Source organism: Salmo salar, chromosome ssa02 (genome assembly GCF_905237065.1).
Source record: "Salmo salar chromosome ssa02, Ssal_v3.1, whole genome shotgun sequence".
In the NCBI taxonomy this organism is placed as follows: Eukaryota; Metazoa; Chordata; class Actinopteri; order Salmoniformes; family Salmonidae; genus Salmo; species Salmo salar.
Genome location: NC_059443.1, coordinates 46696397 through 46818292, shown reverse-complemented (window position 1 = coordinate 46818292; position 121896 = coordinate 46696397). Strand labels below are relative to the sequence as shown.

Genomic DNA, 121896 nt, shown 5'->3' with positions numbered 1-121896 from the left:
TGAGACAGATCAGGGTGTGACAGTACTAGCTAGATCAGGGATGGACAAATTTTATTTGTATTTTTTGGGAACAGTCAGGGTCTCAACTTACTGTTGTGAGTTAGAATAATATAATACACAATGTGCAATTTCGAAATTTGGTTGCGCATCATCAGTTTTCTCTTCTTATATCAGTCACTGATAGTCAATTAGCCCATGTCAGCTAACATTTTTTAGATTACTAAATTAGTTTAGCGGCCAGCTATCTAAACTTGTTAGCAGGTCGAAATACCGGCCGGGAGGCATTCATTTTGTTAGTCAGTCTCACTTCAATGTAACCCTTTCCTCCAGTCAAATTACCTAGTGGCCTCATGGGTGGAATGTTATTAATATTTTTCTTCATTTCATAATTAATAAACATTAAAAAAAATATGGTTTTGTTATATTTCAGTATTCTATGATGTCTATAAAGTGTAATATTGGGATGCAAACTCAAAATGTAATACATTTCAACTCTATATCTGACATGTTACAGGTGTCTTAATTTCTTTGAGCCCATAACCATGTGTCTGAGGTGTATATTTTTATTTCGAAGTAGATTTGTTTAAGTCCTCCAAGAAAGACACTGTCACCCTGATTTAGCCCAATGTAGTAAAAGGTTAAATACAATTATATCATATTAAAAACAGCAAATATTTCTCTCCGCCCTATTGAAATAATTTGTAGAATTGCAGGAAATGAGCTGTAAAACAGCAACATTCTCTCTATACTCCATGGCAAAATGTATAGAATTGCACAAAATGAACTCTAAAACAAAAATATATATATCTATGCTGTCAAGAGAGTGGCCACAAAATTGTTTTGCTCACAGTGTGGGGTGGGGGGGAGATGCAGGAACACCCACTTGCAAGAACACCCCAAATTGCAGGACGTCACTAGTTAACAGAGCCACAAAGTCATTAACCCCGCCTATTTCTACAATTTATCTTCGTGAAATCTTATTTTAAACCTAACCCTAACCACACTGCTAACCTCATGCCGTAAATTAAGACAAAAAAGCGAATTTCTGTTTTCATACATTTTTACAACATAGAACATTTTATCTAGTGGAAACGCGAATTGCGGACAGCAAACACACCCTTCTCAATGAGAGGGGCCTGAGAGATGAGGTCTGCAGCTATAGTTTATTGGGATTCATTCGGTCCTTGAGCGAGAAGGGAGTAGCTGCAGCCCCATATGGCGATCAGAGTATGGGTGTGTGGCAAGGAGTGGGCGTTTCGAAAGCAAGCAGCTAATTAGTCATACCGCACCACCTAACCCTTTCTGCATTTAAACTAACCATTGCCCGTGTTTTGTGTTTGCTTTTCATGTATAGTGTAATTGTTGTTTATTGATGTGTTCATTCAGGGCTCATCTGCGAAATAGACCGTGGTCTCAGCATGACTCCCTGCTTAAATAAAGGTTAAATAAAATACAATAAAACCCTTTCCTAACCTTATGCTAATTATCCTAACCTGCTACGTTAATTATCTTAACCTGCTACGATAAAAACATTGTTTTTTACATATGCTGTGTATCATCTAGCCAAAACCTTTTGACACACCTACTCCTTTTTACACGCCCACTCCTTCCTTTCAACACAGCCACATGCCCACTACTCCGGGGTGCACCTACCCATAGTTGCCTTGATGTAACTGGTTGAATCAACATGGTATCCATGTAATTTCAACCAAAAACTTCAACGGAATTTCGTAATTTTTTCCACCCAAGTTTGAACCTAAATCCAATGACATGGGGACATTTTTTGTTGAGTTCACATTGAATTCCGTTTGTTGACAACTCAACTAAATGTAAATAAAAACTAGAATTTGAACTGGTGTCTGTGCCCAGTGGAATATTTTCCCAAAGTTTTGTCCCAAAAAACAAACCAACAAAATTATGCAATTTCAATATTCCTCACTGAATCTGGAACTCTGCACCTTTTTTTGTAAAAGAAACCAATGGTGACTCCATACCGCTACCTCCGCTCTATAAGCCTCCATTCTCTGTGCCAACCCTACAATCACGGTATTACGATGTAAATGTAAAGCAATGACAGTGTGGGTTGTTGTCATCGGTCTTTCATTTTTCTACTGAATGAATTCACAGATAGAGATCTCATATGCAATGGGTTTTTAATTAAACTTTTACATAACAAGTTTGTACAGTTGTCATTATCAGTCTTACTCAATGTAGTGAATTTACTCTCACAATTAAAGGTGCTATGAAGTTTCAATATATATATTTTTTCAATCGTTGTTAGGTAGATGATGTGGGAGGAAAGTGACAAACACTAAAAACGTTTTGCTTAAAACTCTAGCAAACATGTTGGCAGGTTTAAAAAAGAATCACAAAATCATTTAACTTTTCCCCCATATTTTTTCTCTTCTCATCTCCTCCACAACTTTAGGTGATGGGAGCGCATAGTGAAATATTGGCTCCATTTCCTGGGTATTTAATAACAAAAGTGGGACAGTATCAGAAAACAGATGGTCTCATATCAATAAGAAAGGGATCTAAACAGTAACTGAGCTACTAAAAAAGAGAAAACTATAACACTACAGACGCATCACTCGGTATGTTAAGTAATAACGCAAAATATTTTCTTATACAAAATAATAACCCGAAAGAAGGCAATATGATGCCGAAACATTGGTGGTTTACCGAATACATTTCTGGGAGGCTTATACATAGTGTGTGAATATTTATTTTTATAGTATACCAAATAATAAAACATTAGATGTGTATGCATCAGAAGCATCAGAACCTATAACAACCAAAACATTTATCATGGAGCATTCCATTACTAACAAAAATGGACAACAACGTTTTTAATTTGAACTTGTGCAAACTTCAGGAAGAAAAAAGATTTAAAGGAATATTCTAATGTTTGCACACAAAATCCTTTCGACAACTTTGGACTTGCTAGAGTACTGCCCAGTCTGTGCTGTCATTTTGATGCCAATATGTAATCAAATCTGAACTAAAGGAAACAGGAACCATCTGCGCTATTATAATTTGGCCGTTTGTTCCATTCTGGGTTCTGCTATGATAATTCAGAACCCAGAACAGAACAGCCAAATGATAATAGCACAGATGGTTCCTATCTCCTGGTGTTCTTGAGAGGAACAGTGAGTTCTGCGTCTCAGAGTAGGAGTGCTGTTTAAGGATCAGGCCCCCCCTTTTATTCATTATGATTTAAAATACAAAACTGATCCAAGAGCAGCAATCATACGCTTTATGAATACAAGCTGTGATTTACAGGAGTTGATGAGAACTACTGAAGAGGTTGTGATAAAACCCTGTAGGGGAGAGTGGGGTAAGGTGAGCCAAAGGGGTAAGTTAGGCCACTCTTGTTTTTAGGAAACCATACACAAAACATGTCTTATTTGACCAAATATTTAGGAAGAGCTCTGTGAAGAAAGAAACCACATGGAAAAAGTGGTAAGCAAGTTAGGTCCATAAAATGAATTTATTGTGTTAAGAGTTTTCATGATGCTTGTACTGTATCTAAACCAGTGTAGATCATTTTAAGATCGTTCTGTACATCAGTTGGGGGTCTCTATAAGCTTCAATATGAGGTCCTAAACCTAGCATGAAAGTGCATCCTTGTAGCTGTGTGGGGTAATATAGTCAAAATGTTTGCCATGGGGTGAAAGTTGAGCCAATGGCCATGGGGTAAGATGAGCCAATGGCAAGTTGAGCAAATGTAAGTGTTTTCTTCTCATTATCGCTGGGATATGAGGTGACAACAGGGCCTAAGTTAAAAGTGTTTTAAAAAAGTACAAAGAGTTTATTAGGTTTTAAGCCAGTGTTAAATATGCTTTAAATTATTAAAACACAAAAAAAGCAATTGTGATTGTGTTGATTTGTGTTTAGGAAATAAAGGTAGACAGTGTTTTAAAACAGTAGTGGTAATATTTAATTCAGTACAGAAATAGGCGGCTTAACTTACCTTGTCCCGCAAAACTGTAATATTTACATAATTCTGATTATTTCCAGGGATACACAACATCCTGAAATAAATGTAGACATCTTTGTTAGAAAGAATACAATATTTCCCTTGACAAAGAAATGGCTCAACGTAGCCCACTCTCCCCTATCATTAAGTATATCAATGTCCTTGATGATGAAGACCATGGGTAATTAAAGTACTATGAGCCCTGCAGTAATAAACACCATGTGAAAAAGTACTGTACGTTAAAATTATGTTACACATATAGCCTAAAATCTGAAATGTCTGTGTGGAGTTACTCATGACATGACATGGCGAAGTTCACCTTCTTGCTCTCTTCCACACAGACACACAGTCACACACACACACTCTCTCGCTCGCTCGCTCTATTCTCTTTCAACTGTATTCCTTACGGTTCTCTCTTCTCTCACATGGATTTACGTTCTTTTAATGCCCTCTTCGTGCCAAAGACATGCTCTTCATTATACAACCCTTCCTTGTTCCTCCTCCTCCCCCTCTTCCTCCATCTCTGATTGAGCCCCCACTGTTCCCAGCCTAGTGTGTCTGAATCCCTGGAGTGTCCAGTAGTACCTCCTGCTGCACAAGTACTATCCTCTCCTCCCCCAGCCTCTGGCTCTCCATGTCCCCAGAGTCCTGCTCCCTCTTCTGGGTTAGATGAAGCACCTGTAGAGGGGTCCCCACCCATGACTCTGTGGTTGTGTTGTGCACAGTCACCCTGGAGGCTGCATGGAGAGCCACAGACCTGGCGCTGCCTCTCTTTCCTGCAGAGGTGTTGCCAGTGGTGTAGTGGCTGAAGAGCTGGGAGCCGGTGGGGAGTTGGGCCAGTGTGGCCACAGGCAGGCCGGCCACATTGAGAGGCTGACCCACTGGGGATGTGGTGATGGGAGATAAGACGATGGACGATTGTGTGGTCTGGTTCTGAGGCTGGGTGGTGGAAGAGCTAGAGTGATGCAGCCGCGGGCACTTTGAGAGGGTGGCCTTGGAGAAGCTGCCCATGTAGAGGTGACCAGGGCTGGGTGGGGGCTCATCCTGCCTCGGCGTCCTCTGGTCCTGCAACTGGTCGTCCAGCACTGAGGAAGGACACATGGTTGTACTGGTATAACATTGGGCAATGAACAGTGTGTGGTATCCCAGGAGGTCTACCCCGGGGGGTGATAATAGAGGGGAGGTACGTGATGCAACGTTTGGCACTGTGGCACACCACCAGAGAGAACCGGGAGAGACCGACACAGAGCCAAAGCTGAGAAGAAGGACCGAGCCAAACCTACGTGATTTTCTTTGTTATGTTTATTTTATGGCCTAGTAAAGTTGTGTTTGCTGACTAAAACCTCACTGTCTCTGTGTTAATCTCTGCGCACTCAACCCAACACCCCACGGTTAACCACAAGTGAAATAAGGAAACCTAACATAGTAATAGTCTGTATACATATCAGGTAAGCAAAAATAACTTAAGCAATGGTGTTACTTTTAGTGCAGGGATCCAAACCTATATATTGTAAGTACAGTACAAATGGTGTTGTGCAATCTAGAATCCCATAGGAGAACCCTTTGAAGAACCCCTTTTGGTTCCAGGTAGAACCCATTACAGAGGGTTCTACATGGAACCCAAAATAGTTGTTCCCGGTAACCGAAAAGGGTTCTACCTGGAACCGAAAAGGGTTCTCCAATGGGGACAGCCGAAGAACCCTTTTTGAACCCTTTTTTTCCAAGAGTGTATGTTTTCTCATTCCAAGCTCACATCCAAGCTTACATTCTCTCACCATTAAGAGCATTGTGGACCTGCTGCTGGTTGTCATCAGTCTCACTGCGTCTCAGGTCCAGAACCTTCCTCACTGAGTCCAGCAGCCCAAACATCTCAGAAAGGGAGTTCAGCACAACAGCATCTGACACAACAAAACACATTACAGTAACAACAAATAGACAGGCAATTCAAATAAATCAGTCCAACAAATTAACCAATCCCCAATTATACTTTTTTTCTACGAAACTCTTGCCAATCCACCTCCCTCTATATAAACCTGCTAAATACACTGAGTACAGGTGCTCAACAGTTTCCCGTGTGTACCAAGAATGGTCCACCACCCAAAGGACATCCAGCCAACTTGACACAACTGTGAGAAGCATTGGCGTCAACATGGGCCAGCATCCCTGTGGAACGCTTTCGACACCTTATAGAGTGCATTCCCCGACAAATTGAGGCTGTTCTGATGGCAAAAGGGAGGGTGCAACTCAATATTAGGAAGGTGTTCTTAATGATTTGTACACTCAGTGTACATGTTACCCACAGAACATTACATTTTTTTACTCTCTGATATTTCATACATGTATGTATTATGTAAGTATTTGTGGGAACCTATCACAGAGTGTGTAAGCTCACCGGCTTCTTGCAAAATGGCCTTCTCACTGCGGACCTCCACTCCTCTCAACATGGCCACCAGTTCTGTGCGGAAACTGGATAACACCTCCCCCATCAGGCCAACGTCTGCTATGCCTCTCCAAAAGCTTAGACTGCCATCTAGAGAAAGGCAAGAGATGTGCCATGATTAGGAAAGTGGAATGGTGTTGGGGGAATGTGTGTGTGTATGTCAAGACGTCAGATGTGACCAGGATGCCTTTTTAGTCATCAAAGTGACTTTCCTTAGTACTGTAAGTCCCTAAGAAACATGTGTGAGTGTGTGTGTGTGTGTGTGTGTGTGTGTGTGTGTGTGTGTGTGTGTGTGTGTGTGTGTGTGTGTGTGTGTGTGTGTGTGTGTGTGTGTGTGTGTGTGTGTGTGTGTGTGTGTGTGTGTGTGTGCGTGTGTGCGTGTGTGAGTGCGTGCCACCATGCGTGCGTTAGTGTGTGTGTTTATACTGTCTGTGTGTGTGAACGTGTGTGCGTAAGTGCATGCCTGTTTGTGTGTGTTTACATTAAGCTAACGATCAATGTATCCCTGTTGTTGCTATACTGACCAGGGATGATATCACCCCTTTTCCTCTTGACATGTCCATTGGCTGTGCTGGTGATGGGAGGAGCTGGCCCAGGGCTCCACTCCACTGTAGTGTAGGCCTTCTCCTCTAGCCTCTCATCTGACACTGCAGCATGGCCTCCATCTACTATACACAGAGAGCCACCAACACACATCAAATCACTCCTCCAACATCTCATGTCATCACTCATATCACTAGCTCAAATTCTGATTCAGTTCTGTTGTAGACATTTGGTTGTAAGCAGTGGTAACAACAGTGTGACTCTGCAAGTGCCTTCACAGCACAGGGTTTTCAATCCAAGTTTTCCTACTTCTAGATTCCAGTCACTGCCCTTTGCAGTGATAAAATAGGTGCCACACCAAAGACTGCTGAGGGCAATTATTCATTGATGTTTTGATGTAGTCCATTTCAAAATATGAGTGGTACAGTTTATGAAGGTGAAGTGTAGTTTGTGCAGGGCTAAAAACAGCAGTTAAAAAAATGGCAGCAGTCACGGGATATGAGAGAGTAAATGTGTACATAGTAAACGTGTACTGTAGTTAGGTAAGCCCTCGGCTGATAGACACACTGGGCAGTGTGTAGTCAGCCATTGGCTGATTGGCTGATAGGCTCACTTGGCAGAGGGGAAGGGGGGGGCTGCATGGCGCTGCCCGGAAAGAAGCGGGTGCTGTTGATCAACACGTCAAACTTGGTGCTGCGGCAGGTGTTGGTGCACACTGTGTCATGCTGGTAGAAGTCAATCTGACCTGAGTCCATCATTTTCCTGCATAGAGGACATAAGAGAAGATTTATTTTATGATTAGTTATATAATAATAAACATTTTTATCACTATATCTAATCCAGTCTGAAAATAGCTACTTCTAGTTGCGACAATATGTGTATTTCACAGTGAAATGTTTACAAGTGGTTTATGAATTCAATGTTTTATCAAAGCTTTGCTTGTAACAAAAGCTTCTGATCTGATATGTAGAGATGAAGGCAGCAGACTAAACCACAGATGGACAGAGAACAAGTGCAAACACGAAGATGGGGTGTGAAATGCATCACTCAGCAATTTGACAGCGTGATATATGATCCTACCACCACAAGAACGCTGCTTACTAACTGCTAGTGGAATGTATGGGGCAAAAAACCTCCAGGTAACCCAATGCAGGCAAAACAAGAAGATCCCAGACACATAATGACCCCAACCTGCACTTGTCTTTTTCCTAGCACTGATTCTGCTTATAGATGCTTTATTTAATAAAGTTTTAACTTGTGATATGTGGTTGTCTTAGCTTCTTTAGTTGTATGCACTGACTGTAAGTATCTCTGGATAAGAGCGTCTGCTAAATGACCAAAATGTAAATGTAAACCCTGCCCTCCACCCAGTATGACGCAGCGTACCTGAGCATCACCCCTCCCAGTCGGATGGCCCTCTTCCAGTCCTTCAGTGTGGCTTTCCCTGCCATGTGAACAAACTGCTTGGGGCTGATCAGCTGGTCATTGAACTGCAGGGAGGAGAAAAAGCAACACAGAGAATCACAGGCACAGAAAGAGTTAAATAATAATAAAAAATCTCACATGCTTTCATATCGACAATGCAAAATGATCTATGAACACAAACACACAACCCCCCCCCCCCACACACAAAAACAGCACACACACAGGTGCACATACACGCCAGCGTGTTTCTTAGTGACACACAGTACTGATGAACAAGTTACTTAATGACTGGTACCTTGACACATCTGACGTTGATGCCAGGACAGACAAACTTCTTAAACAGGAGGACTGCTTTGCTTTCGCCACAGGTGATGGGGTATCCATACTCAACCTCCTCACCCTCCGCAAGATTGTCTTCTAGCATCCATAATGGTAAAATACAATATAAACACACAGTATATAACATACACAATATCACAAGCAAGCATCCGTACATCAAAAACACAACAAAACAAAATAATACGAATGATACATCCAGTTTTAAAAATTTACTAGATGATGTATACAATACAAATCTAATCTCCACATTGAATGTAGTAATGAATTAAAATACTGGTCATACAAATAAGCAATAAGAAACAAAGCGTCTTGTGGAATCTTACCATGATGTGTCTCTATGGCTAGGACAGTAGAGCCAGTGTCAGCGTTGTCCTCATTTGCCCTGTAGGAGGCAACAAAGTCCACTATTTCATGCAATATTCACCACTCCCACTGAGGCAGCTGTTACACTGTACAGTATATAACAGAACCTGCTATCAGAATTCAACACTTCAACGACAGTTTTATCTTATTCTTGATCTTATAACTGACAACTTGGATGTCTAGAAAAGCACACTTTGTACACTTAAAAAAAATACTTTTTTGTTATATTTGTAATTTCTTAGTGTAATTACATCACGCAGTAATGATAAATTAAATTAGTTACTAATTGCAAATAGAATTTAGAGAGTTTTGCGTTTTGTCCAAATGGTAACTCAAACCCTCCACCCTGTTGTGTCCAGTGCCCCCTCTTTGAATTGCAGCTGTGGTTTAAAGTCTTACCCCTGTATGATGGGCTGCAGATCGAGGATGACCTGAGTCTTGCGGCTCTCACAGTGCTCCCCTTCCTCCTCCTCTTCCTTCACCATCACTATGTTCCTTGAGGACACTGTGATCTCAGCACTTGCCATGACCACTCCCTGGACTGCTGTAGGGACAGGCATATTTATTTATATATTATATTTATACCTTTATTTAACCAGGCAAGTCAGTTCAGAACAAATTCTTATTTACAATGACAGCCTAGGAACAATGGGTTAACTGCCTTGTTCAGGAGCAGAACGACAGATTTTTACCTTTTCAGTTTGGGGATTCGATCTAGCAACCTTTCGGTTCCCGGCCCAACGCTCTAACGACTAGGCTACCTGCCACCCCATGCACGCATTCACACACACGCACACACACACACACACATACACGCACACGCATGCACACACACACACACACACTGATGCGTTTCAGCATACTGTATAGAGGCCCATGTTACACTAGTCCTAAATAGTATTGTAGGTCGTGACATGCAATAGTAGCTATTGAGAATAGATCCATATTGAATTTATGGCACAAATGGTTCTGACTGGGCTTTCTTCTCATGTAATCAAATAATTTATCATCTGACAAAAAGTATTTTGCGTGAAGGTTATGAGCCATTACTAGTATGGGTTACCCCCATTAAAAAAATAAAATAAATAGGGGTTAACAAAAACAGACTGATAGGACAGACTGACAAGTTGAATTGTTCTTTCCCTAACTTTGGAATGGTTTGTAAGAAGAAATAGAGAAAACAACATTACCACTTAATTGCATGTGGTGCTAAAATCCTGCATTCTAGGTAGCTACATAAGTAGCAGACAGTGTAGTCTCTCATTGGTTATTCTGGGTGCTGAGATTACCTACTGTACTAACCAGGGGTGGGTAGGTTACATTTTAAATCTAATCCGTTAACAGTTACTAGTAGACCTGTCCAAAATTGTAATCAGTAATGTAACTTTTGGATTACCCAACCTCAGTAATGTAATCTGATTACTTTCCATTACTTTTGGATTACTTTCCCTTAAGAGGCATTAAGAAGACAAAAATGTATGTTACCAATTGAACTACATCTATTGCAGGGTAAATAAATGTTAGTTTACATAGCTGGCCATACATGGATGTAAAATTTTACTTTATGGGTTGGTTATGTAGGATTCTTCTAACCCCTCGCTTTTTACTACATATAATAATACGATTCAATTCTATCTTTACATTAATATAATTTATAAATCCAGAAATGGATGTAGCAACTACAGACTGCCCTTTAGGTCTATTCAAAAGTGTATGAGTTTGATCATGTGTCCATTAGACCAATGGATCTTCTTTTTTTTATTTTTAATCAGCATGAATTAGATTGAACAATAAAAAAACCACTTTTATTCCACAGGCTGGGATCTGCACTATGCAGCTGTTGCAAGAGCGCATTTTTTATTGGCTGTCCACTGGTTTCAAAAACAATGCTTTACAGGCAGCTTAAACTTCTTGAATTCAACCATTTTTGGGTTCAAATGCACATTTAGATTTGTGAACAGCCATCCACAACAACCACAATCCATAAAGCGCAAATGGCTAAATGAGAGAGCAGCAGTGTGATTCACATCAATGCGCCATGTAGATATCAATAATAAGTGATATCCGTATCACCGTAGACGACACCACTGCTGTCATGCTTACTTCCAAGCGTTTATTCAAATTTGATCATCTTTGGATGCCGACAGCAGTAGCACCAATGCAAGACATATCTTGGACTGTAGCCTACCAAAGCCTGTTCCTGCTCTTTTCCCGTGATCCATCAAACACATTTGGTGTGTCATCATAGTGGTCTCTGATCTGTGGTCAGACTCGCTCAGTTGGAACAAACTTAAATTTGTGCCTTTTTCCAATGCTGATTTGAATGTCATTGAGAAAACAAAGAAGAGTGAAATATATTTTTCGCACACATCCTTTCTGAATTTAAAAGTAATCCTCGAAATAATCATCTAGTTTTTCAAAAATATATGTAATCTGATTACAATATTTCTAGCTGGTAAACATAACCCTGGTAGTAACAATGTAAGTACACACACTGTACATAAAAGTAGCCAATATTACAGTGAACAAAAATATAAACGCAACATCTAAAGTGTTAGTTCCATGTTTCATGAGCTGAAATAAAAGATCCCAGAAATGTTCCATATGCACAAAAAGTGTATTTCTCTCAAATTTTGTGGACAAATTTGTTTACATTCCTGTTAGTGAGTATTTCTTGTTTGCCAAGATAATCCATCCAACTGACAGGTGTGGCATATCAAGAAGCTGATTAAACAGCATGATCATTACACAGGTGCACCATGTAAGGCCAAATTCAATGTTTCATCAAATATATACAGTACCAGTCAAAGGTTTGGACACACCTACTCATTCAAGGGTTTTTCTTTATTTTTACTATATTATACACTGTAGAATAATAGTGTCTTCAAAACTATGAAATAACACATCATTTAGTAACCGAAAAAGTGTTAAACAAATCAGAATATATTTTACATTTCAGATTCTTCAAAGTAGCCACCCTGTGCCTTGATGACAGAATGCATTTCAATTAACGGGTGCCTACTTTGAAGAATATAAAATATTATTTGTTTTAAAAAATGTTGGTTACTACATGATTCCATATGTGTTATTTCATAGTTTTGATGTCTTCACTATTATTCTACAATGTATAAAATAGTAAAAATAAAGAAAAACCCTTGAATGAGTAGGTGTGTTCAAACTTTTGACAGGTACTGTATATATTTGATGAAACATAGAATTTGGCCTTACCAATATTAGCCCATAGACATGCATTGAATAACAGATTCATACATGGAAAAACAGATAGTCAAAATTGTAATCAAAAGGAAGTATGTTTTCAAGTGTCTGTCCTATATCGAAATTCTAAGAAAGCTTAGGATAAAAATCAAATACATTTTACCATGGTATTACCTGTATACCTTTGATGTGGAAATGCCCTATTCACTTCCATAACTTTTTCGGCCCGGTAACAGGTTACCTTCCTACGCGTACCGTGACACTCGTAGAGCAAAACACCATCGTGAGAGTAATCTTTCTATTGAGGGGTTATGTTAATTTGTAGGACAAACCGTTTGGACACTACAGACGTTTTTGTTAGAAGACGGATTTTCGAGATGTCTCCTGGCCTGACAAACACCGCTGTAGCTCTGCCACCTTCCACCGCAAAACGCAGAAAGTCGAAATCGGCCTTTGAGACGCAGCCCATGTAAAACAACAGATATCTGTAGCTTAAACAGACAGATTTTGATGGCGATGTTTTATTTTATTTATTTATTATGCCTCGAGCAGAGCATAATATTTTACGGCTGAAGCATAGAAATGCACTATGCATAAATCGCTCCGCCATTTCCTGGTTGCTAAAATTCGAATAGTTTGCCTAATTTCAGTTTATATGACAAAACAAGCAAGGTTAGTGTAGAGAATCATTGTACCATCTAAACCACAGTGGAATATATTTTCCATAACCAAAAATATTGTACAAAACCGACTCGAGACACAAAAAAGGGAAGCAAAGAAATACAACACATAGAACAGATCTACAGCTTCATAGACTTGCATTCAACGACAATGACAGATCTACAGTATAAGCCACATTTCTATGTGAATTTGGTCTGGTCGCCCAAAAAGTTACATATTGCAGCTTTAAATGCCCTTATTGTGTATGAGATGTAAGTAGGATTGGAGTGATGCATTTTCAAAATGGTACAGTAAAATAGCTTCCAGTCCATAACATAGATAGGGGAGTAGTTGTTCTCTATTAATCCATTGAGTTTAACTGCCATTATTACGTATGCGATGTATGTGTATTTTCAAAATGGTACATATTTGAAACAGTATGTTAAACTTGAGTCTCCAATATGAGATATACTATATATCTTATGGAATATGAAATGAAACTAACTCAGTAATTGCAATAGCAATCTATTTGAATTAGCTCTTGAAATTAAATCATAACTATTCATATTTTTATTATAATATTAGACAATAGGTTATAATCAATATAAAAATCTAATCATGGCTTTATTATTCAGAATACGATTTTAATCCAATCTTTGCCTTTATAAAGTGCTTAGATGTTTCTTTTCTGCAATACTGTATTTCTGACCTATTTCATGACATCCAAATGCAATCATAGTTATGTGGAATCTCAATCCCTAAAGAGGGTCAAACCAAACTATCGCCTGAGAGGCATTGTCTGTGGTAGAAGGTGATAGTTGCTGATAGTGCCATTCCTCTTATCTCAAAAGCTTACAATTAGAAGCATATTGCAACCATGATAACAGGACATATCAAAAGTAAAAGCTTATCTTCAGTACAAGTGTGTCACGCCCTGACCTGAGAGAGCCGTTTTTCTTTGTTTGGTTAGGTCAGGGTGTAACATCGGGTGGGCATTCTATGTGTCATATTTCTATGTTTTTTTCTCTTCCTGTGATTGACCTAGTATGGTTTCCAATCAGAGGCAGCTGTCTATCGTTGTCTCTAATTGGGAATCATACTTAGGCAGCCCTTTTTTTCCCCCCTCCTTCAGTGTAGGATCTTGTTTTTGTCAGCTCAGTAAGCCTGCAGAACGTGATGTTTGTGGTTTCTTTGTTTGTTATTTTGTTTGAGTGTTCTGAGTTAAAATAAATATAAATATGAGCACTTTCCACGCTGCACCTTGATGTACTCGTTTTGACGATCGTCACAAAGTGAAAATATTTAACGTAGGCCAATCAATGCAGTGTAAACATTATTATGTAGCCTCCATTACTACAAATCAATGGTGGAAAAATATTGCTCTTCAACTGCAACTTGAAAGTTTTATTTTTATGTTTACATTATCTGTAATCAAGTTATCTGAATGTACATTGAACAACAATATAAACGCAACATGAAACAATTTCAAAGATTTTACTGAATTCCAGTTCATATAAGGAAATCAGTCAATTGAAATAAATTCATTAGGCCCTAACCTATGGATTTCACATGACTGGGAATACAGATATGCATATGTTGCTCACATATACCTTTCACAAAAAGGTAGGGGCGTGGATCAGAAAACCAGTCAGTTTCTGGTTTGACCACCATTTGCCACATGCAACTCTATCTTTCGCATTGAGATGATCAGGCTGTTGATTGTGGTCTGTGGAATGTTGTCCCACTCCTCTTCGATGGCTCTGCGAAATTTCTGGATATTGGCAGGAATTGGAACACAATGTCGTACACGTCAATCCAGAGCATCCCAAACATGCTCAATGGGTGACATGTCTGGTGAGTATGCAGGCCATGGAATAACTGGGACATTTTCAGCTTCCAGGAATTGTGTACAGATCCTTGCGACATAGGGCCGTGCATTATTATACTGAAACATGAGGTTATGGCGGCAGATGAATGGCACGACAATGGGCCTCAGGATCTCACCAGGACCTCAGGACGTCTGGGCATTAAAATTGCCATTGATAAAATGCAATTGTGTTCATTGTCTGTAGCTTATGCCTGCCTATACCATAACCCCACCATGGTGCACTCTGTTCACAACGTTGACATCAGCAAACCGATCACCACACGATGCCATATGTCCGGTACAGTTGAAACCGGGAATCATCTGTGAAGAGCACACTTCTCCAGCATGCCAGTGGCCATCGAAGGTGAGCATTTGCTCACTGAAGTCGGTTATGACGCCGAACTGCAGTCAGGTCAAGACCCTGGTGAGGACAATGAGTGAGGACAACGAGCATGCAGACGGTTTCTGACAGTTTGTGCAGATATTCTTTGGTTGTGCAAACCCACACCTTCGTCAGCTGTCCGTGTGGTTGGTCTCAGACGATCCAGCAGGTGATGAAGCCGGATTTGGAGGTCCTCGGCTGGCGTGGTTACACATGGTCTGCAGTTATGAGGCCGGCCAAATTCTCTAAAATTATGTTGGAGGCGGCTTATGGTAGAGAAAATAGCATTCAATTATCTGGCAACAGCTCTGGTGGACATTCCTGCCAATTGTGTTGTGTGACAATCTGCACATTTTGGAGTGGCCTTTCATTGTCCCCAGCACAAGGGGCACCTGTGTAATGATCATGCTGTTTAATCAGCTTCTTGATATGCCACACCTGTCAGGTGGATGGTGTTAGGTGGATGGATTATCTTGGCAAAGGAGAAATTCTCACTAGCAGTAATGTAAACTACACATTTTCTTTGAGAAATAAGCTTTTTGTGCATATGGAAAATGTCTGAGATCTTTTATTTCAGCTCATGGGACAAACACTTTACATGTTGCGTTTAGATTTTTGTTCAGTATAGTTTGCAACTGTCACGTCCTGACCAGCAGAGGGAGTAGTTGTGTAGTATTTTGGTCAGGACGTGGCAGAAGAAGTCTGTATGTGTTTTCTAGTATGTCTGTTTCTGTGTTAGTCTTGTGACTCCTGATCAGGAACAGCTGGATATCGTTGTTCCTGATTGGGAGTCATATATTAGGAGTGTGTTTTTCACCTGGGGTTTGTGGGTTGTTGTTTTAGCACTGCTTTATGTTAGTCTGCTAACTGGTCCTGGCGGTCTATTGTTTCTTGGTGTTCATTTTATTCTAATTAAATAGAAAGATGAGCATTCACATCCCGTCTGCGTTTTGGTCATCCATTCACCACGACAGCTGTTACAGCAACATTGCCAACCTGGAGGAAAAACGTAATTCAGTTTGGCCTAAGTGTGCTCTATACACAAAATTAACACACATTAACATATGTTGATGGGGTTTAAATTGGCGATTTCCTAGCCATCCTCAACATAGACTGTAAAAAGAATAGTCACACACTGTTACACCTATGACACTAATCTAGTGAGCACTATTGTATCTTCGCCCAAGCAAGGCATTTGATTGGTCTGCCATATAGCAAGGCATTACTGATTTACACCGGGTCTCCACCCCTATTTAGCTATTTTTCTGCCATGAACTTCCTCAGGCTTACCTGTAGAAGGGAATCCTGGTTCTCGACGAGGCAAGCTTTGTAGAAACCTAGCGCCGGGCCCTAAGACTCTAGGGGTATACAATATGCATTTCTTAGTTAAAAAGACAGGTGCTGCTGATAATACCGCAATCTTCGTCGAGGCAGAGGACATCTATGTGTAGCCCATGTATCTGATGCTGTCTGGCCAAAAAGAGTGTCATACTCTTTTTTTGGCAAGACCGCATCAAATACATGGGCTACATATAGTGGGACAGAGTGGCGCTGTCATTTTTACAGTTAAATAACGTCTTTACTATAAAACCTATAAAAAGGAGGGAGAGGCGGCGGGGGGGGGGCTCAGACTGGCCTCTGCCTGGGACCCTCAAATCACAAAATCCAAGGGAACTTTCTCTTGGGGACCTTTGTCTGGTTCCCTGTAAGTTCCGATGGCCATCACGGCCAGGACCTTTTTTAGGAAGTTCTCAGGATGTTAATTTTACTAGTCCTTAGGACATTGTGAGATGGACCCAAGGGAATGTGCTTGAGGACGTTTTTAGGATGTTCTTGGGATGTTCGCTCATGGTCCCATGGTGGTTTTGTTTTGTCTAGTTCCCGCTTTGTCCCGGGGACAAACCAGACAAACGTGTCAACCCCTTTGTTATGACAAGCCGAAATAAGTTCAGGAGTAAAAATGTGCTTAACAAGTCACATAATGAGTTGCATGGACTCACTCTGTGTGCAATAATAGTATTTAACATGATTTTCTTATGACTTCCTCATCTCTGTACCACACATATAATTATCTGTAAGGTCCCTCAGTCGGAGCAGTGAATCTCAAACACAGATGCAACCACAACCAGGTTTTACAATGTCTCACAAAGAAGGGCACCTATTGGTAGATGGGTAAAAATAAAAGAAGCAGACATTGAATATTCCTTTGAGCATTGTGAAGTTATTAATTACACTTTGGATGGTGTATCAATACACCGAGTCACTACAAAGATACAGGTGTCCTTCCTAACTCAGTTGCCGGAGAGGAAGGAAACCACTCAGGGATTTCAACATGAGGCCAATTGTGAATTTAAAACAGTTACATAGATTTAAACTATGTAACTGTTCTGTGATGGCAGAACACTGAGGATGGATCCACAACATCATAGTTACTACACAATACTCTCCTATTTGATAGAGTGAAAAGAAAGAAGTCTGTACGGAATAAAAATATTCCAAAACATGCATCCTGTTCGCAACAAGGAACTAAAGTAATACTGCAAAGAAATGTGGCAAAGCAATTCACTTTTTGTCCTGTTTGGTGCAAATCCAATAAGACACATTACTGAATACCACTCTCCATATTTTCAAGCATAGTGGTGGCTGCATCATTTTATGGGTATGCTTGTTAACATTAAGAATTGGGTCATTTTTCAGGATAAAAAGAAACAGAATGGAGCTAAGCACAGGCAACATCCTAGAGGAAAACTTGGTTCAATCTGCTTTTCACCAGACACTGGGAGATGAATGCACCTTGCAGCAGGACAATAACTTAAAACACAAGGCCAAATCTACCCTGGAGTTGCTTACCAAAAAGACAATAAACGTTCCTGAGTGGCCAAGTTACAGTTTTGACTTAAATCTACTTAAAAATCTATGGCAAGACCTGAAAATGCTTGTCTAGCAATGACCAACAGACAATTTGAAGAATTTTTTAAAGAATAATGGGCAAATGTAGCACAATCCAGGTGTGGAAAGCTCTTAGAGACTCATCCAGAAAGACTCACAGCTGTAATCGCTGCCAAAGGTGCTTCTACAAAGTACTGACTCAGGGGTGTGAATACTTATGTAAATTAGATATATATATATTTTTTTTCATTTTCAATAAATGTGCAAACATTTCTAAAAAAACAAAATGTCACTTTTTTATTATGGGGTATTTGTTTAATACATTTTTAATTCCGGCTGTAACAACAAAATGTGGAATAAGTCAAGGGGTTTGAAAACTTTCTGAAGGAACTGTAAATGCCATTGTCATGTAAGTAGTTTGGAGGAGTGCATTTTCAAAATGGTACAGTAAAAATTACTCTAGATCATAACATAGATAGTGGAGTAGTTATACTACATTAATCCATTGAGTTTGATGACAAAGTATATGAAACGGTCCTTTAATTTATTCTTTAACATAGGATAAATTCCATTATTGTGTGTGATGTAATTAGGTTTGGAGGAGTGGATTTTGTAAATGGTACAGTAAAGATGCTTCTAATACATAACTTGATAGAAGAGTAGTTGAAAACATTCATCCATTGAGTTTTCTGACAAAGAATTTGAATCAGTCCTTTAATTTAGTCCCCATTATAGGATAAATGCCATTATCACATATGCAAGTATTCAGACATTCAACATTTTGTTATATTACAGTCTTATTCTAAAATGTTTCAAATTGTTTTTGTCCTTCAATCTACACACAATATCCCACAATGACAAAGCAAAAACAGGTTTTTAGAAATGTTTCAAATTTATAAAAAAACAAATAACTGAAATATCAAATTTACATAAGTATTCAGACCCTTTACTCAGTACTTTGTTGAAGCACCTTTGGCAGCGATTACAGCCTCGAGTCTTCTTGGGTATGACGCTACAAGCTTGGCACACCTGTATTAGGGGAGATTCTCCCATTCTTCTCTGCAGATCCTGTCAACCTGTCAGGTTGGACCCTCTCAAGCTCTGTCAGTTTGGATGGGGAGCGTCCATGCACAGCTATTTTCAGGTCTCTCCAGAGATGTTAGATCGGGTTCAAGTCCGGGCTCTGGCTGGGCCACTCAAGGACATTCAGAGATTTGTCCCCAAGCAGGGACAAATTAGGGTTAGGGTTAGCATTGTCTTGGCTGTTTGCTTAGGGTTGTTGTCCTGTTGGAAGGTAAACATTCACCCCAGTATGAGGTCCTGAGCACTCTGGAGCAGGTTTTCATTAAGGATCTCTCTGTACTTAGCTTCGTTCATCTTTCCCTCGATCCTGACTAGTCTGCCAGTCCCTGCCCCTGAAAAACATCCCCACATCATGATGCTACCACCATAGGATGGTGCCAAGTTTCCTCTAGATAAGATTGTGCCAGGTTTCCTCCAGATGTGTCGCTTGGCATTCAGGCCAAATAGTTCAATCTTGGTTTCATCAGACAAGAGAATCTTGTTTCTCATTGTCTGAGATTCTTCAGGTGTCTTTCGGCAAACTCCAAGCGGGCTGTCATGTGCCTTTTACTGAGGAGTGGCTTCCATCAGGGGCGGAAATCCCGGGGGGGACAGGGGGGACACGACCCCCCCATCCTGGGAAAAATATGATTTGTCCCCCCCAATATATCACTGAAACATAACTATGTAATTTAAATAATATTAATAATACGCAATGAAAGCAATTGTGCTGATTATAGACACTTAATAGCGCGTTTTTAAGTTTCAAAAGATTGCGACCCCCCCACCCTTTGCATCACAATGGTTTGATCCGCTGCCAGTTCCTTAGATTGCTAGGTAACAGAGAGGTCGTATCTACTGTAAGTTAGTGCTTCAAAGTCCCTGTGATAAGGTTAGCGATAAACTGAAATCCAAACTGAACAGAACTACACTCTCTTCTACCATTGTCTTAAATATATTTAATGGTCTCGTTGCAAAAGCTAAATTGTCGCAAGGGAACTTTTATTTATTTATTTATTTTATTTCACCTTTATTTAACCCGGGTAGCAAAGATTATAGCAAACACCACTGAAACTGAATTGGTGCTCGCTAGCTTTGCAAATTCAGCTATTGTTGGAAGCCAGCCAATATGAAACAAACTATTAAAATTACAAAAGGTTGCAGCATATGTTGTGTAAATGGTGAACTCATACAGCTGTCAACTCTTGTCATTTTAATCCGTTTCACATTTGCTAGCTACCTTTTAGATCGAAGCCCAAATAGAATGATTGAAGATGATAGAAGCCCATCTCCTACTGTAAATAACCTACACACTATGTGTGTAGCCAGCCAGCCAGGTAGAAAAATGGCAGAAAAATAAAAGACGGACATCAGAGTATTTTTCAATACACCAAAACGCATAGTAAGAACCCTAGTAGCCTAATATCTCAAAGACTAGTTGATAAAATGTTTATAAGAAAGAAATGAAATTCTAATGGAAATGTTTCACAATGATGTCATTAGGCAGAGCAGGCAACATATGGCACACAGACAGCAGAGTTGGGGACAGATATGCAGGGACAGACTGGCAGAGACAGGGAGTCTCAGGTAAGTTTGTTGAGTCTTTGTTTGGCAACATTATGAAAGGTTCTCAATTTTTTTGACTTGTAAAATAGGAACATAATTGGAAAATGCCATGGATACCCCCACTCTCAACTTAAACTGGTGACTGAACTAAGATTTGTTAAAGGCAATGGTATTGCTGTTGTGATTAGTTCTGTAGTTTTAGGTACCGGTAGTTAGGAGTACGGCAAACACCTTATTTCTTTGGTTCCTCAATATACATTTACCATATTACAATGTAGGCTATGTGTTACAGCACTACTTTTGGTGTCCCCCTCAGGAATTGCTCTTGAGAACATTTCATGTAATTGTCCCCTCCAAAGTTGATATCAGATTTTCGCCCCTGGCTTCCATCTGGCCATTCTACCATAAAGGCCTTATTGGTAGAGTGCTGCAGAGATGGTTGTCCTTCTAGAAGGTTCTCCCATCTCCACCGAGGAACTGGAGCTCTAGCAGAGTGACCATCGGGTTCCTGGTCACCTCCCTGACCAAGGGCCTTCTCCCCCGATTGCTCAGTTTGGCCAGGTGGCCAGCCCTAAGAAGAGTCTTGGTGGTTCCAAACATCTTCCATGTGAGAATGATGGATGCCACTGTGTTCTTGGGGACCTTCAATGCAGCAGACACTTTTTGGTATCCTTCCCCAGAACTGTGCCTCGACACAACTTGTCTCGGAGCTCTACGGATGATTCCTTCAACCTCATGGCTTGGTTTTTGCTCTGATATGCATTATCAACTGTGGGACCTTATATAGACAAGTGTGTGCCTTTCCAAATGATGTCCAATCAATTGAATTTACCACAGGTGGACTCCAGTCAAGATGGAGAAACATCTCAAGGATGATCAATGGAAACAGGATGCACCTGAGCTCAATTTCGAGTCTCATAGCAAAGGGTCTGAATACTTATGTAAATAAGGTATTTCTGTTTTGTTTTATTTGTAATACATTTGCTAAATAAAAAAAAAAACGTTTTTTGATTCGTCATTATGGGGTTTTGTGTGTAAAAAATAGTTTAATCAGTTTTAGAATAAGGCTGTAACGTAACAAAATGTGGAAAAAGTCCAGGGGTCTGAATACTTTCCGAATGCACTGTAGGTTTGGAGGGGTGCATTATAATAATGGAACAGTAAATCTAGATGCTTCCAATCCGATCCATAGATAGTGGAGTAGTACATTAATCCATTGAGTTTGCTGAAAAGTATTAGAAACAGTCCTATAATTGAGTCTATAATATGGGACAACAACTGTGGACGGAAACGTGGTTTATGTGAAGTGGTAAAAGGAATTAAACCCTATCAAAAAAGATACCAAGTTATTCAAAAATTAGGAAAATCCGATGGACATCCACTATAAAACACCAACAAAGGTTTCGGAGATATTAGCCAGCATTCCCAGCGCATAAACCACTTTGGCAGTTGCGTGCCTCTCTCTCTCCTTCACCCACTCAAACTGACGTTATGTTGGTGCGGCGGCACGCACACAACCAACCAATGTGTACATAGTACACACCATTCCAGACAAGGCAATCGAAAACACAACGTAAACCAACCAGAAACGATACAATATTATTTGAACTGAATAATCTGTGTTTTTCTTACCGTTTTACTGCAGAGAATTCATCATTTGCTTGCAGAGAGTTGTCAGAACATGCGCTGTACTGCTGCTTCGCTACACTTCCTGCAACGAAGGCAGTATTTGCCTGTGAGAAGCATCTGTCCTACTGTCACGAGAAGCGGTTGTTCGCACGCGATGTGTATATCGGTCAAACTGCTCTACTCCGAGTGCACCGCTTGCTTGAGCACCACGGAATGGTTTAGTAAAGGATAAGGCTAAATGACTAGAATAGCTCACAACAACGACAAATATACTGTTTTATTTGACCGCACGTATCATCATTAGGCCACTAAAGGAGTGTTGTTATAATACACATATATTATTTGCATGCAATAAGTGATGTTTGTTGAGCGTGTAAAATGATTTAGCATAATAAATAGGTAGACATTAATGCACACGTTGTACTAAAGGGTAGCGGACTTTTACAGTTGTGTACAGTAGGCTAATCATAGAGCGCACATAGTTTTATTAGGCTATGGGTTCAACCCATAGCCTAATAAATTATTAGCACTCAATTAAACTCTGAAAATATAGGGAATGTATTCTCACCTGCTCTAATGCATTTTGCACAACTCAAGTAATTTCAAGTTTTAGGGGGTGGTTGTCACTAAGCACGGATCTAGGACCAGCGTATCCCCCTCGTCGACAAGAAATAACAAGTTATACTGACCTTAGATCAGCATTTATGAGTCCACATCTAGCAAGACCCCCTTATTTGGGAAAGCGATTCTTGAAGTGATTTAATTGACACATCTGGAAGCCAATGAAATCTCACTTCATCTCCCTGTGCCCAATCGTAAATATTCAATGCCTCGTAATTTAGTAATTTCTACAGAAGTGAACTGAGTAGTGTTATTCCAGGGTTTGAGGGTTTACTCCTTGCTTTTATCCGCGGAAATCATGTTCTTGAAACCTGGACAGATTAGAGAGGCTGTGAATTATTTGGGCAGTTTTTGGATCGTCTTTAGTGTCGTGTTTATAATTGTCAACGGACAGGAGGGTAAGCTATTTATTCCCTTGTATATGTCCTCGTCAATGTACAGAATAGTATAATATCTGTAGAGCAATAGTCAACCAAAGACATTAGACTAGCTATCTTTTTTATAAATCGCTTACGATATTTTTATTGAGATAATTACTCTGAGCCTTGACTGGATAATTATCAAATAACTCTATAAATTGTAGGCTATTATATTTATATTAATAAAGTTGTGTAATTGAGTTGGTACTGTAAACTGAGTTTAATCGACATGAATATCCTCCATAAATGAGCATATTTACAGATTATCTTCATGTCATTTTAATGTTGTGTTACTTTATTGAAGATATTTTCATCACTTTATATGTTCTTTTTTTGTTGGCTGAGGGCTACACACATTGTCCACATTTGAAACCGTTTGACCTTTTCTAAAGTGGCTATTGGTGACATAAATAGACAATGTGCTCCTGCTGCAATTTCCAGTTTTCAGAAGCTATATATCATAGATTATTGATCAATCAGATGATGCATGAGTTTAATTCAGGTTTCCAATAAAAGTCCTCATAAACAAGGTAGCTGTTGTATTGGTCAATTAAAGGTACACTGCCCTTCTTTGGTAACTCACTCTTATTGGCAAAGTGTGAGGTGTGTGTACCAATCCTCGTTTGGAGCTGTTCTGCTTGTGTTAGTCATTCCAAGTATTTACGACAAACTGAGCATCCTTTCCATTGCTGAGCATCCTTTCAAGTCATTTCCAAGAGTAAATATTTTATGTAAAAACCCTTTCACACACAGTTGACTTCAGCAAAAGGGGTCAACACTAGCTTTGATAGGGTTTAAATTAATATAAGGGTACAGTTATAGCCTAGTTGTAACAACACTGGCTCAGTGCTCCTGTGAATAACTCTCTTCCACACATGGGGTGGATCAAACCAAAGCCACAAATATCTTTGGGTCTGTCTGGAGCAAACAATCCCGATAGTTCAAAGGTCATCTGTGATGTCATGGTGGCATTCCATTGCAGATAGTGAACTCTCAACTGTGTTTACCTATGTGGTTCAGGGCCAGTAACCGAAAGCTCGCTGGTTTGAATACCCAAGCCGACAAGGTGAAAAATCTGTCGATATGCCCTTGAGCAAGGAACATGACTATAATTTGCTCCAGGGGCGCTGTACTACTGCGGCTGACCCTATAAAACAACACATTTAATTGCACTTGGTGTATGTGACAAAACATATATACATATTTTTTCCCCCCACTATTTCCCACAAGAAGACTTGTGGGACATGGTATTTAACAATCAGGCAGGGGTCAACATGAATCACACATATATGGAAACTTACTGTGAATGTCCACACAGATCTGGGCTCTCTTGACACATTTTGTTTTGCTGTTGGGGATTTAGTATCTTCACAGAGGAAGATGACCAACTCATGGTACATTTCTTCCTCTGAATCACTTTGGCACCAGAGAGAAGCAAGAGACAAATGCACAAGAAAAAACATATCAATCCTCTCCTGGTCTATGAACAACTCAGGGTGTGTTGTCATGCTCTGATTGACACAGCAGTATTGTGTAGTGACAGATTGCACAGCTAAACATCCTGTCTGGTAGTACAGACCTGTGAGGGCCTGCCAGCAAATCAATAGATTTTGGTCCAATACAGAGCTGATGATTGACTACAATTCCCTATCATCTGTCCAGTTATTACTACACTACCGGTCAAAAGTTTTAGAACACCTACTTATTCAAGGGTTTTTCTTTATTTTTTAAAATGTTCTACATTGTATAATAATAATGAAGACATCAAAACTATGGAATAACACATACAGTTGAAGTCGGAAGTTTACATACACTTAGGTCGGAGTCATTAAAACTTGCTTTTCAACCACTCCACACATTTCTTGTTAACAAACTATAGTTTTGGCAAGTCGGTTAGGACATCTACTTTGTCCATGACACAAGTAATTTTTCCAACAATTGTTTACAGACAGATTATTTCACTTATAATTCACTGTATCACAATTCCAGTGGGTCAGATGTTTACATACACTAAGTTGACTGTGCCTTTAAACACCTTGGAAAATTCCAGAAAATGATGTCATGGCATTAGAAGCTTCTGATAGGCTAATTGACATAATTTGAGTTAATTGGAGGTGGATCTGTGGATGTCTTTCAAAGCCTACCTTCAAACTCAGTGCCTCTTTGCTTGACATTATGGGAAAATCAAAAGAAATCAGCAAAGACCTCAGAAAAAAAATTGTAGACCTCCACAAGTCTGGTTCATCCTTGGGAGCAATTTCCAAACGCCTGAAGGTACCACGTTCATCTGTACAAAAAATAGCACGCAAGTATAAACACCATGGGACCACGCAGCCGTCATACCGCTCAGGAAGGAGACGCTTTCTGTCTCCTAGAGATGAGCGTACTTTGGTGCGAAAAGTGCAAATCAATCCCAGAACAACAGCAAAGGACCTTGTGAAGATGCTGGAGGAAACAGTTACAAAAGTATCTAAAACAAGTCCTATATTGACATAACCTGAAAGGCCGCTCAGCAAGGAAGAAGCCACTGCTCCAAAACCGCCATAAAAAATCCAGACTACGGTGTGCAACTGCACATGGGGACAAAGATCGTACTTTTTGGAGAAATGTCCTCTGATCTGATGAAACAAATATAGAACTGTTTGGCCATAATGACCATCATTATGTTTGGAGAAAAAAGGGGGAGGCTTGCAAGCCGAAGAACACCATCCCAAACGTGAAGCACGGGGGTGGCAGCATCATGTTGTGGGGGTGCTTTGCTGCAGGAGGGACTGGTGCACTTCACAAAATAGATGTCATCATGAGGGAGGAAAATTATGTGGCTATATTGAAGCAACATCTCAAGTTATCAGTCAGAAAGTTAAAGCTTGTTCGTAAATAGGTCTTCCAAATGGACAATTACCCAAGCATACTTCTAAAGTTGTGGCAAAATGGCTTAAGGACAACAAAGTCAAGGTATTGGAGTGGCCATCACAAAACCCTGACCACAAAGCCCTGACTTCAATCCTATAGAAAATTTGTGGACAGAACTGAAAAGTGTGTGCGAGCAAGGAGGCCTACAAACCTGACTCAGTTACACCAGCTCTGTCAGGAGGAATGGGCCAAAATTCACCCAACTTATTGTGGGAAGCTTGTGGAAGGCTACCTGAAACGTTTGCCCCAAGTTAAACAATTTGAAGGCAACGCTACCAAATACTAATTGAGTGTATGTAAACTTCTGACCCACTGGGAATGTGATGAAAAAAATAAAAACTGAAATGAATCATTCTCTCTACTATTATTCTAGCATTTCACATTCTTAAAATAAAGTGATGATCCTAACTGACCTAAGACAGGAATTGTTACTAGGATTAAATGTCAGGAATTGTGAAAAACCAAGTTTAAATGTTTTTGGATATGGATTTTGGCTAAGGTTTATGTTAACTTCTGACTTCAACTGTATGGAATCATGTAGTAACTGAAAAAGTGTTCAACAAATCAATATATATTTTGTATTTGAGATTCTTCAAATAGACACCCTTTGCCTTGGTGACAGCTTTGCACACTCTTGTCATTATCTCCACCAGCATTTCAATTAACAGGTGTGCCTTCTTAAAAGTTAATTGGTGGAATTTCTTTCTTTCTTAATGCGTTTGAGCAGTTGTGTTGTGACAAGGTAGGGGGGTAAACAGAAGATATCCCTATTTGGTAAAAGACCAAGTCCATATTATGGTAAGAACAGCTCAAATAAGTAAAGAGAAACGTCAATCCATCTTTACTTTAACTTGTTGGGGTGTAGGGGGCAGTATTTTCACGGCCGGATGAAAAACGTACCCAAATTAAACTGGTTACGACTCTGGCCCAGAAACTAGAATATGCATATTATTAGTAGATTTGGATAGAAAACACTCTGAAGTTTCTAGAACTGTTTGAATGGTGTCTGTGAGTATAACAGAACTCATATGGCAGGCAAAAACCTGTGAAAAATCCAACCAGGAAGTGGAAAGTCTGAGAATTGTAGTTCTTCTTTTGATTCTCTATCGAAACTACAGTTTCTGTGGGGTCACGTTGCACTTCCTAAGGCTTCCATTGGCTGTCAACAGCCTTCAGAAAGTGGTTTGAGCATTCTCCTGTTACTGGGCCGATAATAGGAGCTCAGTCACTGAGTGGACTGCCTGGAGACAAAGGGATTGGATATGCGCGATCCCGCGAGCGCGCCGTTCCTTCTTTTTCTTCTTGAATGAATATGCTATTGTTCGGTTGGAATATTATTTCAATTTTACGTTAAAAATACCATAAAGATTGATTTTAAACAGCGTTTGACATGCTTATAAGTACGGTAACGGAACATTTTGACTTTTCGTCTCTGGTTCCGCGCTCGCGCGTTATGCCTTTGGATAAGTGATCTGTACGCACGAACAAAACGGAGGTATTTGGACATAAATATGGATTATTTCGAACAAAAACAACATTTCTTGTGGAAGTAGCAGTCCTGGGAGTGCAAAGGTAAGATAATATTTCTAAGACTAATTCTGAGTTTAGGTTGCCCTGAACTTGGCGGGTGTCTGTATAGCTCGCTGTGATGGCTGAGCTATGTACTCAGAATATTGAAAAATGTGCTTTCTCCATAAAGCTATTTTAAAATCTGACACAGCGGTTCCATCCAGGAGTAGTCTATCTATAATTCTTAATATAATTGTTAAATATTTTGTCAACGTTTATGATGAGTATTTTTGTAAATTGATGTGCACATTCACTGGAAGTTTTGGTGGGAATACATTTTCTGAACATCATGCACCAATGTAAAATGTTGTTTTTGGATATAAATATGAACTTTATCGAACAAAACATACATGTATTGTGTAACATGATGTCCTATGAGTGTCATCTGATGAAGATCGTCAAAGGTTAGTGCTTCATTTAGCTGTGTTTTGGGTTTTATTGACACATGTCCTTGCATGGAAAATCGCTATGTGATTATTTTTGTCTATGTACTCTCCTAACAGAATCTAATGTTTTGCTTTCGCTGTAAAGCCTTTTTGAAATCGGACAATGTGGTTACATCAAGGAGAAGTGTATCTTTAAAATGGTGTAAAATAGTTGAATGTTTGAGAAAGTTGAATTATGACATTTTGTTGTTTTTGAATTTGCCGTCCTGATATTTCACTGGCTGTGTCCCGCTGGTGGGACGCTAGCGTCCCACGTAGCCCATAGAAGTTAAGACATGATGGTCACTCAATAAGGAACATTTCAAGAACTTTGAAAGTTTCTTCAAGTGCAGTTGCAAAAACCATCAAGCGCTATGATGAAACTGGTTCTCATGAGGACCGCCACAGGAATGGAAGACCCAGAGTTACTTCTGCTGCAGAGGATAAGTTCATTAGAGTTACCAGCCTCAGAAATTGCAGCCCAAATAAGTGCTTCACGGAGTTCAAGTAACAGACACATCCCAACATTAGCTGTTCAGAGGAGACTGTGTGAATCAGGCTTTTCATGGACGAATTGCTGCAAAGAAACCACTGCTAAAGGACACCAAAAAGAAGAAGAGACTTGCTTGGGCCAAGGAACGAGCAATGGATATTATATTGGTGGAAATTTGTCCTTTGGTCTAGAGTCCAAATTGTAGATTTTTGGTTCCAACCGCCGTGTCTGTGAGACGGATGAGACGGTGAACGGATGATCTCCGCATGTTTATTTCCCACCGTAAAGCATGAGGAGGTGTTATGGTGTGGGGGTGCTTTGCTGGTGACACTGTCTGTGATTTATTTAGAATTCAAGGCACACTTAACCAGCATGGCTACCGCAGCATTCTGATGCGATATGCCATCCCATCTGGTTTGGGCTTAGTGGGACTATCATTTGTTTTTCAACAGGTTAATGACCCAACACACCTCCAGGCTGTGTAAGGGCTATTTTACCAAGAAGGAGATTGATGGAGGGCTGCATCAGATGACCTGGCCTCCACAATCACCCGACCTGAACCAAATTGAGATGGTTTGGAATGAGTCGGACCACAGAGTGAAGGAAAAGCAGCCAACAAGTGCTCAGCATATGTGGGAACTCCTTCAAGACTTTTGGAAAAGCATTCCAGGTGAAGCTGGCCAAGCTCATCAAGGCAAAGGGTGGCTATTTGAAGAATCTCAAATATAAAACACTTTTTGGGTTACTACATGATTCCATATCTGTTATTTCATAGTTTTGATGTCTTCACTATTATTCTACAATGTAGAAAATAGTAAAAATAAAGAAAAACCCTTGAATGAGTAAGTGTTCTAAAACTTGTGTTATTACTTTTGGTATATCTGCCCCTGAAAGTGAGGGTTTTCAGAAGGATATCCATCATTATTTAAACGTTTGATTATACGTCTGAGACAGTTGGAAAGCCCAGTCTGTCTAGAGAGACCTAAAAGCAGGACGCACGTATGGACCAGTAGCAGGAATGCCAGGGTGTAGGCTATTCACTCCATGGAACAACCAACAGCTATAACGCATGAGTTAAAGCTTAGGTTGATACCAAGCACTGAGGAAAGAGAGAGAGAGCCCTACTAGACAAGACCTTCATGAGACAGGCCAGGTCAAAGACAGGGTGAGAGGGGAGGAGTGTAGGGGGGAAGCCCGGCCTGCCAACCCAAAAACGTCCCAGAATACAAGGAAAACTGCTCCCAAGCAGACTGGATGGTGACACAGATCCACGCTCTGTTGCCCACAGCTACAGTTTGTCGCACTGGTATTTCCAGGGAATCCTAAGGGACAGGAAAAGGGGCGGTAGTGGTGAGAAGTTATGGGAGTTAGTCAGAGAAAGAGAAAGAGATGTGAGAGAGAGAGAGAGAGAGAGAGAGAGAGAGAGAGAGAGAGAGAGAAATAAATAAAGTGAGAGAGAGGAGAAAGAAAGAAAGATAGAAGTGGCCCAGTGGAAGAGTCTCTTAGCCGGACAGGAAAGGCTAACCAGTGTGACGTGTATGTGACATGTGAGTGGAAAGTAACAGAGACCACCAACTCTTCATGCAAACTTAATTTTGAACCCAAGGGAGAACTGCGCTTCTTTCTGTCTACCCTGGGAGCGTGGGTGTCCTTGGCTTGACCACAGTACAACTTTAAGCCAGCCATCCAACCCCACAGACCCTCTATGACCTAATGCACTGACTCATCCAAACAGTCACATTATGAATGTGTCTAGCTAAATATTTGAGTTCTTTCCGTTACAAAAAATAGTTAGTCATAGCCACAGAGGTAGACCATGCTGTGTTGTTGTCTTAGGTCTCTCTTTATGTAGTGTCTTGTTGCCTCGCTTGTCGTGATGTGTGTTTTGTCCTATATTTGTATTTTATTTTTATTTTTAACCCAAGCCCCCATCCCCGCAGGAGGCCTTTTGCCTTTTGGTAGGCCGTCATTGTGAATAAGAATTTATTCTGAACCGACTTGGCTAGTTAAATAAAGGTTAAATAAAATAAAATAAATAGGAAAAATGTAAGAATAGGGCACAAAGAAGAGGTACGACACAGAGAACTAGCAGGAAAACATTGATGAAAATGAAATAGAAACAGAATGGAAGGATGATGAGTTTGCTCAACACTCCGTAGTATTAAGGATTAGTCCCTGTAAGGAGTGCTAAACAGAGGGTATTGTTCAATCAAACATGTTAACCCGTTAAAGAGTTATGATTGCGGTTTTGGATTCAAATGACACAAATGACACAATCAAACACACTTTCTCATTGCCTTTGAATAATAGTATTTTCCACTTCAATAGTTTTGATTGCATAGGGCCTTCAATCTCTTTTTATTGTAAGCAGTGTCCAGCAGTGTTGAGGAGGACTGCTTCAGCGGCTGGTTGTTTTAGGAAATCTTGCGGTTATGATCTCAGGAGTGTAAACATCTCCTGCTCTACTGCGCACACTCAGTGCTCCCTCCCTGGAGACTCCTATTACTCACCTTGTCTGGGAAAGGAGCCCTATAATTAACAGAGCTCTAAATAGTGTCCTTACCGTATTAACATCATTAATGAAGGTCCCTGTTATGTACTGTGACTAAACAGTGGTTAACTTGGCCGTCCCTTCTGCTAACAAGCCTCAGCTGCCCCTCCGTACCGCCTACACTGCTAGTCATGCATTCATTCACTTCTCACACCTACACACCAAGCGGTTAAGGATTTCCTGGAAATAGCCATTATCGTATTTGTGTGAACATTTGACATTACTGAGGATTTACCCTGGATGCCAAAGCAACATTACCATACACAGTGTTAGGATATATAATTTGCCTGGAATTAGTCACCAAAACATTGCATATATGGCAGATGTATTATGTACAAGTACAATAACTGTTATAACTGTAAGTTTGGTTGTCTTCATATTTCAGGCAATGGCTGCGGGCACACTGTGATGGCCACAGAGAGTGGCACCCTGGCCTCTCAGAACTACCCGTGGACCTACCCTGTTGATTCCTGGTGTAAGTGGAGACTGCGAGTTCCAAAGGGACGTACACTGCACTTCCTCTTTGGGGACTTTGACGTGGAAAGGAGTCCGGACTGCAGGAATGGCTCCCTCACCATCACACCCAACAACGGAGCTCCCAGCCTGGGTAAGACTCTCCAGTGCACACAGGGCCGCAGACCTGACTGGCTATGTGCTTGTCTCTACTTTTACTAAGGGATTTACTGTACTTGCTATTGACAAACTATTTTTATAGTGAGATTTTGAATTCTCACTCAAGTTCTAACTGACTGAATTAATGCTTGTCATTAAGACAAATCCACCCACTTCTGATGGACCACTTGATCTGTCTCTTTTGTTAAGTAGTTAATTCAAAACCTATCTTTGCTACTAGTAAAAGCCATGCAGTGTAGCCTGCAGAGAGCACATGAACACAATTTCACTGCCAATGCATCTCTGCCAATTCTACACCACTAAGGTGCATCCACCCATACCTTGTGGGCACAAGGGTATGATGCCATTCCTAGATATTAGATAACAATTCCAGAGGCTGTAACTATTCAGTTACCCTGCTTATTATATTGTTTTTATTAGCGGATTCCACAGGGGCAACCTCATGCTGTTCTGGAGCTCACTTCATGTCATCTGTTCACACAAGCATGGATGGTCTGCAGTACTACACAAACATGACTAGACCACACACTAGCCTAGTGTGTAAAGCCAGACTGCCCTGCCTCCAGGCTTCCAGCTTGGTCATGTTTGTGCTGATATGTGTGTGTGTGTGTGTGTGTGTGTGTGTGTGTGTGTGTGTGTGTGTGTGTGTGTGTGTGTGTGTGTGTGTGTGTGTGTGTGTGTGTGTGTGTGTGTGTGTGTGTGTGTGTGTGTGTGTGTGTGTGTGTGTGTGTGTGTGCATTCTTGCATTCGTCCGTGTATGTCTGCATGCATGCGTGCATCTGGCACAGACATTTGTGACATTTGTGACAGTACAAAAAACACAAGGTGATATAACATACCAAGTAAAACATTACGTAAGTAAAGAGACATGTATAGCTTTTTCATGTGTGGCGTATGCGTTCTTACGTGCATGCATGCCTGTCTGTCTGTCTGTCTGTCTGTCTGTCTGTCTGTCTGTCTGTCTGTCTGTCTGTCTGTCTGTCTGTCTGTCTGTCTGTCTGTCTGTCTGTCTGTCTGTCTGTCTGTCTGTCTGTCTGTCTGTCTGTCTGTCTGTCTGTCTGTCTGTCTGTCTGTCTGTCTGTCATCCACAGGCCCCCTGTGTGGACAGCTTGAAGACTCAGATAAAAATGTGACTGTAAACAGCAATGAGGTGACAATAGTATTCAACTCTGGCCCCCATCACTCAGGCCGAGGGTTCCTGCTCTCCTACACCACAGACCAACACTCAGGTATGGCCCAATTCATCACACACTGCTCACAAATGTTTACTTTCTATAGCTATCTTTGTTTATACAACTGTGCTACATATGGAAATGCTTAATCTAATTTAATTCATTCATCAGCTGACGATAATATATTATTTTCCCACGTGTACAGTAGCTCTGCTGTGGCACTTTCTCAGTGAAAGCAATAACCCACACTGTAAAAGAAATTGAAAAAAAGACAACATACAATTGTCAGGTTGCAATAGGATTGTGAGTTTGCTCAACATTGCTCAGCATACTCAACATTTGGGTATATAGCTGAACCAACATACAGTGTTGCCTTCCAAAGGTTAACATGAATTTGTAATTTTACTCAACAAGCTTTTCCAAATTCACTCACTTTGAGCAGAGTTTGTTGAGTGAACAAATGTGAACACATTAGCTCAAATTCTTGTCCATTTGAAGGCCACTCAACTCAGAATAACGCTGATTAAGCAATTGGTTAAGTTGTATTTTTTACAGTGGCCCTACCTCATTGATGTAAACAACAGTGCTGAAGAGCACCCACTGTGATCATAATTGTTGTTTTTCTGCTCGTCACCTACATCACTGGTAACCCCCAAAGTGCTGCTAAGCAAGTTGAAAGGCACAAACAGCCATTACTGAGGTGTCAAAGAGACTGGAAACATGCTGTAATTTCATACCCAGCTGCATTCAAGTCCAGCACTAGAGTTGATGGAGTCACAGGCATGAAGTCAGTTTAATGTATGCACACATGTTTACACCAATTGAATTTGTACGCCAATGTTTGTATGTGTGTTGGAGTGATGGAAACAGGAGACAAAGGGCTATGAGACAGGGGTTTAATTCTAGATACATGGAAAGTTGGATCTATACAGAGGGTGCGGGGCAACAGCAGGCCAACAGCAGAGGGGCTAAGGACCTTAGAGACGGGGAAAGGGACGATAAAACGAGGGGAAAGTTTGCTGGACTCCACCTGGAGAGGCAGATCCCGAGTAGAAAGCCATACCCTCTGCCCAAGACGGTAGCGGGGAGCAGGGGTCCGGTGGTCTTGACCATGGAGGTGGTCTTGACTATGGTGACGGGAAGTCCATGGATCCAGAAGACGTGCTGCACCATGAGTTGGGCCGTCTCCTTAGCTGAGGGCAACTTAGGAAGGAGGATAAAATGGGCGGCTTTGGAAAACCTATCCACCACCGTAAGGATGGTGGTGTAGCCATCTGACGGAGGGAGACCCGTGACGAATTCCAAGGATATATGGGCCACCAAAAACGTTGTCGGATGATAGCCAAGGTCCGACGGGAGCCAGGATGACAGGTGAGTCTCGAGGAATGTGCCCATTCCAGGACCGGAGCAGAGGCATCCGGGACAAACATCCGGTTAGCCGCGAATAACAGGGCCCATCTCGCCTGCCTGGAGTTGAGGCACTTGGCAGTGCAGAGATATTCCAGGTTCTTATGGTCCATCCACACCAAGAATGGATGTTCCGCCCCTTCTAACCAGTGCCTCCACTCTTCCAACGCCATCTTAACTGCGAGTAATTCCTGATTTCCCATGTCATAGTTCCTCTCAGCGGGGTTAAGACAATGGTAAAGGAAGGCGCAGGGATGCAGCTTCTGGTCCTGGGCAGAACGCTGGGACAGAACAGCCCCCACTCCGACATCCTAAGCGTCGATCTCCACTACGAACTGAGGGAACGGGTCCAGATGGATTAAGATGGGAGCTTTAGGGAAGGTCTGAGAATGCCCAGTCAGCTGCTGGAGACCATGAGAACAGAACCTTGGGAGAGGTGAGTGCAGAGAGCGGGGAAGCAAGGGTGCTGTAACCCCAGATGAAACGACGGTAGAAATTAGCAAACCCCAGGAAATGTTGCAGCTGCACTCTGGATGTGGGTTGAGGCCAATCCACCACCCCTCTTACCTTGTCAGGGTCCATCTGAATATTCCCTGCAGTGATGACGTATCCTAGGAATGGTGGAGAGATGGAACTCACATTTCTCCGCCTTCACGAAAAGCTGGTTCTCCAGGAGACGCTGGATGACCTGTCGGACATGGAGGACATGCTCTTGAGCTGACCGGGAATAAATTAGGATGTCCTCGAGATAGACCAACACAAATCGGTTCAACTGTGGGAGCATTGGTCAGTCCGAATGTTATCACTAGGTACTCGTAGTGCCCACCAGTCTTGTTAAAGGCTGTCTTCCACTCGTCTCCTTTCCGTAACCGAACCTGATGGTAGGCGTTTGGAAGGTCCAACTTGGAGAAGATGACCGCTCCCTGGAGAGTCTCGAAAGCTGAGGAGATGAGTGGTAGCGGGTAACAGTTTTTAACCATAATGTCATTGAGGCCCCGGTAGTCGATACATGGTCTTGTCCTTCTTCTCCACAAAGAAGAACTCTGCGCCGGGGGGGGAGACAGAGGGACGCATAATCCCTGCTGCGAGAGAGTCCTCATTGTACCCCTCCATCGCTTTGGTCTCCGGACACGACAGGGAACAAAGTCTCCCCCGAGGCGGAACGGTGCCGGGGATAAGGTCGATTGCGCAGTCGTATGGCCAATGTGGAGGAAGAGATGTGGTGCGGCCAGAGTTGAAAATCTCCCGTAAGTCCTGGTACTCTGCGGGAATGGCGGAGAGATCCGAGGCTTTACTCAAGCCCGCGGGGAGATGTCCTGGGGCAGGCTGCGCCGACTTCAGACAATGTGCATGGCAAATGCGCTCCAACCCATGATGGAAGACATAGCCCAGTCAATTAGGGGATTGTGCCTCTGGAGCCATTAAAACCTCAAAACCATGGCTACATGAGGAGACTCCTGGAGAAGAAACTGCATAGCCTCACTGTGGTTGCCTGACACTCGCAGGTTGATAGGAACCATATTGTGGGTGACTCTGTCAATAGAGCGCCCATCCAGTGCTCTAATGTCCATCGGGATGGAAAGGGGTTGTGTGGAGATACCCAGCTCCGACACAAGGGTAGTGTCCATAAAGCTCTCATCAGCCCCAGAGTCAATGAGCACCCGGATGAATTTGGACTGGTCTCACAACAACAGGGTAGCATAGGGGGTTACGAGTGTACTCGTACCTACTGATGAGCCTGGTCTTTTAATGGGCAGCTAGATAAGAAGTGTCCCGTAGCTCCACAATACAGACAGCTCTTGGTGTTCAGTCTGGGTAAGCGCTCAGCAGGAGACAATCTAGCCCTGCCCAGTTGCATGGGTTCCGGTGGAGGCGAGTCGACAGCCCTCGGTGATCTCCGAGGGAACTCGGGTGACACCGGATTCTCTCGGAAATGTAGACTTCGGGGATTTCCGGGATTCCTTGGAAGCGAGTTGGAATTTGAAGACGAGCAAGGGCGACAGGGAACAGACCCACTTTCCCTAATACGTTCCGGATGGTCAAGGCTATGAGGGAGTCGAGATCCATGGGCTGCAAGCTCATCTTTAATCACCTCGGAAAATCTGTAAAGGAACATTGTATTTGCGACAAATCATTCACTAAACCCTAAACCTCAACTCAATCTTCTAATGAATAATGTGGAAATTGAGCAAGTTGAGGTGACTAAACTGCTTCGAGTAACCCTGGATTGTAAACTGTCATGGTCAAACCATATTGATACAACAGCAGCTAAGATGGGGAGAAGTCTGTCTATAATAAAGCGCTGCTGTTCCTTCTTAACAGCACTATCAACATGGCAGGTCCTACAGGCCCTAGTTTTGTCGCACCTGTACAAATTGCAATTGGCTCAGAACAAGGCAGCACGTCTGGCCCTTGAATGTACGAGAGCTAACAATAATAATAGGCATGTTAATCTCTCCTGGCTCAAAGTGGAGGAGAGATTGACTTCATCACTACTAGTATTTGTGAGAGGTATTGACATGTTGAATGCACCAAGCTGTCTGTTTGAACTACTGGCACACAGCTCGGACACCCATGCATACCCCACAAGACATGCCACCAGAGATCTCTTCACAGTCCAGAACAGACTATGGGAGGCGTACAGTACTACATAGAGCCATGACTACATGGAACTCTATTCCACATCAAGTAACTCATGCAAACAGTAAAATTTGATTTTAAAAAAACAATAAAAAATACACCTTATGGAATAGCGAGGACTGTGAAGAGACACAAACACAGGCACAGACACATGCATACACAGACATGATACCATACAACTATACACACATGTACACATGGATTTTGTGTTGTAGATATGTGGTAGTAGAGTAGTGGCCTGAGGGCACAGACTTAATGTGTTGTTAAATTTGTTGTGAATGTATTGTAATGTTTTTAAAATTGTAGAACTACCTTAATTTTGCAGGACCCCAGGAAGAGTAGCTGCTGTATTGTATTGTTAACAAATGACAAGAAAATCATATCAAATGTAAACTGAATATTGTATTTTGAAAAGCAGATACAATACTTAGATTGAATATGTGTCCAAACTAAATGAGTGATTTGGTGCAGTAAACAAGTGACTTTGTGAATGTGTCTGTTGTACTCAGTCAATTGAAAATGTGCTTAGAGTTTTGAAACATGAGCCTTTTTGATTATCTGTTTTGATTTTTGTGCTTCAAATTGTAAACATGTACCACATACTTGTGAAAATCATTCCCAAAAGAAGGAGATGTTTTGACTTGACATTGTTGCCTCATTGATAGTAGAATTAGTGTCACGGATCCCTCTGGAACTTTCATTGCGCACACCTGGCCCCTATTCTCACTGATTGTATTTGTATATATGTGCCCTTTGATCACCATGGTGCTGTTGGTTATTGTTACTATGTCTGTTGGTGCGTGTGAGTAGCTGTGCGGTGCGTTTTGGGCTTTCGTGCCCTTGTGGATTGCGCAGATGATTGCGGGTCTCATCTCATGTGATAAACATTGTGCGCTAGTGTTATTTATTCAAAAAGGCACGGCGTGACGTAATTTGGGGCTTAATAAAAAAAAAAGATTACGCATTCCTGCGCCTGTCTCCCGAATCTTTTATACCAGCGTGACAATTAGCAATGTGTGCACTGATCTTTTTTGGGGTCATAAAATGACCTTTTACCCAATTTACAGCCACAAATAGTGTACGGTTAAAGAGTTTTCTTCTCCAATTCGAGCTAAAGTGGTTTGTATATCCCTGTTTCCTGTTATTTGCTCAGTTGTTTATGAAATGCAGCTATGTCTGGAGCCAGTGCCACAAATTGCACTCTGTCACGTTAACACACAAGAGGCATTCTCTCTGCTCTGTGAGTTAAGTCACAGATGACAAAATACTTAGTCACATCTACAGTAACAATCACAAGTCCCCTGTACGTGCATGTGTGTGTGTATACTGTATGTGCGTCTGTGTACGTGTCTGTATATGTGCGTGTATGTGTGTGCCTGTCTGTTTGTGTTACTCACCCGTCCATTGCGAAGTTCCTTAGAATTATCCTGAGAGTGGACAGATGTTTTTTGTTTTGTTTGTTTACTAACCCATATTCTATTTGATTTCAATACCAGGTCTCATTTCGTGTCGACAGAGAGGAACACATTTTATCTCTCAGCAGTTTAGGTAAGTGTAGAACTCTGGCTATTTCAGTAGTCACTTCTCAGCGTTGTTTTTGCTGTCAACCAAATTTTGTCTTTACAGGCTTGTTGAGGAATTATTAACATATGGATATAGAGAAACTGTGTGTGAAATGGTGGACCTCTGTGACACGTGACTCCTCTTCTCCAGTGTGTACTGTCCTGCTGGGTGTAAGGACATGACAGGGGACATATGTGGTCACTCTGAGCAGGGTTACAGAGATGTGAGTATACTGCCTCAGCTCCAGTTTCACTTCCTCATCAACTCAGCCTTGTGATAATGACATCGGTTGCACTGGCCACTTGAGGAAGGCTAAAAAGTGGAGAGATGCAAAAGTTTATTGAAACTATTTGTTCTCTTTCTCTTATTCTCTTTCTCAATCTCTCTCTCTCACAAACACACACACACACATTCCCCCACCCCACCCAGACGTCAGTGTTGTGCAAAGCTGCAGTCCATGCCGGGGTGGTGTCAGACAACCTAGGAGGACAGATCACTGTGACCCGTGGGAGGAGCCTCACACTTTATGAGTCCAGCTTTGCCAACGGCATTCTGTCCAAGATGTATGTTTCTATCCACATCATATTGATATGGGTTTGGGAGAAAGGGATGCATATTCATTATTCATGATGACCTACTGTGTTAATATTTGCTGTATTCAGAAAGGTAACATTTCATATAATCTGTTTCATATAATGTAATCTAATCAGCACTCCAGGACCTCTGTAGGGGTTATTGGGGAGCTGAAATGTGGGCCACTTACTGTATATGGATCCGCTCTTGCTTATGGTATACAGGGATGCCATTCATAAACATTGTTGTTTTGACAGGGGATCACTGTCTGAAAAGAAGCTGGTCTTCGCCAAAGGTAAGCGGAACCAGGAGATATAATGCCAGACTGAATTAGCTGTTGCAAGTTATCTTCCTCTGCAGGGCCGGTTCCAGTTATAAGCGACATAAGCGGTCACTTAGGGCCCCCAGCCACCAGGTGCAATTTTGAAATTTGGTTGTGCATCTGCAGTTTTTATTTTGTTTTATCAGTCAGTCACTCAATTAGCCATGTCAACTAAACATTTTTTCATTTGGCAGTTAGTCTAGCCAGCTAACTAAACTTGTAATAATCATGTCCGAAATCCGACCAGGCACGCACCATTGATTTTGTTAGTCATTCTCACTTAGATATCATATTAACATGGAATAAGTCATAAACTGCAACATTTTCTCTCCCCCCCTTAGCAAAATGTGTAGAATTGTGGGAAATGAACTTTAAAACATAAATTTTTCTCTCCACCGTCAAGAGGGATGCCAGTAAAATGTTTTTCCGCAAGATGCTTAGGGCCCCCAAAAAGCTAGAGCTGGCCCTGTTCCTCTGTCACTTCAACTCTCTTCTTGCCTCTCCTCTCCAACAGAGTGTAATGATGAACTGACTGTGTCTGGTTTCAATGCATCTTCCATCTGGAGAGAAGTGAACAGACTAGGGCAGCTTGTATTATGGTCCCCTAAGAACATGGATGCAGAGGGACAGTTACTACCCTGGGCATCGGACGCTAGTGACCAGGAGCCCTGGCTGGAGCTAGAGCTTACAGACAAGAGCAGTGTCACAGGTCAGTGAACATTTATGAGGTGATGTTCTTCTCCCCTCATGGCCAAAATAGGAGTTTAATTTACTACATCCACTATAATTAGCTTTGAGTTGTTATTAAAATGAAAATATGAAGATAGAAACCACAGTTTTTTCATTGAACTCAAAATACTATTTTGCTGATTTCAAACGCTATTCATTGGATGAAAAAAAACGTACAGTTCCAGCTGTGATGTTGATAGGCAAACTTCTAGTTAGATTTGCCAAACAATCAGTGTGTAGCCTATTATGAATGTGGTCTGGAGTGTTGAAAAAGACACGCTGTGTTTTCCCAGGAATAATAACAAGGGGATCGGCTGACTTCTACATCGAATCTTACATTCTCCTTTTTAGCAAAGACCGCCACAACTGGAAGGTCTACAAAGCTGCTCTCAGCAGAGAGAAAAAGGTATGCTGCCTGCAATGTTTTCTTCGACATTTACTGATCAATTTCCTATCTGTGCTAAGTTTTCCTAGCTGCGCTGAGCAAACAGAGACTGTGGGAGGCCGTAGAACAGGGAAGTGCTGTTAGTCATCTAAGAGAACTAGCTTAGTTAATGTCCCTCTTCTTGGCCTGTAGGTGTTTGAAGCCCACTCTGATGGTCATCTGAGGGTTCTCAATAGCCTGTTTCCTCCAGTGGTGGTCCAGTACCTCCGGCTGCAGCCCCAAAGCTGGCAAGGTAGAGCGTCAGCACACGTCCAGGTCCTGGGCTGCCCTCTCCCCAAGAGCCACCCCAGGCCTCGCTCCTCTGGGGGTAAGGCTCAACCATACATTCCAGATAAAAACAGTCTAGAAGATGTGAATACTACATGCTCTTAGCAACTGAGCCACTAGAATAAACTCTCCATTATATTGTATGGTAAATTGCAATTGTGGCATCAGCAAGAGATAATGCAGTTTGTATGCTGGATGCCATTCATATCATATCCTCCAACTCTCTCTATAGGATCTCCATCCTTAAAAGTTGATGTTAGCACAACACCTCATCTCAATCCAGTCCCCACAGAGGGCCCTGTTATCATAAAGGACTCAAGCCTGAGTATGTACCTAATGTGTTCAAACTCCTAAAAGTCCTTTCAGGGATCATTTTGCTATTTGAGTTTGAATTTTAGGAGATTAGGTATAAAAAAATATACATTGGATTATTATTTGATTAAACATTTAATTTGGCCCTGCTGCTATTAGCCCATAGAAACGCATTGAATAATGTATTCATACATGGCAAAACAGAGGCAATTCAAGGCAATTGGCAGATCAGTGGTACCGACTTCCGACTAGTCTTGTGACTCTTGTGGGGGTCGTAGAGCAAAATGGAGAACACCATCGTGTTCGTGTAAGTCTCATCTTCCCATATATTAGTTTGTAGCCCAACCAGACATTATCATGAGAAGACTGATTTTTGGGATGTCTCCTGGTCTGAAAAACAATGCTGTAGTTCTGCCAACTCCCATCGCAGATGCGGAAGGCCGACATCTAGCCTAAACAGATGGATTTTGATAGGGATTTTTGTATTATGGTAATTAGATTTACACACAGATGCAGGCATTGACTCTAGGGTTTTTTAAAGTACTTTATGTTTTTCAATTTGAACTACAGCAGTTTCTGAGGAATTTAATTTGTATTTTATTGATCGGAATAAGCCTTGGGGCCACCATGCCTTTTATAACAGCTGTAAAAATGGTTGTACGACAGTATCGATTTTGATGTTAGATTGCTTATTTGCTTGACACTGGACTTCCTTCACATTGTTATAAAGCACATAGCTAAATAATAGTTTAAAGCTGGCCTTTCTTCAGCAGCGGTTAATTGTTGTATTGACCGTTCAGCCTAGCATGCTAATGACTCCTCCTGTGCCCTGCAGGCTCCAATCAGCCAGTGATAGTTGCGGTGGGCGTGGTCCTCGGACTGATCCTGTGTGTTAGTTGTCTGTTGGCTGGAGTCTGGTGGAATAGAAGGTATTGTAACACTATACCATATGTAGTTAGCAGTCCAACACCCACTCACTGGCTATCCTCCCAATGCTTGATATTTGAATCAGTTTCAATCAGATCAAGTGTTAACCGGCAATAGCTCAATAGCTGTCGGAGGTGTAACTGCATTAGAGCTGTCAAAACGGTGAGCGGCTGCTAGTGTAGTCATTGTTACTAAGCCACACCGATCCCTCTCGTGTTAAATTCACCTCAGACACCGCTGCCATCTCCAACACCGCTAAGCGGATGTTGGCTAGTGTGGATCTCAGAGAATCTAGCCCTTAGCTGCCAATAAACGCCCAGATAACACAAAAGTGTCCACATACATTCCAATGTTATTCTGACACATTATGGCAATGATAAATATGATAAATCATTATGGTGTAGTTCGATTAATTTGATTTGTTGTCTTGTTGTCTTTTATAGGAAAAAAGCTGCACACATGAAACAGTATTCCTTACCCAAAGGTATTCTTGCGCATTGCTCACTATTGTTTTACTCTTACTACTCTTCCAGGACCTCTCTGAAAGTGTTTTTGTCTGTCTGTCCAGCAGCCTCTCAGAGTTTCCAGGAGAAGAGCCTCCCCTGCTCCGACTCTGAGCTTATCTCCTACCCTGTAGAGCGGGGTGTCCATGATGCTTTACCCAACCCTCCTCTCAATGGTAAGAATGCACAAACAACCCAGCCTTTTCAACAGAGCATGCCAGTGAGGCTGGGTATATACCCTTAAGCTTTTCTTCATGATATGTATTACTCTGACCTTTCCTCTATCAGCTGCATGCCTGACCCTGAATTAGTTATAGAATTGTTCTATCTATCTATCTATTTTTATCTCTCCGGCCGACAAACACTCTTCCTTTAAATGCCTTAGAGTAAAAAATATAACAAATCCTCTATAGAACTTTCTGATCTTGTTATGATGATAAATCAGGGGCCAAGGCTAGAAAAACTGACTATAGCTGATAGGTATATTTTCAAGGCAATTGAGAAATAGATTAAATTCCTCAATCAAGAAAGCTAAATCTAGGTCATTTCTAAGTTTTATCTCAGACTCTGTTGGTGATCTGTAAACTTTTTGGAAAACAGTTAATGAACTGAAGGGTGGAAATTCCTCTCTTTCCCTGCCTAAGCAAGTTGTGTATGACTCTGGCATCATTACTGAGAAAAATGAGATAAGTGATGCTTTCAATCAGCATTTTATCTCGGCAGGCTTTTTATTTGAACGAAATGGTGGTTTAATTGAACCTGGTCAGCCAGTTGACTGCCTAACCTTCTCCCAGCCTCTAGTTGGATCAATGGATGTTCCGTCAACTTCTAGTGAATCTTCAATCGGAATTTACTATCCTGCAGAAAGCCTTTGTTGAACTGAAATTGGAACTTAATGCCAGTAAAACCAAGTATATGTTATTTTACAAATCAAGTAAAAATGTATCTGATGATTTATGCATAAGTACTTTGGATGGTGCCCTCGTTGCTGGTGTCCTCATTTATAAATATCTGGGTAGCTGGATTGACGAAGAGCTGTCCTTCAAAAAGGATGTTGATTAATTAGTTAAGAAATTAAGAATTCAAATAGGTTTCTTCTATAGGAGCAGGTCCTTTTGTTAAATACAGTTGAAGTCGGAAGTTTACATACACCTTAGCCAAATACATTTAAATTCAGTTTTTCACAATTCCTGACATTTAATCCTGTTTTAGGTCAGTTAGGATCACCACTTTATTTTAAGAATGTGAAATGTCAGAATAATAGTAGAGAGAATGATTCATTTCAGTTTTAATTCCTTTCATCACATTCCCAGTGGGTCAGAAGTTTACATACACTCAAATAGTATTTGGTAGCATTGCCTTTAAAGTGTTTAACTTGGGTCAAATGTTTCGGGTAGCCTTCCGCAATAAGTTGGTTGAATTTTGTCCCATTCCTCCTGACAGAGCTGGTGTAACTGAGTCAGGTTTGTAGGCCTCCTTGCTCGCACACGCTTTTTCAGTTCTGCCGACAAATTTTCTATAGGATTGAGGTCAGAGCTTTGTGATGGCCACTCCAATACCTTGACTTTGTTGTCCTTAAGCCATTTTGCCACAACTTTGGAAGTATGCTTGGGGTCATTGTCCATTTGGAAGACCCATTTTTTTAACCTTTATTTAAAACTAGGCAAGTCAGTTAAGAACAATTTCTTATTTTCAATGACAGCCTAGGAACTGTGCATTAACTGCCTTGTTCAGGGGCAGAACAACAGATTTGTACATTGTCAGCTCAGGGATTTGAAATTGCAACCTTTCAGTTACTAGTCCAACGCTCTAACCACTAGGCTACCCTGCGACCAAGCTTTAACTTCCTGACTGATGTCCTGAGATGTTGCTTCAATATAACCACATAATTTTCCTCCCTCATGATGCCATCTATTTTGTGAAGTGCACCAGTCCCTCCTGCAGCAAAGCACCCCCGTGCTCACAACATGATGCTGCCACCCCCGTGCTTCATGTTTGGGATGGTGTTCTTCGGCTTGCAAGCCTCCCATTGTTATTTATTCCGGGCAATAGGTTCAGTACACAAAATCTCGTATCGCAATCTTTTTGTCCATATTGCCCTCTTGCATAAACTTCCGCCATACCTTAACCCGTTATTAACCTTCAGATCTGTAAGTTACCAGACCCGGACTCAGGGATGGCCAACCCTGGAGATCCCTTCAATCTCCACCGAGTTAGAAATATCTGCTTTTAGTTTTTTTGCGTGTGGAATGATCTTCAAAAGTCCTTAAAGTCTTTAAAGTCCTTAAATGTTAGAGGGCCATTTTACTGAAGAATGTTTGTGTTTTGCTTTTCGTGTTTTGTGTTTGCTTTTAATGTATTGTGTAATTGATGTGTATATAGATATGTAGTGTAATGGTTGTTTAGTGATGTGTTCGTTCAAGGCACATCTGCGAAAGTGACAGTGGTCTCAGCATGACTCCCTGCTTAAATAAAGGTTAAATCAACAAAAGAAAATAGGAAGAAGACATGCAGTTGTCAGATGTTATCTTTTTCTATTTGCCAGATGATGTATTCACAGTAGTCCAAGAGCCAGAGACATAGCAGTTCCTTCTTCATAATCTTGAAATAAGAGAGGCATGTCAAGCCTAGCCTGGTTCCATGTCTGTTTGTGCTGTATAGCCAACTCCTAGGCTATACAGCACAAACAGATCCAGGACCAGGCTATCCTGCCAGGGCAACAGGACTACACATACACATCTCCCCCCGCTTACTATTGCTAGGCCAATGAATATTCACATGGACTCATCTCATTGCAATTCTGGACTGTTTCAATATTACTCAACAATTTTCCCACTCACATCAAGGGATACTTGATCTCGTCTGCTCTGTTAGCCTCAACCTAACTCATATTTCCCCTTCTCAGTTCTCACTGTTTGACCACAATATTCTTAATTTCTCTCTTCTCTCATACACACCCCAAAACATTAACAAAAGCCTCCTCTCCTTCCGCAACATCAAAGCTGTTAACCCCCTCCAACTCTCTGATGCCATCTATTCTGCCCAGCCCCTTGTCCACGCCCCCAACTTACCTGATGAACTAGCTGCCTAATTCAACACTGCTCTACCTGCCTCCCTCAACTCTCTGGCCCCCCTTCCCCTCTTCCTCCTCCCCCTGGTTTACCTCTAAGCTCCGCACCCTGAAGCAAACTGGTCGCCTGGAGCGCTTGAGCAGGAAGTCTGGGCCCACCGTCCACGCTAAAGCCTACAAACTCCACCTCTCCACCTACAGAGATGCCCTCAGTGCTGCCAGGTCCGCCTACTTCTCCAACATCATCAACAGCTCCAATAAGAACTCCCGAACTCTGTTCTCCACTGTCAGCAAACTACTTCAGCCCCATGACGACACCTTCTCTACTCTCTCCACTGAACTGCAAATCCTTCCTCCAGTTTTTCAAGGACAAGATCACCAAAATAAACTCATCACTGACTGATCAATCTCCCTCAGCCGCCCCTCCCCCTGTCAACCTCCCAACTGTCACCCCTGAAACTTGCCCCCCATTGACTCTCCATATATCTCAAAACTCATCATGTCATCCAAGACTACAACCTGCTCCCTGGATCCCATCCCCACCGTTCTCATCAAAGCCTGCCTGCCTGCTCTCTGTCCATATATCACACACATTGTCAACCTTTCCCTCATCCATGGAACTGTCCTCTCCAACTACAAAACAGCTGCAGTCACCCCCATCTTAAAACCTTTTACGGCTAGGGGTTCGCTAGCGGAACGTTTCGACAACATCCGGTGAAATGGCAGAGCGTGAAATTAAAAAATAATTATTAGAAATATTTCTACATTTCATACATTCACAAGTGCAATACACCAAATTAAAGCTTAACTTCTTGTTAATCAAGCCAACGTGTCAGATTTCAAAAAGGCTTTACGGCGAAAGCAAACCATGCTATTATCTGAGGACAGCACCCCATCAAACAAACACATGACAGTCATAATTCAACCCGCCAGGCGTGCCACAAAACTCAGAAATAATGGTATAATTCATGCCTTACCTTTGAAGATCTTCTTCTGTTGGCACTCCAATATGTCCCATAAACATCATAAATGGTCCTTTTGTTCGATAAATTCTGTCATTATATCTCCAAAATGTCCATTTATTTGACTCGTTTTTGACTCAGAAAAACACCGGTTCCAACTCGCGCAACATGACTACAAAATATCTAATAAGTTACCCGTAATCTTGATCCAAACATTTCAAACAACTTTCCTAATACAACTTTAGGTATTTTTTTACGTAAATAATCAATAACATTTAAGACGGGATAAACTGTGTTCAATACAGGACGAAAGCAAAGTGGAGCGAGCTTTCAGGTCGCGCGCCCCAACCACAACAGTACACTAGACTCAACCCTCGTTCTGAACAGCCATACTTCTTCATTACTCAAAAGAAAAACATCAACCAATTTCTAAAGACTGTTGACATCAAGTGGAAGCGATAGGAACTGCGAGCAAGTGCCTTAGAAATCTAGATCCACATAGAAAACCCATTGAGAACACTGTCACCTCAACAACAACAAAAATTCCTGGATGGTTTGCCCTCAGGGTTTTGCCTGCCAAATAAGTTCTGTTATACTCACAGACATAATTGTAACAGTTTTAGAAACTTTGGAGTGTTTTCTATCCAAATCTACCAATTATATGCATATCCTAGCTTCTGGGCCTCAGTAGCAGGCAGTTTACTTTGGGCACGCTTTTCATCCGGACGTGAAAATACTGCCCCCTATCCCAAAAAGGTTAAAAATCCCCAGACTGGACACTACCATTCTCAATCACTTCCGCCCCATTTCCAACCTCCTTTCAGGGCCTAAAATGAACACCTGCCACCTGCCAATGCGGGTAGCTTTTGGCATTGGCGGGTAAGCGGTCTATTTCACCAGCCACGTTGGCGGGTGGTCACCAGCCACGTTGGCGGGTGTTTTCATAGCTAGTAAATTAATCGCACAAAGCCAAAGAACTAAGAATCCTATATAGGCGCTGAAAAACTGCCTGGCTGGGGGCTGTGTGTACATGAAGAGCTGAATGAAAGATACATTTTTAAAAGCTGCGCAGAGGCATAAAAGTTGGTTTAATTTATTTGAAACGAAAGTCTACTAAAGTGAGACTTTGTCCTTGTGTTTCTTGGCTATTTACATAGTTTTTTCACAAGTGAATTTGTTTTTCTATGTTTGAATTTCAACTGTTAGGGAAGAGAAGACAACGCTTCAACTAGTTAGACTCAATCTCACAGGCACAAATATGACTGGAGTCCCTCTACCATATAACCTCCGGCCCTTAAAGGGGCAGGTGAACATTTTTGTCTCATCTGTGATATTTGGTTAAAAGACTTGGGTCACAAAAAAATGAAATTAAACAATATACCACATTACTTCTTACTAGTAATACATTTATTGTTTTAGAAACAATGCAAAGCATGCTCATCCGTTTTTTTGTGTTTTGTTGGTGTAATTTTAGCAACAACAAAAATATTTTGGCTGGTAAAAAAACTGATTGGCTGGTATATTTTTTTAATCTACCTGCCCCATTGGCTGGTGGACCAAAAAGTTAATTTTATACCCTGCTTCCCTTCCTTGCCAAGACTCTGGAATGGACTGCTGCCTCCCAATTCCAAACCCACCTGCTAATCGAGTCCTTCCAGTCTGGTTTCCCTCACCCCCACTGTACTGAAACTGCACTCCTCAAAGTTGTCAATGACCTCCTCACCTCTGCTGATGACCTCAACATCCTGATTCTTCTCAATCTAAGTGCCGCTTTTGACACAGTGAGCCATCAGATCCTCCTCACCAGGCTTCAGGGTCTGGGTGTTGAGGGCACCGCAGTCATGGCTACAATCATACCTTACAAACCAGACCCTCAATGGCCACAACTCAGACTCAGCTGAAGTTACACAGGGTGTCCTCCAGGGCTCTGTGCTGGGCCCCTTACTCTTCATTATCTACATCCTCCACCTTGGTCAGATCCTCCGTCACTTCAACCTTGACTTCCACTGCTATGCCGACACCACCCAGATCTACCACAACACCAAATCCTTCCTCAACCCGCCTCTGACCCACATTGAATCCTGCCTCTCTGCAATAAAAACATGGATGCAACAAAACTTCCTCAAGTTCAACAGTGATAAAACGGAACTCCTCATGATAGGCACCAAATCCACCCTCACCAAAGCTGGCAACTTCACTACTGTCTCTCCCTCCCCTCACTCATGTAACCTTGACGTCATCCTGGACTCCACCCTCTTCCCCCTGCAACATTGCCAAAGTCAAGTCCTCCCTCTCCCGTCCTGCCACTGAAACCCTCATACATGCATTAATCTCCTCCCGTCTTGACTATTGCAACTCACTACTCCGGCTTCAACTCAAGCTCCCTCCTTAAGCTCCAAATTGTTCAAAACGATGCAGCCCTTCTCACCCACACTAAGTTCTGGCAGCACATCACCCCTGTCCTCCATGAGCTTCACTGGCTCCCTGTCTCCCAACACATTGATTACAAGACCCTCCTTCTGACCTACAAAGCCCTCCACCACCTTCCCCCCCCATACCTCTCAGACCTTCTTCTCCCCTACCAGATTAAGATTTAGATCACTTTATTGATCAATTGCACACAAGGTCCAACCAAAATGTTACTTCCGCTTTTAACCCAACCCCTCCGAAAGACACACATACATAAACAGGTTTTAGAGAAGTACAGGGGGCTGCCACACTGGGGGCCCAGTGAGCTGTCATTGTGGGGGGTTAAGTGCCTTGCTCAAGGGCACAACGGCAGGCAATGGCCTCTAGAATTCTAACTGGCAACCCTCCGCTTGCTGGCTCGCCTCTAACCACTAGGCTACCTGCCGCACCAACCTACACGCTCACTCCGTTCCACCACAGCAGGCCACCTTGACATCCCCAGGTCCAAGCTCCAGAGCTTTGGCGACAGGGCCTTCTCTGAGGTTGCTCCTAAGCTCTGGAACTCCCTCCCTCCAGCCATCCGTGACTCTGAGTCCATCACCATCTTTCAGCCCAACCTTTTCCAAACTACTCTGCTCCCTCCCCTCTCTCTCTCTCTCTCTCTCTTTCTCTCTCACTCACATCCTCTGACTTGGCTGGCCAGTTTGCAGAGCTCAGACCAGGCTTGACAAGCAAACAGCTTTCTCCATGGGCTGCCCATTCTTCCCCTTCGCTTAGTCCGTCTCCCAATTGCAGTATAAACATTCCTCTCTTTGGTCTGCGGAGCCCGCTCTGAAAGAGACCCTTTAATTGGAGCTGGATAAAGGGCACTCATGCCAGGGAAGCACAGCCTCCCCCTCCCTCCCACAGATGAAGGGGCACTACACTGAGAAGGCCAGTGATAAACAGGACAGAGGGTCAGTCGCTAAGACAATTATAGGCGTCTCTAATTAAAATAGCTCCCCCTCAGAGGTTGGGTGAGGGATAGGGTCTGAGGCCTCCCCTGTCAGCCCTCATCCCAGTCACTAGAGATCGGCCATTGTTTGTGGCCACAGAGCTCTTTTAGGGGCTCAACAATGCCCATGATATGAGCCCTACTGAGTATGAGGGAGGCACTTTCAAGACATGGCTGGAGGGAGTACAGAGCAACACTTTAATTTGAATGTATTTTTATGAGCCCTACTGTCATGACAACATACCCCAGTACTGTAAAAAAAACATTTAATCTAGGAAAGTCAGTTAAGAACAAATTCTTATTTACAATGACGGCTTACACCGGCCAAACCCGGACGACGCTGGGCCAATTGTGCGCCACCCAATCACGGCCGGTTGTGATACAGCCTGGATTCGGACCAGGGTGTCTGTAGAGACGCCTCTAGCACTGAGATGCAGTGTCTTAGACCACAGCACCACTCGGGAGCCCAAGCCCCTGCTTGTACAGTCCTGGGGTATGTTGTCATGACAAGTCCTTAACCCCTGTTACCCTTTCTGAAATTAAGGATGTTACATTTAAACTGTACTTCAGCTACAGTGGCAAGAAAAAGTATGTGAACCCTTTTGAATTACCTGGATTTCTACATAAATTGGTCCTAAAATTTCATCTGACCTTCATCTAAGTCACAACAATATACACACACAGTGTGCTTCAACTAATAACACACAAATGAATGTACCGTAATTTCCGGACTATTAAGCGCACCTGAATATAATTATAACCCACTGAATTAAAAAATATATATTATTTTGAACATAAATAAGCTGCACATGTCTATAAGCCGCAGGTGCCTACCAGTACATTAAAACAAATTAACTTTACACAGGCTTTAACGAAACACGTCTTGTAACAAAAATAAATAGGCTTTAACGAAACACGGCTTGTAACAAAAATAAATAGGCTTTAACGAAACACGGCTTGTAACAAAAAATAAAAAATTAGCAGTAAGCTTTAGTTGTCTTTTTGCACTGAGTCAATTCCTCACGCTGCTGTTTTCAACGTCTTATCATCGACTCATTAAGACCAAGCTCCCGTGCAGCAGCTCTCTTTCCTTTTCCAACAGCCAGATCAATCGCCTTCAACTTGAAAGCTGCATCATATGCATTTCTCCGTGTCTTTGCCATGATGAGGGTGACAAAATGACTAGCGTAATCAGAATGATGGGAAGTTTGAGAGCGCTCGATTTAATCTAAACAGTAAACAAAAAAGTTGTTTGACCTTAACCCGTTCAGCAATTTCAATGGTCTAATGAAAGCTTCATGCCGCCAAAGCGTGGGAAAAAAGTTGCGGTTTATAGTCCGGAATATACGGTAGTTTTCTTGTCTATATTGAATACATCATTTAAAAATTCACAGTGTAGGTTGGAAAAGGTATGTGAACCCCTAGGCTAATGACTTCTCCAAAAGCTAATTAGAGTCAGGAGTCAGCTAACCTGGAGTCCAATCAATGAGACGAGATTGGAAATGTTGTTTAGAGTTGCCCTGCCCTATACAAAACACTCACAAAATGTGAGTTTGCTGTTCACAAAAGCATTGCCTGATGTGAACCATGCCTCGAACAAAAGACATATCAGAAGACCTAAGATTAAGAATTGTTGAATTGCATAAAGCTGGAAAGGGTTGCAAAAGTATCTCTAAAAGCCGTGATGTTCATCAGTCCACAGTAAGCCAAATTGTCTATAAATGGATAAAGTTCAGCACTGTTGCTACTCTCTCTAGGACTGGCCATCCTTCAAAGATGACTGCAAGAGCACAGCGCAGAATGCTCAATGAGGTTAAGAAGAATCCTTGAGTGTCAGTTTAAGACTTACAGAAATCTCTGAAAACTGCTAACATCTCTGTTGACGAGTCTATGATACGTAAAACACTAAACAAGAATGGTGTTCATGGGAGGACACCACGGAAGAAGCCACTGCTGTCCAAAAAAACATTGCTGCACATCTGAAGTTCGGAAAAGAGCACCTGGATGTTCCACAGCGCTACTGGCAAAATATTCTGTGGACAGATTAAACTAAAGTTGAGTTGTTTGGAAGGAACACACAACACTGTGTGGAGAAAAAAAGGCACAGCACACCAACATCAAAACCTCATCCCAACTGTAAAGTATGTTGGCGGGAGCATAGTTGTTTGGGTCTGTTTTGCTGCCTCAGGGCCTGGACAGCTTGCTATCATCGACGGAAAAATGAATTCCCAAGTTTCTAAAGACTTTTTGCAGGAAATGTAAGGCTGTCTGTCCGCCAAATGAAGGTCAACAGAAGTTGGGTGATACAACAGGACAACCAACCCAAAAGACAGAAGTAAATCAACAACAGAATGGCTTCAACAGAAGAAAATACGCCTTCTGGAGTGGCCCAGTCAGTCTTGACCTTCAACCCGATTGAGATGCAGTGGTACGACCTCAAGAGAGCTGTTCACACCAGATATCCCAAGAATATTGCTGAATTGAAACAGTTTTGTTAAGAGGAATGGTCCAAAATTCCTCCTGACCGTTGTGCAGGTCTGATCCGCAACTACAGAAAATGGTTGGTTGAGGTTATTGCTGCCAAAGGAGGGTCAACCAGTTATGAAATCCAAGGGTTCACATACTTTTTCCACCCTGCACTGTGAATGTTTACACAGTGTGTTCAAAAAAGACATGAAAACTTATAATTGTTTGTGAGTTATTAGTTTAAGCAGACTGTGTTTGTCTATTGTTGTGACTTAGATGAATATCAGATCAAATTATATGACCAATTTAAGCAGAAATCCAGGTAATTCCAAAGGGTTCACATAATTTTTCTTGACACTGTATATGTTTCTGGTGCTTCATAGAACTAGAAATAATATGTGATCTCTGTGACACATTCATGTTTGTTGTGTTTCTGCTTGCCCAGACTATTCAGAGCCAGATGTGATGGTTTGGGGGCAGAAGCTTGGCTCCACCTTCCGGCCCACAGTGGAGGAGGGCTACACCGTCCCCTTCACTTTCAACCTCTATGACACCCCTGGAAAGCTCCTAGAGCACACTGAGCCCCTGACCCCGGAGCCCGAGTATGCCACCCCATTCAGTGACCAGCACCCAGATCCCAATCTGGCAACTCCACAGGGGACACTAAACAACAACAAACATGTGCTGCCTATGGTTTCTACAGGGACAAGGACCACAATAACCCAGGCCCAGTATGACTGCCCCTCTCACAGAGAGTTGCCCAATGGCTATTGCACTACGTCTCTCCATGCCAATGGCTCACGCCCGGCCAGTGTGGTCTACACTGAGCCTGAGCTCCTGTTGTCTGACTCCCTACTACAGCACACATATGAGGAGCCTTTCTGAATACAGCAAGCTCAACCAGTATTGCTGAAGTGTTACATATTGCACGCAATAAATGTAAAGGTAATTTACGATTGAGCCGATACATGCAGCATTTACTGTGAATGCAGTCTCCGGTAACACAGGAACATTGTCTTTAAATTTAAATCACACTGTAACCCTGAATTTCAGCAATACGGATTGAATAGAGCCCAACCTAGTACACACAGACTTATTCTTTTCATTGTCTGTGTGTACCAGGTTGCACTTGGTGGCACCATTGGCTGCTCTCTGCTTGGCACTCCCACCCCTTGGGCCCTCCTAATGGGTAGAGTAGGGACCATTCATGACCAGTACTGTCCAATGTTGATGACCTGTTATTTGCAAGAAAATGTGTCTAATGGCTTAGCATTGGATGGCTATAGGCTATATATTGATTCCAATTAACTAATATATTTCGTAAATAAAACGGCACAAAAAGTAAAATATAAATTACAAATCAAAGTTGAACATATTTGAAAGCTGAAATTATAATTGAAGTGTCATATGAACTTGTTATACAGTTTAAATCATTCTTACAGGAGCTGTACAAAAAAAGAGCATGTCTTGGAAAGAGCAATATGACTGTCTGATTACAGTGTATTATCTTGTATCAAGTTGTGACACCATTTCACTCCTCTGTTTAGATAATGCTTACTATTTTTCGTTTTTTACTGTGATATTCTTTAAAGAATTTTCAGGAGAACTTCATGTTCACAGAGTGAACTGAATGACACTGAAAAGTGAATATTTTTGTACAGGAAAAATAAATACAGTGACGAATATAGTTATTTCTATTATATTTAACACTATATTATCTGGGCCTCAAATGTTTGTACAGAGATAAAAGTGTGTGTTGTGGTTGAATAAAACTGACACACAAACGTGCTTTGTTGACATCTTGTGGTAAAGAAAAATGATGTGTGAAGAAAACATTAAGACCAATCATTTTTATTTAGTATTAAATTATGTTATGCCCAAATTTACCCATACACAATCACATTGACCAGTTGTGGGTTATTGACTAGGCTACACGTGATATCAGTTTTTGGGGATTGCGTTCACATTCATATTGTAGATTGAGCAACATTTCCTTCATCAGACACTGGGGGCAGGAGTACGTCAATTTGGGTGTACCGGAAATACAGTTATTCAAATAGAAAGATCTGAAAAAAATCTGACTTTCTAGCCATAGACGGGTTTGTGTTGTGTGGACTTAAATTTGCTAGTTCAAAACATGGGGAGATAGTGTTTGTTTTGTCAGGTAAGTATTTAAAACATATATATATCTTGGGGAGATTACATGTAATTTTTTCCAGCTAGTTTGCACAGCGTAATGATTGTGGGAAGATCTCAATTATTTACTCTTCGTGTCCTCTCTCCTTCTCAAAAACCCATTGGATGAGAAAGCCAGAGGTCCCGCCCTTCTGACCCTCTCCCCCAATGGGTTTTTGAAAAAGAGGCAAAGAGAAAGGAACGTGTGCAATTGAGATCCTCCCCATGTTGTGTTAGCAGGTATCTAGCTGGCTAATAACTAGCTAGCAAGACGGCTAAGGTTAAGCCAGCTGCATTTATGGCTTGACATTAAAATGTAACTTTCGAGTGAAATATAAAGGTATTTATTTTCTATATGTAGATACGCTTGCTTGGACCATTCCATGGAAAATGTGACCGTTGTGTCTTCAAGCTGAATCTTTGCTAAATCTGTAACGTTACCTAGCTAAATCACGTTAGCCTGCTAACTAACGGATGTTAACTGAAATTATCTGTGGTTGTGATGCATTTGTTACTAGTTTTTCAACATGATTACGGCTTCCTCTAGTTAAATTCAACGCTTGTCTCACGATATCATACAATCAACATGTGCTCAATCAATATTTATCCAGTTAACGTGAGTCGGTCGGCTAGCTAGTCAACAAACATAGCTAGCTGTCACCTGAGTGTTGATATGCCCATACGCAATAATGTAAGACTGACAGACGGTGTAATGTTGTTGGTTTGCCAGCAGTAATGTGTGATATTTGTTTTTTAACTACCCAGTAAATATCCATAGAAATATCATGCCAGGTTTTGTAACCTAGGTTTTAGTTAGCTATTTAAAAGTGTCAGACTAGCTAACTACCTAAATGTCATGATATGACTAGGGCCCTGTAAGATCTGTAGAATATTTCCCCAAATTGTTTTCTCATTTCTTTTTCCAGGTTTCTCATTTTCCAAGTCTTTTCAGGTTTTCATGCACAAAATCACACTTAATATTGTAGTCCACAACAATGCTTTAACTACACCAAGAGACCACTTTTGAGGTCTGGGGAAAAATAGAAGAAATGTGGGTTTTGGGGTGTAGTTAGCCTTTAATGCAAGTGTGCACCAGCAAGAGACCCTTGTTTGGTTGGCTATGTTTCTGTAGTGCTCATGTGATTGCGTTGATGCAAGTAATCATGATATCATTCTGTGAGGCAGGCATAGGCATTTTTGTAGTTAACATTTTAATTAAGAAGGTTTTTGAGAGTCTTTCTATTTCTACCAGAAGAGATTACACAAAGTGTAGACATACGCGAGCACCGCACACCCACAGACGGGCATTTCTCTGCCGTTTCCAAAAGTTGCAGGCAAATATGAATAACTGATGCATTTTTTTAATGTCTTATGATTAACTTGGGCAAATTATTGCATTTTCTAATGTTTCATACATTTAGTACATTTCTACTAAGTTCAGTAAAATTGTTTATTGTTGATTCCGTCCGCGTTCTCTGCAGCGCAGATTTTATAAGGCCCTAGTCATATCCCATGTACCATTTTACCCTCACCCTGACATTCTGTGTGTTGTTGATTGAGGGCGCAAGGGGCTTTTTGTCTCACACTTTTCCATTCTGATTCCAGTTTCACGGACCTGGTCCTTACGACGACAGTGCAGACCCAGAGAGAGGCACCACCATCTGACATCCTAGGTCTGGAAGATTATGACCCAGTACCAACCACAGTCCAACCGTTCCAACTTCTTCACCGTGAAAGCCGAGGCCTCCTCAACACCACCTCTCGCCACCAGCATGGCCAATAGCAGCGCTGCCGCTCCAGGGAAGGTGATGGGCACACCTGGCCCTGCCGGCAGAATTAGCCCAGAAGGAAGTCAGGTGAGTCCTCATATCCATCTCCTCATCACCAACCTGGGGCATGTTGGAAAAAGTTTTGCGACAGAAAATGTAAATGTATCTTTTTAATTGGACAGGAAGTCCCTCCCTATTTCAGTTCGGATTTTTCCATTTGGTAGCTAATAAACACGACCTTGGTATACTCCAGCTGGGTGATGTTTTTCAATAGAATTGTTCAAAGAATTCACTAAAACTGTGAGGTACAGTTACTACTTGGCTTTGCATATATTGATGCCAATCCTTCAGTTTCATGTGCTGGTTGGTTCTGTAAAAACCAACCATCTCCCTAGCCAGATGCCAAGTTTGAGTGTACAATGACTTTGTAGCTACTCTGCTTGACTGCTTCTAGTGCACCATTGACTATGACTAACAACCTGTTTGCCCTCCACTCAGGTGTTGAGTAAAAAGAAGCTGCAGGACCTAGTAAGAGAGATTGACCCCAATGAGCAGCTTGATGAGGATGTGGAGGAGGTATGTTTACTACAGTAGCTCAGAAGTGTCTTTCACTGAAGATGGCGTCCCAAAACCACAATCCCAAAACCAACGGCTGCCTGTCAGCTGGCCCGCCATCGCGACTAGTGCATGCAATGTTTTGAAGCCTCACCACTTGTGACCTGAGGTCCCCTCTGTCTTCCTCTCAGATGCTGCTGCAGATTGCAGATGACTTCATTGACAGTGTGGTGACGGCTGCCTGTCAGCTGGCCCGCCATCGCAAGTCCAACACCTTAGAAGTGAAGGACGTCCAGCTACACCTGGGTGAGTAAAAGAACAGGCTGATACTGGCTGATGGTTGGAGCAGCAGCCGCTGCAGTCAGGGCTCTACGCTGAACTTTTTTTACAAGGAACACATGTGCGCCTAAGTTGAGAAATGTTGGCGCACACAAAGAAATTTAGGATCACAGTATTAGAGGTAATAACGCTAGAATCCTTAATTTTTCTAGGCTTACTGGTGCTTCTAAATAACAAATCCAGGTCACACAGCTAAATTATTTTGGTGCATATGTGAGTAAAATGCTCTCACTGTAGAGCCCTGGCAACTATTGTGGCATAAGCAGTGTTTGTCTCCATTACTGGAATGATTAATTTACTATGGCAAAAATGAACAGTCTTGAGAGCCATGGGTGTAGCAGTTTTGAGTTTTAAAGATATGCATATAAAAAGTGGATGAAGTTAATGGACCATTTCCTGTTGAGTGTATTTTCTCTTTGATTTTTATTCTCACTCCCTGTGTTGTCTGCCACTTAACAGAGCGCCAATGGAACATGTGGATTCCTGGCTATGGTTCAGATGAGATTCGGCCGTATAAGAAGGCTTGTACCACAGAGGCCCACAAACAGGTTTGTTTGTCACACTTTCATCTTGATCACACCCAGGGTTCAAATTTGTACTAATGAATTGTGCTAAACGTTCAATAATTAAAATATACAGTGCTGTGAAAGTATTTCCCCCCTTTCTGAATTTCTCTATTTTTGATACTGAATGTATCTTCAACCAAAACCTAATATTAGACCAAGGGAACCTGAGTTTACAAATAACAAAGAAAGATATAGTTATTTTATTAATTAACAAAGTTATGCAACCAATTTCCCTGTGTGAAAAAGTAATTGCCCCCTTACACTCAATAACTGGTTGTGCCACCTTTAGCTGCAATGACTGCAACCTAATCTCATCGAAAAAGTTGACTCAAGTTTGCTAAAAAGCACCTGGAAGCACCTGTATGATCATCAAGACTCTTAGAAGAATGTTCTATGGACAGATGAGTTAAAAGTATAACTTTTTGGACGACACGGGTCCCATTATGCCTGGTGAAAACCAAACACTGCATTCCACAGTAAGAACCGTATACCAATGGTCAAGCATGGTGGTGGATGGTAGTGTGATAGTTTTAGGATGCTTTGCTGCCTCAGGACCTGGACGACTTGCCTTAATAGAAGGAACCATGAATTCTGCTCTGTATCAGATAATTCTACAGGAGAGTGTCAGGCCAACCGTCTGTGAGCTGAAGCTGAAGCGCAGCTGAGTCATGCAGCAAGATAATGATCCAAAACACACAATCAAGTCTACATGAAAATGGCTAAAAAGCAGCACATTTGAAGTTTTGGAATGGCCTAGTCAAGGTCCAGACCTAATCCCAATTGAGATGTTGTAGCAGGACTTGAAATGAGCAGTTCATGCTTGAAAACCCACATGTTGCTGAGTTAAAGCAATTCTGCATGGAAGAGTGGGCCAGACATCTTTACAAATGAAGCATTTGTGTTTAGTGAGTCTGCCAGATCAGAACAGGAATGTTCTCTTGATAAGTGCGTGAATTTGACAATTTTCCTGTCCTGTTAAGCATTCAAAATGTAATGAGTACTTTAGGGTGTCAGGGAAAATGTATTGAGTAAAAAGTACATTATTTTCTTTAGGAATGTAGTGAAGTAAAAGTTGTCAAATTTAAATAGTAAAGTACAGATAACCCAAAACACTACTTAAGTAGTACTTTAAAGTATTTTTACTTAAGTACTTTACACCACTGGAAATAAGTATGTAATTGTGTTATTTGTTCACTCAGGTTCCCGTTGTCTAATATTAGGTTTTGGTTGAAGATATAACATTCAGTATCATAAATATGCAAAAGTAGAGAAAATTAGAAAGGTGGCAAATACTTTTTCACAGCACTGTACATGTATTATATATTTATTATTTTTGGTGTATTGTTTGTTTAGGAAGTATTGAAAATAATTTAAATCATTTAATATGCGGTTGTCTTACCTACCTTAGTTGAATGCACTGACTGTAAGGCGCTCTGGATAAGAATGTCTACGAAAAAATGACCTAAGTGCAATAGTGATTGAGCATGTTTTTCATTTGTCTCATCCAGAGAATGGCATTGATCCGCAAAACAACCAAAAAGTAGCAAGACCTGGAACCAGCCTCGCACAAACACTCTGTGCTTTTTGTCTCTTTTAGTTTTTTCTCTGTGTATTTCTAATAATGGGGGACATTCTTTCACCCACGTCTTCATCTCCCCCAGGTTTTGTGTGTGATTTGTCAGCTCCATCATCACACAAGTATTTTGATATCGAGTCCTTTTTAATGCTTTTCACCACAAACTGGCCAAAATCACACACTCCTCATTCAGTGTAAATGTACACTCAGGTATGGAGTGTTGTTTTTGGACAGTGTTTTGTTTTTGGAATTATCTGTTCAACTTTACTTTTTTGTTCAGGAGTAACCACCAAACACACACACCTTAAATATGGTGGTGGTTACCATACTCTTTCCCACTTTTTTAATTTTATTTTGTCTGGCATGCGTTTGCTGTTGTGTGTTTAGTTTTTGTCACATAAACCCCCTTCATCTAACATCAGAAATGTACACCTTTTGCAGGTAGTTAGTTTTCAGGATACTGTCATGGCACTATGTTTTTGTGTGCTGTAGGGATCTGATGTCATCTTCATAGTTCATTAGAAAATTACCCAGGACATTGTTTTTCATAAGATGTCAACAATTAACTGATTATTATTCAAAAATAATAAATATGTGAAGTATTGCTTGTATCGCCAGACTGCAGTGAGATGGGGTGGGGTAATGGTCCTTATTTGGGGATGTGTAGGGAAGCAGTAACATTTGTTTTACTTTATATGACAGTGTTTTAGTTAAACCTGTTCTTTTTATTCCATAAATAAAACAAGATTCATATTTCACTTGGCATTTGATTTGTGTGTTTATTTCACTGTTAAGTCATGTTCTTTCTCATTTGTTGGAACCTTGAGTTTTTCGGAGTTCACTTTCTACATAAATGGATTACATCAGTATATCACTATTCAGGGTAAATAGATTTGACTAGATTTCTGTAACTAATACCACTGGGATAGAGTTTCTTGATTCTGGAGGACAAACTAATGACCTCCTTCAGAAAAGTCCCTGTACACACACTTGCAAGTATTTTACATGTGTTATGTCTATTTCCATGTCATGACAAATTGTCGCAATAGGTAATGGCCATCTTGTAAAACTTATTCTCATCCGGTGGAGCCTCAAGTCAAGATTATTTTATGATCTTTTATCCAAGATGGCAGTCAGTTTTTCAAGAGAGGCATTGTGACATGGCATACATGACAAAACAGCACAAGTCCAAAGACCCAACTCAGGAACAGCACCTTCTGTTGTTGGGTATATTGATCTTGGGATTCTGTAGCTGTCCTAAGGTTGCACGTGGAGCCAAGCACTTCACCCCGTCCCAGCCCTCTTGTAGCTGCACCTCCCCACTCAGCAGGCCCTGGTACACCCGACGGGTCAGCAGCTCAAAAGCCTCCGTCACACACTGACCAGTCTTAGCCGACGCCTCGATGTAGGGCATCCCCAGCTGGCCTGCCAGTTTCTCAGCCTCGTTATGGCCCACCACCCGCTCTCCCTGGGCCACCCGGTCATTCTTGTGGCCCACAAGTACAAACAGCACCGTGTGGGGCTGCACATGTTCACACACCTCTGCGTGCCACTCCTGCACATGCTCAAAGGAAGCACGGTTAGTCAGGTCAAACACCAGCAGGCCCCCCACTGAGTTACGGAAGTAGGACCGAGTCACTGACCTGAGAGAAAAGAAAAACATATCATCAAAAAGTGAAAGTAATTGTGTAAAATTGTACAAAAAAAATATGGTATCAATTTATGGATGTGAATCAATGATTAGCAGATATGTTGTGATAATTACTATGAACTCATACACATTGGTAAATGTTAACCTAAATTAGGCTAATGTTGACTATGTATGGAGGAACTCTTGTCTATTGCATCTGCAAAAGAGGTTGTGGTGTTCATTGAAGGGAGGTTTCACCAGAATAGGCATCCTCTTTGAACGACCCCTAGTAGTGTTTCAGTAGAGGTAGTCAGACTCATTGTGTCTGGATATCTTACAATTGTAGACTAAATACTAAAGTGCCTATAAGAACATCCAATAGTCAAAGGTATATGAAGTACAAATGGTATAGAGAGAAATAGTCCTATGAGTCCTATAATAACTACAACCTAAAACTTCTTAACTGGGAATATTGAAGACTCATGTTAAAAGGAACCACCAGCTTTCATATGTTCTCATGTTCTGAGCAAGGAACTTAAACGTTAGCTTTTTTACATGGCACATATTGCACTTTTACTTTCTTCTCCAACACTGTTTTTGCATTATTTAAACCAAATTGAACATGTTACATTATTTATTTGAGACAAAATAGATTTTATTCATGTATTATATTAAGTTAAAATAAATGTTCATTTTTTTATTCAGTATTGTTGTAATTGTCATTTATTACAAATATATATACAGTTGAAGTCAGAAGTTTACATACACCTTAGCCAACTACATTTAAACTCAGTTTTTCACAATTCCTGACATGTAATCCTAGTAAAAATTCCCTGTCGTAGGTCAGTTAGGATCACCACTTTATTATTTAACAACGGCTCGGCCGCAAAGTGGTAGCTCACAGAACGGGACTGCCAAGTGCTGAAGTGCATAGCGCGTAAAAAACTGCTGTCCTCGGATGCAACACTCACTGCTGAGTTCCAAACTACCTCTGGAAGCAACATCAGCACAGTAACTTTTTGCCAGGAGCTTCATGAAATGGGTTTCTATGGCCAAGCAGCCGATCACCATGCACAATGCCAAGCGTCGGCTGGAGTGGTGTAAAGCTTGCCGCCATTGGACTCTGGAGCAGTGGAAATGCGTTCTCTGGAGAGATGAATCATGCTTCACCATCTGGCAATCCGACTGACATTTCTGGGTTTGGCAGATGCCAGGAGAACGCTACCTGCCCCAATGCATAGTGCCAACTGTAAAGTTTGGTGGAAAAGGAATAATGGTCTGGGCTGTTTTTCATGGTTCGGGCTAGGCTCCTTAGTTCCAGGGAAGGGAAATCTTAACACTACAGCATACAATGACATTCTAGACGATTCTGTGCTTCCAACTTTATGGCAACAGTTTGGGGAAGGCCCTTTCCTGTTTCAGCATGACAATGCCCCCGTGCACAAAGCAAAGTCCATACAGAAATGTTTTTTCAAGATTGGTGTGGAAGAACTTGACGGGCCTGCACAGAGCCCTGACCTCAACTCCATCGAACACCTTTGGGATGAATTGGAACACCGACTGCGAGCCAGGCCTAATCACCCAACATTAGTGCCTGACCTCACTAATGCACTAGTGGCTGAATGGAAGCAAGTCCCCGCAGCAATATTCCAACATCTAGTGGAAAACCTTCCCAGAAAAGAGGAGGCTATTATAGCACGGGGGACCAGTACGGAAAAAAATGTATGAAATGTATGCATTCACTACTGTAAGTCGCTCTGGATAAGAGCGTCTGCTAAATGACTAAAATGTAAATGTAATAGCAGCAAAGGGGGGACCAACTCCATATTAATACCCATGATTTTGGAATGAAATGTTCCACAAGCAGGTGTCCACATACTTTTGGTCATCTAGTGTATATAATATATACTAACACATATGCCATTTAGCAGACTCAAATTACAGTCATGCGTGCATACATTTTCCGTATGGGTTGCCCCGGAAATCGAACCCACAACGCTGGCGGTGCAAGAGCCATACTCCACCAACTGAGCCATACAGGACCACAATGACATGCATGAGAAATACGTGCTGCTCTGATTTGGACCAACTGCAACTTGCCTATGTCTTTCTTTGCTGCACCTGACCACACAATTGGACAGTAGACCAGGTGCAACAAAACTAGAGCCTGAGTCTGGTTGACTGACATATCAAGAAAGCAGAGCAATGCCTTACGGACAGACCTCATCCCATTTTAGTAACCATTGAGTTCATATGTTTTGACCACGATAACTTGCTATCTAGGGTGACAGCCAGCGGTTTAGTCTCTTCAACTTGCTCAATAGCCGCATTAGTCAACAATAGATCCAGATTAGGTTTAGGGTTGAGCGAATGTTTTGTCCCAAAAATTATGCTTTTAGTTTTTGAGATATTTAACACCAGCCTATTGCTAGTTACCCATTCTAAAATGGACTGCAGCTCTATGTTAAGGGTGTCAGTTATTTAATTTACTGTTGCTGCGGACGGGTATAGTGTTGAGTCTAAACTACCTCCATACTTACATTCACACATTTAAACCAGTACCGGTTACCATCAAATGAGTCCTGTTACACTCAATGGAGTTGTAGTACAAAACGGAGACCACCATTGTGTTTGTGAGAGTCTCATCTTTCCATAGCATGGTCAAATTAGTTTTGGATGCCACAGACTCTTTCATGAGAAGACCGATTTTCGGGATATCTCATGATCTGACAAACACTGCTGTAGATCCGCAGACGCGGAAGGCCGTCATAGGCGGATGCGGTGGATCGAGTCGCAGACCATGCAAAAAACAGATACCTCTAGGTTAAAGTGAAGGATTTTGATGGGATTTTTTTTATTATGTAACTTAGATTTATGCACCGGTGCGTCAACAGACTCTAGGAGGATATTATTCAAGGTCAGTGGAAGGTTATTAGTAAACACAGAAAACAATAATGGTCCAAGCCGGCTGCCCTGCAGTACACCATACTCAACCAAATTTGCATTAGAGAAGCTTCCATTAATGTTTTCTGGTTGAATAGGGCAATGGCCCGTCATGTATAGCCTTCCCTGTAGCTCAGTTGGTAGAGCATGGTGTTTGCAACGCCAGGGTTCTGGGTTCGATTCCCACAGGGGGGCAGCACAGAAAAAAATGTATGAAATTGTATGAAATGTATGCATTCACTACTGTAAGTCGCTCTGGATAAGAGCGTCTGCTAAATGACTAAATGTAAATGTCATTGGGCAAAAGCGGAGAGGGAGGAGCGCCCTTCTCATAACAGTAATCTGCGCTGCTCGGTCATGTTGTCAACAAGGCAGCTAGGTGCATCGTCCAGAAAGATACAACATCTCTTTTCCATGAAATAAAGATTTGAATTTTCAAACTATTTTTCATTGGGAAGGCAGATAAAGCATTTTGGTAACACTTTACTTGAAACCCGGCTCCATAACATGTTATGACACGGTCATAACCATATCATATGTCAAAACAGATGACATTACTTGTCATAACACTGTCATGACCCATATATTTACACCAGTTGTGACATATATTAAGTTATTTTATGGCTGGTTATGAAACCTACATTTATTCAAATGTTTGTTCCCTACCAAGAAGTTTCCTTGCGTTTCTTATTAAGTCCTTTGTTGTTATTGTAATGAATTCTTTACAGTCATGTTTTTGTCCCATCATATTTTAAATAACTTGTAGAAAATACACTTTCACACATCATAAAACATTATGACCATCCTGTGTCACTTCAATTGGACTAAGAAAATACACTTTATGGCATTGTCAAGAAGCATTATGACTACACAGTGTCACTTTACTTGGACTAAGAAAATACACTTTATGACACTGTCAAGAAGCATTATGACTATCCTGGGTCACTTTACTTGGACAAAGAAAATACACTTTATGACACTATCAAGAAGCATTATGACTACAGTGTCACTTTACTTGGACTAAGAAAATACACTTTATGACACTGTCAAGAAGCATTATGACTATCCTGGGTCACTTTACCTGGACAAAGAAAATACACTTTATGACACTGTCAAGAAGCATTATGACCATCATAATCATATAAGCCAGACAGCCCTATCATGTACATACCTTTATGTTAGTCATCAGTCAAAAAGAGGGTGTCTTACCCTGCTCCTGAAATCTGCTCCTGCATTCACCCCAGTAATCAGAAAACAAGCATTGGGGTAGGTACATGTCTGACATCAATGTGTGCACAATTACAATGATAATTTAATATGGTCAATTTCAGAAAATGTTATATAACATAGCCTACTTGTTTATGTTGTAATGGAATGTTTTGCCGTGTGTGGTAGGTTTTGTGGGTTTTAACAATCTTATGTAGGTGTCAAAACCAGCCATAAAATAACGCAATATTTGTATGTCACAACAGATCTAAATGCATGTGTCATGACAGTGTTATGACCATATTATGACCGGTTATAACAAGTTATGTGAGCTGTTATGACATATTATGTCATGGTTATGACTGTGTCATAACATGTTATGATGCTGGGTGTCAAGTGTTACCAGCATCTTTATAAAAAGCAATCACTTTTGCTTGTGAAAACAGAGAATCCTACTTAATCACTCAACGTGCTTGATTACTTCACTTTTGTTTTGAGCCGACTTCACCATTTACCAGAGCGGGGCACCTGGCTCACACCCGGGAGGCAGCACAGTTCCAAAACGACAATCACTTTTCACCCTGTTCAAACTCCTCCTACCAGGGTAATCCGGGCCAGATAAATGAACCCCCTTATTGAATAGGGCTCTGTTGTTTCATCACCCTCAACGTGTTCAAAGGATAACAGTCGTTTGAGACCGAAAAGCCCTATATGGATTGACCAACTATGCATGTCCTGCCGAAGTGCCAGCATGCCCTGCCGAAGGACCCTATCATGCTGAATAGGTGGTGAGTATACTGGTAGCTAGACCATAGACTGCTGGTTATGTATATTTTGATAATCATTATCACTATCATTGCTAGCATTAGCACTATAATCGCAAGCCAGATATCTGAAGTGAAATAGAAAGGTGAATGCAGTAATCAGGTTTTATATTTGTATTTATTATGGAACCCCATTAGGTGCTGCCAAGGCAGAAGCTACTCTTCCTGGGGTCCGGCAAAATTAAGGCAGTTACACAATTTTAAAAACATTACAATATATTCATTACAGAATTCCCAAAACACTGTGTGCCCTCAGGCCCATACTCCACGACCACATATCTACAACGCAAAATCCATGTGAACATGTGTGTTTTGTGCGTATGTTATCATGTATATATGCATGTGTCTGTGCTTATGTTTGTGTTGCTTCACAGTCCCCGCTGTTCCATAAGGTGTAGTTTTACCTGTTTTAAAAAAAAATCTGATTCTACTGCTTGCATCAGTTATATAAAAAAAAATATTGAACCTTTATTTTACTAGGCAAGTCAGTTAAGAACTAATTCTTATTTACAATGACGGCATACACCCCCGGGCGACGCTGGGCCGCCCTATGGGCTATGTGCGCCGCCGTATGGGACTCCCAATCACGCCCGGGTTGTGATACAGCCTGGATCAGTTACCTGATGTGGAATAGAGTTCCATGTAGTCATGGTTCTATGTAGTGCTGTGTGCCTCCCATAGTCTGCTCTGGACTTGGGGACTGTGAAGAGACCTCTGGTGGCATGGTATGCATGAGTGTCTGAGCTGTGTGCTAGTATTTTAGACAGCTCGGTACATTCAGCTTGTCAACACCTTTACAAAAACAAGTAATGATGAAGTCAATCGCTCTTCCACTTTGAGCCATGAGAGATTGACATGCATGTCGTGTACTTTTAAGGGCCAGCCCTCTTCTGAACCAACTGCAATTTTCCCAAGTTCCTCTTTGTGGTACCTGACCACACTACTAAACAGTAGTCTAGGTGCGACAAAACCAGTAGGACCTGCTTTGTTGATAGTGTTGTTAAGAATGCAAAGCAGCGCTTTATTATGGACAAACTTCTCCCCATTTTAGCTACTGTTGTATCAATATGTTTTGACCATGACAGATTACAATCCAGAGTTACTCAAAGCAGTTTAGTCACCTAAACTTGGTCAATTTCCACATTATTCATTACGAGGTGTAGTTGAGGTTTAGGGTTTAGTGAATGATTTGTCCCAAATACAATACTTTCAGTTTAGGAAATATTTATGGATAACTTATTCCTTGCTACCCATTCCGAAACTAACTGCCGCTCTTTGTTAAGTGTTGCAATCCTTTCAGTCGCTGTAGTAGCTGACGTGTATAGTGTTGAGTCATCCCCATACATAGACACACTGGCCTTAGTCAAAGCCAGTGACATGTCTTTAGTAAAGATTGAAAAAGCAAGGGGCCTAAACAGCTACCCTGGGAATTCCTGATTCTACCTGGATTATGTTTGAATGGCTTCCATTAAAGAACACCCTCCGTGTTCTGTTAGACAAGTAATTCTTTATCCACATTAAAACATGGGGTGTAAAGCCATAACACACGTTTTTCCAGCAGTAGACTATGATCGATAATGTAAAAAGTTGCACTGAAGTCTAACAAGACAGCCCCCACAATCATTTTATCATACATTTATCTCAGCCAATCATCAGTGATTTGTGTAAGTGCTGTGCTTGTTGAATGTCCTTCCCTATATGTGTGCTGAAAGTATGTTATCAATTTGTTTACTGTGAAATAGCATTGTATCTGGTCGAACACAAGGGTTGGAACAGGCTGATTGGTCGGCTATTTGAGCCAGTAAAGGGGGCTTTACTATTCTTGGGTAGCGGAATGACTTTAGCTTCCCTCCAGGCCTGAGGGCACACACTTTCTAGTAGGCATAAATTTAAGATGTGGCAAATAGGAGTGGCAATATCGTCCACTATTATCCTCAGTCATTTTCCATCCAGATTATCAGACCCCAGTGGCTTGTCATTGTTGATAGACAACAATCATTTTTTCACCTCTTTCACACTGACTTTACAGAATTCAAAAGTACAATTCTTCTCTTTCATAATTTGGTCAGATATACTTGGATGTGTAGTGTCAGTGTTTGTTGCTGACATGTCATCCCTAAATTTGCTTATCTTGCCAATGAAAAAGTAATTAAAGTAGTTGGCAATATCAGTGGGTTTTGTAATAAATGAGCCATCTGATTCACTGAATAATGGTTGAGTTGGCTTTTTTGGCTTTTTTCCCAAAGATTTAATTTAAAACCTGTTGTGGATAGGGGGCAGTATTTTCACGTCCGGGTGAAAAAAACGTACCCGATTTAATCTGGTTACCACTCTTGCCCAGAAATGAGAATATGCATATAATTAGTAGATTTGGATAGAAAACACTCTAAAGTTTCTAAAACTGTTTGAATGGTGTCTGTGAGTATAACAGAACTCATATGGCAGGCAAAGACCTGAGAAGATTCCAAGCAGGAAGTGGCCTGTCTGACAATTTGTAGTCCTTCTGTTGCATCTCTATCAAAATTACAGTATCTGAGCTGTTACGTGACACTTTCTAAGGCTTCCATTGGCTCTCTAAAGCCTTCAGAAACTGGATTGACGCGTCTCCTGTCTCTGGGCAGATAACAGGAGCACAGTTTGTCAGTGGACTGCCTGGTGACAGAGAGATTGGAGATGCGCGTTCATGAGACCTCGCCATTTTTTCTTTTCCTCTTTGAATGAATACAACATTGTCCGGTTGGAATTTTATCGCTATTTTACGAGAAAAATAGCATAAAAATTGATTTGAAACAGCGTTTGACATGCTTCTAAGTACGGTAATGGAACATTTTGAATTTTTTTGTCTCGAAATGAGCTCGTGCGTTACCCTTTGGATAGTGACCTGAACGCACGAACAAAACGGGGATATTTGGACATAACTATGGATTATTTGGAACAAAAACAACATTTGTTGTTGAAGTAGCAGTCCTGGGAGTGCATTCTGACGAAGAACAGCAAAGGTAATACAATTTTTCTAATAGTAATTCTGAGTTTAGTGAGCCCCGAAGTTGGTGGGTGTCTGAATAGCTAGCCTGTGATGGCTGAGCTATGTACTCAGAATATTGCAAAATGTGCTTTCGCCGAAAAGCTATTTTAAAATCTGACATAGCGATTGCATAAAGGAGTTCTGTATCTATAATTCTTAAAATAATTGTTATGTATTTTGTCAACGTTTATGATGAGTAATTTAGTAAATTCACCGGAAGTTTGCGGTGGGAATGCTAGTTCTGAACATCACATGCTAATGTAAAAAGCAGTTTTTTGATATAAATATGAACTTGATTGAATAAAACATGCATGTATTGTATAACATAATGTCCTAGGAGTGTCATCTGATGAAGATCATCAAAGGTTAGTGCTGCATTTAGCTGTGGTTTGGATTTTTGTGACATATATGCTTGCTTTGAAAATGGCTGTGTGATTATTTTCGGCTGGGTACCCTCCTAACATAATCTAATGTTTTGCTTTCGCTGTAAAGCCTTTTTGAAATCGGACAATGTGGCTGGATTAACGAGAGTCTTATCTTTCAAATGTTGTAAAATAGTCATATGTTTGAGAAATTGAAGTTATAGCATTTTTAAGGTTTTTTGTATTTCGCGCCACGCTCTACCATTGGATATTGGTGAGGCGTTCCGCTAGCGGAACATCTGTCCTCAACAGGTTTTAATGTGCTCCAAAGCTTTTTTACTATCATTCTTTATATAGTTTATCTTTGTTCCATAGTATAGTTTCTTTTTGTTTTATTTAGCTTAGTCACATGATTTCTTAATTTGCAATACGTTTGCCAATCAGTTGGGCGTCCAGATATATTTTCCATACCTTTTGCCTCATCCCTCTCAACCATACAATTTTTAATTTCTCATCAATCCACAGGGATTTAACTGTTTGTACAGTAATTTCCTTAATGGGTGCATGCTTATTAGTAACCGGAATAAGCAATTTCATAAATGTGTCAATTGCGGCTTCTGGTTGCTCCTCAATACAAACCACAGACCAGCAAATATTCTTTACATCATCAACATATGCATCATTATAAAACTTCTTGTATGACCTCTTTTACACTATATTAGGCCCAGAATTTGGAACTTTTGGTTTTCCTAGATATGGCTATTATATTATGATCACTACATCCTATGGATTTGGATACTAATTTCTGCAGCATTAGTAAAGATGTGACCAATACATGTTGATGATTTCATTCCTGTGCTGTTTGTAAATACCCTGGTAGGTTGACTAACAACCTGAACCAGGTTGCAGGCACTGGTTACAGTTTGAAGCTTTTTCTTCAGTGGGCAGCTGTTGAGAGCCAGTCAATATTTAAATCTTAAATATTTAAACCCAGAAAAAATACTTTTCTGTTAATATCACATACATTATCAAGCATATTATCTAGATACTGACTGTTAGCACTTGTTGTTCTATAGCAGCTTCCCACAAGAATGGCCTTTAGGTGAGGCAGATGAACCTGTAGCCATATTACTTCATCAGTATTTAACATTAGATCGTCTCTAAGCTTTACAGGAATGTGGTGCTTTATATAGACCACAACACCGCCCCCGTTGCCATTTCTGTCTGTTCGGTAAATGTTATAACCATGTATTGCTACCACTGTATCATCAAAGGCATTATCGAAGTGAGTTTCAGAGATATAATATGAATGTCATCTGTTACAAGCAAGTTATTGACTTCATTGACCTTGTTTCTTAGGCTGCATATGTTAATATGGGCTATTTTAGCACTTTTCTGGGTTGCTTGGTTATTTTTAATGCTTTACTGGGAAGCTTATCAGAAGTAGACTTGCTCATGTTACTTATATTGGAGCTGATAGCGCAGGGTGAGCTGCACAAAGTGGTCTTCCTACTAGGGCACACCGCCTCAGTGTTAACAGTGTAACTCTGGTTCATAGACTCATGATTACTGCATACAATAGCTGTAGGATCAACAGAGGTATTCAGGGCAATTAGGGGGACATACATTAAGTTACTGATATTGTGTCTGCCAACGCCCCTAGGATAGTGTATATTTGATGCAGCATTATGACGACTCATTGTCACAATGGTAGGGATTACCTGAGCTGGTCTTGGGTCATTGATAAGTCATTGTTTCAACTTAACCTTGAAATGCGAGGACAGAGTCCAGGAGCCAAGATGATTTAGATGGACTCCGTCATTCCTGTAGAATATTTTCCGTTTCCAGAAGGTCTCAAAGTTATCTATAAAAGTGACTCCAGCAGAGCTACAATAATCTTTTAGCCAGATGTGTAATGCCAGTAGCCTGCTGAATCTTTCACACCCAACGATGGTACTGGACCTGAAATGGACCTGAAATGATTGCCCGTTTTTTGGAGTCTTTTAATGCTAAAATCAGTTCTTTAAAATCCATGTTCAGATGTTCTGAGCTAGCCCTCCTGATGTCCTGTACTCGTGCTCCTGGGTAGCACTGTCGTAACATTTTTTGTATTTTACTCGCATAAAAGATTTGGATGGAAACTTGGTTATACAGTGCATTGGAAAGTATTCAGACTCCTCGACTTTTTCCACATTTTCTTACGTTACAGCCTTATTCTAAAACTGATTAAATTGTTTTTCCTCATCAATCTACACACAATACCCCATAATGACAAGGCAAAAACAGGTTTTTAGAAATGTTTGCAAATGTAAAAATATTACATTTACATAAGTACTCAGACCTTTTACTCAGTACTTTGTTGAAGCACCTTTTTCAGCGATTACACCCTCAAGTCCTGTTTCGGTACAAGCTTGGCACAACTGTATTTGGGGAGTTTCTCCCATTCTTCTCTGCAGATCTCTCAAGTTCTGTCAGGTTGGATGGGGAGCGTCACTGCACAGCTATCTTCAGGTCTCCAGAGATGTTAGATCGGGTTCAAGTCTGGCTGGGCCACTCAAGGACATTCAGAGACTTGTCCCGAAGCACTCTTGCGTTGTCTTGGCTGTGTTGTTGTCCTGTTGGAAGGTGAACCTTCGACACTGTCTGAGGTCCTGATCACTCTGGAGCAGGTTTTCATCTAGGATCTCCCTGTATTTTGCTCCGTTTATCTTTCACTCTATCCTGACTAGTCTCCCAGTCCCTGGCGCTGAGTGGCTTCCATCTGGCCACTCTACCATGAAGGCCTGATTGATGTGCTGCAGAGATGGTTGTCCTTCTGGAAGGTTCTCCCATCTCCACAGAGGAACTCTGGAGCTCTGTCAGAGTGACTAACGGGTTCTTGGTCACCTCCCTGACCAAGGCCCTTCTCCCTCGATTACTCAGTTTGGCCTGATCAATGGAAACAGGATGCACCTGAGCTCAATTTCAAGTCTCATAGCAAAGGGTCTGAATACTTATTTAAATAAGGTAATTCAAAAAACATGTTTTCGCTTTGTCATTATAGAGTATTGTGTGCAGATTGATGAAGAAAAACATGTATTTAGTCCATTTTAGAATAAGGCTATAACGTAACAAAATGTGGAAAAAGTCAAGAGGTCTGAATACTTTCGGAATACACTGTAGTACCTGTTTGTTACCTATTACCTATCCTAACTTCCATTGGTGACTATGTGTGTATGTGTTCACAGAAACATGTATGGAGCCAGCTCATGGATACTTGCAATATGATGTGATGAAGTCCAGAATGACAGACAGGTTTGATACTGATGTCTCTGAATGGAGAGAGACCTGACACAGCATGAACATTTTACTAGACAACTTTTACTTGTATTGTCTTTTTTTATTATTGAAATGAATGGTATCAGTCAATATGGGGAGGGAGAAGCCCAGTGTATTCTGCACCAGGATCTGGTAACTCCTGGTGTATACAGGACACAATATAGGAAGGTATGACCACTCTGACATGTTTACCAAGGTAGCCCCATTACCACCAAACAAAATGTTGATAGGCACAGTATCTGTATTGGCTGGGAATGACAATGAATGATGAAAGGTGCACATTGTTATATTAGCAGAACACTGATTCTATGGTATTATGTAAAGGGTTGTTAATTCTACATGGACCTGTTACTACATTTGAAAGTTATCAAAACACAGTTCAGAATATCTACATAAATTCAGCAATTGCATTCTTCTCATATTGCTCTGGAGGCTACAGACCTATTCAAAGTTTCCTTTGAAATATTCAAATGTCATGCCTTAAGGGGTCTACCGTTGTACATCCCCCCCACAGAGAGGATTAAGCAGATTGTTTCTCTCACTATTGCAAATGGAAATAAATGAACTCTTCAGCTCCCCTTTCGTCACTGAATAATATCAACAGTGTTGGGGAAGCTACTCTGAAAATATAGTACCAAGCTACCAATTACTTCACACTGGAAGAAATTAAGCTTCACTAAAGCTAATATAATTGATTTGACTAAAGTTACTTTGAAAAAGTAATTCACTACATCCAAACTACTTTGTGATAAATTATCACATCCCTGGAGTCCCAGTCCCAAAATCAATTTTTTTCAGCTTTTTTCACATTGTAAAAGTAGATCAGTGTTATTTCCTGATAGTTGCTGGTTGAAAATACAATCTACACAGGACCTTCTAATCATCAGGTTTGCATGAGCGGGGGTTTTGGCTTTCAATGGTGACATCACCATGCAGTAAATTGGTTAATAGCCAATAACAGCTAGTTTTCAGTTTTTTGCTAAAAAGCTATTTTTGCCCATTTTAATGAAAGTCTATTACAGTAAGATACTTAATTGTTACGCAGAAAGTATTTGATATTGACTTCCGGCGCCGACAGAGATGGCCGCCTCACTTCGCGTTCCAAAATAACTATGCAGTATTTTGTTTTTTAATGTGTTATTTCTTACATTGTTACCCCAGGTAATCTTAGGTTTTATTACATACAGTCGGGAGGAACTATTGGATATAAGAGCAACGTCAACTCACCAACATTACGACCAGGAATACGACTTCCCGAAGCTTTTCCTCTGTTTTGCCCACCACCCAGGACAATGGATCGGATCCCAGCCGGCGACCCAAAACAACGACGCCGTAGAAGGGGCAGACGGAGCGGTCTTCTGGTCAGGCTCTGTAGACGGGCACATCGCGCACCTCTCCCGAGCATACTACTCGACAATGTCCAGTCTCTTGACAACAAGGTAGCCTAAATCTGTGCAAGGGTAGCCTTCCAGAGAGACATCAGAGACTGTAACGTTCTCTGCTTCACGGAAACATGGTTCACTCGAGACACGCTATCGGAGTCGGTACAGCCAGCTGGTTTCTTCACGCATCGCGCCGACAGAAACAAGAATCCTTCTGGTAAGAAGAAGGGCGGGGGTGTATGCCTTATGATTAACGAGACGTGGTGTGATCATAACAACATACAGGAACTCAAGTCCTTCTGTTCACCTGACTGACATTTACATTTTAGTCATTTAGCAGACGCTCTTATCCAGAGCGACTTACAGTAGTGAATGCATACATTTCATAAATGTTTTTCTCCGTACTTGCCCCCCGTGGGAATCGAACCCACAACCCTGGCGTTGCAAACACCTTGCACTACCAACTGAGCCACACAGGACTTAGAATTCCTCACAATCAAATGCCGACCGCATTATCTACCTAGAGAATTCTCTTCGATTATAATCACAGCCGCATATATCCCCCCCAAGCAGACACATCGATGGCCATGAACGAACTTCATTTGACTCTATGTAAACTGGAAACCACATATCCTGAGGCTGCATTTATTGTAGCTGGGGATTTTAACAAGGCTGATCTGAAAACAAGGCTACCTAAATTCTATCAGCATATCGATTGCGCTACCAGGGCTGGCAAAACCCTAGATCATTGTTATTCTAACTTCTGCGACGTATATAAGGCCCTCCCCCGCCCTCCTTTCGGAAAAGCTGACCACGACTCCATTTTGTTGCTTCCAGCCTATAGACAGAAACTAAAACAGGAAGCTCCAGGGCTCAGGTCTGTTCAACGCTGGTCCGACCAATCGGATTCCACACTTCAAGATTGCTTCGATCACGTGGACTGGGATATGTTCCGCATTGTGGTGAACAACAACATTGACGAATACGCTGAGTCGGTGAGCGGGTTTATTAGCAAGTGCATCGGCGATGTCGTACCCACAGCGTCTATTAAACAACATCTTTGCTCGCAAAGGCCAATACAGTGCCACTGACACGGCCCACTACCAAAACCTGCGGGCTCTCCTTCACTGCAGCCGACGTGAGCAAAACATGTCAACCCTCGCAAGGCTGCAGGCCCAGACGGCATTCCCGGCCGCATCCTCAGAGCATGCGCAGACCAGCTGGCTGGTGTGTTTATGGACATATTCAATCAATCCCTATCCCAGTCTGCTGTCCCCACATGCTTCAAGAGGGCCACCATTGTTCCTGTTCCCAAGAAAGCTAAGGTAACTGAGCTAAATGTCTACCACCCCGTAGCACTCACTTCCGTCATCATGAAGTGCTTTGAGAGACTAGTCAAGGACCATATCTCCTCCACCCTACCTGACACCCTAGACCCACTCCAATTTGCTTACCGCCCCAATAGGTTCACAGACGATGCAATCGCAATCGCACTACACACTGCCCTAACCCATCTGGACAAGAGGAATACCTATGTGAGAATGCTGTTCAATGACTACAGCTCAGCATTTAACACCATAGTACCCTCCAAACTCGTCATCAAGCTCGAGACCCTGGGTCTCGACCCCGCCCTGTGCAACTGGGTCCTGGACTTCCTGACGGGCCGCCCCCAGGTGGTGAGGGTAGGTAACAACATCTCCACCCAGCTGATCCTCAACACTGGGGCCCCACAAGGGTGCGTTCTCACCCCTCTCCTGTACTCCCTGTTCACCCACGACTGCGTGGCCATGCACACCTCCAACTCAATCATCAAGTTTGCAGACGACACTACAGTGGTAGGCTTGATTACCAACAACAACGAAACGGCCTACAGGGAGGAGGTGAGGGCCCTCGGAGTGTGGTGTCAGGAAAATAACCTCACACTCAATGTCAACAAAACAAAGGAGAGGATCATGGACTTCAGGAAACAGCAGAGGGAGCACCCCCCTATCCACATCGACGGGACAGTAGTGGAGAGAGTAGAACGTTTTAAGTTCCTCGGCGTACACATCACAGACAAACTGAAATGGTCCAACCAAACAGACAGCGTGGTGAAGAAGGCGCAGCAGCACCTCTTCAACCTCAGGAGGCTGAAGAAAATCGGCTTGTCACCAAAAACACTTTACAGATGCACAATCGAGAGCATCCTGTCGGGCTGTATCACCGCCTGGTACGGCAACAGCTCCGCCCATAACCGTAAGGCTCTCCAGAGGGTAGTGAGGTCTGCACAACGCATCACAGGGGGCAAACTACCTGCCCTCCAGGACACCTACACCACCCGATATCACAGGAAGGTTAAAAAGATCATCAAGGACAACAACCACCCGAGCCACTGCCTGTTCACCCCGCTATCATCCAGAAGGCGAGGTCAGTAAAAAAAAAAGAAGCTTCTATCTCAAGGCCATCAGACTGTTAAACAGCTATCACTAACATTGAGTGGCTGCTGCCAACATACTGACTCAATTCCAGCCACTTTAATAATGGAACAATTGATGTAATAAATGTATCACTAGCCACTTTAAACAATGCCACTTCATATAATGTTTACATACCCTACATTACTCATCTCATATGTATATACTGTACTCTATACCATCTACTGCATCTTGCCATCTTGATGTAATGTATCACTAGCCACTTTAAACAATGCCACTTTTATATGTTTACATATCCTACATTACTCATCTCATATGTATATACTGTACTCTATACCATCCACTGCATATTGCCTATGCCATTCTATATCATCACTCATTCATATATTTTTTTTTATGTACATATTCTTATTCATTCCTTTACACTTGTGTGTATAAGGTCATTGTTGTGAAATTGTTAGGTTAGATTACTCGTTGGATATTACTGCATTGTCGGAACTAGAAGCACAAGCATTTCGCTACACTCGCATTAACATCTGCTAACCATGTGTATGTGACAAATAAAATTTGATTTGATATTGATAGAAAAACATCTAACAGAATGTGTAACTTGGCCTATTAAACACAAAAACTGTTTCAAGTGACAATTAGGCAGGTCTGATGCCAAAAAAGAAAGACAATTCTTACCTACTTCACCCATATGTATTTTTGCCAAAAAGTATTGTGTAGATAGCTACACCTCTAAAATGGCAACAACAAAAAAGTTAACTATTGAAAACACTACCAAGATTTTAATGTAGTTCAACTACCACCAAGATACAGCAAAATGTAGTGAAATTGAACTATATGTAGTGAAATTACTCCCCAACACTGAATATCAACTCATGGGGTAGAGAGGGAGACAGATAATGATAAACCAGACTATAAGGAATGCTTGCACTATGGTCAAATGTGCAAGTATGTGACAGTTAAAAGAACCTCCTAACCATTGATTCACAGGGAATATTTTGTTTGGCTGCGGTGAGTCACAGAGGATTGGATGGACGATCAGAACACGTGACCACAATCTTGGTCTTATTCAGTTTGAGTTAATTCCACAAATTCAAATCTAATTCAATTCACTCTCCCTGTAAATGTCATTCAATTACATTTCCAGGTCAGCTTTTGAATTCAGAGACTATTAAATTCCAATGTACAATTCCAACTGAATTCTAATTCCAATGCCATAATGTGAAGACTCAAATTGAATTAAACATTTCAAATTAAATTGGAATTGACCCAACCCGGGCTGGAATGTTCATAGCATTAAAGTTAGAAATACGAAATAGAGTAGATGTGAGTATTTTATTCACATTGAATACAGTAACCTACCTACATATCTACGGTATCTGCAGACGGGTGTCTACCCGGTGTTCATTACATTCTGTAAGGAGGGTGGGTCTGATGCACCTTACTCCTATATAGGTTATATTGTATTTGTTGGATTTTCCTTTAGGCAAAGACTGATGAATACTCCTATTGTGGAAAATACCCAAATCAAAAAGCAGGTACTTTATCAGGGTATTGCATTTGCATGAACACTGTAGTTGTGTGCAGAGAAGGGAAATAGAGAGGGGAAGTTGCAGCTCTCTGAAGGGAAAGGGTGCATTCTGCCCCATATCAAGGCAAGCCTTGTATTTCCTGTTGTCAATATGGTTAGTTCTCACTAGTAAGAATTGTCCTTTTATGGGAACAATCCTATCCCCCTGAGCCTCTGTAAAATACCCAGTTTGTGTACATCATAGCATTAAAATCAAATCAAATTGTATTGGTCACATACATGTGATTAGCAGATGTTATTGCAGGTGTAGCGAAATGCTTGTGCTTCTAGCTCTGACAGTGCAGTAATATCTAACAAATTACACAACATATACCCAATACACACAAATCTAAGTAGGAATGAATTTAGACTATATACATATATGGACGAGCGATGTCAGAGCGGAACGGACTAAGATACAGTAGAATAGTATAGAAAAATAGTATATACATATGAGATGAGTAATGCCAGATATGTAAACATTAAGTGACTAAGATACCGTAGAATAGTATAGAATACAGTATATACATATGAGATGAGTAATGCCAGATATGTAAACATTGTTAAAGTGACTAGTGTTTAATTCCTTGTTGGCAGGGATTCCTAGTCTATGCCTATAGGCAGCAGCCTCCAATGTGCTAGTGATGGCTGTTTTTCAGTCTGATGGTCCCAGCTTTGATGCACCTGTACTGACCTCACCTTCTGGATGATAGCGGGGTGAACAGGCAGTGGCTTGGGTGTATGGTAATCATGAATTTACATGATTTATGCCATGGAGTAGAAAGCAGGTCCTTCAAGTCAGAAACGTAACAGGGTGGTGGATTAGTAAATTAATAGCTAACAATACAAAATGTTGTGATGTTGTAGGCTGAATGTGTTGTTGTGGTAATACATCACAGTACTGTTCTTTACCTGAACCTCTCCTGGCCTGCTGTGTCCCAGAACTGCAGTTTGACCCGAACGCCTGGCTCCACTTCCAGGAAGTGCACGTAGAAGTCCACCCCTACTGTCTGGTTGATGCAGTCCAGAAACATCTCCTCTGTGTAACGCTTCAGCAGGGACGACTTGCCCACTGTCGAGTCCCCTAACATGATGATCCTGAACTGGTACTGCCACAGAGTCAGGTCCATAGCAGCTGCTGAGGACTGTAGAGAGGGATAGGGCAGATGGAGGGAGATATGGAGAGAGGGATTCCCCTCAGGAAGCCAGAGGCAGATAGTGTTTTGACAAGCTGGAGCTGGTTCCTCGACGCTCCCTCTGAGGAGAAATAGTGCCTGAGGCACTTCTCAGCACTCCTCACAGCTCCCACATAGAACAGTCTCTGTCCGTAGTGTCAGCAGCCAGGAAACACCCTCACATTGTTGATCCCCTGCTGCGAAAGTGTGTTTGGTTCAGTGTGTGTGCTTGCTCCTCAAATCCTCAGTGAAAGCACCTGTGGAAGAATGTCCATCCCATAGAGTTCTTAAGTTGTTATGCTGCCGTCCTCCTTCATGTAGATCTTGACTGATATTGTACAAGCATGTGCATGCGTGTATGAGTGTTTGGTAGGGGTGGGGACTTCCAAAGTTTGCCTGTTTAAACTTGATACTTGACAAAGAGAGGTGCAAGAGTGTGAGAGGGAGGGCTCTCCAATGGAAAGGGAGGGGTGTGCAGATGGAAAGAGAAAAGGGGAGTTTCGGCTCTCTGAAGGGAAAGGGTGCATTCTGCCCTGAATCATGTGTTTCCTGTTATCACTATTTGACACTATGTTTCACTAAATAAGAATATGACATGGGTTGCAAGCACTCATTTTATATCAAGTTGTCAGGAAACATACATTGAATTGTAGCCTCCCCCATAGCCCACTATATGGGTACAGTTGAGCCTCTGAAAAAGGGAAGTGGACAACAATACAACCTAAACTCTCCGAGGACTCACACGAAGGGGCTATTGGGATTTTAATAGCTCAGGATATGTAAACTGTGCTTTATTTCATAGGTTGCCAAATCGATCTCTCTCAAGTCAAGACAGGAACTTGCACATTCAGTTGTAAGGATTGTCATTGGAAACAAGAGGGACTGGTGCACACTGAAAAGGGTGGTCTATTCAGGGTCACAGAATATCACTAGTCTTATATCAAAGCTGATCTCAAACAATTATAAAAGTTAAATAAATTCAAGGCTTTCTTTCTGTTATATAAAAAAATTTTAAAGGATGATATTGAAATAGTGCTGAATGGAAGATGGATAAAATTCACACAGATTTTTTATTTTCATCTTCCATTCATTAGTGCATCACTGTTTTATTCAATAACACCTGGCTGGGTGTTTTTTTCTGAGGGAAATTGACAAGCACATACATCTCTTACTACATTTACATATTATCAAACTGTATTCACACTGTTGTTTGTCATTGTTCTTGGCCAAAGTTTCACTTTGAAGAATACCATTTTTTTTTTAAAGGGGGGGGGGGGGTTGGGTCATAGTAATGCCGATATGTTGCATTCAATTGTTCAATTCAATTGTTTAAAAATAGTCAAAAATCTAGCCATTTTAGTTTCCTGCATCATTTCAGAGAGCTACTTTTCTCAGTAACGAGACCTTCCGTTGGGTGACAGAAAAAGGTATTTATTTTCAGGTAGATGAGCGGAGGCTGCTGTATTGAGTTCAAACAGGTGATGTGAACTGTAACATTAGTACCAGCATCAACAGAGTAACAGGTGCATGTAACTGGTAACTCCTAGAATTTCAGTTCAGCAATTTCAGAGTCTGGAGAGCTGCTGTCACTGCGGTCACTGTATGTGTCTCTGTAACACAAGGGACAGAGTTATATGCATCCATAATACTTTTTCAGGATGATATGATAAGTCAAAGATATAAACTAGGTATAGCATTACAAAAATCCAATACTGGCTGGGTAACTTTTTTCATTCCCCTTTACGCCAGCCCAAATGCCGCTCATCTTGCTTGCCTCCATCTGATGGAGTAAAAGGAAATCATGAGAAATACAATGATCTGCATGGTCTTACCGTGGTGAGAGGCGACAACCTTTCTGTAGGTAGCTCTGGAGTTTCCCTGCTGCAGCCAGCAGGAGGCCAAAGTAGGGGGGCGAGGGCTTGATGGGACGAGAAGTGAACTCTGGGTGGTACTGCACTCCAACAAAATAGGCATGATCTGAAACAACACAGGTGGGAAGATGATTGGTTTGAGATGGATGCTACGGACATTTACATTTCGGTTGGCATAGCTACAACTGTCAATACATTTGATACCCCTAAAAATGGTGTTACATTTTTTTGTTCAATTCAGTCAAGAAAGTACTTTATGAAGTGATAACGCACTATTTAACAATAACATTTCCAAGAGCCAGACAGTGGAAAACACTGAAATGTCTCCATGGTTAACTCACCATCCAGCTCAATGACCTCCATCCTCTCTCCCTCTATATCTTGGCCGACAAAATGGAAGCCCCTCTCCTCAAAGTGGTGCTTCAGCTCAGGGTTCACCTTAGAGGACATCCACACTTAGAATGTAATACATGTAACACTTCCATCTGCAAATGGATTGTCTTCCAGTAACATGTAATGTAAAATGTACTTTAAAAATGTAACGCAAATATACACATCATGACTCGTTTCAGCTCTTATACCTCAAAGCGGTGACGATGCCTCTCGTCAACATATTCAGCATCACCATACAGCTTTCCTGAAAATAAATACAGAATATTATCAACCATTATAACACACCAAACCCTATGTGGTTTTGCCAAGATTAGCACTCACTCAAAATGCTGGTGTTGGATTTGAAGATTGTCCGCCTCTTCCCCAACCTCATAGTCCCACCCATCTGCCCAGGGTTGTGTTCTGGCATGTCAATCACCTGTCAAAAAAGGACCAGAAAAATCGCAATGTTCGTGAGCCAAAACTCAGTGAGAAGTGACAGAGATGGACTTGATTACTATGGCATACCTACCACAGGGTGTTTAGATTCTGGGTGGAATTCAGTAGAGTTGGCATCTGTTATGGAAATAAAAAAATACGTATTTCAGTTCCATTTTCAGGTTTGCGAGTTGAACATTTAACTTATGAACATTCTGGAATTATGCAACATACACCTCAAGGATACAATGATTACTGATTCAAATATTACCTTGCCAGCCAAGAACATTGCGGGCAAATTCACACACTGCCAACTGCATGCCCAAACATATCCCTGCAAAAAGACAATTGGGATTAAATGTGTGCAATAAAAAAAAAAAGTCAGGCTGAACTAGTCTGATCAGAATTTCTGATGGAAGAGTGACATACAGAATATAATTTCCATTTAACAAAACATGCTAAACTGACGCATGATACATGACAATACTATTGATTAATTTGTATTTAATTAATGCTTAAATACATCTTACCTAAAAATGGCTTTTTCTTTTTCCTGGCCCAGCTGATAGCCTGGATTTTCCCCTCTGTCCCCCGTACACCGAAGCCTCCAGGTACCAAGACACCACTGTGTGTATGAGACAACATTGATCCTTCACTGACTGGAGAACACAGCTCCCTTGGCTTAGGGTTACAATTACACATGAAAATAAAATGTATTCACAATGCTCATGTAAATTCTGTGGGATTTATGGTGTCAAGCAGCCATTATATTGAGTTGGACCCCCCCCCCCCCTTTTGCCCTCAGAATAGTCTCAATTCGTCAGGGCAAGGACTCTACAAGGTGTCGAAAGCTTTCCACAGGGATCAATTAAAATATAATTTTATTTGTCGCATACGCCGAATACAACACGTATAGACCTTACAGTGAAATGCTTACTTACAAACCCTTAACCAACAACACAGTTAAGAAAAAAATTCCTTTGAGTGGATCATTCTTGATACACACACGAAACTTTGGAGCGTGAAAAACCCAGCAGAGTTGCAGTTCTTGACACAAACCAGTGCGCCAGGCACCTACTACCATAACCGTTCAAAGGCACTTAAATATTTTGTCTTGCCCATTCATACGGTTAGGTTCAAATTTTTTGGAGTAAATAACTCATGGACACTAAAGAAGCTTGACCAAGTTTAACTCTTCCCAAAGGGTCGACACAGCTGTATTCAGACCAAGAAATCCCCCCGAGGTGGTATTCATACCCCACTTTGGGTGGAGTCTCCTCCTCATCACTAAACATCACATCATTCTTGCTAAGCAGGAAACTAAGTGATATGAGCCTTCAACGGTTTCTCCCCTTATCAATACTGTCACATGCAATTGTTTTCCCTGCACTCAGCCCCTCCCTAGCTTCATTATGGCACCCCTCATGTCTCTTGTGTAACTAATGTTCCTATACTCTGAGCATAACAATGTTCAAAGTTTACTCCAGAAGCCAACAGTCCCTCCTTTTGAACAATGGCTTCCTACTGTTCAATTTACATAAACTTGGAAATTACTTATAAATGAACAAATAATGCTAAAAAAACATGAATCAAAAATAAAAGATAAAACATGATTATAAATGAACGAACAATGGTAAAATAAACTCCAAAGTGAGGTTTACAAACTCAGAGACTTATGGCATCTGTTCTATGATCACACCATACACAATTTTATTTCCATCTCTCGTCACACAATAAAAATGCCATTCCAGCTGAATCTGCTGTCTTGTTCCATGTCAGATGGAACGCTTTTTGTTTCTCCACTTTCTCTTTCTGGTTCCTAAGAGAGTGATAGCATTAGACTAGGAAAGCAACAAAAATACATAAAACATAACAGCATTAATAACATGTGAAGATGTGCACAATTATTTTTGCATGACAACCCAAAGTTTAAAAACATGACAATTCCCACTCTCTCTTAGCCTGACTATGTCTTCAGGATACTTTTATGCTGAGGTTGGCAAAAATGTAAGCTCTAAAAAAGATTCCTCATGCTTACACCCAGTCTTCCCCGTCAGACTACAGGATCCAAGAGGTGTTCCCAAGCCATGTCATTCTCACTTTGATCCCCATCATCTTCCTCCAAGGCCACCTGATATATACGTGCGCTAGCCTTAATCAATTTTACCTCATCTTGAGGTAACTAAACACTGTGTAGTTGTTTTAACATCAATGTCTTCAACATGTTGTTCAGAGTACAATTACCAGAGGTGTGGACTCGAGTCACATGACTTGAACTCGAGTCAGACTCGAGTCACAAATATGATGACTTGCAACTCGACTTTAACTTTAACACCAATGACTCGTGACTTGAGCCTTATGACTCGACCTGACTTGATACCCTCCCCATGCCCAAATATAAAAAATGAGGCTATTAAAAAAAAAGTGTGCAGCACATCAACACTTCATTTAACGGATTACAGTTTGAATCGGACAGCAGCCAATCAAATTGTGCGTGACAGTGTAGAGGAAGTTCGGCGGGTGAATTCAGATGGAGCCCTTGGAAAGATGATACCCCAAATTATTATTTTCGGATATAAAGACCTGCTGTATCAACAAAAAACTGATTGCAACTTGCAAAACATAGGGGAAAATAATTACAGATTACAGCGCAACTATTTCCAACTTTGTTCAACATTTGAAGCTGCACAAAGAATGGTAAGTCGTGGCTAATATAGCCAACAGCTATCCATCACACGAGGTTGTGTGTTTATGAGTGTGTGTAACTTGTTTCATGGGTTTCTTTTTGCTGGCTTGTGATGTCTGGAGCCTGTATTGTTACGTGCGCTCCTCACTGCTTGCCTAGATTAGACTTGCAGATTGACTCGCCAGCACGCTGTTTGGAGCTGGAAAAGATCAAATGAGCACATTTGCTGCAGAGTGCCTCCTAGAATGGTTGTGTACTCTTCCTAACCTGCTGATTACGGCGAGTGCTTGAACCTCTGTGTTTATGCTTCACACAAATCCCGCCATCCCTCTCTCTGCTGTCCTCCGCAGTTTTTAGCTTTCTCCATTGATAATGAATGAAGAACGGCGGGTTATTTCATCTGAGGCACCGCATTCAGATACAGTTTTCCAGATAGAAATGCAATACATAGATCTGTACTCAATTCTCTACTCTACACGGCAAAGGCTGTTGTAGGTGATGTATTTCTATGTGAATTGCCATGTTGGATGGCCAGCAGATACTCTGCTACTTAATTAATCTACAGGAGAGCAACCACCCCACACGACCCGACCCAGCCTACCACGCCTCTCCCGCTGTCAGAGGGGTGGGGGGTCTTTCTCATGGCTACCCATGTATTTCCATGGAAATATAACGTTTATTTGGAAAGTAATAAATATATAGATATTTTAAAAGCATTCATGATTTGCGTAAATGTAATACACTAACTATTACTCGTTAAAAATATGAAGTGGTATTACATTTGCTGAAGAGCACATTATGACTAGTTTAGGACTTGAAACTTGACGGTCTTGACTTGAGACTTGACTCGGACTTGCCTGTCTTGACTTGGGTGCTAAGACTTGAAAAAAATAAAACCACAAAATGTCTCATGATATCAACAAAAAAAAAACAAGGCTTTCTGAGTTTGCAAGGAGTGTTTGGCTATATAATTTAAATGTGTTACCTTTAGAATCCATTCCCCTGGCATTTCGCCTAGATTCTTCAACCCCAAATAAAATTTCCTGTGGCAAATTTAGCCCATTTCTCGTCGTAAGGAAACCGCAATATTTTAACCCTGGCCTCTACTAAAAATGTGATCTCATACGTCTTCCATCATATAGAAACTGTAATCTCTATGAACCACTAATCGATCGAACAGAGACAATACACCGCTAGGTGAAAGTTCCATTCCTGCTACTTTCCAGAGTATTTGTTGTTGCCGTTTTGAAAACGATGCAAACGCTTGCCTGGCAGCATTTCCTCCGAATACAGCAGGCTCCATACCCACTTTACACTCCCTTTTCCAATGATCAATAGCGCCACACCTAAAACAGGACTCGGTCTCCCTACGCTTTGATGCCTTTCCGCTACGTTTCTTTGTCTTATCTTGGCCATTGAAACTATAGTTAGTGCTTTTCTGTATGGCCCTATTAACCCCTCGCACGTCTGCGAGGTTAGCGGAGTTATAGTCCACTCTCAAAACATCGTCTTGAATTAAATCTACTACCCCGCAATTACCGTTTTGATCACAGGGTTCAAACCTACCATCAAAGCAGAACTGCAAATTCTATCAATACACTCCCGTTCCCAGTCTTTCTGTGGCAGAGTACTGGTACTCATTCCGGGTTTATCGTGATACATTTTTTGTTGATAGAATGCTGACATCAAAACACTGGTATATTGAGCTTTTGATTCTGGTTTTGTGTCTTTGTGCCAAGTCATAATTGCCTCCCTGAATTCTTTATTTGATTTGAATTCTCCGTCAGCAGGAAAATGTTGTCTAATTTTATCTAATTTTCAAAAAATTTCTCATATTCCAGCCGAATTGGTAGAATGCTTGTGCGCTTCTTTCAGCAGCCTCCATGGTTTCATTAAAATCCCTAGCTCCGTTCTACAGGGAGAATCGGAGTCGTTTGTCGACATATCAATAGTTATTATTCCCTAAAGTCTCCCGACGGTGTCCAGGGTATTGTCACAGAAGTTGTCATGGAGAGAAGACCAAGGCGCAGCGGGTATGTGGATACTCATGGTTTTAATTTCAAAAGAGTAAAGTATTCACTGACAAAACAATAAAGATAGCAACAGTTTTACAGGCTATATAAACGCAGTGCAAAACCAACTACCCACAACCCCAAAGAAAAACACACACACCTATATAGGACTTCCAATCAAAGGCAACTCAACACACCTGCCTTCAATTGGAAGTCCCAATCACCAACACAAACATTCACACACACAAAAACTGCCACGTCCTGACCCCAAAACTAATACAATAGCTCCATCTGCTGGTCAGGACGTGACAGGTATTTTAGATTCCTTCACTCCCGTCTATAATATACACCTTCTATTAACTAGTTGACAAGTTAGCACTACACACTTCCCCGGATAATAATTAATTTGTCACGGCACTTAATACTTTGTATTAGAACCGATACCATAGCGTCTGCAAATGTATTACTGGAGAATACGGAGGACTTAATGTCCTATTCCAGTCCTACCTCAAATATCACTATTATTGATAACCCACATCATCTCTCATGTCTCCCTCTCCCCATACGGCATAAACCAACCTCTCTCCGTATCGATACTGCTACTACATGTAAATCAAACAGAGTTCAAATATCCTATTTTTTATTTTTAACTCACTAGATTCTAGAACTCTCGTCTTACAAAAACTTACTGCAACTGGGACTTTTGTCCCTTTTACAGTTATTGCAGGTGAATACCCCAACTAGGGACCTATCCTAATACGGAACCTACCCTCCCCAAGGGCGGCAGGTAGCCTAGCGGTTAGAGCGTTGGACCAGTAACCGAAAGGTTGCAAGATCGAATCCCCGAGCTGACAAGGTAAAAATATGTCCTGCCCCATATGTCGTTCTACCCACTGTTCCTAGGCCGTCACTGAAAATAGGAATTTATTCTTAACCGACTTGCCTAGTTAGAAAAACCTCCATTCGGGACCTATCCTTAAAGGAACCTACCCACTTATATTAGCCTGTATCCCGCAGAGGAAAACCTCCACTCGGGACCTATCCTTATGGAACCTACCCTATACCAGATATAACAAATGTTCAAAGTTTACTCCAGAATCCAACAATACACACATACACAACCCATGTCTCAATAGTCTCAAGGCTTAAAAATCCTTCCTTAACCTGTCTCCTCCCCATCTACACTGTTTGAAGTGGATTTAACAAGTGACATCAATAATGCATCATAGCTTTCACCTGGTCAGTCTATGTCATGGAAAGAGCAGGTGTTTTTAATGTTTTGTATAGTCATTGTAGGTATTTTGCTGTAGACTCACTCAGCACTGCAGAGTTTCTGCCAGGCCTCGTGGTACTTCACAGGCTCCTCCTGCAGTGTATTTGGCTCTAGGTCTGCAGAGTCGATAAACTGCAAGAGGAAGACTGAGGGTCAGTGGGAGGTGGGTGGCATAAGAACATGACATACAGTAATCATCTTTGTTATTATAACATATCATATAAGGCCATATTTAACACAGTCCATTAGAACAGAGCTTCTCATAATCCTTTGTCTAAGGACAAGCAAGGTTTGGTTAGCACAAAAGACAACATCAATGCCACCGATGTAAGCAGAGCCGCCTCTTCCTACACACAGATGCTGCGCGTAGAGACCTGCAGTCGCTATGGGGCCTCCAACCCCCCACAGTCACTCAATTAGCCCATGTCAGCAATTTTTGGGGGGATTGCTAGGTAAGGTAATCTAGCCAGCTATCAAAATCTTGTAGTAATCGTCACCAAATCATCACTAAATTACCGACTGGGCACACAAGGCATGTGCCCAGGGGCCCTGAACTCCAGGGGGCCTCCATTCATTTTGTTAGTCAATCTCACCAGTAACTCTCACTACTTTTTCCAATCTTTACTAACAACATATCACTGGCTTAAGTATGCGGATGACTCAACACTATACATGTCAGCTACTACAGCAACTGAAATGACTGCAACACTTAAAGAGCGGCAGTTTGTTTCAGAATGGGTAGCAAGGAATAAGTATGTCCAAAATATTTCCAAAACTAAAAGCATTGAATTTGGAACAAATCATTCACTAAACCCTAAACCTCAACTATATCTCGTAATGACTAATGTTGAAATTGAGCAAGTTGAGGTAACTAAACTCCTTGGAGTAACCCTGGATTGTCATGGTCAAAACATTGATACAACACTAGCTAAGATGGGGAAAAGTCTGTCCATAAAAAAAGTGCTGCTCTGCCTTCTTAACAACACTGTCAACCAGGCAGGTCCTACAGGCCCTAGTTTTGCCACACCTAGACTAGTGTTCAGTAGTGTGGTCAGGTGCCACAAAGAGGGACTTTGCAGTTGGCTCAGAACAGGGCAGCACAGCTGGCCCTTAAAAAGTACACGGAGAGCTAACATTAATGACATGCATGTCAATCTCTCATGGATCAAAGTGGAAGAGAAATTGACTTCATCACTACTTGTTTTTGTTAAGACGTGTGAACAAGCTTTACAGTCCCCAAGTCCAGAACAGACTATGGGAGGCACACAGTACTACATAGAGCCATGACTACAAGGAACTCTATTCCACATCAGGTAACTAATGCAAGCAGTAGAATCAGATATATACTGCTCAAAAAAATAAAGGGAACACTTAAACAACACAATGTAACTCCAAGTCAATCACACTTCTGTGAAATCAAACTGTCCACTTAGGAAGCAACACTGATTGACAATACATTTCACATGCTGTTGTGCAAATGGAATAGACAACAGGTGGAAATTATAGGCAATTAGCAAGACACCCCCAATAAAGGAGTGGTTCTGCAGGTGGTAACCACAGACCACTTCTCAGTTCCTATGCTTCCTGGCTGATGTTTTGGTCACTTTTGAATGCTGGCGGTGCTTTCACTCTAGTGGTAGCATGAGACGGAGTCTACAACCCACACAAGTGGCTCAGGTAGTGCAGCTCATCCAGGATGGCACATCAATGCGAGCTGTGGCAAGAAGGTTTGCTGTGTCTGTCAGCGTAGTGTCCAGAGCATGGAGGCGCTACCAGGAGACAGGCCAGTACATCAGGAGACGTGGAGGAGGTCGTAGGAGGGCAACAACCCAGCAGCAGGACCGCTACCACCGCCTTTGTGCAAAGAAGAGCAGGAGGAGCACTGCCAGAGCCCTGCAAAATAACCTCCAGCAGGCCACAAATGTGCATGTGTCTGCTCAAACGGTCAGAAACAGACTCCATGAGGGTGGTATGAGGGCCCGACGTCCACAGGTGGGGGTTGTGCTTACAGCCCAACACCGTGCAGGACGTTTGGCATTTGCCAGAGAACACCAAGATTGGCAAATTCGCCACTGGCGCCACTGGCGCCCTTCATCTTCACAGAGGTTCACACTGAGCACATGTGACAGACGTTACAGTCTGGAGACGCCGTGGAGAACGTTCTGCTGCCTGCAACATCCTCCAGCATGACCAGTTTGGCGGTGGGTCAGTCATGGCGTGGGGTGGCATTTCTTTGGGGGGCCGCACAGCCCTCCATGTGCTCGCCAGAGGTAGCCTGACTGCCATTAGGTACCGAGATGAGATCCTCAGACCCCTTGTGAGACCATATGCTGGTGCGGTTGGCCCTGGGTTCCTCCTAATGCAAGACAATGCTAGACCTCATGTGGCTGGAGTGTGTCAGCAGTTCCTGCAAGAGGAAGGCATTGATGCTATGGACTGGCCGCCCGTTCCCCAGACCTGAATCCAATTGAGCACATCTGGGACATCATGTCTCGCTCCATCCACCAACGCCACGTTGCACCACAGACTGTCCAGGAGTTGGCGGATGCTTTAGTCCAGGTCTGGGAGGAGATCCCTCAGGAGACCATCCGCCATCTCATCAGGAGCTGGATCAGCCTGTAGTGTGGTTTTCCACTTTAATTTTGAGTGTGACTCCAAATCCAGACCTCCATGGGTTGATAAATTGGATTTCCATTGATTATTTTTGTGTGATTTTGTTGTCAGCACATTCAACTATGTAAAGAAAAAAGTATTTAATAAGATTATTTCATTCATTCAGATCTAGGATGTGTTATTTTAGTGTTCCCTTTATTTTTTTGAGCAGTGTATATATATATTTTTTTTAAACAGGTAAAAACACAACAACGGGGACTGTGAAAAGACACACAAAGGTACAGACACATGCATACATTGTGATATTGTTGTATGGTGGTATTAAACATTTTGTACTGTAGATATGTAGTGGTGTAATAATGTTATATGATGTACTATTTTATCTTTTGTTTTATAAGTAATGTAAGTGATTTAATATGTTTGGACCCAGGAAGAGTAGCACGGCATAAGTCATGGCAAAATGTGTAGAATTGCAGGAATTGTTCTTTAAAACTGCAAAAATCTTTGTCTGCCCTATGGCAAAATAAATAGAATTGCATGAAATGCACTTTAACACGACAAAAAAAGATGATTCACTGCCAAGAGGGAGAGCACTAAAATTTTAAGCCTGTGAAAAAGGCTAGAGACGGCACTGGATGGAAGTAACATTATCTCAATCCAAAGAGGGAGCATGGGTGAATATGACTGTGTTCCATACCTTGATCTCTAGTTTGTGGTTGATGGCGAGGGCTGAGTGCTCCAGGGCCTTGATGACAGAGGCATATGAGTCAGAGAACTTTGTGTACTTCCCTACCAGGGCGACGGACACATGTTCCAGGAGTCGGTCAGACCTGAGAGGAGACAGTTTAGTTTCAACATGTTCCGAGGACCCTGGGGTATCAAGTCAATATATATTTTAGACTAAAACATGGTAAAATACTCAATCAAACCAGGGTGAGACTCCCAATACAGTATGGGGAAATTCCAACCCAAGTTAATCGTGCATAAATTGAACATAATTTCCCTTTTTATGCACATCTCTCTATACGCGCATTTTGACCTTGAACTTAAGCATGAGAATAGCACGCTATTCAACCGCTTTTCATTTTGGGTGGAGATCAAAGAAATGAAGGTGTGGCGGAGGTGTGTGTCTAACAGTATTCTGACCTTGACTTAATTCCCTCATAATTCCACCACCTTTAGGCACGATGAAATGATGAATAAGGTCGAGCAACAAGTCAGTTCCAATTGGAACATCTACTTTATTTGATCAGATAGAAATAACACCATTCTCCATGCACTGTAATTTACTAATTGATAAGAGCTAGGTAAACATGTAAGCTGTTTGGATGAGGGGATCGTAAAAATAAATGACAGTATTGTTTTAGATCTATTTTACGTTATGATCGCTGGAGACTGTATTAACAAATGTGAACCCAGTCATATGGAAACACACACACAGACACACGATAACATACGCAATATACACATGGATTTTGTGTTGTAGATTTGTGGTAGTAGAATAGTGGCCTGAGGGCACACAATGTGTTGTGAAATGTATTGTAATGTTTTAAAAATTGTATAACCGCCTTAATTTTGCTGGAAGAGTAGCTGCTGCTAAATATGTGTATGCGACCAATAACATTTGATTTTATTTGCTGCCTTGGCAGCAGCTAATGGAGATCCATAATAAATACAAATATGGCAGCAAACTGAAGCAAATCAATATATCACCTTTTCCAAAGTCACCTATATGAAATGCAGGCCTTATAACTTCAGATGAAATTTGGAGACTCAAGCTATAGGCTTCTGAAGCCATGCACCAATGACAGTATAGCGCCAAACCTAGAGTTGATTTATGATTTCTAGAATGTTTTAATTATTTGCCCAGACTTTTTACTGTATTTTAAAAAAAACAATTTGTATAGTGTTAAATATGAACCACTATAGGTAGCCACCGTCAGTTATAACGACATAAATGTATAAATGTCACCGACTTGTGTTAGTTTCCTTACATTTTGCATCATTCCATTACATCATTAGTTTACCTTTCTTTCCTCTGTCACACTCATGTGGTTGTTCCTGAGAATCGCTAGCAATAGTCGATCATATTAGGCTAACGTACACTACATGGCAGGAAGTATGTAGACACCCTTTCAAATTAGTGGAGTCGGGTATTTCAGCCACACCCGTTGCTGACAGGTGTATAAAATTGCGCATACAGCCATGCAATCTCCATAAACAAACATTGGCAGTAGAATGGCCTTACTGAAGATCTCAGTGACTTTCACCGTGGCACCGTCATAGGATGCCATCTTTCCAACAAGTCAGTTAGTAAAATTTCTGCCCTGCTAGAGCTGCCCCGATCAACTGTATGTGCTGTGATTGTGAAGTGACAATGTCTAGAAGCAACAATGGCTCAGCCGCGAAGTGGTAGGCCACACAAGCTCACAGAACACGACCGCCTAGTGCTGAAGTGCGTAGCGTGTAAAAATCGTCTGTCCTCGGTTGCAACACTCACTACCGAGTTACAAACTGCCTCTGGAAGCAACATCAGCACAAGATCTGTTCGTCGGGAGCTTCATGAAATGGGTTTCCATGATCGAGTAGCTGCACACAAACCTAAGATCACCATGCTCAATGCCAAGCGTTGGCTGGAGTGGTGTAAAGCTCGCCGCCATTGGACTCTGGAGCAATGGAAACGCATTCTCTGGAGTAATGAATCACACTTCACCATCTGGCAGTCTGACGGACGAATCTGGGTTTGGCTGATGCCAGGAGAACTCTACCTGACCCAATGCATAGTGCCAATTGTAAAGTTTGGTGGAGGAGGAATAATGTTCTGGGTCTGTTTTTCATGGCCTCCAGTGAAGGGAAATCTTAACACTACAGCATCCAATGACATTCTAGATGATTCTATACTTCCAACTTTGTGGCAACAGTTTGGGGAAGGCCCTTTCCTGTTTAAGCATGACAATGCCCCGTGCACAAAGCGAGGTCCATACAGAAATGGCCGACAGCAACTTTGTCATCACAGTTCCATGATTAGTAAGGATTATAGTAGATTTATAGGACTAATGTGCATTTTTTTCACCTTCTAATATTTCTTGGTTTGAACAATTGAATATGGCAACTTTCAGGATGAATCAATGTATGTAGTTCTATCCTTGAGCTGTTCTTGTCTATTAATGTTCTGTATTATGTCATTCTGTATTATGTTTCATGTTTTGTGTGGACCCCAGGAAGAGTAGCTGCTGCTTTTGCAACAGCTAATGGGGATCCTAATAAAATGCCCCAAAAAATATTTTTGATTCACCAATATATTTTGTGCGTAAAGACTCTCCCAAACTGTTTTTTACAAATTATTATTCATAAATACCTTCATAACACTAAATAATGTACAAGATCAGAGTATTTTTTACATCTACCAATTGGTGCTGAAAAGGAGAAGTCTATTTAGGCCCACATGGCTTTCTTTCATTGATCCCTAATATTCTTAACTGTAAAAAATTAAAGGTACACCACATTTAAAGGGATGACTTTAGATAACTGTACTGAAAACCCTCTTGAATGAAAACCTAATGAGAAAATCTGTTGGCCAGCAAGTGAGAGGGATTTCAGCAGTTGAATTACATTTATTCAGCGCACGCAAGGGAACCACACCGGCAAAGCCCGTTACGCACCTGCATAAGGTCAGTCTGAATACCAACTACTGAGAAGTGAGTCTGAATCTGGCGCTATGTCAGCATGTAGTAAAAATCTAAGTTCCACAGTAACCTTGTCATATGTTGTACTATAGTGATGTTACATTTGATACCGGAGCTCCGAGGCATGCGTCGAAATCACAAAGCAGTCTACTTGAAAGCAGTGTGCCGATGCCTGTATCACTTTATCAGAGGCACGAGATTAATGATGTCCTAAGCTTTGTTTCGTTGCACAACCACCTGACTGGTTTGCTATTGCTTTTGGTTGAAGACAAAAGGCTACACTACGTGCGATACGGCGTTTGGGACGTCATCTATAATAATTTTGCTGCTCTAAATTATTTTGACCAGCAGGTGCCACTAGTGTACGCTGTATTGAGTAAAGCCTTGAGTAATGAACCTACAGTATTTCAACACAATTAGCTGGAAAGCCTCAATGCTTCAGGAAGCTTTGTTTCCCCATCACTATTGTACTACAGCAGAGTAGTGCTACATTCAGAAGCCTATTTCTGCCATAAACAGTCCAACTGGACTACAATTCCCACATGGCCATGGGGGTGAGCCAGGGGTCCCCTTCACCTGTCAGACATCTCCTTCCACTTGGTGAGCATCTTCCTGGCCCTCATCTCAATAGGCAGGTCCAGCCGCTGGCAGATGTAGCCCACCACCCCCTGGTCTTCCAGTAGTAGGGGTACTCTGTAGATGGACGACACATCTGCCACGCAGATCACCTGGGGACAGGGAGAGAGAAAAGCATAAGAATCGGATTACGTTTTTCAAAAGTATATGAAATGTTGCTGGTTGACGTTACATTAACTTTGTTCTGGGTTGTGTTCATTTAGGCACGCAACGGAAAACGGAAACTCGTCACGGACAGAGAAGGCCTTACCTGCGTGGGCTCTACGTGACAGAACATGGAGATCTTCTCTTTGACAGCGTTCTCCAGAGGTGTCGCACAGCGGCACATGATCTGAAAATACATTAGGAGAAACACCTTGCCATAGTTAGCCAATTCCAAGAGTCCCAAGGCAAAAGGATGAGGGAGTATCTAACTCACCAGATCTGGGGAGAGTCCTAGTCCACGGAGCTCTCGGACACTGTTCTGAGTGGGTTTAGTCTTCTGTTCTCCTGTGGCACTGGGCTAAAGGCAGACAAAATTACATTTCAGTTCTCAGTTAAGCATCATTGTAAAACCTTTTACTTGAAACACAACTGATGTACTTTTGAGACTAAGTTAAAGTGTTCATGATGTTTTACAATGCTTATGTAAGAGACTGTGTTTTGATTCAATTGTGTGTGTGTATGTATTAATGTAGTAAAGGGCTGACACTTTTGGTACAGATGTGCTTTGTCACAGCGCTGAAATCAGCTTTCAAACAAGCTCTACTCTGCGTGTGTGTGTTAAAGCTTTTACCTGTGGGACTAAGCTGACGTGAATGTTGCAGAAGTTATCCCTCTTCACCTTGAACTGGAACTGTCTGAAGGCCTCGATAAATGGCATGCTCTCAATGTCTCCCACAGTGCCTCCCAACTGTCAACACAGGACACAGCCTGAGACCTCAACATTCACTAGGCAAAAATGCAAGAAACCATCTAAAATGGGAAGGTACTATCTGAACTGCTTGTTTTCCATTGCACAACATTTTGAAATGTATTGCTACAGTGTGCCCTAATGAATATGACCCAGCTTAACAATCGCTGGCTGAAACCAGACACCAATAACAACTGCATGGGGACAATCACAACGGCCTATAATGAGTGACCCATAATAAGACAAACTTGACTACACTGTGGCTCGTACCTCTATAACACAGACTTGTGGCTCCACCCCATCGTCATCCACTGAGATCTTGGCCTGCTTCACCACCCACTCCTGAATGGCATCTGTGATGTGTGGCACCACTGAGATAAGAGAGAAAACATCAGCAAAATAGAATCAGCATCTGCAGAACCTCGAGATCAGCATAGAAAAAAGGACTATGGAGAGACCCTTACAAATCAACACAACTACTAGGAGTGATGTCATAGGTTTCCAGGTGTTGCCCTAATCCCAATGCCCCTTGCCTAGCAGAGAACCCTTGTTCTCTCGCTCACCCTGTACAGTTTTGCCCAGGTAGTCTCCCCTCCTCTCCTTGTTGATGACTGACTGGTAGATTTTGCCGGTGGTCAGGTTGTTGTCCCTGGTTAACCTGATGTCCAGGAAGCGCTCGTAGTTTCCTAAATCCAGGTCCACCTCACCTCCATCGTCCAACACAAACACTTCACCTGGATGGGTGATGCAGCTCAAGTCAATTAGATAGGCATGCATTGATTGGCCTAGCCCTCACCGATTAAATGCTTTAGTCTGAGAGAACTCACCACCCAAATGCACTCACCATGTTCATAAGGTGAGAAGGTGCCAGCATCAATGTTGATGTAGGGGTCGATTTTGATGGCAGTCACATGCAGACCACAGGACTTCAGGATTAAGCCCACACTACTGGCAATGATGCCCTTGCCAATTCCGGATATTACACCTCCAGTGACCAAGATGTACTTCATAGTGGCATGTGAAACCTAGAAACAAATAGAAGATGACAATCAATGTTAGACAACAGAAAACATGTTCGCAATATCCCTATAGGTTAGTGCTGAGGGATTAACCGAAATGTCTGTTATTGTACAGTTTTTAAAACAACTGAGACGTCGGTTCAATTGTTTCTTTCTGTGACCTCAAGGTCGGGACAGGGATCAGAAAACCAGTCAGTATCTGGTGTGACCACCATTTGCCTCACGCAACATCTCCTTCGCATAGAGTTGATAAGGCTGTTGATTGTGGCCTGTGGAATGTTGTGCCCCTCGTCTTCAATGGCTGTGCAAAGTTGCTAGATATTGGCGGGATTTGGAACACTTCAATCCAGAGCATCCCACACATGCTCAATTGGGTGACATGTCAGGTGAGTATGCAGGCCATGGAAGAACTGGGACATTTTCAGCTTCCATGAATCATCTACAGATCCTTGCGACATTGGGCTGTGCATTTTCATGCTGAATCATATGATGGCGGCGGATGATTGGCATGACAATGTGCCTCAAAAGCTCGTCTGCGCATTCAATTTGCCATCGATAAAATGCAATTGTGTTTGTTGTCCGTAGCTTATGCCTGCCCTTACCATTGTCCCATAGTGGCGGTTGGATTCTCGGTTCACAATATTAAAACCACTGACAATCTGCCCGGTACAGTTGAAACCAGTATTCATCTGTGAAGAGCACACTTCTCCAGAGCTCCATTCGCAATTGAAGGTAAAAGCCCTCATCTCTGTGCACTATTTGCATCAGCTGGTATCAAAACCTGGGGGAGTACAGACATTTTCCCACTGAAGTCGGTTACGACCCTGGTGAGGACGACAAGCACGCAGATGATTGTCACTGAAACGGTTTGTGCAGAAGTTCTTCAGTTGTGAAAACCCTGAGTTTCATCAACGGTCCGGATGGCTGGTCTCAGACGATCCCGCTGTTGAAGAAGCCGGATGTGGAGATCTTGGGCTGGCATGGTTACACGTGGTCTGCGGTTCTTGAGACATCTGTGGCATTGTGTTGTGTGACAAAACTGCACATTTTAGCACAGCCTTTTATTGTCCCCAGCACAAGGTGCACCTGGGTAATAATCATGCTGTTTAATCAGCTTCTTGATATACCACACCTGTCAGGTGGATAGATTATCTTGGCAAAAAAGAAATGCACACTAACAGGGATGTAAACAACTTTGTGCACCAAATTGTGCATATAGGACATTTCTGGGATCTTTTATTTCAGCTCATGAAACCAACACTTGTTGCGTTTATATATTTGTTCAGTGTAGTTTAGCACAGAAAACGTGCTAATTAACTACAATGACCAAAATCCATTGCGCATCTACTTTTCCGGTCTGTGTGGTGGACAGACAGGAGAATGCACGATCGAGAGGGCTAGAGAGCAGTTGCTTTGAGAGGTACCTAAGTGATTTATAGTTGGTATTCAGCATTCATAAAATTATGCCTTATTTACATTGATGAACTACTAAAAATAGTGTTTTTGTCAGACAGCATAGGTAGCAGCAGCTCTATAGAAATGAGATTATGACTTGGAATGAAATAATAATGTCATCAAATAAACCAAAATGTAATAAACACAATTGAAATATTTTATTAAAGTAATGTGAATAAATTATGGTTAATAAGTGAGAGGTTTACCATCATGAACCATTTATTATTTGTTTTATTCTGTGTTAAAGCATTCAACCCACAAAATGGATAGTGCATTTAATGTTTAAAAAAAATGTACGAAACCAAAAACCGGGATTATTTTTTAATAATAGAACAGAAACCGAACAGAAAATACAGTGTCTTTATCAAAATAATGCTTTTGCATATTTTCAGTGTGGAAACCGTCTATGTTTAGGGGGGTTATAGCCTAGGCTAATCAATTCTAAATGTCACTAGCAGTTCGCAAAGTATCCAAAACTGAAAATAGACGGCATGCAATTATTACAAAACCGCAGCTCATTGTTGGAACACATACACTATATATACAGAGGGACACACCTTCAAATTAGTGGATTCGGCTATTTCTGCCACACCTGTTGTTGACAGGTGTATAAAATCAAGCACCTAGCCATGCTATCTCTATAGACAAACATTGTCAGTAGAATGACCTTACTGAAAAGCTCAGTGACTTTCAACATGGCACCTTTCCAACAAGCCAATTCCTTAAATTTCGGTCCTACTAGAGCTTCTACGGTCAACTTTAAGTGGTGTTATTGTGAAGTGGAAACATCTAGGAACAACAACGGCTCAGCCGCAAAGTGGAAGGCCACACAACCTCACAGAACGGGACCACCAAGTGCTGAAGCACATAAAAACCGTCTGTTCTCGGTTGCAACACTCACTACCGAGTTCCAAACTGCCTCTGGAAGCAACATCGGCACAATAACTTCATTTGTAGCTTCAAGAAATGCGTTTCCATGGCCGAGTAGCCGCACACAAGCCTAAGATAACTATGCGCAATGCCAAGCAAAACACCAGTCTCAACGTCAACAGTGAAGAGGCGACTCCGGGATGCTGGCCTTCCAGGTAGAGTTCCTCTGTCCAGTGTCTGTGTTCTTTTGCCCATCTTAATCTTTTCTTCTTATTGGCCATATGGCTTTTTTCCCTTTGCAACTCTGCCTAGAAGGCTAGCATCCTGGAGTCGCCTCTTCACTGTTGACATTGAGACTGATGTTTTGCGGGTACTATTTAATGAAGCTGCCAGTTGACGACTTGTGAGGCGTCCGTTTCTCAAACTCTAATGTAGTTGTCCTCTTGCCCAGTTGTGCACCGGGGCCTCCCACTCCTCTTTCTATTCTGGTTAGAGCCCGTTTGCGCTGTTCTGTGAAGGGAGTAGTACACAGTGTTGTACGAGATCTTCAGCTTCTCAGCAATTTCTCGCATGGAATAGCCTTCATTTCTCAGAACAAGAAAAGACTGACAAGTTTCAGAAGAAAGGTCTTTGTTTCTGGCCACTTTGAGCCTGTATTCAAACCCACACATGCTGACGCTCCAGATACTCAACTAGTCTAACGGCCTGTTGTATTGCTTCTTTAATCAGGACAACAGTTTTCAGCTGTGCTAACATAATTTCAAAAGGGGTTTTGTATGATCAATTAGCCTTTTAAAATGATCAACTTGGATTAGCTAACACAACGTGCCATTGGAACACAGGAGTGATGGTTGCTGATAATGGGCCTCTGTACGCCTATGTAGATATTCCATTAAAAAAAATCAGCCATTTCCAGCTACAATACTCATTTACAACATTAACAATGTCCACACTTTATTTCTGATCAATTTGATGTTATTTTAAATAGCCAAAAAAAAGTGCTTTTCTTTCAAAAACAAGGACATTTATAAGTGACCCCAAACTTTCGAACGGTAGTGTATAGCGCACTTGATTTGCTCATCAGGCCCACTGGGAAGGCAGAGTTTGAACCTTCAGATACATGAAATGAGTCAAAATGGGAACACCTCACCTATCTGGTGCGGAAGGCAGCTGAATCGGGTGCAGCTACTGCTAACAGCGCTAGATGAATAAATACAAATAAATTGGAACGCAAGACTTCAGCATTGGGTTTTTTACAGAAATGTTTGGCAATCACCTATGAATGTCTTGGAGATCAACCGGTTGGTAGCCACCGGTGAAGAGGGAATGGTCAAAATGCAATTGTGTGAGTGAGACACGGAGGGGAAAGGGAATTTAGGGAGAACTGTGTGATGCTTGCCTTTGTTTATTTTTTGTTGTGGCGCGCAAACCATGTACAACTGGAACCCTAGAGTCAAAGCAAAGTAACGTTGTCTTCAAGACAAAATTACATATTTCTTCGGGACAAGCCACAAAGCATATTCCCTGGTTAAAGATGCACTATGCAGAAATCGCTCCGCCACTTCCTGGTTGCTAAAATTATAATAGTTTGCCTAATTTCAGATTGTGGCAAAACAAGCAATGTGTAGTGTGAAAGATATTTTCCATAACCCAAAATATTATATTTTCAGCTGTTTGAAACTGGCGTACAAAACTAAGTAAAAGACGAAAAAACGAAGCTTAAGAACGGGAAGCATAAAAATAGCGCACATAGAACAGATTTACTGCTTCTTACATGCTGACCACAAATAAATGTACACATACATGTTATTCAATCATTGCACCCACCCTGCTCGCGAGCATCTGCGTAGCCAGGCGCTAAAATAGAATTTGGTTCTAAACTCACCAAAAAAAGAAACGTCCTCTCACTGTCAACTGCGTTTATTTTCAGCAAACTTAACATGTGTAAATATTTGTATGAACATAAGATTCAACAACTGAGAAATGAACTGAACAAGTTTCACAGACATGTGACTAACAGAAATGGAATTATGTGTCCCTGAACAAAGTAACAGTCAGTATCTGGTGTGGCCACCAGCTGCATTAAGAACTGCAGTGCATCTCCTCCTCATGGACTGCACCAGATTTGCCAGTTCTTGCTGTGAGATGTTACCCTACTCTTCTACCAAGGCACCTGCAAGATCCAAGACATTTCTGGGGGGAATGGCCCTAGTGCTCACCCTCTGATCCAACAGGTCCCAGACGTGCTCAATGGGATTGAGATCCGGGCTCTTCGCTGGCCATGGCAAAACACTGACATTCCTGTCTTGCAGGAAATCACTCACAGAACGAGCAGCATGGCTGGTGGCATTGTCATGCTGGAGGGTCATGTCAGGATGAGCCTGCAGGAAGGGTACCACATGAGGGAGGAGGATGTCTTCCCTGTAAAGCACAGCGTTGGGATTGCCTGCAATGACAACAAGCTCAGTCTGATGATGCTGTGACACACGGCCCAGACCATGACGGACCCTCCACCTCGATCCTGCTTCAAAGTACAGGCCTCGGTGTAATGCTTATTCCTTCGACAATAAACGCGAATCCGACCATCACCCCTGGTGAGACAAAACAGCGACTCGTCTGTGAAGAACACTTTTTGCCAGTCCTGTCTGGTCCAGCGACGGTGGGTTTGAGCCCATAGGCAACGTTGTTGCCGGTGATGTCTGGTGAGGACCTGCCTTACAACAAGCTTACAAGCCCTCAGTCCAGCCCCTCTCAGCCTATTGCGGACAGTCTGAGCACTGATGGAGGGATTGTGCGTTCCTGGTGTAACTCGGGCAGTTGTTGTTGTCATCCTGTACCTGTCCCGCAGGTGTGATGTTCGGATGAACCGGTCCTGTGCAGGTGTTGTTACACGTGGTCTGCCACTGTGAGGACGATCAGCTGTCCGCCCTGTAGCGCTGTCTTGGGCTTCTCACAGTACAGACACTGCAATTTATTGCCCTGGCCACATCTGCAGTCCTCATGTCTCCTTGCAGCATGCCTAAGGCACGTTCATGCAGATGAGCAGGGACCCTGGCCATCTTTCTTTTGGTGTTTTTCAGAGTCAGTAGAGAGGCCTCTTTAGTGTCTTAAGTTTTCATAACTGTGACCTAATTGCCTACCGTCTGTAAGCTGTTAGTGTCTTAATGACCGTTCCACAGGTGCATGTTCATTAATTGTTTATGGTTCATTGAACAAGCATGAGAAACAGTGTTTAAACCCTTTACAATGAAGATCTATGAAGTTATTTGGATTTTTACAAATTATCTTTGAAAGACAGGGTCCTGAAAAAGGGACGTTTCTTTTTTTGCTGAGTTTATTTGTTACGCTCAAGTCCTGCCTCTCCCATCTCCTCATTGGTTTTTAGGAGCATATACCCACGTGGCTGATTGAAAGATGAACAGAGTTCCACACTCCAGTCGGTTGTGGTAATGCACCTTAAAGTTGGTTGCCAACCGCCATATAAAATCAAAATAAGAAGCCTGAAGGAGGAGAGATGACTAGAAACAAATTCAGTTTACCGTTTTATCTGTGGATTAATTGTCGTAGTAGAGTACCTTATGCATATCATGCAAAATAACAACCCAATATTTATATCCCAGGACTAATTAGCTAGCAACAGCAAGTTAGCTAGCTAAATTGCCATTAATGTTTAATGCTTTTCGACCTGTCCCCAAATAAATATAATTGGTTCAGAGTTTGTTTTGATATTTCAACCTGCGTGTGGGGGGGACAAACTCAACATGTGTGGTCTGGGCAGCATGTAAAGTTGAACTTCATTCTATTTTTGACGCATTATGTGCTGCAAGTCCCGCCTCTCCCATCTCCTCATTGGTTTTTCAAAGCACATACCCACAGGGGTGATTGAAAGATGAACAGAGTTCCACACACCAGTCCACTTGGTGGCAGTAATGCACCTTAGTTAGTTGCCAACCGCCATATAAAGTCCACAGAAGACTGAAGGGGGAGTGATTACTAGAAACTAAGTAGGTTTCCCCTTTTATCTGTGGATTAGTTAGAGAACACATGATTCCGTGTGTCAAATTATACAAAGATCCAGAAAAATGGAACATGTGCATTTCAATGTTTATATCACAGGACAAATTAGCTAGCTCGCTAAATGTCCATGAATGTTTTGGCCTGTCCCCAAATTAATATAGTTGGTTCAGAGTTAGTTTTGATATTTCAACTTGCGTGTCCTCATCGCATCTGGTGTGGATGGCCAAAATCACTATGATCGCGATGGTGAACGCACGTGTAGACTTACTATCAGTTAGAATGACAGGACATATAACTCACATTTCTATGTGAATTTGGTCGGGTTGCACAAAAAGTTACATATTGCAGCTTTAAAGATTGAGTTTTGATGTCTGTTCGAGTACTCATGGCCATCCCATTTCAGGGAAGTTAGAAACCAATATACACAGGCAGTTAGAAAAGCCAAGGCTAGCTTTTTAAAGCAGAAATGTGCTTCCTGCAACACAAACTCAAAAAAGTTCTGGGACACTGTAAAGTCCATGGAGAATAAGAGCACCTCCTCCCAGCTGCCCACTGCACTAAGGATAGGAAACTCTGTCACCACCGATAAATCTACTAAAATTGAGAATTTCAATAAGCATTTTTCTACAGCTGGCCATGCTTTCCACCTGGCTACCCCTACCCCGGTCAACAGCACTGCACCCCCCACAGCAACTCGCCCAAGCCTTCCCCATTTCTCCTTCTCCCAAATCCAGTCAGCTGATGTTCTGAAAGAGCTGCAAAATCTGGACCCCTACAAATCAGCCGGGCTAGACAATCTGGACCATTTCTTTCTAAAATTATCTGCCGAAATTGTTGCAATCCCTATTACTAGCCCGTTCAATCACTCTTTTGTATCGTCTGAGATTCCCAAAGACTGGAAAGCAGCTGCGGTCATCCCCCTCTTCAAAGGGAGAAACATTCATCAAATAAGTTATGAATAAAGGTCAACCGATTAAAATCGGCCAAGCCGATTAATTAGGGCCGATTTCAAGTTTTCATAACAACCTGTAATCTGCCTTTTTGGATGCCGATTACATTGCAATCCGCGAGGAAACTGCGTGGCAGGCTGACCACCTGTTACGCGAGTGCAGCGTGAAAAGGACCTTGTGGCTGCAAGGAGCCAAGGTAAGTTGCTAGCTAGCATTAAACTTATCTTATAAAAAACAATCAATCTTCACATAATCACTAGTTAACTACACGTGGCTGATGATATTACTAGGTTAACTAGCTTGTCCTGCGTTGCATACAATCAATGTTAATTTATCATCGAATCACAGCCTACTTCAACTTCACCAAACGGGCGATGATTTAACAAAAGCGCATTGCTGAAAAAAGCACAATCTTTGCACAAATGTACCTAACCATAAACATCAATGCCTTTCTTAAAATCAATACACAGAAGTATATTTTTTTTAAACCTGCATATTTAGTTAAAAGAAATTCATGTTAGCAGGCAATATTAACTAGGGAAATTGTGTCACTTCTCTTGCGTTCAGTGCAAGCGGAGTCAGGGAGGGTATATGCAACAGTTTGGGCCGCCTGACTCGTTGCGAACTGTGAACTAATTTGCCAGAATTTTACATAATTATGACATAACATTGAAGGTTGTGCAATGTAACAGCAATTTTTACACTTAGGGTTACCACACGTTCGATAAAATACGGAACGGGTCCGTATTTCACTGAAAGAATAAACGTTTTGTTTTAGTTTCCGGATTTTACCATATTAATGACCAAAGGCTCGCATTTCTGTGTTTATTATATTATAATTAAGTCTATGATTTGATAGAGCAGTCTGACTGAGCGGTGGTAGGCAGCAGCAGGCTCGTAAGCATTCATTCCAACAACACTTTACTGCGTTTGCCAGCAGCTCTTAGCAATGCTTAAAGCACAGCGCTATTTATTACTTCAAGCCTATCAACTCCCAAGATTAGGCTGGCAATACTAAAGTACCTATTAGAACATCCAATAGTCAAAGGCATATGAAATACAAATGGTATAGAGAAACAGTCGACGTGTCATAATTCCTATAATAACTACAACCTAAAACTTCTTAACTGGGAATATTGAAGAAATGGGAATATTGAACCACCAGCTTTCATATGTTCTCATGTTCTTTTTACATGGCACATATTGCACTTTTACTTTCTTCTCCAACACTGTGTTTTTGCATTATTTAAACCAAATTGAACATGTTTCATTATTTATTTGAGACTAAATAGATTTTATTTATGTATTATATTAAGTTAAAATAAGTGATCATTGTTCATTCAGTGTTGTTGTAATTGTCATTATTACAAATAAATAAATAAATATAAACATATACAAACATATATAAAAATATATATTTTTTTAAATCAGCCGATTAATCGGTATGGTTTTTTTTGGTCCTCCAAAAATATTGGCGTTGAAAAAACATAATCGGTCGACCTCTAGTAATGAATGATATAAATGCCAAGGGACTTGTTGTCGTAATACACTACAAGTTAGATGGATCGACATCTTAGTCTTCATTGATATCATGTAATGTTAGCCTAATGCCGCATTCAAACTAAACTGGGAACTCGGAAATATCCGACTTCTGTCGTTCAAGACACATTTATTTATTTCACCTTTATTTAACCAGGTAGGCAAGTTGAGAACAAGTTCTCATTTACAATTGCGACCTGGAACCTGGAAACACATGGAAACTCGGCGGGGGAAAAAATCTGTTTCGACTGTGAAAAATCGTGTAACACTCATCCAACTCGGAATTCCAAGTCGAAAACTCGGGAATCTTTCTAGAGCTCATACCTTCCGACCTGAACAGCACTGTAATGATTTGACCTTATTACTTCTCGAATCTTCCCGAATTCCCAGTTGTCTTGAAAGCACCATAACATTCAATCATGTCATGTGGTAGCTGTAATACACTCACCGTAGTGTTTGGATCTCCTCTATTACATGAAAGCCGTTCATGTTTGTATGTTCACTTCTAACTACTATAGTGTTCTATGTGGATGTAGTTTATTTTGTCTGGTGCTCGAGACGGGTTGTTTACCCAGTTTCAACTTGTCACAATTGCGGAAATCCAATGGCGGGAAATAAAAATGGCACTACAGTTGAATAACAGAACATGCAAGGAATTGCGAATTCCTCATGGCTATCACATCGTTTCTGTTTAGATCATTTTGTTTATACACTAAAATATAAATCACATGATATGACAAGTATAGCCAGCCAGGTTCGCTGCTTCTTACATGATCTTGCTAGCTAGCGATGTAAAATGACTTTATCAACACTGGCAGAGTCCATTACCGTTGCATCATTGCGACAGTAGACCTCACTGGATCAAGCTACGAAACTAATCCGTAGCTGTCTTGCTAACTGGCTGGTGTAGTTAGCACTGCAAGCTCGTAGCTAGCTTCTACTCGACTTGAACTCACCGAATTATACAAATACTGATAAAATCTTTCTCACAAGCCCCATGAGGATCACACATGAAATGGTATAAAGTCAATTCTTCATGTATTCTGTGTCATGAACGATATTGTTACTACTTGCCTGCGCACGTCCTTCTGTGTTGGTACACGTGTGGCGTAAACTGACACAAAAGAAGACCTCGTAGCCGCATAAACAAGGCAGAATTGAATGCAACGATTTACATATTACAAAGTGAAAGGATTGACTTTGCATGCAGCCCAGCTAAATGGTGTAAACTTTGCTGCGCACTGCACAGTAAACACTCATGAGCAGGACTTGAGCAACGTCACTACCTCTTCATCGTCACTGTTGTGTTTGCGGTAGAAATTGGTACTTGCTTGGAGAAAGCACGACAAGAGGGAAAGAAGGCTGGCTTCAAGGGCCCACACGCGTTTATCGAATGATTACTGGGTAACTCTGTTGACATTAACCAAATTGGAACTGTGAGTACTACCATGAGTACAGTTAATGTACTGCCACGAATCAATGCACCGTTCGAACTACAACTGATGAACACTTGCCAAAAAAAAGAGGAAGTAAATAGATTTGTTATTCTGTTAACCACCACCTCAGCCGAGCGTAGTTTTCCGTCGGAGTAATCCTCTCAAGGTTCACTGTTTGTTTTATTGTTCACATTACTACTTGTTATCTAATTTGTGTTCTTTCTTTTTTTTTTAAATGCAGGAGTTCGTTTTCAATTCAGTCAGTATCGTTAGTCTGAATGCTAGGGGTTTGAGAAATCCTACAAAAAGGAAAGCTTTATTTTTATATTGTAAACGCAGTAACGCAGATTTTGTCCTTCAGGAAACTCATTCGGGTGAAAGGATTTAAGCAACAAATACTCAGAGGCTTTTCTAATTATTTTAGGGGATTTTAATGATCGTTTTCCTCCTAGAACGAGTCAAAGCCCTCAAAATAGTAACGTTATCATTACATTATGCAAGGATCTCTGTGTTGAGGATGCCTGGCGTTATTTCAATCCAGGTGCAAAGGGTTATACCTGGACCAACAAAACTATGTCACGTAAATCTAGACTAGATTTATTCCTAATTTCCCCTTTTTTGTTACAGTTTGTTATAGATGTAGATCATCAGTTGGCTCCCTTTTCTGATCATCTCTTGATTTCCCAGCTACTAAAAAATCTAAAGGTACTCGAGGATATTGGAAATTAAACAACACACTTCTTAAAGATTCTACTCTCATTGAAAACATGAAATCATTAGCTAAAGATATGTTTGCAAGAAAAGACTTGGGTCATGGAAGTAAATGGGAATTTTTCAAATATAAAGTCAGAGTGATAGCCATTAAATGTGCCAAAGAGCTGATGCAATTAAAGAACCTTAGAGAAAAGGAGATGATGAGCATGCTTGACAGTTTTCCAAAGAAAGATAATCTATCTGAAGAAGAGGAGTCTGTATTCAAGTCTTTACAACTAGAATTAGAACAGCTTTACACGGATCTGGCAAAGGGTGCGTTTGTAAGGTCAAGAGTAAAATGGTATGAAGAGGGGGAAAGAAACACTAGTTACTTTTTTGCACTTGAAAAGAGGTACTACAAAAGAAAATCTATAACTGCACTCAAAATTAACGATGTTTTATGCAAAGATCCCATTACAATATCATCATTTGTCAATTCATTTTATGAAAACGTTTACAGCTCTCAATTTCAGGAAGACGGTGGTGAAAGTTACATTTGCCACATTCGGAATTATGTCCCTGTAATTCAGGATGATTTCCACTCAGTTTGCGATTCACCTGTGTCAACTGAAGAAATTAGAGAGGCTCTGAATTCAATGAAAAAAGGGAAATCACCTGGCCCTGATGGCCTGTCAGTTGAATTCTATAGACAGTTTTGGGAGTTACTAGAAGACCCGTTTTTCAATATGTTTCAAGATTGCATTAAAAATGGGGAAATGGTCTCCACTATGAAACAGGGCCTTATTTCATTGATTCTGAAGCCCGATAAAGACCCTTCTCTCATTGACAATTGGAGACCAATTACTTTATTAAATATTGATTACAAAATGATTGCTCTGGTTTATGGCAAAAGATTAAAGAAAGTAATAGATACCATTATAAATGAGACTCAAACAGGACTTATGAAGGGCCGTCACATAAGCTCTAACATTCGTTTAGTCTTGGACCTTATAAATTATTTAGATGCAGTTGACTCAGATGTGGTTGTCTTATTTTTGGACTTCTGTAAAGCCTTTGCCACAATTGAACATTAATTTCTTTAGGTCTCTTAAACTTCTGGATTTGGTGAAAATTGTATTGAAGTAATTTGCATGTTTTACAAAGATATAAATAGTTATGTGCTACTAAACCTTAATACTTCCAAAATATTCAGTATCAACAGAAGTGTACGACAGAGATGCCCAATTTCGCCATTTTTATTCATTTTGGATGTGGAACTTCTATCTCCAGATATTCTGAATAATGCAAATTTGTATGGCTTAACCATTTTTAACAAAGAAATCAAAATTTCCCAACTGGCTGATAATGCTACACTTTTCTTAAGAGGTAAAGACCAGGTCGCCCATGCCCTTAATGCTATAACTGCATTTTCTATTGCATCAGGATTAATACTGAATGTTTCTAAATGTGAAATCTTATGTTTATTTGACTCTGATGATAAAGAAATAGAAAATATTCCTGTAAAGTACTGTGTTAAATATTTAGGAATACATCTGTCAAAAAAACACTTAGTCAGACAACATTTGAATTTCTCTCCTAAAATTAAGAGAACTAAAAATATATTTAATAATTGGCTACAAAGAGATCTTTCTATACTTGGGAGAATACTTCTGTCCAAGGCAAAGGGACTGTCTCATTTTGTGTACCCCCTCATTATTGTTATGTGTAAATCCTGCTACTTGTAAAGAGATCAATAAGACCTTTCTTGACTTCATCTGGAAAAATAAGTCTCACAAACTCAAAAAAATCAGTCCTTTCTAACAAAAGAACTGAAGGCGGTCTAGAAGTGTTGGATTTTGTTGACATAATTAACACTTTCAAGAAACTGGTTGAAAAAATGTTTGATCAATACTGATTCAATATGGTATTTCATTCCAAATAATGTGTTTAATAAATTGAGAGGTCTTCAATTTTTACTGAAATGTAATTATATTCCTGAAAGATTACCTGCTAAATTGGCTAGGTTTCAACAACAAGCTTTAATGGCCTGGAAAATATGTTTCCTGCACAATTTTTCCACACTTAAAGCTCTTTTGTGGAATAATTCAGACATGACTATAAGGAATAAGTCATTGTTGTACCCCAGCTGGCATGAGAGGAATATTGACTTTGTTGTTGATATTTTCGACAACAAGGGTAATATTCTCACATATGAACAATTTATAACATTGAAAGAGTTTCCAATACCTTTCAGAGAGTTTATTTCTGTGATCAAAGCCGTTCCCAGTGGTCTAACGACACTAATGAAAACTCATCTTAGCTTTGGTAATGATCAAAGTTTATCCAGAACTCAGATTGGAAGACATGGGCTTACTTGAGAGATTGTAATAAATATATAAGACAAATTCTTCATTCACAAAACCAACTTACACAGAGAGGAAGGTTTTTCTGGAACATGCTTATTCCTGACATTGTCTGGAAAATGCATGGTTAAGGCCTTACAAATATTGTATACCAAACAAAGTTAAGGAAGTGCACTTCAAAATTTGACATAAGATATATCCATGTAATTCTATGATATGCATATTAGTGGCTATTGATGATATCTGTGTTTTCTGTGAAGAAGGTGAGAATCTCTCACTTAGAATTTTGGGAAAACCTTGCAAAATACTTATTTACCATTATGAACTATGTTTTTGACATGAAATATATATGTTACTATTGCAATGATAACAAGACCACTGAAATGATTGTGATTTTTTTTTTCTTGTTGCCAAATACTTGATACACAAACAAAAATTCCAAAATTCTATACCAAAATTACATTTTGTTTTGATTGAATTGAACTATTTTATTAAAACATTAACCTTAGTGAACAATAACAACAACAACATTTTCTTAAATCATTACAATAAGACTTTTTCAGAGTGATTACAATTGCACTAGAATTGTTTATTTTTTTGTTTGTTCCAGTATTTTCTCATTAATACCTGCGTTCTGTTTTGTATGATGTAAGAATGTAAATTGTTGATTTGAATTTAAAAAATCTATTAAAAAAAAAAGGTACTTGCTTGGAGTCTACAACAGTAATGCTTGCTTGGTGTGCAACTACCAGTGGTGTTAAGTATAACCAGGTATACCGGAATATAATGACCTCTCTGGTACAATTTAGCTAACGACGTTAAAGAACGTTATTGCTGGTTATTTAACAATAACACCCCTTTACCTTTTCCACATTTTGTTGTGTTACAAAGTGGGATTAAAATGGATTTAATAGATTTATTTTTTTGTCAAAATACTAACGATTATAAAATACAAATAAACGAATGCATCTTGATTATATAAGTATTCAACCCCGAGTTAATACATGTTAGAATCCCATTTGGCAGCGATTACAGCTGTGAGTCTTTCTGGGTAACTCTGTAAGAGCTTTCCACACCTGGATTGTGCAACATTTGCCCATTTTAATTATTTTCAAAATAATTACAACTGTAACTCAGCCTCTCAGGAACATTCACTGTTTACTTGGTAAGCAACTCCAGTGTAGGTAGATTTGGCCTTGTGTTTTAGGTTATTGTCCTGCTGAAAGGTGAATTAATATCCCAGTGTCTGGAAAGCAGACAGAACCAGGTTTTCCTCTAGGATTTTGCCTGTGCTTAGCTCCATTCCATGTGTTTTTCATCCTGAAACTCCACAGGCCTTAATGATTACAAGCATACCCACAACATGATGCAGCCATCACTATGCTTGACAGGTTTTTATTTAACCTTTTATTTAACTAGGCAAGTCAGTTAAGAACAAATTTTTATTTTACAATGAAGGTCTACCCCAGCCAAACCCTAACCCGGACGACGGTGGGCCAATTGTGTGCCGCCCTATAGGACTCCCAATAACATCCGGTTGTGATACAGCCTGGAATCGAGCCAGGGTCTGTAGTGACGCCTCTAGCACTGAGATGCAGTGCCTTAGACCGCTGCGCCACTCGGGAGCCCAAATATGTAAAGTGGTTCTCAGTAATGTATTGGATTTTCCCCAATTATAACACTTTGTATTCGGGACAAAAAGTTAATTGTATGTCACATTTTTTGCAGTATTTATTAAGTGCCTTGTTGCAAACAGAATGCATGTTAAGGAATATTTGTTTCCTGTACAGGCTTGCTTCCTTTTCAAATCAAATCAAGCTTTATTTGTCACATGCACTGAATACAAGTGTAGACCTTACCATGAAATGCTTACTTACAAGCCCTTAACCAACAGTGCAGTTCAAGAAGAGTTAAGAAAATATTTAACAAATAAACTAAAGTTAAAAAAATAACACTAACAATAACGAGGCTATATACAGTGGTGGCCAAAAGTTTTGAGAATGACACAAATATTAATTTTCACAAAGTCTGCTGCCTCAGTTTGTATGATGGCAATTTGCATATATTCCAGAATGTTATGAAGAGTAATCAGATGAATTGCAATTAATTGCAAAGTCCCTCTTTGCCATGCAAATGAACTGAATCCCCCAAAAACATTTTCCACTGCATTTCAGCCCTGCCACAAAAAGACCAGCTGACATCATGTCAGTGATTATTTCGTTAACACAGGTGTGAGTGTTGACGAGGACAAGGCTGGAGATCACTCTGTCATGCTGATTGAGTTCGAATAACAGACTGGAAGCTTCAAAAGGAGGGTGGTGCTTGGAATCATTGCTCTTCCTCTGTCAGCCATGGTTACCTGCAAGGAAACATGTGCCGTCATCTTTGCTTTGCACAAAAAAAGGCTTCACAGTGAAGGATATTGCTGCCAGTAAAATTGCACCTAAATCAACCATTTATTGGATCATCAAGAACTTCAAGGAGAGCGGTTCAATTGTTGTGAAGAAGGCTTCAGGTCGCCCAAAAAAGTCCAGCAAGCGTCAGGACCGTCTCCTAAAGTTGATTCAGCTGCGGGATCTGGGGCACCACCAGTACAGAGCTTGCTCAGGAATGGCAGCAGGCAGGTGTGAGTGAATCTGCACGCACAGTGAGGCAAAGACTTTTGGAGGATGGCCTGGTGTCAAGAAGGGCAGCAAAGAAGCCACTTCTCTCCAGGAAAAACATCACGGACAGACTGATATTCTGCAAAAGGTACAGGGATTGGACTGCTGAGGACTGGGGTAAAGTTATTTTCTCTGATGAATCCCCTTTCTGATTGTTTGGGGCATCTGGAAAAACTTGTCCGGAGAAGACAAGATGAGCGCTACTATCAGTCCTGTGTCATGCCAACAGGAAAGCATCCTGAGACCATTCATGTGTGGGGTTGCTTCTCAGCCAAGGGAGTGGGCTCACTCACAATTCTGCCTAAGAACACAGCCATGAATAAAAATGGTACCAACACATCCTCCGAGAGCAACTTCTCCCAACCATCCAGGAACAGTTTGGTGATGAACAATGCCTTTCCCAGCTTGATGGAGCACCTTGCTATAAGGCAAAAGTGATAACTAAGTGGCTCGGGGAACAAAAGATCGATATTTTGGGTCCATGGCCAGGAAACTCCCCAGACCTTAATCCCATTGAGAACTTGTGGTCAATTCTCAAGAGGCGGTTGGACAAACAAAAACCCACAAATTCTGACAAACTCCAAGCATTGATTATGCAAGAATGGTCTGCCATCAGTCAGGATGTGACCCAGAAGTTAATTGACAGCATGCCAGGGCAGATTGCAGAGGTCTTGAAAATGAACGGTCAACACTGTAAATATTGACTCTTTGCATCAACTTCATGTAATTGTCAATAAAAGCCTTTGACACTTATGAAATGCTTGTAATTATACTTCAGTATTCCATAGTAACATCTGACAAAAATATCTAAAGACACTGAAGCAGCAAACATTGTGGAAATACGTTTTGAGAATGACACAAATATTCTTGTCCGGTGGCCATTTGATTAATTGTTCAGCAGTCTTGTGGCTTCTGGGTTGAAGCTGTTAAGGAGCCTTTTGGTCGTAGACTTGGCACTCCGGTACCGCTTACCATGCGGTAGCAGAGAAAACAGTCTTTGACTTGGGTGACTGGAGTCTGTGACAATTTTATGGGCTTTCCTCTGACACCGCCTATTATATAGGTCCTGGATGGCAGGAAACTTGGCCCCAGTGATGTACTGGGCCATACGCACTACCTTCTGTAGCGTCTTACGGTCAGATGTCGAGCAGTTGCCATACCATGTGTGTGGGGAACAGAGATGAGGTAGTCATTAAAAAATCATGTTAAACACTATTATTGCACACAGAGTGAGTCCATGCAACTTATTATTTGACTTGTTAAGCACTTTTTTAATCCTGAACTTATTTAGGCTTGCCATAAGAAAGGTGTTGAGTACTTACTGACTCAAGACATTTCAGCTTTTAATTGTTTTATTAATTTGTAAGCATTTTACAAAAAACATAATTCAACGTTGACATTGTGGGGTATTGTGTGTATGCCAGTGACCAAAAAATCTCAATTCAATAAATTACAAATTTGGGATGTAACACAACAAAGTGTGGTCCAAGTAAAGGGGTGTGAATTCTTTCTGAAGACACTGTAGTTAGCTAGCCATCTTTTGATCTGGCAAGCCAGGCTAGCTAATATAACTAGCTAGCTAGATACCTCATTTGAACGTAGTTAGGTCGTAGCTCATACAAGTTTACTGTGTATTGTCTAGATAATCCTGGTTATGTAACGTTATCATTTGATAATGCTAGTAAGGCAGGCTAGCTAGCTGGCTACAGGCTACAGGCTAGCTAACGTTAGCCTTCAAGTCGTATTTGCAAGTTATTTTGTAGCTCATACAGGTGTATTCCGTTTTGTTTAGGGCAAAACTTAGTAATGGATGTAGTTAACTCATGTCTGAGTCTGACTAATACAGTGAACTATTGGTGCTTTCAATAGTTCTGTCTATCGCCTCCTTTGAATTCCATGCTGTCACAGTTACCAGCCCTTTCAAGCTTAACATCCTTATCATTTATCACCCTCCAGGTTCCCTTGGAGAGTTCATCAATGAGCTTGACGCCTTGATTCCTTTCCTGAGGAAGTTCCTTTCCTGATGATGGCTCACCTCTCACAGTTCTGGGTGACTTTAACCTCCCCACGTCTACCTTTGACTCATTCCTCTCTGCCTCCTTCTTTCCACTCCTCTCCTCTTTTGACCTCACCCTATCACCTTCCCCCCCTACTCACAAGGTAGGCAATACGCTTGACCTCATCTTTACTAGATGCTGTTCTTCCACTAATCTCATTGCAACTCCCCTCCAAGTCTCCGACCACTACCTTGTATCCTTTTCCCTCTCGCTCTCATCCAACACTTCTCACTCTGCCCCTACTCGGATGGTATTGCGCCGTCGCAACCTTCGCTCTCTCTCTCCCGCTACTCTCTCCTCTTCCATCCTATCATCTCTTCCCTCTGCTCAAACCTTCTCCAACCTATCTCCTGATTCTGCCTCCTCAACCCTCCTCTCCTCCCTTTCTGCATCCTTTGACTCTCTATGTCCCCTATCCTCCAGGCCGGCTCGGTCCTCCCCTCCTGCTCCGTGGCTCGACGACTCATTGCGAGCTCACAGAACAGGGCTCTGGGCAGCCGAACGGAAATGGAGGAAAACTCGCCTCCCTGCGTACCTGGCATCCTTTCACTCCCTCCTCTCTACATTTTCCTCTTCTGTCTCTGCTGCTAAAGCCACTTTCTACCACTCTAAATTCCAAGCATCTGCCTCTAACCCTAGGAAGCTCTTTGCCACCTTCTCCTCCCTCCTGAATCCTCCTCCCCCCCCTCCCTCTCTGCGGATGACTTCGTCAACCATTTTGAAAAGAAGGTCGATGACATCCGATCCTCGTTTGCTAAGTCAAACGACACCGCTGGTCCTGCTCACACTGCCCTACCCTGTGCTTTGACCTCTTTCTCCCCTCTCTCTCCAGATGAAATCTCGCGTCTTGTGACGGCCGGCCGCCCAACAACCTGCCCACTTGACCCTATCCCCTCCTCTCTTCTCCAGACCATTTCCGGAGACCTTCTCCCTTACCTCACCTCGCTCATCAACTCATCCTTGACCGCTGGCTACGTCCCTTCTGTCTTCAAGAGAGGCTTGGATTGCGTCCTACCTGACAGGTCGCTCCTACCAGGTGGCGTGGCGAGAATCTGTCTCCGCACCACGTGCTCTCACCACTGGTGTCCCCCAGGGCTCTGTTCTAGGCCCTCTCTTATTCTCGCTATACACCAAGTCACTTGGCTCTGTCATATCCTCACATGGTCTCTCCTATCATTGCTATGTAGACGACACACAATTAATCTTCTCCTTTCCCCCTTCTGATAACCAGGTGGCGAATCGCATCTCTGCATGTCTGGCAGACATATCAGTGTGGATGACGGATCACCACCTCAAGCTGAACCTCGGCAAGACGGAGCTGCTCTTCCTCCCGGGGAAGGACTGCCCGTTCCATGATCTCGCCATCACGGTTGACAACTCCATCGTGTCCTCCTCCCAGAGTGCTAAGAACCTTGGCGTGACCCTGGACAACACCCTGTCGTTCTCCACTAACATCAAGGCGGTGACCCGATCCTGTAGGTTCATGCTCTACAACATTCGCAGAGTACGACCCTGCCTCATACAGGAAGCGGCGCAGGTCCTAATCCAGGCACTTGTCATCTCCCGTCTGGATTACTGCAACTCGCTGTTGGCTGGGCTCCCTGCCTGTGCCATTAAACCCCTACAACTCATCCAGAACGCCGCAGCCCGTCTGGTGTTCAACCTTCCCAAGTTCTCTCACGTCACCCCGCTCCTCCGCTGTCTCCACTGGCTTCCAGTTGAAGCTCGCATCTGCTACAAGACCATGGTGCTTGCCTACGGAGCTGTGAGGGGAACGGCACCTCTGTACCTTCAGGCTCTGATCAGGCCCTACACCCAAACAAGGGCACTGCGTTCATCCACCTCTGGCCTGCTGGCCCCCCTACCTCTGAGGAAGCACAGCTCCCGCTCAGCCCAGTCAAAACTGTTCACTGCTCTGGCACCCCAAAGGTGGAACAAGCTCCCTCACGACGCCAGGACAGCGGAGTCAATCACCACCTTCCGGAGACACCTGAAACCCCACCTCTTTAAGGAATACCTAGGATAGGATAAAGTAATCCTTCTAACCCCCCCCCCCCCCTAAAAGATTTAGATGCACTATTGTAAAGTGGTTGTTCCACTGGATATCATAAGGTGAATGCACCAATTTGTAAGTCGCTCTGGATAAGAGCGTCTGCTAAATGACTTAAATGTAACTGGGAGGGGAAAAAACTAGGTCAAATCATGACGTCAGTGATCTTCAGGCCGGAAAGTCAGAGCACTAGAAAGATGCCTGAGTTTGCAACTTGGAATTTCGAGTTGGAATACCGTTCAAAACTACGTTTCCCAATCGGAGCTAATTTTTGTCCACACGCCCACTAATGAATTTCTGGCTACACCATTGGGGTTAGGCATAAGGTTATCTGTGTGGTTAAGGTTAGGTTTAAAATCACATTTTAAGAAGAGAAATTGTAGAAATAGGCGGCCTGTATGACTTTGTGGTAACTAGTGACAACCTAGAATTATCTTGACCGAGTTACTGCCCTGATGACACAGACGGCTTCATCAACAATGGTAATGTGTGTTATGTGAAAAGTTGTATACAAAATAAATATCCAGTTTGATAAACTAGTAATTTAATTTTCCAGCCAAGCAGATACAAGTAGTAGAGTCATTTTGGTTGTGAAGTACATTATCAAAACACTTAGTCCTTTCTTTATAACAACGAAATGTGTTACTTGGCTGTCTATTGTATCACGCTGTCACAGGCCCTACCAGTCAACACCACCTCATAAGATGACGAAGTACATTGCCTGCTGCAGTTGTTCGAGAGATGTCCAGTTTCATGCAACATAGAAAAGACCAGCAAGGGGACCCTCAGAATCACGCAGACATGCCCTTCCTGTGAGCATTCCTATAAATGGAACAGTGGGGACACTTGGATCAGGTTGGTGACATTTGACCTGGTCAAGGTCAAACAGTTGTGAGTTTTGTCCCAATTCACCTTCAGAACATAGCCTGGTTCCACCAGGCTGATCACTGCGTTTACCATAATATTTCACATTACATATCATGACATCTGAAGTGAAATAGAAAAGGTGAACGCAATGATCAGGTTGATTTCACCATGCTAATTATAACCACCATTGATAATGTAATTAGTGCTCTGTTTGTGTGACTGACCAGTATCTCTTGAGGGGCCAGGAGCTCATCTACGCTGCCATGCCCTTCAATGGGGCGCTGGCAAAGAACTTACCTCCAGCCTCACTTCTTGCGTGCTTACTAATGGTCGTCAATGGAGAGGTAGGTAGGTAGGTAGGTTTAGTCTGATCTGTTCAAACTTTAACATAGTATATCACATATCCTAACAGGCATTGGTAATCTAACAGTGACTGTATGTGTTCACAGATGCATCTATTGTCCCAGCACTAGGAGACTTGCAAGATGATGTGATTAAGTCCAGACTGACATACGGGCTTAATACTGATGTCTCTAAATGGAGAGAGACCTGGTACTTGGCATGAACATTTTACTTGACAACCTTTACTTGTCTTTTTTTATTATTGAATTGAATGGTATCAGTCAATATGGGGAGGGAGAAGCCCAGTGTATTCTGCACCAGGATCTGGTAACTCCTGGTGTATACAGGACACCATATAGGAAGGTATGACCACTCTGACATGTTTACCAAGGTAGCCCCATTACCACCAGACAAAATGTTGATAGGCACAGTATCTGTATCGGCTGGGAATGACAATGAATGATGAAAGGTGCACATTGTTATATTAGCAGAACACTGATTCTATGGTATTATGTAAAAGGTTGTTTATTCTACATGGACCTGTTACTACATTTGAAAGTTATCAAAACACTTAGTTTAGAATATCTACATACATTATTTTTTTTAAACTTTATTTAGCTAGGCAAGTCAGTTAAGAACACATTCTTATTTACAGTGACGGCCTACCAAAATGCCTCCTGTGGGAACGGGGGCTGGAATTATTATTATTTTTAAACACACATCACGACAAGAGAGACAACACAACACTAAATAAAGAGAGACCTAAGACGACAACATAGCATGACAACAAAGCATGGTAGCAACACAGCATGGCAGCAGCACAACATGGTAGCAACACAAAACAGGGTACAAACATTATTGGGCACAGACAACAGCACAAAGGGCAAGAAGGTAGAGACAACAATACATCACGCAAAGCAGCCACCACTGTCAGTAAGAGTGTCCATGATTGAGTCTTTGAATGAAGAGATTGAGATAAAACTGTCCAGTTTGTGTGTTTGTTGCAGCTCCTTCCAGTCGCTAGCTGCAGCGAACTCAAAAGACGAGCGACTCAGGGATGTGTGTGCTTTGGGAACCTTTAACAGAATGTGACTGGCAGAACGGGTGTTGTATGTGGAGGAAGATGGCTGCAGTAGGTATCTCAGATAGGGGGGAGTGAGGCCTAAGAGGGTTTTATAAATAAGCATCAACCAGTGGGTCTTGCGACGGGTATACAGAGATTACCAGTTTACAGAAGAGTATAGACTGCAGCGATGTGTCCTATAAGGAGCATTGGTGGCCGACTGGTAAAGAACATCTAGTCGCTCGAGAGCATCCTTACTTGCCGATCTATAAATTACATCTCCGTAATCTAGCATGGGTAAGATGGTCATCAATCAGGGTTAGTTTGACAGCTGGGGTGAAAGAGGAGCAATTACGATAGAAGAAACCAAGTCTAGATTTAACTTTAGCCTGCAGCTTTGATATGTGCTGAGAGAAGGACAGTATACCATCTAGCCATACTCCCAAGTACTTGTATGAGGTAACTACCTCAAGCTCTAAACCCTCAGAGGTAGTAATAAACACCTGTGGGGAGAGCGGCATTCTTCTTACCAAACCACATGACCTTTGTTTTGGAGGTGTTCAGAACAAGGCTAAGGGCAGAGAAAGCTTGTTGGACACTAAGAAAGCTTTGTTGTAGAGCGTTTAACACAAAATCCGGGGGGGGGGGGGCCTGAGTATAAGACTGTAAATTCAGCAATTGCATTCTTCTCATATTACTCTGTCGGCTACTAACCTATTGAAATATTCCTCCGGCATCTCCCCATACATCTGCCTGTTGTTATTGAACTCAACCTGCAGGAGGTTTGTTTGTTTGTTGTGATTGAGTGGGGGGAAACCACTGTGGGCAAGGTTCTGACAGATGGGTGTGTCTTGGTGGCAGCAAGGACACACCCAAGAAACACCCACATCAAACCACACCGCCAAGCGAAATCACATTTAGCTTCTGTCATGGTCACCAGCATTTCTTGAGGAGCAAGCCAAAAAACGAGTCCAAATCAGCGGGTGCAATTCCCCTTTTAAGTTATCTCATTAGTCATTCAATTCTATGACCTAATATATTTTCAAAACAGCCTAAATTACATTTACTTTAGGGGCCCAAATGTGATTTGATTGTTAAAAATGTCGAAGGGGATTCTCGTGTTTTATTATTGTTCAAACTCGTTTTACATCTTGATACACACAGAGGCTGGGAGGCCTACTGTTGTGGGAGGCAGAAGGTGGCCACATCTTGTGGCAGTCAGTTCTATGACCACCAGACGGCATGTGAGCTCTATCATTGTTTTTGTTTACCTGCTTGATGATGTACACTGAGTATACCCCCCTACAAGGTGTCAAAAGCATTCCACAGGGATGCTGGCCCAGGTTGGCTCCAATGCCCAGGTTGGCTCCCACAGTTGTGTGAAGTTGGCTGGATGTCCTTTGGGTGGTGGACTATTCTTGATACACAGAGGTCAGGTGTTGAGTGTGGAAAAACCCAGCAGCGTTGCAATTCCTGACACAAACCGGTGCACCTGACACCTACTACGATGTCCAGTTCAGGCAAATAAATATCTTGTCTTCCCCATTCACCCTCTGAATGGCACACAAACCATGTCTCAAGGCTTAAAAATCGTTCTTTAACCTGTCTAATCCCCTTCGTCTACACTGATTTGAAGTGGATTTAACAAGTGACATCAATAAGGGATCATAGCATTCACCTGGTCAGTCTGTCATGGAAACAGCAGGTGTTCCTAATGTTTTGTGCACTGTGTATAATTTACCCTTTACAATTTACTTTCTGTAAGTAATTTATATTTAAAGAAAACCCTAAATGACAAAAGCAGGGAAAGACCTCAGCCTGACCTGAAAATACAGTATTGTCACAATCACTTGAACAGGAATGCAGACATGCATAGACGTACATGTGACATAATACTTTACAGTCCTAAGGGAATTGAAAAGTAATATAAATTGTATCCTTTCTCAAAATACTACTATTACAACACTACAATGGCATACAATCAGTTTCACCTACATACTCTCCCTCCCTGCTCCAGTCTAGCTCTCCATAAATGAGTGGGGATTTTAATTAGTTTCTGCTCATGATCTTGATCTAATTAAAGCCTTCGTCCCTGCCATGTCATTTTCATAAGCTGCTCCCTTCAATTACATATAACAACCTAGCACATTCAGATATTAACCTTCTGTGTGAAGTGTCTCCTTCCCTCGACTTATCTACTTGCGCATTTAAAAGAATACATAGGGAAGCTTAAAGATAATTCCACGATAGTTTAGCTATTGTATAATTTATTTCCCATTTTTCTCTGACAGATTCTTGTAGATAATGAGAAGTTGGTGTGTCAGTTCTCCTGGTATATGTTCCAAATCTGGTAAATAAATGTTATTTTTAAGAAAAACTCTCAAATTGATGGCTCAGTCAAATACCACCAGTCGTCATTCTGGACACGTTAACTACTGATGTTGTGACCC

General features: G+C 41.6%; 5 protein-coding genes and 1 long non-coding RNA gene across 15 annotated transcripts; 3 read left to right on the top strand and 3 right to left on the bottom strand.

Annotated features, from left to right (window-relative positions):
• Window positions 1–2136: 2136 nt before the first annotated feature.
• On the bottom strand, window positions 2137–22547 carry LOC106584263 (glucocorticoid modulatory element-binding protein 1). Of its 5 annotated transcripts, XM_014169345.2 has the most exons (12): window positions 22364–22497; window positions 16505–16572; window positions 16032–16210; window positions 9489–9633; window positions 9050–9108; window positions 8683–8804; window positions 8349–8452; window positions 7576–7724; window positions 6944–7087; window positions 6372–6509; window positions 5755–5877; window positions 2137–5064 (listed from the first exon to the last, which is right to left on the bottom strand). In XM_014169345.2, the coding sequence occupies exons 4-12, from the start codon at window positions 9614–9616 to the stop codon at window positions 4529–4531; spliced, it is 1503 nt and encodes a 500-aa protein (XP_014024820.1). In that variant the 5' UTR covers window positions 9617–9633; window positions 16032–16210; window positions 16505–16572; window positions 22364–22497; the 3' UTR covers window positions 2137–4528. The 5 variants fall into 5 exon arrangements, with proteins under 5 accessions (XP_014024820.1, XP_014024812.1, XP_014024827.1 ...); XM_014169337.2 differs by lacking the exons at window positions 16032–16210; window positions 16505–16572 and having other exon boundaries at window positions 22364–22547; XM_014169352.2 differs by lacking the exons at window positions 16032–16210; window positions 16505–16572 and having other exon boundaries at window positions 9489–9630; window positions 22364–22512.
• A 642-nt stretch (window positions 22548–23189) lies between these two features.
• si:dkey-34d22.1 (discoidin, CUB and LCCL domain-containing protein 1) lies at window positions 23190–54533 on the top strand. 2 transcript variants are annotated; one of them, XM_014169299.2, is made up of 15 exons: window positions 23190–23379; window positions 31737–31958; window positions 33076–33213; window positions 38700–38751; window positions 38917–38989; window positions 39196–39329; window positions 39597–39634; window positions 40176–40370; window positions 40684–40796; window positions 40968–41142; window positions 41335–41427; window positions 42250–42343; window positions 42785–42825; window positions 42913–43020; window positions 53191–54533. In XM_014169299.2, exons 1-15 carry the CDS (start codon window positions 23280–23282, stop codon window positions 53628–53630), a joined length of 2016 nt encoding a protein of 671 aa, XP_014024774.2. In that variant the 5' UTR covers window positions 23190–23279; the 3' UTR covers window positions 53631–54533. The 2 variants fall into 2 exon arrangements, with proteins under 2 accessions (XP_014024774.2, XP_014024772.2); XM_014169297.2 differs by having other exon boundaries at window positions 42910–43020.
• Window positions 54534–54757: 224 nt separating this feature from the next.
• taf12 (TATA-box binding protein associated factor 12) lies at window positions 54758–60483 on the top strand. 2 transcript variants are annotated; one of them, XM_014163804.2, is made up of 6 exons: window positions 54758–54909; window positions 56526–56776; window positions 57188–57265; window positions 57436–57550; window positions 58043–58131; window positions 59658–60483. In XM_014163804.2, the coding sequence occupies exons 2-6, from the start codon at window positions 56606–56608 to the stop codon at window positions 59691–59693; spliced, it is 489 nt and encodes a 162-aa protein (XP_014019279.1). In that variant the 5' UTR covers window positions 54758–54909; window positions 56526–56605; the 3' UTR covers window positions 59694–60483.
• LOC106584227 (ras-related protein Rab-39B) lies at window positions 60479–80795 on the bottom strand. The gene is made up of 2 exons (XM_014169284.2): window positions 79321–80795; window positions 60479–61368 (listed from the first exon to the last, which is right to left on the bottom strand). Exons 1-2 carry the CDS (start codon window positions 79536–79538, stop codon window positions 60927–60929), a joined length of 660 nt encoding a protein of 219 aa, XP_014024759.1. The 5' UTR covers window positions 79539–80795; the 3' UTR covers window positions 60479–60926.
• Window positions 80796–80993: 198 nt separating this feature from the next.
• Window positions 80994–107227, bottom strand: ctps1b (CTP synthase 1b). Of its 4 annotated transcripts, none has more exons than XM_014169268.2 (18): window positions 106987–107227; window positions 96907–97087; window positions 96626–96796; window positions 96333–96433; window positions 95946–96062; window positions 95589–95672; window positions 95421–95501; window positions 95111–95262; window positions 91546–91678; window positions 88279–88367; window positions 82795–82889; window positions 82536–82598; window positions 82359–82402; window positions 82169–82265; window positions 82036–82091; window positions 81796–81892; window positions 81416–81560; window positions 80994–81193 (listed from the first exon to the last, which is right to left on the bottom strand). In XM_014169268.2, exons 1-18 carry the CDS (start codon window positions 107116–107118, stop codon window positions 81127–81129), a joined length of 1905 nt encoding a protein of 634 aa, XP_014024743.1. In that variant the 5' UTR covers window positions 107119–107227; the 3' UTR covers window positions 80994–81126. The 4 variants fall into 4 exon arrangements, with proteins under 4 accessions (XP_014024743.1, XP_014024749.1, XP_014024754.1 ...); XM_014169274.2 differs by having other exon boundaries at window positions 106741–107185; XM_014169279.2 differs by lacking the exon at window positions 106987–107227 and adding an exon at window positions 106869–106888.
• LOC106584238 (uncharacterized) lies at window positions 107225–116144 on the top strand. The gene is made up of 3 exons (XR_001323712.2): window positions 107225–107348; window positions 115024–115117; window positions 116034–116144. It is a non-coding gene; the product is annotated as an uncharacterized lncRNA (long non-coding RNA).
• The last annotated feature ends 5752 nt before the right edge of the window (window positions 116145–121896 follow it).

Coding starts and splice junctions, on each gene's coding strand:
- LOC106584263 (XM_014169337.2), bottom strand. CDS start 9,616: ATGGCAAGTGCTGAGATCACAGTGTCCTCAAGGAACATAGTGATGGTG. Junction 8,453..8,682: donor TCAACGTCAGATGTGTCAAG/GTACCAGTCATT, acceptor TCCTCCCTGCAG/TTCAATGACCAGCTGATCAG. Junction 7,088..7,575: donor CCCCCCTTCCCCTCTGCCAA/GTGAGCCTATCA, acceptor CTCTGTGTATAG/TAGATGGAGGCCATGCTGCA.
- si:dkey-34d22.1 (XM_014169297.2), top strand. CDS start 23,280: ATGTTCTTGAAACCTGGACAGATTAGAGAGGCTGTGAATTATTTGGGC. Junction 23,380..31,736: donor AATTGTCAACGGACAGGAGG/GTAAGCTATTTA, acceptor TTCATATTTCAG/GCAATGGCTGCGGGCACACT. Junction 39,330..39,596: donor AACGGCATTCTGTCCAAGAT/GTATGTTTCTAT, acceptor TTGTTTTGACAG/GGGATCACTGTCTGAAAAGA.
- taf12 (XM_014163804.2), top strand. CDS start 56,606: ATGACCCAGTACCAACCACAGTCCAACCGTTCCAACTTCTTCACCGTG. Junction 57,266..57,435: donor TTGATGAGGATGTGGAGGAG/GTATGTTTACTA, acceptor TCTTCCTCTCAG/ATGCTGCTGCAGATTGCAGA. Junction 58,132..59,657: donor CCACAGAGGCCCACAAACAG/GTTTGTTTGTCA, acceptor TGTCTCATCCAG/AGAATGGCATTGATCCGCAA.
- LOC106584227 (XM_014169284.2), bottom strand. CDS start 79,538: ATGGACCTGACTCTGTGGCAGTACCAGTTCAGGATCATCATGTTAGGG. Junction 61,369..79,320: donor GCAGGCCAGGAGAGGTTCAG/GTAAAGAACAGT, acceptor CTTTTCTCTCAG/GTCAGTGACTCGGTCCTACT.
- ctps1b (XM_014169268.2), bottom strand. CDS start 107,118: ATGCAAAGTCAATCCTTTCACTTTGTAATATGTAAATCGTTGCATTCA. Junction 81,561..81,795: donor GGAGGTCATTGAGCTGGATG/GTGAGTTAACCA, acceptor GTGTTGTTTCAG/ATCATGCCTATTTTGTTGGA. Junction 81,194..81,415: donor GGTTGTCGCCTCTCACCACG/GTAAGACCATGC, acceptor CTTGTGTTACAG/AGACACATACAGTGACCGCA.